Below are 144179 nucleotides of genomic sequence, written 5' to 3' on the forward strand. Positions count from 1 at the left end.
GATATATTGTTTTGATTATAAAAGCAGTTGAAAATGACCAAGAAAAAAAAGAGAGGGAATATTTTGCACCTGAGTGCTTAACGAAGGGCTTAGATCTGTTAATTCTATTAAATGGAATACAGATTCTCCTGTAAATTCTGATAGACATCTATTTCATGCATAGATATTTATGACATGCTGTATAATAGTTTTCATGTAGACCTATCCAGTCTTTCAAATTCCTCAGTTACCAGTCAAAACAAGAGGAGGTCCGCAATAACGCGACCCGTATTTGAAGACTGTAACTGTGAACTGGATCAAATACGTCCTTGTAAGTTTCTCAGAGCATGTATTGTATAAACACACCAAAAACTAATACTGATGAATCAGAAAAAAAAAAAACACATAGCAAGAGAAAATCGTTATTTCCTTTAAAGTTGTGAACAACCAGAATATTGTAACATGACAGCCATCACTTTTTTATTCAATAGATGCTCTTTTATCTATTTATTTTTCTGAGATAAGACAATGATTTACAAGTCAAATTATTTTCCTGTAACATTTATGGGACGATTCGACACGTCTTTGTAAGTCTAGTCTGTCTGTTTGTCCGTATGTCACTGAATTTGTCCGTTTGTAGATTGTATGTAAACTTAGGAGACAAGTAACCAGTATAAACAATTTATGCCAGTGCATGTACACGACTGCGGGTCACACTGGCATAAGAAGATCGCGAAGTTTAAGTTTTGATCTTTAAGATCTCGAAATTTACCCCCTAAATGATTGGTGTGATTCAACAACAACAACAACAACAACAACAACAACAACAACAACAACAACAACAACAACAACAACAAAGACGACGACGACAACAACAACAACAACAACAACAGCAGCAGCAACAGCAACAGCAGCATCAGTAGCATCAGCAGCAACATCAACAACAACAGTAAAATAGCAAATACAAAACAAAACAAAGCAAAAAATGGTGTTAACAAGAGAAAATGGCTAATGATATCATGATAATATTGTTCTCATTGTTGATTGATCAGTGTTTGTAAATGCAAATGAAAGAAATGCAAATGAAAACATTTTACGTATAGCAAAATCATTTTGATTTCCGCATTACACGAATGCAAATTTTATAGAAAATACAAGTACAAATATACGATGTATTGAGTGGCGAATGTGCTTATTCCAAAGTATTCTTACTAAATTTAGACATTACTGCACATTTCGTTTCGGACAGTTGTTGCTGTTGTTGGATTTTTACTTTTCATTTACAAGTATTATGTTTCGTTTTTCCTGGCTAAATTTCCTGCTTTAGACAGCACTGCAGAGAGTCAAGGATGTAATATGAGAGCGCAGAAATAGAGAGCTAGCTGTGGAAAAATAAAGAAAATATGATTTTGAGGGTGCTGAATTAATTCTCTTTCATCTTGTGTATTAAAAGAGATCTTCTATAATCTTGCCAAATCATTTTTAAAGACCTGTTTGGTTTTGCCAAATGGATATTGATTATCCGAGTTCGCCATCACAGGAAATAAGCTGACATATCAAATTTCTTTTTTTCCCCTCTTTCTTTTCCTTCCTTCCGTCCTTCATTCTTTTTTTCCTTCAGCTCATAATTCCTTTCTTTCTTTCTTTCTTTCTTTCTTTGTATATCTATGTATTTAATTATGTATATATTCATTCTTTAAAATCTATTTCGATCCATCTAGGGCCTATATTTCTGGACTCGTGACGGGTAGAATACGTCGTTGTAATATGAAGGGGCATTTGTTCAAGTTTTTGATGAGGTTTCGAATTTCTCTAACCTGTGCCAACTTCTTTCCAGACTTCGTATGGGCGTTTACTTCCTCTTCTTTCCTACTCCAAACTTTAAATATTTCCAATGTTATGTGCTTTTTCTACCAACTGCTGCCTCCTGATCTCTCCCCCCCCCCCCCCCCTGTGTCTGGACATGACTGCGAACTTCACTCGCCTTCAAACTCAACACAAGCCGCGATCGACATCGGGACACCGTTTCGTGAAAGTTGTCAGTCCTAACAAGTTGTTAGTCTCTGACATTGTATTACCATAGTAACAGTCAGTGACCAGAGCTTCTCAACCAATCAAAACCAAGGATTTTTTTGTTTGTTTGGAGAGAGAGACAGGCAACTTGTCAGGGCTAACAACTTTCATGAAACAGTGCCCGGGGCCCGGGGTTAACATTTCTGGTTGCCATGGTAATCACATCGTTATTAACCAAGCACATTCCGTTTCTACCTCCCTCCCGTCCACCCCCCCCCCCTCCCCACCCGACACTTTCTCCGGTTCCCTCTGTATACTCCTTGAAATCTGTATGTTTTATACCCCTTTTTATAATGATGAAACACGGCTTCTTGACCTGCTCACGTATGCTCCGATGCAGACTTCTGAGATAACAAGGAGCAGAGGTCTCATATTGTGATCATTAGAGAGGGAAAAAGGCAACAGAGGTGCCGTGCGATATTCACAATGTAACCAAAAAATGCCAAGCATTATTAAAAAGGATGAACATGAGTAGGGAAAAAAATAACAGGCTTTTTTACTTTGACCTCGATGACCTCAACAGTGTCTGACAAACGATACATACACTCTCTTGGCAGAGTTTGAGAGTTTTGATGCCCGTCTGGTGAACATGACACCAACCTTCGGAACTGTCCATCAATATACAGTTGGAGCAAGTGGAATGACTTACTTCTGTGTCAATGAGGTGTATAGTTTCTTTCTTCTTTTTAGGTGTAACTTGGGATTTAATGCATTCTTCACCTACATTTAGAATGCATCTCTTAGTCCATAATATTCGTGTCTAATAAGTATGCCTGTATACTTCGGGAACCTTTCCTAATTAGTGTGTATTCCTAAGAATAGTATTGGTGGACATGAGGATTGGGCTTTTAACTTTTTGAGAGATACCAAGTAACCACGTATAAGATAGTACAGAGTATACCATTCTAAGAGGAATCTAAAGCTTATTTGATGAAAATAGGTTTTGGTATGGCTTAGAAATCTAAAAACAAAGTAGAACAAAGCGATCGTGATAAAAGGCGGGTCCCACCTTTAATTAGGATCGCTTTGTTTTGGATAATTCGGTTATTTCAAAACCAATTTTTATCAAATAAGCGATGATTTCCTCTTGCAATTACATGTTTTTTCGTATTTCATCAGAAGTTTCAAGTTATCTCACCAAAAAATTGTTCGAAACGTGAAGTTAGGTCTCAACGCAAACTTTAATAAATGTAAATTTACACATGTATCGTTATCGTGCATACCTTCGTAGATTATTTTGTAATGTATTGCCTTGTTTTGAATTGTCCTGTTTTCATAATCTGATAAAGATATGCATGCATGCTATAACACATGGGTCAGATATACTCACAAGGGCTTTTTCCTTTCTCGCTGCTTCCCCCAACAGTTGCATTTATACGTCTTTGCTATGTTCATGTGTAGATACCGTGACATTATTTCAAGTTGTATGTTGTATGATTTATGGACTTCGTGTATATGTGTCTCATCTTGTACCTTCTTGTTTTTATTGTATGTTCTGTATATTTCTAATGCTTGATGCAAAATAAACTAACCTAAACTGAAAATAAATTTCTAACTGGTGATTACCTATCTATTTACCTATCAATTTATTTATTTATTTATTTGTTTATTTATTTATTTATTCATCTATCTATCTATCTATCTATCTATCTGTCTATCTTTCTATCTATCTATCTATCCATCTGATCTATCTGTCCATCTATCTCTCTATTTACCTATCAATTTATTTATTTATCTATTTATTTGTTTATCTATCTATCTATCTATCTATCTATCTGTCTATCTATCTATCTATCCATCTATCTGTCCATCTATCTATCTATTTACCTATCAATTTATTTATTTATCTATTTATTTGTTTATCTATCTATCTATCTATCTATCTATCTGTCTATCTGTCTATCTATCCATCTATCTGTCCATCTATCTATCTATCCCTCTATCTCTATTTATAATGTCACTATTAAAGTAGGCCTGCTAATATTTCGTTAAACAAAGACATCATAGAATGCACCTTCCACTATGACTGAGCATAACTTGCAAGTTTCTCGTCTCTTGTTGTACAATACAATACAATACAATACAATACAATACAATACAATACAGTATAATACAATACAGTATAATACAATACAATACAATACAATACAATACAATACAATACAATACAATACAATACAATACAATACAATACAATACAATACAATACAAAACTATACAATACAATACAATACAGTATAATACAATACAGTATAATACAATACAATACAATACAATATAATACAATACAATACAATACAATACAATACAATACAATACAATACAATACAATACAATACAATACAATACAATACAATGTAATACAATACAATACAATACAATACAATGTAATACAATACAATACAATACAATACAATACAATACAATCACATCGTCATCTATCATTGTCTATAGCACAGCTGTTCACATGTAGGGCCTATACTATGCTGGTCTAACCCTCATATCTGCTTATTTTCTCTTTAACTCTCTGTGTGCTACATTTATTACCTGTCCATAGGTTTGTTCGCGAAATTTGTGCACATTGGACTCATTGACACTTAAAGGGTTAATTGTAAAACCCCGTAACAATTACAAACCCAAAAGCAAAACAACTTATCAAATGGATACACCATTACAACAACACCCGGAAGACTGTACAAATAAGACAAAGGAAACATGAATCCCTTATACCAGCACCAGTATTACCGCTGCAGGGCAGAGATACTTCTGACATGGGATCTGCATGTGTGAACAGGTTCCATGACATAGTGCGCTTTTGCGACAATTGCTCCCATGAAATATCCGCACGCTATTAGGCCAAGTAAAAAAAGAAAGTAGTTTCTCGTCCGGGTTTTTTGAGCAAGGCGATGAGGGAGGTCCTTACTATTTGATATCTTACTATTTTTTCAAGGATCGTCAAAATGAAAGTAATATGTGTTTCTCGTCCGGTAATTCTGAGAAAGGTAACGAGAGAGGGCTTTACAATTTCCTATATTCAATTTATGAAATGAAACATCACTCTGGTAGCTGTGTTATGAGACCAGGTCCCAAGTGTACGTCTTGCCTGCACTCTGTGCATTTTCAAACAAATAGATATATGTGCCATACTTGAAATGAAACTTCATGCATGCAGAAATACATTTGCTTTTTCTTTCCACTACAGATGTCAAGGGAAAATGACCATCTTAATACTGGTATTTAGTGTTGTAATGGCTTTTCTGATACCAGTGTACTTGCAATTCTGATGTATTGTGCTATTAATTGAAACAGGTATAAAACATGTCTTTCAACAAATGTACGACTGAAATAAATTCCATGATATTCAAAACACTAGCTTTATTTATTGGTGTTTGTGACTTTTTGTGTCCACACAGCTGGTATGTATATCTGCAGTTCTTCACAGTACAATTGTAGCACATTCAACTGGAAACTGGCTTGTACAATTGCAGATGGATGGCAAAATGATACTGATATGGCATTCTAGCATTAAACGTTTAAAGATGTTTCTTCATGTTCTAAAAAGACATTTGATAATCACTCATTATTTGGATGATGAATGATTGTATAACAGTACACACTACAGATGATACCACTCACGGCTGTGTCCGTGAATTTACATCGTGAAGAAAAGTATCCCGCAGAAATACGAGACAAACCAGAATCCGTGGAAAAGTTATTTATTTTGTAGATACACCCATTTAATAATTCTACATTTGCTGGAAAAGCGCATTCATTTTCTCTGCAAAATAGAATGTATCGCCGTGACAGACCAGGGGATGGGGACCCTGGACAGCTACAAAACACGCACACTTTGCCGATATACGGTGCGGCACGGCCACTGCACTGGCACCAGGGAGGTGTGGACCTCCTGCTGGCACCGTACCTTCCGACACTGCACACACATGCACATAGTCACAATGACATGAAAATGTATACAAACTCGATACCGTACAATCCTCACAAGCATTTGTACAGTACAATTCATCCGCTTAAAATATCAGAAACGGGGAAAAATACGAACAACGCGCGAAATATGCGTGGAATAACAGCGATTGTTCGCAAAAATGTTGCCGCTATCGCGTTCACGACGTACCGAGTGCGCTGTACATCACAGCCCAGTAGGCCGGCCCGCCGCGCCGCCCATCCAACTACAGTGCAGTTCGACTGCTTTGTGGGTCATTCCTTCTTACCGATCGGCCGAGCTCGCAATGTGAAATGCATGCGTTATTACATACGCACTACACACAGAAGCTACAGCTGTACTACAGTCTACAGCTAAGTAGAGGACGCAAGGCGTAAAAATTAGAAATGAGACGTCACGATTGGTAGGTGAATTGTCGATCTTTTTTTTTTTCGGCGGCCGAAAAAATAGTAAATATCAAAAAAGTCGATGCGGCAACTGAAAATCGATGCGGGCGGGGAGCGGGCTGGGACGAGAATTATGAATTTCTTGGTATTTTCAGCGCCATTTTGAAAATAGTAAATAGTAAAAAAATCGATGCGGCGGCCAAAATCGATGCGCGCGAGGACGAGAAACTGGTTTCTTTTTTTACTTGGCCTTAAAGCATAAAACATAAATTCTACCAACAAACATAACCCTATAACCCTAATCCTAATCCTCTCATCAAACTAAACCTAAAATTCCTATCACAACTCTATCCAGTCCTTTGAGAAAAATAAGACAACAGCACTTGTGGCAGGAGCAAATATCCCCGTGTGAACAGTGCCCCACGTCAGCGTCATATTAATCATATTAAAGGTATTAGTAACACGGAAACATGAAAGTTAACAAATTCAGCTGAGTATCCTTTGATTTCCCCTTGGATATAACGATAAGCTACTTTATCTGGCACCCTTTATTATATAATGCATGAGCAACACTTTGATCCTGTTTGTATGCGTTTTATTTAGACCTACATTGTACTTTTACGTCTAGTCGATAACAGGACAGGCGTTCTTGTCGACAACAAAAAAGCAGCTTTGTAAAAATGGTAGATGTAAGAATAAAATGTGAAAATAATACATTTCACTTAGTACACTCAATCAAATAATATCACAAAACTGTACTACGACTTTGTCCTCACTCCAGTCATCGTGAAGTAATCAAAATTAATTTGTTTTGTGACTTAAAAATTTTGGGGAGACGATCAGCTAGAAATATATTGTAGATCATTGCCAAGGAAAAAGTTTTTTTTTTCTGTTTGTTTCTAAAATTGACTTTTTTTGGCACCAAAAGTTTAACAAATTCGCTTATTGGCAATTAATCGTGATATTCCTATTTTTTCCATATTTTTTTTTGTATGCAGTAGTGAACGCCGTGCAAGGACACAAACAACTACACGAAATAAAACTAGCCAAATGCCAACTGGCAATCAGTTATAAACTTGGCTTTACAGTCCCGGAAGAGCAATACACGTCTGAAAGCTACCTAACGGGAAGGTGTTGGAGCTCCCATGTTGACAAAAAAAAAAAAAAAAAAAAAAAAAAAAAAAAAAAAAAAAAAGGGGGGGGGGGGGGGGGGGTAAAGCAACAGATACACACACTCCCTTTGTCGTACTTTTTTTCTCCCCATATTGAAAAACCTGACATCTGAATTCAAAGAGAATCAGTTCTAGTTCGGTTGATCTTTTGTACTGAAACGAAGACAGTAAATGCTAGCTTTTGGACGTAGCTATTGTAGGGGTTCCTGTATTTGGTGCTATCACCTAACCGAATAAAAGTGCATAAAGGCACCGACAAGAGATAGAGTAAACAGGGATAGGAAGAGAGATGGAAGACACATAAAGCAGAAGAGGAGGGGGAGCTGATGGAAAGAAGGAAAAGGAGAAAACTAAGAGTGAAGAAGAGAAAAGGAAAAAGAGAAAAGAAGAACATGGAGAGGAAACGAAGGGAAGAGGAAAAATCGAGAAGAAAAGAAGAGAATAGCAGAGGGTAAAAAGTGATGAAATAGAAGTTAAAAATGATAGAAAAGAAAAAGAAGAGAAAAGGGAAGAATAGAGAAGAGAAACGAAGAGAAGTGATAAGTCGGAAAAGAAGAGAAAAGAAAGGAAACTGGAGAGAAGACAACATACGAGAAGAGAGGAGAGGAGAGGAGAGAGGGAGAGAGAGCGAAGAAAAGAGAGACATGGGTACTCGTCTATCTGCGAACAAAAGCATTGAATAAAGGTATGTTAAGTGGTTCAGCAATTTATGGGTACTCGTCTATCTGCGAACAAAAGCATTGAATAAAGGTATGTTAAGTGGTTCAGCAATTTCTATGCATTATGACTGGTCCGTGCAAGGCGATCGGAGGTGTACCATGACGAGAGGCAGCGCGCGCACATGCGGAGTTTTTAGTGTTTCACTTTTCTCCGAACATGTAATGCGCAAGTGGGCATGAAAACTTTTGTTGTTGGAGGACACAAGCCCAACGGTACTCATTTCTAGGACTGCTTGGCTCACGCACGTGCAGACGAGAGGCCGAGAACGTGGACTTTGTATTTGATACGTCCGTTTATCAGCAGCTCCCAACAACCTCGATCCGTACGTTTGTAGACTGTAGTCACTCATCAGTAGTACCCTATACAGGATTGAGAGGTTGAAATTCTTCTTCGTTTGTGTCAATGTTTGACTGGTTTGACATAGCTTTTCGGATTGCAACTGCCCTAATCTTATTGACTTCTGCTGGAATTCTATAGATTACTATTGAGCCGTATTGTGCCAACAGGACCGCTACGGAACGCTGGCGATCCGCTTGCCCGTTACTCGGGGACAGTTCTAGGGGACCGCTACACGGAGCGAACGTATCTGTATTATCTACAAACGTCTTACAAGAATTGATACTGTTTCTGAGCATTTCCAGACTTGTTCTTGTAGATGAGCAACAGGATACCCACCATGGAGCATAAAGGATCATTACTTACGCAACAGAGAGGATTAGCAATGTTCAGTGTCATTGGGGTGCACCTATTACGTAAGTGATTGTCATATCTTCAATTTGCCTTAGTTCATGCCGTCGCTTATGTACACATACGGAAAGATAGGGGAAGGATTTATCCCTAAATGCTTAATAAGGCGGTTGCAATCATTGGAATTCTAAGCGGAATACTAAACATCTATATAAGATGCATGCTTAATGCTAAAAATGGACATGCCGATGGCATGTTTTCAAATCGTATGTACAATTTCATGGTTTCCCCTAGCAACGAGACGGCTTGCCAAAGCTTTGGCAGAATGTAATATACGCGATCAAAATTACTTAAGGGTGGCAGGGGGCCGGGAGAAGAAACTGCGCTGAAACACGTAGGTATACAAAATGAGTTGCTCATTACGAATAATTCGTCTTTATGCATGCCCTTTAACGTGAAATTAAAGTCCTGGCCCAGTCTAATAGACCAGTACATTAACACACTTAAGTTCAGCGAGGTCAACATTGATTCAAACTGTCAGAATTTACACATCGCTGTATTCACTTGCTTGGGTGATCTAAGCAGGGAGATGGAAACTGATCTGTGATCATATTCAATGACTACTTCAGATTATACTGCGTATCATAGGCCTATCTGTTGCCAAGGAGATTGTACAAACATGACTTCTGTGAAGTCTCGTCCGCCCTGCGCCTAAATCTGCCATTTCATCGCTGCTCTCATCTGTATTGCACCTCCACCTTAAAAAAACGTATAATTTATCCATATAACAGTTATCATTTTCGTTACTTCCGTCTAGAGTTGACTTTCTTCAGCCAGTTCCAATTTGAATATCGGAATAGTTTGATGAACAGTTTTCGTTGCCGTGTTTGGCTCTCCATCTTGTGTAGTTGGGGAAAATCGGGCATTTGCCACCGCTATCATTGTAGTTTTGATGAGAAAATGTCATTTGTTATTTTCCTGTTGTCTCCCTTTAACATGCCATTTTAGGGTACGTATTGCCCTTTCTTGGTAAATACTCTTGCTTGTTATTTCATTCTAAATGTTATGAAACGTTAGTGGGATATGTATATATATTCAACAGATAAAAGTTGAAAAACAAAGCGCGACGCGAGGATTTGATTGTCCATGATGCGTTTTCCAAACCATTACACAGCTAACTATGATTTTGTATGCCCAGTGCAGTATCACTCAGCGGTCGCGGTACTGTAAGTAATTTCGATATCTGTGATGGTGTGGAAAGGTGTGAATGCGTTTCAGAAATAGAAAAAAGAAACTTTTCACGCTGATTTTAGAGTAAGTTTTATTTTTTTTTCATGAGGAAACCGTTCGTGCCAATAATTGATCATTTTTCCATCTGTCATCGGGACATCTCAATCTGGTATAGGAGGTAGCTAGGCCCCTTCACCTTAAACGACAAAAACACGCCAGCGCCTCCTTCGGCGGTTCTAGCAACAGTCCTGGCAGTGGGTATACCCCATGACAGAACATCTCAACTTGACATTTTTTAGCGGCATCATTAGCGGCGAGCTGCACCATATGTCGAACCCATCACATAGCTATATCGGCCCATTTCATGGCTATTTAATTAGCGCCCAAAACTGGGCAACTGCTCCTATAGGTCCCTACATGCGGGGTATAGCTGCTTTGCCAGCTAACGCATGTATACCACTCGTCAGTGAGGCCAAGTTTATTATGACGGAGTGAGCAGACTCCGAACGTGGCGCTTGGGTTCGATATAATAATTATTTCATACACTGTGTCTAGTGTCCAAAGTGTCGTACTTAGGAGTTGCAGAACTCTTTTTGTGTGTTTCTTGAGGTGAAATGAGTGAGAAGAATTTCTGTAAATATGTTGCAAGATGTTATGAAGGCACAGTCATGTATTATAGCCTGTGGTGCGAAAAAAGGTTTTGTTGGCTGAACACTATGTCACGTTGAATTGTCCTGGGAATTCGCCCTTTATGCGATGATGAGATCGTACTTTTAGATTATACTTTCAATAATTTCCTTGCCCTTGGCAATTTTTACCAAGTCTATAGATTTTTTCCCCCTACACAGTCATGTTAGTCGTTGACAGTAGTATTGCAGAGACTGCTGCGAGTTGTCACAACTTTTGTGGGTCCATCGATGGCACACCGTAATAATGAAAGTTGTGTTTCGAAGTCCTTGATTGAAAGGCGGATCCTCCGTGCGGAAAACCTTGTTGGATCACATAATGTGACAATGTAGTGAACCAGGTAATTCCGTGAGGTTTGATGTTCTGATACCTTCCGGATACATTATGCGCTATGGATATAGTCATCTCCTCTCGGGAAATCCCGTAGATATTCTGTGGAATATTTGTTGATGAAAAGTAGTTATAATCTCTTGTTGTTTTTTTTTTTTTTTCATGGTGTCGTAAGAGGAGGGTTGAATGTCGTGCAATGGTTACGCACAACTGCGTACGTAACTGAGATTTATTCACACCTTATCATACCTCGGAAATGGGCTTTGGTATGTTTCTTTACAATATACGGATTAGTTTTGAGCGTAGAAATCAGAGCAAAACCATGCATTGCCAAACTTAAAGGGAAGGTAAACCCAAAGAGCAATGTGGATTGAGTGAAAGCAACAACATTAGTAGAACACATCAATGAAAGTTTGAAGAAAATCGGACAATCGATGCAAAAGTTATGAATTTTTAAAGTTTTGGTGTTGGAACCGCTGGAATAGGAGACTACTAGAGGTTATGGCGTATGAGAGGACAACAATATACAGGAACTATAGAGAAAATTTTCACAAAATTCATTTTTCATGAAAACCACAAATTCCATCAACTTGATACTGACATATGTTAAGGGGAGCAATTATTCCCCCTGCTTTCCGAAAGCGGTTAGTCAAGTGCTCTTTCATAATGCTAGAAAAGTGAATTTTTGTTGATTTTCCTTTATATTTTCTTTATATTGCTGTCCACTCATACGTCATAACCTCTAGTAGTCTCCTCATCCAGCGGTTCCAACACCAAAACTTTAAAAATTCATAACTTTTGCATCGATTGTCCGATTTTCCTCAAACTTTCACTGATGTGTTCTGCTAATGCTGTTGCTTTCCCTCAATCCACATTGCTCTTTGGGTTTACCTTCCCTTTAAGGTGGAGAAAAAAAAACCCCAAACAAATATAGTAACCAAGGATATCACGGTGATGTCGATGGAACGGGACAAAGTACTTTGCGTGGCGGATTTGGAAACAGAACAGTACTGTTTACTCTCTCTCTCTCTCTCTCTCTCTCTCTCAAAAAAAAAAAAAATGTACAGGTGCAGTATTGGGATCGTATAGTTTTCGTTGAGACCTAACTTCAGGTTTCTAACATTTTTTGTGTGTGTGTGTGAAATAATGAGAAACCTCTTTTGAAATGTGAAAGAGCATATACCAAGAGAAATTCAACGTTTATTTGGTGAAAATTTTGGTTTTGAAATGGCTGAGCTATCTAAAACAGAGCGATCGTAATAAAAGATGGGACCCACCTTTTATTACGAGTTCTATGTTTTATTTTGCTTTTTTTTTATGTCTCAGGCATTCCAAAACCGATTTTCATAAAATAAACTCTGAATTCCTCTTAGAATGGTATGCTCTGTACTATTTCATAAGTGGTTTCTTGGTATCTCACAAAAAGTTAAAAGCCCAATCCTCACCTCAACCAATACTATATAATCCATATAACTCCTGATTCGATGGAGCGACCCCAACTGGAGAGCAGTAGTGGAGGTCTGGAAAAAGACTAATGGCGAGGACAGCAAAAGGAATAGAAAGTGGCAGATTAAAGGATAGAAATCTACAAGCAATGACAAGGGCTTAGAAAGATGGGAGAGAGAAAAATCACACATGGCGATCGGAAACAGCCTCGATATTTTCTCATTTAATCGAAGGGAAAGGAAGGACAATCTCTTTCGTACACAGCATAGTTGCAAAGCCGACCTTTTCTGTACAAGATTGATGTCAGAAAGTTCTGTCTGTATAACGTGGACCACTGATTAAAATTTTGTGAGTTTTCTCAAGGTAATCTTCATACAGCAGCAGAAACGTGTGATGAGAACCAGCTAACAGAGAAGTACAAAATAATGGCACAACCATGTGCCACTAAAGATCCACGAAGTCCAGGAACAAAGGCTTGCGGAGAGGACTTGTTCCCAGTTGAACTGAATAGAGATTCACATCGATCCAACCACACAGGACCTCACCCCACCCCGCCCCTCCCTAGTCAACCATGACCTACACTGAACAGGTGTATTGATCAGAACAATGACTGCAACGTTTGTTGATTTGCGGCATGTGCAGTGCTTTTTATAGTGAGTGGTGCGTGAGGATTAAAGGGTACGGAAGACTTTATGTCGTTTGCTATTTCACGTAATTTCGAACTAAAGAGTGAATGAGCATAGCTTTTATGAGCGTATGGAAAAAAATAACAGAAGGGGGAAAAAGGCAGAAAAAAAAGAAAGACAACCCCAACAATGTCCTTATTTTGTCAAACTACGCAATGTGCGCTAAAAAGCAACAAGAGTAACGTGTACGTTAGACTAATTGAATATATGAAATTATGTTGTTTTATGACTTTTCATTGAACATGTAGGGAGATTGCTGTTGTCAACATTTTCCTTTACAAGAGTTGTGCGTGTTTCCTCTTCCGTAAACCTTTTTCCTTTGCAGCGATTCTGGTCTCGTTTCTTCTTTTTTTTTCACGGCCGTTTTATGTTTGGCTGTAGTTCATGGGAATAAATATATATCTTGCCTGATCCACGATTTGCATGAATTTCCTGTACATTGTATTGCTTTTTGTTGGAGCTATTGATGGGTACTTAAACCCGATGAAATTCGAAAAACGCAATGATTATGTTAATCGTTACGGATCAGTGAAAAACAAAACAAAACAAAAAACGTTATCAATATTCTGCCTGTTACTATCGCCAGCATTGCTATCATACGTGTTTTCAAGAAGGAAAATACTGTACATCGCTTGTATTCCACCGATCACTCGTGCTTCCATATCCCAATGCTCTTTCCAGCGGCCATGAATAATGCACATTGTATGCATGACAAGCCCACCGTAAAATACGTTTTTACTGCTGATTTATGCTGGTGGAACCAGTTAGAATACTATCACTTTCTGCTCGAATAACGAAGCCTTTAATTTGTTTGTTTTGTGGTGTTGAAAATACACACCTGGCATTTCAAGCGAGTTTGTTTCTTGCTGGAACCGTCAACAAAGCCAATTCAAATCGAGTGCATTCCATTCGGGATAATAACACCAACAAGTTAACAAAAAGAAAAAGAGGCTGACACAAGAATTTACGCCATTATGAAAAAAAAACCCGAAGAGAAAACAAGACATACCTTGAACAAAAGAAAAGTAAAAGAAAACCATAAATGACAGGGCAGTACGTAGGAACAGGTGTTTTCACCGCCTTTAGTCTCGCCCCAGTCGCTTGTAGCCATATGACCGCTTTCTTATGGGGTCGCAAATAAAGTCATGGCTATGATCATATTGCCTTTTTAGAGGCGCATAATGTAAGACTTTACATCACCAAGGGAGTTATATCTTCCCCAAAACGAGCAGCGTGAGGGAAAAATATTGTCTTGAGGGGGAAAATAAACTCCCATAAGGGACTGTCAAGTGTTATATGAATGGACACGGCAATATTTGTTATATCATACGGCTACATACATACACATTTCATTCTAGCCCGTCGCCACCAAGTCAGACTCTTGAATAAGTTACATGGTTTGATGTGTGACGTCACTGCTTGCAATAATGTAACGATTTCGTCATCACTGCAGTAGTCACATGAATGCATTTACGACCCCTGTATTTGTGAGACCATAAATAATATCAAAACTTTAAACGTTTATACAGTGGTATACAAGTGAAACATGCATAGTTCATGGACAACTTTACAGAAGTTCGCCTGATGCTTTAAAGGCATAATTTACGATTTGCAGATGAAACAAAAACCCAGCATTAGTGCTTTAAAATAGTTCTAAAATGTGAGTTAGGGATAGAAACAACCACTGTCAAAATCTGAATCCGTATAATCGATGTTAAGTGTTGTAAAATACACAAAATGTGAACAATAGTCATAATAAAAATGTTTCTAGACTAAACCGTATACAGTTACGGTTTATTGAGAAAAACCCTGATATCTCCTTATATTTTAGGTTTTATTGCAAATATTTCATATGGTAGGATGTTTTATGATACAACAGACCTACACATATGCATCAAATGTGATATCTTGAACATTTTTGAAATCACTGCTCCCAAAGGTAAACTGGACCTTTAATGAAGTATGAAAACAAAAATAATGGCATTGTACTGTACGATTTTGCCGCAATCAAGTAGGATAAACATTCAAATCGGGGAAAAAGACAGCCATTTTCAATTGCGAAATGGGTAAAATGTATGCGACATGAGCGACTTGCACGAAGAATACACTGTTTGTGTTTGTTTACTTTGTAAGATGGGGGATGTTTATGGAGTTTCCCCCGACGTAAACTACTTGCTTTACAATCAACCACCGCTGAATTTGCGACGGAAACATAGTTCACAATACCTGTGTATTCTGTGAGCAAATTTTGCATACAACTGCATCATACAAAAGATAAGAGACTTTACCTTGAAGTGAAAACCGTGTTTTAACAAAAGCAGTGTGTCCATGTTGGAAGCGAATGGACTTATATCAGGTGGGGCATCCCTGTTTATCATACCCGTTCTATACGACATTCTGCCACACACATTTCTCAGTAGGGCATATTATAATCTTTATGTGTTCAAAACAAATTCTTATTGATATGTGAGCATCGTTGAATTGATAGATGCATAATATATGGCTAAAAGAAGAAATTGTAAATTGATGCTTAAAGAATTCATGAATAAAGAAATAGATTAAAGAATAAGTAAAAGAACAAATAAAAGAGTGATGAATAAAGTAGGCCTGAGTCATGATTCAATAAATGAGGAATGTATTACAAGCTGCCATGTTTTGTTTGATCAAATATCAATTTTTAGTGTCATCATGCAAAAAAAAAAAACCAACCCACAAACAAACAAAGCTATCTTCTTTTGTTGTTGTTCTTCTTCTAATTTTCTTTTCATTCTGTTCTTTTGTTTTATCGTATTTCTCAGGTTGTACCCAGAAAGTTTTAAAACTGTCAGTTTGCAGGTGTGGATAATTCTTGTTGACAGGATTTACATCCAAGTGTAAAATTCTTTACGTTTTGTTATTGAGCTTCGCACATGCTGTGTGTCATTAGGGATCATAGCGGAAGTTGCGTATTAGAAGCGATATCCGTGCCATCATACTTGGCAACCAGTGTCAAAATTCATCATGTCTTACTTGAGACGAGAGCTTTCGATTTCAGGCTGGCATCGAAAAAGTGCGCTAACCTGTCCTCAACCACTCGAAAAGTGAAGCTGGGTGCAATATAGGCCCTACTACCACTGCGCGCACTTCCACCTGTACAGCCCCCCCCCCCCCCTTTCCACGAGCTCTGCTATGAGATTTCCATGAGATTGATGTTGGTGTATCCGTATAGGTCCATGATGTTATGCCAGGGAGGTATTTTGTCTCACCTCCCTGGCACCTCCCTGGTTATGCCCCAGTCGAGGTGGTATATACAAGAAGCATGGAACTTGTAGGTCCATGATAGAAGCAAGGAGCCTCAAGCTCCTTGGTAGACACTGGTAGAAGTGAGGTAGTGATGGTGGCAGTGGTATGTCTTGTATTATGGAGGAGGGGGGAGGGGAAGGGGTGGCACAGTAAAACCTTATCATTTTTCTACCAAGTTCTCTACACCCACGAGAACTCCACAAACATTGAATGCTGCATGTGTCCTTTCCAAACCTCACGTATGGACTAATATTTACTCCCAAGAAACAAATGTGACTGAATATGAACACATGTCCATTTAGGTCCTATGAAGTCTTAAGGATAATAATACGGCTATATTGACCTATTCTGAGGAGACGTTGACGCGTGAATCTAGATTTCGGTCAATGACAATCGTAAAGAATAAACAGTGCATGTTACCCCTTTTGTGGATACTCGCTCCTGAAGTCCGCTGTATTTGTGTATGCTGACGAACAAGAACTATAACTGCTGGCATTGTTCGCAGCTGACGCCTGACGACATAGATAGAAGCCCGTCAACATTGCACATAGGGTGTGTCTCATACAGTAACCAATGTTGCATATACCGACATGTATAACGACACGAGAATCGTATATTCATAATGTACACCTTGACATTAAAATGATACCTCAAACAATTATCATATCGTGGGGCCACTCGAACACGCTACGCAGGCGCTCAAGTCCACACATCCGTGCTTGCCATCACACACCAGCCATCAAACCATAAAACGCGGTGAATCTCACGAAGTCATGATGAGTTTAGAAAAAAAATGCACATCAAAATATCGCATTTGCCATACATTCACAAAAGCATCGCGGAATACATTACGAACAGCACATGGTGTCGGGAAATGTTACCTCTAGAGAAATTATATTTGAAAACTACGCGACATGTTTTGATATAACTGTATAATCAGGGAAGTGGACAGAAATATTCTACCCACCTCCCTGGTATAATGTAGAATGCATAGTGTGAGTTTTTTTTTTAAATTATCAGTACCTAATGACTTTCTGAAGCCATTAATCGAACAAGTGAAAAATCGTTGCTTTAGGCCTAGCGTATGGCGGTCATAATCATACCTGTACAGAGGCTCTTAAAGGGATAACATATTTTCATTCTGGTCCTAATAAAAAGGTGGGTCCCGCCTTTTATCATATGACCACTTTGATTGTAGATATCTCAGCCATTATGAAACCGATTTTCATCGAATGAAATTGATATTCCTCTTAGAGCATGCTGTTTCATATTTCGTATTTCGTAAGTAGTTTCTTAATATCTCACCCCCACCCCCACCCCCCACCCCCAAGAGAAAAAATCTGCCCCATCTCAACCAAAACTCTACCATCCCTTAGGCCTAATTGGTTGAAAGGGACTACCATTTTCAGTTTCGCCTTTAATGGAGAGTTGCGGGCTTTCAATACACCCTCTCGAAACCCGAAAGTGATTTGAAACTCGAATGCTTACTATGTGTCAGCAATAACATTGTGTAGTATAATACATATACTTCTGTCAGACGAAGAAACTGAAAGACAAGCAGTGTCATCCTCTTGAGTTGAGTTGATCTGTATAGTGATGTCCAATCTAGCGGTGATGAATCAATTACACATTGAGACGGTTGAATCACACTTGCATTAACAAATGAAGAAATAATATCCATCGGGCTCCCGAAACGAAAATGAATCTGTTGCTACCGGGAAATTAATAGGTCAATAACCATGAAGCATGTACCCACTTAAATCACTATCAACGGGGTATGGTACGTAGCTTAGTTTAGATTTATCTTTGTGTTCATTTTTAAGAAATGAAGAGTTTGTTCGCAAAAACCGATAAGTCCCATTTTTGAAGATTTTGAAGTACGGTCTCTGTCATAAAGTACAAAATGATACTTTTAAATGATTGGTCACTACATATAAAGGTACATTTTTGAAGTTATGGTCAAAAGAAGCAAATATTTTCTTATTATTCTCTTTATTTTTCTTGACCTTTAATCGCAAATATCTCCATTTGGCAAATATGGACTTATCGGTTTTTGCGAACAAACTCTTCAAATATATAAATAAGTATCATATACATGTATATATATATATATATATATATATATATATATATAATATATATATGTACGCATTATTGTGACGTCTTTTTCGTATTATCAACCCCCACCCCCATGATATAATAGCATATTTTAGGCTCGCTGTGTCTTGCTATCCCCCATTACAAGTTGTATTCATTTAACTATGCAATGCATGTAAGGGAGCAAAAAAAAAAAAAAAAACACAAACAAACAAGAAAAGAAAACACACATTTCCTCTTCATTTCATTTCATGAAGATCTCTTACAATGATTCATAAAGAGTAAAATCAAATACCGGAATAACAAACGTTTTGTTTGAATATGACATGAAGTGATGATAATGAAAAAAAAAAGATGATGGGATATTTCATGTTTTTACTATAGACAGTGGAATTGGTCACAACCTCGTAAAAAATGTATATTGTATGGGGATATAATAGATGACGATCAATTTAACAACTGTGTAACGAACTCTTTAGATGCGACGAATATATCTGCTTTGTAAACACATTGCATGGTAACTTAAGATTTTCATGTATACTTATACTACTCTCTCTGTTTGCTGCGTTGAACTCATGTTACTGTCGTACATGTACTCATAAATTTAAATTCGAAAACTTGGAGTGACAACGTACTTTAAACTTTGTATAGTGTCTGCGGGTAGCAATGATGCGATGTTCATGTTGGTTAATTGTTTAAATCAATACTAGTGATGATAAACCTGATATGACGATATGATATGATATAGCGAAAACTTTTGAGCAAGAAAATGGGTTTTCATCGGGATTCGAACCCGAGTCCTCCGGATTACTAGACCGGTGCTATTAATTAATCCGGATTAATTCATTATTAATTTGGAGGTCTCGGGTTCGAATCCCGATGAAAACCCATTTTCTTTGCTCAAAAGTTTTCGCTATTTATTATTGCAATTGTTTCTGGTCAGTTTTTCCTTCCTTGTTTCAATGTATATATATATATGTATATATATATATATATATATAACTTTGAGCAAAGAAAATGTTTTTTCATCGGGATTCAGAAAATGGGTTTTCATCGGCATTCAGGTTAATGTGTGTGTGTGTGTGTGTGTGGCACACATACACACACTATAGCTTCTGACCACACGAGCAAAGAGAGTTAAGGGTTTGGGACGAACACCGATCTAGGGCTTTCAATAGCTCAGTCGGTAGAGCACCGGTCTAGCAATCCGGAGGTCTCGGGTTCGAATCTCGATGAAAACCCATTTTCTTTGCTCAAAGTTCTCACTATTTATTATTATTTGTTTCTGGTCAGTTTTCCCTTTCTTGTTTCAATATATATATATATATATATATATATTTCTATAGGGTATGGTGTAGGTGTACGGCAAAGTCAGCTTCCTCGACGTGCGAAAGCGCGTCAATGTCTTGGAACTTCAACAGTCCATCAAAATTTAAAGCTGCCAGGATGAGTAATAATACTCCGAGTTTACTGTCAACTTGAACTTTAGACCGGATTTGAACGCGTAATGAAATATCATTCATATCAAATCCACTTCACGATAACGGGAATGACAGCGAACGATGAAGTCCAAAGTGTATTCCGTGTAATACACAGGGAACGGTGGATGAAAATTGGAGCACCGATATTCACCGACACTGTTGCTGTTGTTTGGTACACATCATTCACATCATATTCACCATCGTTCATCAATATGACATTCACATTATTGTACATGTATACACATATAGACACACAACCATAGATCCAGACACAGATGTATAATATTTCCCATTACAGTATGCCTATATATAAACAAAACCTGCAACTCATCTCATGCGTCGTTTTGGTCCAATGTTATTGATCTATCAATGCTTATCGTTAAAAAAAAAACTGCGCCTGGACTGAGGCATTCAGCTATATCTTCCGTGTAATGAAGCGTCCCTAGTAACTTATGTCTATGTCGGTGTATGTCGGTTGTAATGATCTCATCCATCAATAGAAAGCCGTTGTTTAGAATACGGATATAGGACGGGAGTTTAGGACTCTCAACTTTATCTTATTAATGTCATCATGACATTTTTGCTAAGCTGTAGTGTCATATTGTAGAAGAAGAAGTCAGGTAGGAACTGCGTGTGCGTCATAATTTCGGAGAAGAATACTTTCTTGGCATTCGCACGGCTTGATTTAGTGGAAGGGATAATTTGTCAAGATTTTTTTTTTTAAATTCCCGAAAGAAATCTTTGGTCAGTTGTTGCGACTATACACGGGAAGTGGCCCGTTATACGCTAATTAATTGTTAAAGACGTCCGTGCCACTTCGAAAACCGGTTGCATTGCTTAGTTACCACGCCTCTAATTACCCGTTTATCTGTGTGATAGGGGTGATTGTAACTGAACGTCACGACGGATGAGTATGACATGTGTGATTGACTGAAGACACTTCCTGCACAAACCAATCCCCAATTAAAAAGAAACAGAGGAGAAAATAAAAACCCAAACAAACGATAAATACAACTTCTATCTAAACATCATGCCAAGATGCCATGTTCTTTGTAACGCGAAGCATGATCGCACATCGATGATATTCACATGAGCATAATAACTATGTTATCTGCTTATCGTGGCCACGTTATATTTTCTTTCGTTGTTATTTGTTCGCCTGTGACATTATTATCTCGACATATGAAATGACAAGTTGGAACAAAGTAACTTTTCATGCCTGTATAGGTCCTATACACCTACGTGTAAGTCGGAGAACAGAATACATTTTAGATGCGAGCAAATTGTGAATCATATCAAAGTCTTTGAAGCGTAGGGTTGCGATAGCTGTTCGTGTGCTACTGTCACAATTTACCCCTGATTATGTGTATGGGCAATAGGCCTACATTGACAGTTCTGGTGCATGATATCGTCTCTATAATAGAAATAGACACTAGCTCCTCAACCCAAAAACCACCATTACGCGTGGTGGTTTTACCTCATTGTGATGGGGACACTGCGTCCCCTTTCAAACTCTTGCTACCCTCGGTTCCATCACTCTTTTTTCTAAAGATTTTTTTTTTGTACCCTTGACAAAATTGAACAATGTATCGGCGCCTCAGTCGACAGGCCCTATCCCTAGAACATGTGTAAAGAATACGTATTTGATATTGACATTCCCTCCTGCCTGCAGGAAAAAAAAATCAGCAATTCTTGTCAAAAAGAAAAAGGCAAATATACTCCACCAGAACTGAGGTGCTACAGTGAAAGGTATAGAAACGAAACTGAATTGCTGGCTGTCGCTGCTGTCGCTATCAAAGCAAACAGAACTGATTTAAAGTTACTTCCTCTCCAAAGTTGTATGAATCTATCCAGATCATCGAAACTTTAAGAATGGCCTTTTCATTTCGGAAATAAATACACTTGTAAGCGTAATATTTCTTCGGTACGAATCACAATGGTAAAATATAAATGGTAATATAACAAATATGCATGTAGGAGCAAGACAATTAAAGATCATTCATATTTTCCAGACATATAATCATGATGAATAGTAGGAAGTGTAGCAAAATTATCGTTTGACTGCAATCTAATCTCATATACCAATCTTGTGACAATTCCGGCAGAGAGAAAAAAAAAAAACCCGACAACATTTTTATCTTTTCCTTTAATTGCGTATATGCGTATATACTTGCCATAACACCCATTATACGAGCTTGCCCTTGTTACAACAGCAACGAAAACACATCTTTTTCATCATTTTTGTTGTGTCAAGAAAGATTCATTTGGATTTTGACTTTGACCCGAAACATATACCATAGTATTTTCTCCACGAGTTTGCGCTATACTATAAGGCGAAATGAAACATTTCGCAATGACTAGTTACAAAAATCAACATTCCTTGTTCGATTTTAGGACAAGTTTGTATTATCATCAAAGATTTCCTTATTGGAATTAAAAAAGAAAGAAAGAATACAAGCTGTTTTGGTTGAGTTTTTGAACAGTATTTGTCTTCAATTGTTAGCCTGTCCTTTACAAATTGATGGAAAGAGTCTCATGCACTTGAACTAGCGTATAGCATAAAGTGGTGATGGTTACCCGTAAGTTAAAACAATAACACATTCCAAGTGCCAGGAATACATAGGACCTTCTATATAACTATAGGTCAGTTGTTCGAATTTGTTGAAATTTTAAGCGATCTGTTACGTTTGTCCCTCACTGTATTTAACTCAAAACACCTTTCCTTGGAGATAAATTTTCTCAAAAGTGGTTGATTTCCACCGATGTGAGGATTAAACTTTCTCAGCAACGGAGATGGAAATTGGAAAATTAAATCAGGCAGCTATAATTAAAGTAACAATTATACTTGGAAGAAATTACCTAGTTACATGTTTACAATTTCAATCAATAGTGAGATTTTTTTTTATTAGATGCTTGTCCAAAATAATGTTTAATCAGTTTTAGCTTAATTTGATTTCCTTTTAGCTGGTACCAATTCTACTTTGCTGTAGAAGGGGAGAAGAGTACTTAATTCGATTTCCCATTGGCTGTTACACATTACATTCTTGCTGTGGACTGGAAGGGGAGGAGCAAATTGTATTGGGCGTGTCTATTGACACTCCCCATTTGTAATCTTTTTCTCGATATGCACAAAAAATATTCCTTGAAGATACAGTCATGTTACGGAATGGAGAGTAAGGGCGAGTGAGACATTTTTAGCTCACCTGAGCCGAAGGCTCAAGTGAGCTATTGCGATCGCTCTTCGTCCGGCGTCCGTCGTGCGTCGTGCGTCGTGCGTCGTCCGTCGTGCGTCGTCCGTCGTGCGTCGTCCGTCGTCCGTCGTGCGTAAACTTTTTACATTTTAATCTTCTTCTTGAGAACCCCATGACCGATTTTCACCAAACTTGGCAGGTAGCATCCCTAGGGGGATAGGATCTCAATTTGTTCAAATGGGCACCATGGCCCACCTGGGGGGCCCCAAGGGGGGCCCAAACACCCTAAAATTAAGGAATCTTTTAAAATCTTCTTCTCTAGAACCAGAAGTGATAGGGCTTAATTGATACGTTGAGTAAGTACATTGATGACTGTAGTTTCAAGTTTGTTCATGGGGGAATCAGGGGTGCCCCCCTTGGGACCCAGGGGAGGGGGGGGTGGGGAGGGGTCCTAATGGGGCCTAAATTGTACATTTTCATCTTCACTTTGAGATCGCCATGTCTGATTTTCACCAAACTTGGTAGGTAGCATCCCTAGGGGGATAGGATCTCAATTTGTTCAAATGGGCACCATTGCCCACCTGGGGGGTCCCTAGGGGGCCAAACCCCCTAAACTTAAGGAACCTTTAAAAATCTTCTCTAGAACCAGAAGTGATAGGGCTTAGATGATACTCTGAGTAAGTACATTGATGACTGTAGTTTCAAGTTTGTTCATGGGGGAATCAGGGGTGCCCCCCTTGGGACCCAGGGGAGGGGGTGGGGAGGGGTCCTAATGTGGCCTAAATTGTACATTTTCATCTTCACTTTGAGATCGCCATGTCTGATTTTCACCAAACTTGGTAGGTAGCATCCCTAGGGGGATAGGATCTCAATTTGTTCAAATGGGCTCCATTGCCCACCTGGGGGGTCCCTAGGGGGCCAAACCCCCTAAAATTAAGGAACCTTTAAAAATCTTCTCTAGAACCAGAAGTGATAGGGCTTAGATGATACTATGAGTTAGTACATTGATGACTGTAGTTTCAAGTTTGTTCATGGGGTTGGCGGAATCAGGAGTGCCCCCCCCCCCTTAGGACCCAGAAGAGGGCTGGGGAGAAGTCCTACAATACAGTTGTAATGGAGCCTGAATTGTACATGTTCATCTTCTTCTTGAAAACCTCAAGATGAATTTTGACCAAACTTAGCAGGTAGCATCCCTAGGGGGATAGAATCTCAATTCCTTCAAATGGGCACCATGTCCCTCTTGAGGGGGGGGGGGGACTAGGGGGCCCACCCTCCCCCCCCCCACATTAAGGAATATGTAAAATCTTCTGCTCTAGAACCAGAAATGATAAAGCAAAGTTAATACCATGAGTTTGTACATTGATGACTGTAGTTCCAAGTTTGTTAATTGCAGATTCAGATCCAGGACTGCCTGCCCCCCCCCCCCCTCAACCTAAAGTTTCCAATGTTCTCAGGTAAGAGTGTGCAAGAATGCATGGAAGGTGAAATTGCGATACTCAGGTGAGCGCGTGACCCGCGGGTCTCTCGTCTTAAATAAGCACCAAAAATCCCTTAGTTTTTATACCTTAAAAATTATTTTGTTTGTTCATGGATTGTGTGAATGTGTGTGTTTGTTTGTGTGTGTGTGTGTGTGTGTGTGTGTGTGTGTGTGTGTTTGCGTGTGTGTGTGTGTTTGCAGTGTGTGTGTGTGCAGTGTGTTGTGTGTGAATTCACACTTGCCTTTTTTATGATGTTATCTTGCTAGAACCTGGCAACGTTTAATGACATTGATGAGAGGGAACATGGTCAGTCGGCATGTTAATTTCTCTGGGCCCCCCCATATCAGCGGAACCGTCCAGTTTCCTTGGATCCGCTCGAATTGACGACCGTAGACACTTAATAATTGCATCTATCGTCTAATGTAAGGAAGGCACGTACGTAGAAAGAAGCCTAGGACTGATTACGAAGGAGATATCAAACGCTATTAAATCATACACGCAAAATAGTGTCGCCAAATTGGCAAACGGAACATAGCGCAGAAAGAATTGACGCTATTTCCTATACATGTATGATATTATGTGAACGTGAGCAAATATAATTATGTATGACCTTTCGATTGATTTAGTCCATCTGCTTTTCATGTTGGATCGTAAATATCATGGTAAGGGTATAGTGTATGTATGTCATAATTGCTAATTTTGGCGGGTTTTTTTTTTTTTTTTTTTGTCTCGTTTCTCATTCCCATTCGGTCAGTGGCCTGTTATTTGCCCTCTTTTCTCTCGATCAACCTTTTGTTCCCTAATCGATATTACAATGAACAGTCTGATTGGAGAACCAGTGAAATCAGTGTATTGTTGATTCTTTTTTAATGATTGCCCGTTTGATGGGTTTTCGAAATTTTTCCACACATATTCAAAGCAACGCCCCCCCCCCCCCCCCGAAAAAAAAAAGCGGCTAGTAATTCACATCCAATGAAATTTGATCCGGTGTTCTGAACGCGCTTCATAACGCCCGATGATATGATAATTCATGTGGCTTTCCTGTTAATAAAGTGAGCAATATTGTTCTCAATGTTTCGACATTGGATGCGTTTACTGTAGACCATCAAATTAGTTGAAGGAATCTCGATCTGGCCTTTGTTTGAAACCATATGCTCCGTACAAAACAAAAGGGGAGAGAAATCGCCCTTCGATATAAGTTTAAGGCGTAAGGAGATGTATAATGTATTCACTTCTGAGAATTTGTAGGACTGTGTACTGTCGAACCTCTTTGTTGTGCGCGTGGTCGCATGGAAATCCCCGTTTCTTGACCAGATTAGGAATGTGTTATAAAGAATGGTAAGCGCGGGAAATGTCGCATTTACTCGCTCGAGTGTATCAATTACTGAGGAGCAATCGGCTCAGCTCTTTGGATTCCGATAAGATTACGAGGGAATCAGAGTCTAATCCGTGGAGACTACTTTCCGTGATGCCGCGTTATCATTTTCTGTGTTTGATACACAACTGCATGGCCTATTGTCTGTTCTTGAATTCCTGCAGTGATTTCTGGCCAGACGAAAAAGATAGTGTAAAGATCCAAATCCCTGTGTAAAAGAGGAGAATTTTGGAGGACACTTGAAAACTGAATTTCCAAGTAATTGTGTGACGTCAGCATAATTACCTACTTGCTGTAAACCATGTCGGGAAATGTAAAATGACAGAATGTATACGATGAGAGGTAGGCGAGGTAATTATAGTATGATAAGAAGTCGATATTGTAGAAAAATGAAAACGAAGAATACAACTGTTATCGCTTTATATGTTGTCTGTTTATGTTCCAGGGGGGCGTTTCATCAACGAGTTAGTCGGATGTTTTCAGCGACAAATTTGCAATCAGCCAATCAGACGCAAGGATTTCAGTAGCTTTTAACAGTTGTCAGTGTAAATCACTGACAAAAAGTTTCATGAAACACCCCCCTGAAGACATTCCTCTCATGCTAGTTTCCCCTCTCCTTAGCCCCTGAATGTCACGCACGCCACCTGTCCACCTGTCGTATGCTCTATACATGGACGGCAGTGCACACTCTTTACGCTCTTTACCTTCATTTGTTAAAGGGAAAATCGACACTAGGGAAAAAGCTGTTATCTATAAAGGGATTCGTGACGCATCTAGGTCGGTATCATTGTCACTGGACCGAGAATTTGATTTGTCATTGTTGAAATCACAATGATTTGTCGTACCCATCTCAAGAGGCGACCCGATTCTCTGGACAATGTTCTCTAATGCTGAACATTGTTTGTTCTGTCACAAACATACCAAAAATCTTGGCGCATCACGTTTTATTTCGAATCGTTTCCATGCTACATAGACCTAGTCCTGATAATCAACGCAGAAAAGGACATCCATAATTATGAATGACGTACGGCGTAGACGATCAATTGACGATCAATTGACGATCAATTAAACAATCTGATACGATGCCAGCATCAGTGGGCATATACGAACGAAACACAGCGAATACGTACATACATACACTGTACATACCTGCATGCACACATGCGGTTATATTCATACATACCGAGTACATGCCCAATTAGATATGGATATAATATTTCATTGTATTTGCTTTCTGTTTTTTTCCATCAATCACTTATCGTCCGACACCCGTGTATAGGGCCTACATATTTATTATACACTTGTATGTTTCAGTTCTGCAGCGCATTTATTTTATTGCTGACTAGACACTACACGAAACGTTTGGTTAGGTCACAAAATGAAAGGGGGGGGGGGGGACGGGACGCTGCGGCATAGTGGATAAGACTCCCGACTCCCAATCGGAGGACACGAGTTCGATTCCTGTCCAGTGCTTATACGTCCTTGGGCAAGATGTTTTTACCCACTGTGTCCCTCTCGACCGAGGGAATAAATAGGGTCCTGGCAACGCTAGGGTGGTAAAAGAGGCTACCCTGGATAAGGTTTTTTTTTTGTATTCTTTTTTGTTATTGCCATTGTTATTATTATCATACATTATCATTATTGATTTTATTATTCTTCTTATTATTATCATTCACTTTACTATTATTGTTATTATTATTATTATCATTATTGCTATTATTATCATTATTATTATTATTATTATTATTATTATTATTCATTTTACTATTATTATTGTTATGGACTGAATGTAACAAGCATGTGTATTTAAGACGAAATATAGGCATGTTGTTCTGCTGTGTGGTACCAGATCGCATCAAAGTTATTACTGCTATTTACTGCCGTCATGTGAATCATAGTGGCTGCTTCGCGAGTAAATATCCAACACGTCCAAATCCAGCACATTCGATTATGAGAACGGATATTCTGGAAATCTGTTTAATAGAGCGAGGCATTGTGTTTTCGTGAGAGACCTTGAATGACAGACTAAAGGGGGAGGGGGGCTCAGAAGAGAAATAAAAAGAAACAAGAGAAAGAGGGAGAAAGAGAGGGAGAGAGAGAGGAAGAGAAAGAAGTAAAAAAGAAAGGAAAAGAAGACGAAGAAAAGCAGTTTTTTTCGCCAAATCCGCGCGAAGAAAGCACGAGGCTTTTGACCACGGATGTCACCCCAAGTAGCCCCGGGGGCCCATATTCCATCACCAATTATGGCACACTGTTAGAACGCTGTGTAAAATTTCGTTGTTTAAAATATTGTTGTTTAAAATTCTAAACAATGTTGTTTAAATATAGAAAATTGGAGCTTGATTGCCTTAAACAGCGGTTGTTTAAAAACAATTCGGAATGATTGTCCAAACAATTAAACATCGTTGTTTAGAAATTGATGGGCAAAAGTCATGTGATAGTCATGAACCAATCAGCGGGCCAGCATGTGTTCGTCGTCGCAATCGATCGCCGCCGGGCCGGGCGGCGTGTTTTTTTTAGACGGCACAGATTGGGGAAACTAAAAATTTATCGGGGACCCTATCCCTAAACCTAACCCTAATCCTAATCCTAACCATAACCATCAAACCCTAACCCTAACCCTAACCCTAACCCTAACCCCAACCCTAACCCTAACCCTAACCCTAACCATAACCAAAAACCCTAACCCAACGTTTTTTCCCATAGGTTTAACACGCGCCATGCCCCAATCTGTGCCGTCTTAAAAAAAAACGCGGCCGGGCGGCCACACCGCGCCTCGCACACACACACGTACATCACACGTTTATGTACGTATAGCTATACAGTAGCGCAACTATTCATCATGATGGACGGCAGTGACGATGACTGCAATGCAGCTATATGGAGTCACGAAAATTCTCAGCAAATGGGGTCTAGCTATAGAAGAACTTTGCCAGTCATTCCAAGGTATTTTTCTATTTAACTGATAGTTACATCGCTTCATGCCCATCTGTAATTTGCATGATGTATGAAGCTAGTCACGGCTCACGCTTTGGGTTCTTGGCCGGGCAAGCTGCGCTACGCCTCGCCTTGTTCATGCATGTATTAAACGTTTAGATCTAACAAACTGTTTATAATGTTAACGTTAACGTTAAGTTAGTCTGTATACCGGTACGTACATTATATTTTTCAACCAACTCGTGCTTGTATAAACACTTGCATAATTCAGTCCTTACATACATTTTCAAAACTTCACATAAAATACGAATTTCTTTTACAAAAACTAATCATCTAAATCAGCGTACGGAATATTCCCATTGTTGACACAGTACAGTAAACATTCTAAGTTGTAACAGGCACCGTATCACATCATGCACAATTATAGGCGCAGTGTCCGAGTTCGATGATGTAGAAATCTAACAAGTTACTGTAGGTGCCTAGTTAGGCATTAGGGTCTAACGTGACGGTTAGGGCCTAGTCAAGGGCTAGGGCCTAATTTTAGACTGCTAGTGCTAACTAAGTTCAATTACACAATGACCTGTCTCGATCATTTCCTATCTCATAATTTAGAACTTATGGTCGGCTGTATGATAGCCCTATAAACGCTACTATACATCGACCACCCTCTTGTAATAAACCGACCGTGTATTATTAACTGGCGCACTGAACACTTAGTACGCACTTCACTGCACGCAAAGCACATAAAAATGGATTGGCTTTGACTGTTAATGAGAATGGTGTGGGAAAACGCGAAAATTTTCACCGAATCGTAATGGTAATGTCTATGGAAGTTTCTATGAAAAAGCTTCGTACAACACGGTGTTCAATACAACTCGGTTTACGTGCATTGTCAATGCAAAAACAGCGGTCGATCTCAATAAGGAGCGTTACCGCGGGGAGCTGAAACGAGCCCACGCAAGTTCGACGGCGATTTTTTTGCACTGAAACTTCGAATCGAAAAGGGAACAAAGGAATTTGATAGCCTAGCTCTGGATTTTCTCAATCACGTAGGTCAAGTTTTTTGCATGAATTTCAGTGTAAAATATTCTTATCAAGCAAATAAACATATTAGGCGGTCGATGAGTAGCAGGTCCAACCGTACAACCAAAATCTACTGTAAACATAACGAACCCCCTAAAATCCAATACATTTGCTGGAGCAATTCATTCTTTACTGAGCATCATTGCCATCAATGATGCTCGATGAATTAAGGTCTACATAAGCTTCCAGTAGAAAAAAAGCCTAGAACCCCTATAGAAAATGAAGATAAAGACAGAAAACAGATTGTGTTTTTAACGCACAATATAGTCTATGCAACACACGTAAACTTAATGCCTGTAGTAATAATATACCACCTTAGTAGAGTTCTATTTGTTTTGTGTAGGTAGGTGGTTTGGAACCAATTTTTGGCACTTTTTCACCATCAAATAAGTTTCTATGCAAAGATTAGGAGCTTTCTTCTCAGTCTGTCAAGATTTCCATGCCAAACGAAGCTTATTGTGCAAATTCACACAAACTTGTGAGAAAAATGTTTATAGAATGAACATTTTTGCAGAAGCTAATGATCATGCATAATTCACTCCATCATTTATGTTTTTGTTATCAACTTGAGTATTATATTTTTTCCATTTGGTTTATAGCATTCTTTCTGGGCCGCCCTTAATATGATTACAAATGCAATCTTGTTCCCTAATTTGTACAGATCAAAAGCAAGACTTCAGCCAGGAGATCATGGCTGAAGACAGGATGTTTGCAGCATGGCCATGTATGCTGACAAAGTACTCTAGTATGGGGAATCAAGATGTCCATCGGAGCGAACGCTGCTTATTCGTCACACGGGTGACACCGATGGCCTTTCCCAAGGTACATTTTAAATAGTATTGCTCTGTGTAGAGATTCTAATCTGCAGCCCCAGTACCACCCTTTCCTTTTTTGCATTTGAGTTGAGGTGAATTTATTAACAACATTAAGAAAATACTTACAGTACTTATATAACTATTTAAAAAAAAAATTGTTAGACCGAGAAGTTCATTCAATGCTTGTTATTTCTAAGACTTTCGCAAAAACCTGCAAAAACTGAAGTGGATCTGTAATTTCAAAGCCAATATCAAAGTGATCATCCAGGCTCTTGATGACTCTGCTTTGTCCATCATTCAACTTGCATGTCATGTTCCCGTATTTGGTTTTGTTGCCGATTCGACATCATGAGCATCCTTTGAATTTATCATGCACTGATCGAGTGACACATTGCATGCCTTTAGATCTTCATTGATGTACACACTTTTCATGTTCTCTTTTCCTTTCAGACTAGAATGCCCAGAATACAGTTTGTTCATTTTGTTTGCAATAGAGTGGACTTTGATCTGCCTGCTCTTTCCTTCTTGCCTTTTCCCCAAGATGATGACAAGATCATGAAGATGAGATGTCCTCTTTCCAAATGTCTAAGCCAACTTCCTTGGCAACATTTGACTTGCCCTCAGTAAGCTCTTCCTCTGTCTCCTCAGCCCCCTCTGGCAGGCCAGTCAGGCAGAGATTGTCCCTCCTTAGCTCATGTTGGACCTCGTCCTGCTGGAACTGAATCCTCAAGAGATGACATGTGGATTCAGAACATCTTTAATTGTGCTCATACAAGCTTCTTTCGCTCCTTGTATCACATGCGGTAGTGCAGCTTTAATGACTGTAACTACAGCTTGGACAATTATTTGGGAGAGGCTGTCTCCTGCCCCTCTTTCACATTATAGCACCCCACGGCCACACAGTTCATGTACACTGAAACTTCTGGACGGTTTGTCCTTGCCTCCTTCATCTACCATTCCCCTTTTCTTCTCCACTGCCTGATCAACTCACATGATAATCAAGCTTTTGTCATTATAGGATAACATTAACAGAGAAGTCTTTTATGAAATATTAAAGTTTTTGCATTCTTTTTCCTACTACTTGGAATAAAAATCACTGGACCTTGAACATCCCTTGCTCTTGCTAATCTAATTAAGATATATGCATATTAACTGATCTTGCTTTATGCAATGCCAGAATATGACATGAACCTCCTGCAAAAGCCCAAATGTCATTCATATTGCAATAGTCTTTGTTAAGCACTTAACAGTAGTGCAAGATTATTCCTATTAAGGCACTGGCTGTCAACACCATTCAACTTTCTTTCATCCAAGTTCATGGTAACTCTGATTGCTGCTTTGTAGAATAGCATGATGATTATTACAGCATTATAATTCTAATGCTTGGCCTTACAAGTTTGGCTCTACTCATCCACAATTACTTGCCCGTCTTGGTAGTAAATACCGTTGCCAGAATCAGTCCCTCATTCAAAATGTGTAGTATTTTCTACAATACCCTCCAAACAACTTTAAAACAGCCCCCCCCCCCCCCCCCCCCCCCACAGTTAGTAATCCTGGTTGCAATCAAGTACAATATAAGTACATAAGCTAGCATCTGAATATGAGCTGATACTTGTCAGCATTTCTTTTTATCAGCCTTGATTGTGTTAATATTTTTAAAGGGTATATTTACTTATCATTCAAAATACTCCCCCTGTGTCATACATTTTGCTCCACAGAGGAAAAAGAGACGCTTGCATTCAGCATGCTGCCGCTAGTTTGCCGAGGCTGGACTGCCAGGGTGTGGGGCAAGTGCTCCTTTCAGGAGTCGTTGGAGTTATTCTGCGACTTTCAACCTGTAAGTACCTAACTGTTCGGAGGCTAATCTTCTAAAACAAGTGATGTGTTGCCCTCATATTTAAATGATGAGATGGACTTTGACATTGCAATATGAAATATAAAAATCATCAAGCTGTGGTCCATAGTTACAGAAATTCCCAGTTTATGCTGTTTCATTTGTTAGTTTAGTCCATGGATTCTACATATTTATGCAAATTTACTATGTTGCTAATGTATGCTGTGAATCACAATAATTCTTTTAAATGAAAAAAAAATCTTATATTACATAGTCAACATACATATTTACTTTATTTTGTGCCTGACTGCTCAATCACACACTTGTCCACTATCAATATGTCCTTTTCATTTTGATAAAAAGGGGGAAAAATTGGCATGAAATGCATAATTGGTCCCAAATGTCGCCAATAAGGAATATTCCACTCATCAATAAATATTGCACTTGACCTATGGTATCATTATATTCAGCAAGATGCTGGAAATATATCACATACCACTCATATACATCCAATGTGATACAGGGTATCTCCCCCCCCCCCCCATACCAAAAAGAAAAAAGACCTCGCATACTCCTTAATGTTCCTACAATGTAAGTGGACAAAATTGTTATACTACTAGTATTGGAAAGAGTAACTTACCCAAAATAATGAAATGCAATTCAGAAGTAGTTTTTGTTTGATAATACTTTTTGCCTGGGCTTGCCAGCAATAAAATTAATTGCCTTTCAGAAGTTCCCATAGGCCACACAATTGAAAATTCATTCAGCCAGGTCATGGTTAGCCCCTGCAAGAATAGAAAATGTAATACATGGATGTTATATACTACATAAAATACCCAATTTAGGGTATATGTTTGCAAATGAAATGTTGCAGAATTTGGCCAGGCACTTTATTATGAACTCTACCTTGAACATTGGAGAGGTGTGGGAAATATGTCTGTTCTGATGGACTTCATTATACCAATGCCTCAACCCAACACTTCTGCGTAGATTATTTCAAGATTTTATCGAGATGTATACGTATAATGCATGTTTCTTTTCCACTTCCATTTCATTTTACAGGAGGGCACAGACCTGGCTTTCTACATTGGACAAATTGACAGGAAGCAGAGACCACAGCCCTTCATCTTGCTGATGGGAGGATCCTGGAAGAAGCCACTGCAAACCTTTGTCATTAGGAAGTTTTTGCTACACGACGCGAAGACCGAGAATACGAGGAAGCGATCACTTATGACAGTCCCCGTACTCTGACTCCCGTCCCCATATCTATGCAGTTTCGCTTTCCTGTACAGGCCGGAGGCGTGGGGACAAGATTGCTGATTGGTTGGCTGACTGACTGGCTCACTCCTGCCCAGCATCGGGACCGAACGCTATTTTGGCCAAGTACCGTACTCGTTTTCCCCCAGACGGGACGTTCCTCGGATTTGATCATGTGCAGAAGCAAATTTCGCACACGACACGCTTAACTCCCGGCCGCGTTGTGCTTGCGAAAACTCCCTATTGTAGAGAGACAGGGATTCTTGTTTCCAACTTTGGCAAAGGCTGTGGACGGTGCATTCAAAGTGCATTATGTCCTAGATGTAGAGTACCAGGCTCAATGTTTTGCTGCCTGGCAGTTCTTGGAGACAGTTGTGTACAAAATGCCTGGTAAAGTGACGTCCAATTCTGTGAGAGAGATCAGGACATACCTGAACTCTTCAAATCAGGAAGATTAGATGCGTGGAATGAGATTTTCATGGTCATCAGAAGTTTAATTGACAAAGTTGACTTTTAGGTCATTTGTCAAAGCAAAGGTTTGGTATCTATGTTTTATTTGTTTATAACTCAATAAGTAATGGATACATGTCACAAGGAAAGATCAAAGGTCATGAGAAGATTGTTCTATTAGTGGGTAATGTTGGCCCTTGAAAACTTGTGATAACGATGGGCTAGAAATGAATTAAAAAGGGTATTTTGCATAGTAGTGACTTAATGAAATATTGGGCAAGATCTTCACAGGTTTATACTAAAGCATGACAGTCAATTTTCAGAAATATAGCAATCGTGAAATTAAAACCTCATATCTGTTGAGCATAATGGAGGTGACACTCTGAACTGAATGTGGCCTTCATAAAATTCAAGTTGAACTGTTTCGTAGAATGTATATTTTCATTTTGAATTTATTTCATTGTGTATAGAGTAATCTTCATTACTGCCATCTCTATCACAGGAGTGACAGAGATGATCTTTGCTGGACAGATGTCCTGTACTTGGTACATCCCAGTTATGAAAAAAAAAAAACTGTATGTGTTGGTAGCAGGTATGACTTCTCAAATTACACCAGTAAACACGAGTAAGTTTCTGTATAATCATGTTATTTGGTCTGTTCAGATATGCTGAATATAGGTATGGAGTAGAATTTTCACAAGAGATCAAACATTTCTTAATGTGAATGGTTTCTCCATCTGCAGTATATTTACAGTCATCATTGTACTGTCAAGGAAATATAATCTAATAACCCCTGACTTACTATTGCAGATGTTCCCCAAAAGCATTGCAACTGAAATGATTCAAAATATTGTTACATCAAATTGAACGTTGTTAAAAATGATCTAGTTAATAGAGAAGCTGTGTAGCACAATACCTTCAGTAATATTTTCTTAGTGGGGCAACAAAGTACAGTATTGGGACAGAAAAGCAAATCCTTAGGGGGCCATTCCCTTATTCTTCGCTTATGAGATTTCCAAGCGCATGTAATAGTGACAAACACTTCAAGAACAAAGTCAGTGGTTCTAAGAAAATTATATAAATATCATTCCAGGAAATAAGACTCATTCAAGATTTATCTTGTCTTGTCAGGGTATGATCACTATAAAACTGGATAATATGTCTGTAAGGTGTGCATTAGACTGTAAAAGCATTCTGAAAAATTACATTCTCTGTGTACTCTTCATTCAGTTAGTCCTTTTGGACCCATCTGAGGGTCCCCATGCACCCACACAATATGAGAAATGAAGCAACAAAATATTCAATGTGGCACAGGTATAGATAATCTCAAGCTGAACACATCCATGTTATGCATAATAATTAATTCTTTAATTATTGCATGTTTAAAATTCAATTTGCCATTGCAGTTTAGTTGAAATATTGTGAAATGTGATTTTTACGGCGTTAAGCGCCCCATTTGTATGTAAGTGGAATCAAAATGTACATTTGACAATACACTAAGCTTTAGATGAGTCGAGGTCAATTTAGCTGGGAAATCACTTAACTCAAGCATAACAAAAGCTCGTGATTATTCCTCTGCAATCAAACTGCATAGTTTTACTAAATCCGCGCAAGTCGACACATTTTTCTCGGTTCTCGAGAACTTCGACTTATCAAAGGTTAACTGTATAAGAAGAATTGTTACTCTGTATATATTCTGAAAATGGATGAGACAATTCTTGATTGGCTCAATTTGTTAGTTGTAATAAGTTTGCACATCGATGGACAGATTGACCGATTGAAGGTTTTCTAATGATACGCTGTCAGTGATATAGACAGTGAAAATGTGCTGAAATATATAATTGGCCAAAAAGATAAACATTTGTGTTATTGTGCTTATATACAAGTGAGTTGTACAGTAATATGGGATTAAGAACTGTTTAAATTCTAAACATGAATATTTAATATTTGCTTTAAACAACCCAGTTGTATAAAATGACTTTTAAACAACCCGGTTGTATAAAATGACTTTTAAACAACAGTTGTTTAGAGTTTTAAACAACTTTTTTTAAACAACACAGTTGTATAAAATTACATCTAAACAACAGTTGTTTAAACTTTTAAACAACTTTTTTTAAACAACCCAGTTGTATAAAATGACTTTTAAACAACAGTTGTTTAAATTTTTAAACAACTTTTTTAAACAACCCAGTTGTTTAAATTTCTTTTAAACAACAGTTGTTTAGAATTTTTAAACAACAAAGGGTTAAAAGTTTAAACAACTACGTGTTGTTTAATTTTTAAACAACAGTTGAGCGATTCACCGGTTAACTTGTGGTTGTTTAAAATTTTAAACAACCTTGTTGATTTTTTTCTAACAGTGCACAATTAGGCCGGGCTACAACGCTCGTTAGGAGCGGATTCCCTCAATTAAAAAGGATTTGAAAAATACAACAAGGTCACGATTGACTACTTACGGTATCTGTACAAGGACACACTTACCATATCCTCTGTATATAATTGCCTGTTTTTTTATTTTTATTTTTACACCCATGCTTGTACAAGCCACACATCCAGTCAACAGAAAGAAGTGTATTAGTCTACTTGGTTTAAAGTCGTATTTCCGATGAAGTGTCGTTTCAAGGGCGTCTGTCAGAGGTTTATGAGTTCTCCGCCATTCCTTGAATAATGAATAGATAGGCTTTGGAATCGTAAACAAGAAATCCTCGAAGAGCAGTGCTAACGAAGGATATTTCATTATTGCTATTTTCTTGATTATTTCACAACAACAATTACAGGTATAAACCTATGAATATAGACGTTTTGATTGTTTTGTGATGTAATGGGTTGCAAAATAAAATTACTTTAGCCAGCTTGACCTCTCAAGACTCGAAGTTTGAAATGAACAAGAGGAAGAAAAAACATTAACTCCATCTAGGTATGAATTCCTATTTCTTATTGGGTGGGATGGCGAGAGGGAGGGCTTATTACAAGTAGGTGTTGTCATGGAAACGATACAAGTTTTGACATGAACGTGTAACCTCAAAATACTTGAGATGTCATGCGTTCATTCTCCTAAATCATGTAAATGGTTACATACCCATATAACCAAAACCCACATGCTTTCCGTTTTTGTTTGTTAAGAATAATCGACACTTTTTTTTTCTTCTAAAAAACTGTCTTTATAAAACCAAGTTACCATAACAGCAACCGCATTGTGATATTTATGATATGATTAGTTTTCTGAATGGACTCGGACATCACTGCAAGCAAACGAACACTATACGCAAAAACTGTATAGTTAGACGTTTAAAACATATTTCTGTATTCGTTCATTCATTTCTTTGCTTTTATGTATTGTTATTTAGACCCTACCCATTTGTCTTTTCTTCATGCATTCATTCATTTATTCATTCATTTATCTATTTGACACTTTCTTTCTTTATATTATCCTGCAAGGTTGGCTTATTCATTTTGTACAAAAGTGCAGCTGCTTTCCAAAAGCGCCCTGCAGTTTTATATGGATTCATGAAAATACATGGAACATTAGTCATGAGTTTCACAAATCAAGTTAATCAACAATTATATACGTATCATGCAGATGCAATATCAGAATATCAAATATCGTTGTTGAAGCCGGAAGAAACTCAGATATCTTAATCTGCACACTCAACGAGGGCAGAAAACATTCATCTAAATTCGTTGAATGCGCGAACAAATGTGCTCGTTTCCATCCTCAAATCAAGTCAGGTTCTTAAGTTTTTCAGTGATTTATTTTTTTGAAAGTATACTTATGGACGCATTTAACGTTATAGGTTCCCCAAGAGGAATTTCGGATATATCTCATGGAATAGACCGTCAGGGTCTATACAATGTACTTTATAAAGAAACAAGCGCACTAACAAACAAACAGAACATGAAAATTGGCTTTTTATGTTTGAAACAGTGTCCACTTTGGCCAGCTTTAATCGCTTTTTGACAATCTGCTACTAGCCTGAAAGTCTCTTATGTAATTCTTACTTTTGCAGCTTTAAGCTCGTAACATTGCAATTATTCTGCCCATTCTCTTTCAGTGTGTTTGAGTGTCATCCAATGAACTTTGGGCGACAGGCCAACGCTTAAATTTGCCATACTCTATCCTCAAGAAGTTAACTGTAAATGCGGTGCCCTAATTATCACTTCCCCGCTTTAAATACTGTAACCTGACAAAACTTTTCAAACACAAGTTTCGAACGAGTTTAATGCTGGAGAATACGTGTTGCGTCTGTACCGTAATATCATACATCAACGTCTGTACAACAAGCAGTAGTGTGAGGTGGGCAAAGGAACGTTCCGAGTGGTTAGTCTTCGTTGTAGACTCATTTGTAGTTATTCCTCCACTAAAAAACAACTACTGAAACACCATTAACAACAACATCATCATTGTCATCATCACTATCAACAACAACAACAACAAAACGAGTTGATTCTCTTTCACGGTTCCACAAAATTCGTATCATGAGTACGATGAAATTATCCAAACTTCAACAATTTAATCATTCCAGGGCCCTGTTTTATGAAGAGTTATAATTGATTATGTAGTTGATTTCGATTGTAAGTCAATGGCAGCCGGCAGCCTGTGTGGTAAGGACATTTATAATCGATTACGATTTATATCTTTTTGATAAAACGGGGCCCAGGCACCGCCAGGACAGTTAAAACACGCACACTGATTACGCCCTCTAGATTCAAACGAGTTGTGTCTTCTGCGATGACCGCAGATAACCTCGACTTGTATTTGTGTTTTATTTATTGTTCGTATGTTTCTTTCGAACATGTCAGTGTTGTGTGTCGCAATTATACACGTTTTCTTTTTGTTTGTGTGTGAAAGATGCGACAGGAAGTTCGGTCACCTTTAGTGTATCGATTTTTTGAAAGAGGGAAATCGACCCCAAGGCATCTTTGCAAAGAAAAAAGGCGGCGGAGTTAGAGGATGGTATAATCCTGCTCCCTTTTGAGTGTAGATTGTAAAGAAGATTCAACTTTCATGAATATGCATGTTGATACAATGTGGGTGTGGCCTGTTCGGCCCACGTTGGAAGACAAGATGGCTCGAGGCTGGGACCATGCCGTCTGAGGAGGCGAGAGAAGAATAAAGTTTTTATTACTTTAGTTTGATTAGTGGTGGTGATTTGTTTCGGTGTCAGAATGTGTGACATGTTGTTGCCCCACCAGGATTTCCCTCCGTCCGTAATACCATTTGAGGTATAATTTGGTACATCGGTACCTTCAAATAGGTCGAAGTGAGAGTCATTCTACCTTTCTGGAACCACAATAGACCAGGAGAGTGCCATCGTTGTTGATGTTAAGACACATTACTGTAATACGAATACCATTACCTAAATGTTTTATCGCGGCTCCACGGATGTGTTATGAATCCACTTTTCTGTCAAATCACGTGTCTCGGCATTCTTGACGAAAAACAGGATCAGTTTCTGTGGGAAGAAGGTTCTTTTTGACACCTTAAGTGAACTTTTTTTTTTTTTTTAGCGTGAAAGGAGATTTGTGTATGAAATGTGTCTTTTCTTCGATAATTCGGATTAATATACGATTTAAGTATCAAATGACTGCGCAGCGTTCAATGATTATAATACTTGTCTTGTAGTTCTATAATCTTATAAACTGCAAAAAATATAATGCACTGGTATGATGTGATAGCCGATACCTATACATTACTCCTCTGGCCAGGTATATATGAACAGCAATAACCCTCATACCGTTGTACAAGGGAGAGCGAAAATAGATGGCACGCCCTTCTAGTTTCAGAGTCCTGTTAGACCTATATCTTATCAAGAAGTTATTTTTCACAACTGGTTTATTTCTGCTTCCGAGTGTTTTCTAGCATTGCCACAACTCTTGAATTCATGACGACAAAGTTTCTATGATTTTGTATTTCTTCCTGAATTGCCAAATCGACTTTATGTCTGCATTTCCCTCTGTAGTTCGGCAAACGTGCGGCCCACTGGAAAACATAATTCAACAACGATGACGTTGACTGCGATTTGTGGTTGGCGGTCGTGTTGTGGTTGTGTATGTGGAGCTGTCATGAAATATTATGTTCAATTTATGCCATTTCATCTTCTACTGTGAAACAAGGAAAGAATTTGGCCCATAATCTCTACTTGTTCTTGAAAAAAAAAAAAAAACAGATGCGCTGACCGCGTGCACGCATTTACCGAGAAGTTGGATCGACGTGCGCTGATCCGTGTTACGGAGCGGGATGGCCTTTATTTGCGGTAAGAAGAGAAAGTGTGCAGTTGATTTACTAATGTGACGAAAGGACACTTTTGCAAATGAGGGCAACTTTACCTTCATAAACCTACTTATGTGGTCATTAGGTCGTGTCCCCCCCCCTTTTTTTTTGTTGGTGGTGAAGGGATGGGGTGTACTGCGGCTATAAAGGATGCTCAGGTGAGCGGGAAGGTATCGTGGTGATCTAGAAACGCTCACCGTAACTCTGTCATCATTACCGGGGCGAATGCCGCGATGGGAGAGGGTGAATAACCGCAACGGAACGTCCAGATCAACAGCTTGGGGGTAAGAGCGTTGGCACAGTAGATATACATAGCTCATGGAGATATATCTACGATATACTGCAATTAATGTAGCTCCTGTTCCAGCCTCGAGCATGCTCAACCCGCCCTCCTGTCAGTGCGTATAGGGTTTCGGCAACAACGTCGGCGTGCATCCTGTTGTCTGTTTGTCTGTTTCACGTGCGTGCCGATCTTCCCGCGAGGGACACCCATCAGTGATCACATCAGGATAGCCCCCTGCCCCCCCCCCCCCTCCCCCGCCCCGCCGTATTAAGAAACTGGCTTATTGGGGGATGTCAGCTATTTATATCTCAGCTGTCAAGTTCACTGTCAAGTGTCATATCCGTTCACAAAGTTCGCCATGTGTCGTGAGATCCATGACACACGATCTCTAGACCCTCCTCCACTTTTTTAAATCATCCCTCTTTATGACATTATTGTCAGCGAGGAACATCTCATTGCGCGACGTGGGGACGCAGTCGCAGGATCTTAAATCTACTTGAAATCTGTCATTACAAGGCTATCTTTAGCTTCCCTCTTTCCCGTGGTGTCATTCTCATCTTTGTTTTTCTTTCCCTACCGTGAACATGACGGATTTTTCCTATTGTGAACCATTGCAAATCGTCACGTCCACTGCGATAACCCTAATATGAGATCCACGGCCCTAGCTGATGCTATCTCCATGGCGACAGCTCAACAATTATTTTGATTGTTTAATAGACTAAACGCTCGCTGGTATATACAGTTATGATACATGCCTAAGGGGTGTAACCAGGGGGGGGGGGGGGGAGGGTGCATGGACTCTCACTACCCTGTAACCATGGAACTATATACTCATATACAGTCGGGTTCAAGAAAAGTCCATTCAATAGAATAGCTGATGAGGCTCAGTGGAAAGGCGCATGGATCGAGTCCACTGGCTGTGGCGGTTGTGTCCCAAGGCAAAACGTTTTATCCTCATTGCCCAGCTCTTTGGATGGGACTTTACAGCCCGTTGTTGCTTGCTTTACAAGCATTAGGGGCCTACTTACTCCATTGATGGTAATGATGATACAAATTCAAATACAAAAATGTGATACATCCATACGTTTGTGCAACTGATATTTACTTTCAATGTGTACATTATTGTACTGTGCATGCACAGTGTATTTCATGGGAATATTATGCGATGCATCGCTACGCCATGACTTGTTATAAAATTCATGCTATACTTCAGGCGAAAATAAGATGATGGGGGGGGGGGGGTGGTGGACTCAAATTCGTACTTAGAAAGTGAATGGAGAGAAAACCATTTTCTTCTAATCTCATCAAAGAAAGAGGATCCTGCTCTTTTCCATCTGTACGTGTGTGTGTCCGTTGTGTGTGTGATGGAGTTTGTTTCCGTCCCTTGTCTTTATCTCGTATAGGCCTGCATAATTTCTCCGGGTCTGAGGTCTTTTTAACAGTTGATAATACCCTAGTGCACTCCTGGGGAGTTCCCATGGACATAGCCCTGATCTCTGATCTCTTGGAATTGCACTGGAGTTCAAACAGCAGAAGTTTGAGACATCAGGGGGCGTCTTTTTACCAATCTTTTATTTGAACTGGGCTTGAAAAAAAACCCAACAAAATATAATATTTCACAACGGGAATGCTATAAAGAAGTATATCGGAGTTTAGTCTGTTTTTCGTTAATTTGCCAAAATGACCATTATGAGATTTTGATGAATGTAGTTATGGGGGGGGGGGGCAAGAGATTTGAGAAAATAAAGCGTGTTTTCTTTCACGTGCGTATATTTTTAGCAAGTTATATACGCACGAAGATCCTGTAACGATATGGATGGTAAATGTTGTAAACATTAATGGCCAATTACAATGCTGTCATGTGATATTAAAATATGTGTAAGAACGGAACTGTATAAGGAGAGAAAGATGTAATATTCAACAGAGACGCATTCATATTCACTTTGACTGTACTACGGTCACTGTTTACAAGCAATTTTGCCCTGCTCTGATCGAGGAATGTGATCCACATATATCAACAGTATGCCTACAGAGTTTGAAACAGATACTGGTGAGCTTTAGATCTGGAAACAGCTCTCTCGCGCATGTACAGAACATAATACTTGCACACATATATGTTTTGCCCATAATAGCGTCGTCTTATCCATGTTATCACAGCGTTCGCGTCTTAGAGTTTACTATGTTCAAGTATATGAAGTAGGGAGGCCGGAAAATCTCCCTCCTTCCTGCACACAGCCTAGTCGCTGATAGAATTCAGTCAATAGAAATGGTACCTTTCAGAAATGATAATGGCAGTACAGCTGCATTGTGTAGGAAATGTCATGGAGGAGTGTGAATTTCAATTGTGGGAGTGCAGACGGAATTAGGCACGCTTGGTTTACTGGTTTACTGGGTCAAATGATGTCCACTCCAGGCTTTATTAATTCGCATTGTACGTGAGTATTGTCTGAAATGTGGTTTGCAGAAAAAAAAAAACAGGATTGCGAAATTGCGAATGGAATCCCTCGCATGACCGGGCAAAATCGTAGAACTTGCTCAAAGGTTTGCTCGCGAGCGAGCGCGTTGGTACCTCCTTGGTTGGACACAATACGGAACGGGATTTTGTGGCTTCTCCGCAACTTTTCACAAACTCCTGATGAAAGTTATATCCACCCCTCCACCCACTGTGTAATGAAGACGCCGAACATCACAAGGCCATCCGACACCGCAAAATGTAATCTGAAGGCTACAGCGTATAAAGTCAAAGTCAATTAAAGTTACGGCCTCTTCACTTTACCTTGCCTATTTTGGGATCAGCCTTCCTCTTTTATTACGAACACTCATATTATACTGCATCTGTCAGTTTATTTATGTCGTCATGCACATACTCCTCATTTATCTGTCTATCTTACCTTCCTCATTCCTTAAAATGTTATGATTATGATCATAACGTAATCATGATTAATTCTTATCATTAAAAAATATATTGATGTTCCGTGGTTGTTGTTGCGACTTCAGTCACTCGTTCTTTCAATGTGCTCTTTCTTTTTTCCCCTCAAAATCTTCTATTTTCCTGCCTCTTTCTTTGTTTGATAGTCTTCCGTCCTCATCCAGATGTCATCTCTCTTCTCCTCCCGCTCTCTCTTTCATCGTCCGTTCACCTGTTGCTTTTCCCCCTCTCTCACCACCATCTTGTTTCTCTCTCACCATCTTTTAACATCTTCTTTTATGCCACCCCCTTTTATCATTATGCTATTCCCATCACATGCGGTACAATGAGCATCAGACTAATGACATCATTTGCATGTTTAGTTTGTGCATGCTGGTTTATGCTTGAAATGTCCTTTAAAAGGTGTTGAATACCCTCGTGCATATAGGTTCGTATCTGCGGATATTTCCTAAGTTGGTGAGTTCCTTCGCCGAGCCGCAAAGATTATGTAAATCAGTCACTTCTTGTATCTTTAAACTCAAAATCGATGATGACGTCAACAGATTTCTTGGAATCTACTATAGGAAGTGGACGACAAATACATCATTTATAATCGATTTATTGAGAGCATTAGACAACCACGCTGGATCTTAAAGGGTGTGTACAGTTCTGGTTGAGCTGAAGATTTAGCTTTTAACGTTTTGTGAGATATTCAGAAACCACTCTATGAGATGTCAAAGAGCATGCAGTTCTAAGGGGTATCAAAAGTTTGTCCGATGAAAATCGGTTTTGAAATGGCTGAGATATCCAAAAACAAGGTGAAACAAAGAGATACTAATAAAGTTGGGGCATGTCGCCTTTTATTATTAGCACTTTTTTGGATATCTCAGCCATTTGAAAACCAATTTTCATCAAATAAACGTTGAATCCTTCTTAAAATAACATGCTCTTTCATATTTCATATGAGGCTTTTCATTATCTCACTTAGGAATGTTCAAAAAAATGAATCCCTACCTCAACCAGTACTGTACAGTCCCTTTAATGTGCAGTCACTTTTTATTCTTCCTTTTTTTCCCGGGGGGGGGGGGAGGGGGGGGGCAGCAGGAGAGTTGTTGAATTTGTTGTTAGACTTCCTCAGAAACGATGCATGTCATATATATTTTTTACTTTATCTGCACCATATAGTGAGAAATAATTTCTAGCCGGCGTGAATGCTTTGCTTTTCATAGTACCATCAAATATGCGAGTGCATGGTTTCCATTGGAGCATGACATCCAAGCTCAATAAAAGCAAGATGAAATCCCGGGGCTGTATAAAGCTACGCCATGTACGCGGTAAAATCAAACCAAACGTGTCACACGTTCAATTGTATAATATTATCACTATGTGATCTGTGAATGGGCTATTGTGTAGCGCTTCCCTTTCAAGTGATCTTTTCGACTTTTTTTTTTCTGTATTCCAAAGGTCTTTCTTTGTGTGGAAGTTTGCCAGGTTGTGATGAATCAGAATGACGTAATAGAAATATCAACAATTATTGTTCCGCCAAAGTAAAGTCGACTCCCAAGATTGAACTGTGGGACATTTCGGTATACCATGCCACATGATAATGATGACAACTTATTTTAGGTGCGAAGTCCAGGTGCGTGTATAATATTGGTATAGGCGCGTAATCCCATTTCTCTGCGAGTGTTCATGTTTCGCAAGCTTGTAGTAGTGTGGATTGTGATATCGCTATCCCGTATAGTATTGAAAGTAACTGACTTTAATTCTTTTAGTCCGACGCACCACCTATTTCAGAATGCCATTAGGATTTCAGGCTTTTCGACATGAGACGGGTTTAAGGAAATGAAATCGTCTTTTTTTTCCGTTATAAAGACACAAAATAACACAACACAGGCATTCTGTCATTCATAGAATTACCTCTCTGTAGCATTCTCACTGAAGGACTCGAATTTGAATTTTATACTCCAAGCCCCTGTTGCGCTTTTTCAAAGTCTTATCATCGCTTAGTCATATTTCTAAAGTTATTTTAAGTATGTAATAATATGTAATGCGTTGTCACTTTAGTGACGTGTCACCAGTGGGCCTTCAATGGGGGAGTCGACACGTTCTAACTGTCTCGTTGAAAGCTTCTTTTTTTTCCATTTTTTTACGATGAATGGTTTTCCCATTGTCCATTGTTCTTCACGTTTGATCTATAATGATATAGAGACATTCATTGCTAGCCGAAAATCAAACAAAATAATCAAAAGACCTAGACTTTGAGTTTAAAATACCTGAATCATATAAGGGGAAAATCTTGTGTTTGATAAGAATCTGGTATTGACCATACTTTATAGTCTACGTCACTGAGAGCATACCGCATGTAAGTAGGCCCTACTGCATCCCACGATCTGGCCGTTGAAAAAAACCCAACAACAACAACAAGCAAACAAAGTCCCCCAGGAAAGGTATTTGATTGTTCCTTTTGTACGAGGCGCCGTGACTTGTCACCTGGCGAGCATATCACATCAACAATGTGCAAGCGTCTGCGAGGGCGCCGTGTTCTTGAGGGGGCGCTAAATGCGTTGGCGCTTCAAATAGGACAAAATCTTTGAATAACATTTTTGTCCCCCCAATATTTAGGTCAACAACTCTTTTATAGAGAAATCAACTCAGTACAGTGTTATTTTTGTTAACATATGCTTATTTATCGAGGAAAAAAAGAAACGTCGCGAAAACAAGATATCTTTCATGAAGTTTTCTCAGCGCAGCATGCGGCCACAGCCCTTGATACCATTCTGTTTCCTTTTGATTTTTTTTCTTTTAAATCTTATTTAAAACGTTAGATCATACTAAATATTGCTTGATCCACATTGATAATGTGCATATTTTTCGCGTATATCTCTGCACGACGACGGTACGACTGTGCAGGTCAAGCAGAGTCATGGTCATGGACGTGGAGGGCATGTCGAGAAATTTTCAAGCGTAGATTTATAGCTTTCGATATACATATCGTAGGTGGCGCTCTAATGAAACGTCTTATTTCAAGGTTGCTCTTTACATCGTTCGTGGTCAACATCATTTAAACACTGCTAATTTCATTTTAAGTGTTAAGAAAACCGGATTATCCTCTCGTTCATCTTTTCTCTGCAACTCTCACTGACAGCATCAACATTTTTCACCCTGCCCACAACATGAAAGACCCTTCGTTAGGCAAAATATAGCACCATGATGCAGTTTACTCCAAAAAAGTGTACACACACTTTGACGGCTGAGATAGATGATTATTAAAAACATTACATCTCTATCACTGGCACATATTACGTTGCCCAATAGAAAAGGAAGTACAACAGTATTGGCAATGGGAAATCATTTCACATTAAGTATCATCGTAGAGAAATAAAAAAAAAAAAAATCTAAAACAAGAGGATGGACAGACCATCCTATCTCAGTGATGTTCAATGACAAAAGGACTTTAATTCATGCTCAAACCGCAAGGAAATATCCTTACCACACCCGATTTGGCTCATTGTGGCTTGATGATGACTCAAGATTGATTTAATATCGCATTATTTGATTCACTCTTCTGCTGGACACGGAAATTGAGTACTTCAAGGTCCTTGTCTTCGAGGTGTTTAGTTTTAGTGATTGATGTAAACCCTCTTGGTATCAATCTCATGTTTTAGGCTGAACCTTAAACTAATGATAGCTGAAGTTTATTACGATAATGAATACAGTCTTTAAACAATGTTGAAAGATGATGCTGATAGGAAGGACAGGCACTTGCAATAGTGAATAACGTAAAGAATCGGCAGTATCATCGCACCTGTGTCAGGTCTACGATTTTCAAATCGTTTAGTCCTCGTTGTTTCTTTTTTCGCCTCATGTTTTTTTTTTCTTTGATCGTGTTATCGATACCAAAAATCTTATGTAAAGAATCAAATACTGTCGCTATATGGATTAGTTACAGGCGATGAAATTGATACATTATTAATAACAATGTCATGTTATCCTCGTAGTCATCACAATCCTAGGTTGACATTTTATCCATTTCTTCCTTGTAGAAGGCAGACGAAGCACTTTTTTCTTCCTTTCCAGAGATCACGACAGACTGTATAGCAATGTCTGCCAGGAGGCGACCATATAAGCGTACCTCAGAATTTCATCAAGCCCTTTTAATACACTATACAAACAGTCATAGACTTGATAGACTATTATTGTAGGACACCGAGTGCGTATATTCATTCAGTCTTGTGTTATTCTGCAACGTTTTTTTAAGTCAAGCAACAAAGAATTTGCAAGTTAAGCAGCTAAGGGTTTCTTCTCCCCTTACAGCGAAGAAAAGTCAGGGCATTGCATTATAACACAAATGTGAAAGCCAAGGAAAAATCCGATTTTTATCGTGAGTTGATTTGCAACCAACTCAAAGCTATGGTTTGAACATGGACCCTATCCATGGTTAGAAGAACGTAGACGTATAGGCCTACCTATTACTATTAGTGCTAGGAGGAGATGTGCGTGTCATGTTCAGTTAAAGAGGATATCCGAGAGAAGAAAAATGCCTATATAGATTTCGACCTTGTGTTTAACTTTACAAACAAATCATGAATAGTGTTGGCTCCGAAAATCTATAAAGTAGGACAGCAAAGTACAATGAACTTGTTGATTGCATCCCACACCACAAAAATAAAGGAGAAAAGGGAAGATCAACTGAGAATTAAAACTTGAAAACTTGTGCTTTAGAGGTATGTTTTTAGGAGCGACATCAGACCATGTAGTTATTTGGAGTAATGGACTTTGGACACTCTAACTGTATAGTTTACAAAGTAGACAACACAGGTAGGGAAGATACCATCTTCTGGTGTGGAGAGAGAGCGAAGTGTTTGAAAAGTTCATTCTATGGCACATTCCTATAGCAGAGATGGGGTTAAAGAGAAATGGAGTATGGTGGTGTTGGGTTGGTGGTCGTGTGGCGGTGGTGGTGGTGGTGGTGGTGTGGTGGTGGTGGTGGTGGTAGTAGTGGTGGTGGTGGTGGTATGTGTTTGTGTGCATGTGTGTATGTGTTCGTTGAAGGCAAATTCACGTGTCTCCACGCATACACTTGCGCGCATTTCATACAACGTCCACAAGTAATCAAAGATAATGGGTACAACTTTGTCACAGTCATCATTGCAAATTGTTGGGGGAAAATGTCTCAGGAAACTTCGTTCAAGGTTTGGCTTCACCCACCCTGTGTAAAGCTTGAGGGGTTGGAGAGAATGGGAGAGAGAGAGGGGGGGGGGGAGGGGAGGAGGGGCAGAAAGGTTGTCCTATACCAATTCCGTGTAGAGTTCAAATGCGTTGGATGCATACCTAACGCTTTGGAATGGCAACTTTGACCTTACATGACCGGAGCTCGTAGGGACACTTGGCAGCGTGCTCCGACTGTTTGTAGTTGTAACCTTCTTCAAGACGTATGCAATATTTGTTGTGTTTTATGTCTGTAGCCTGAAGCGGGCCACTCACCTGGTATATCTGTCCGATTTTAAATTATAGCAACAAAATAGGTGTTACACAATAAATTTATCTTTATGGGTAAATATGTGTGTTGAGATGTTTCCTTCCTTATGTTGTAGGTTTGCATCATCTGGAAATGAAACTAAAATTGCAAAGTAGTTATTTCGTGTGGTACAACGTCTGTGATATCATGAGGTTATGTTAGTAACTATTCAGAGATATGATATCAACTGCCGTGTGTGTTTGCAAGTTTGTGCATGTGTGCGTGTGTGTGTGTGTGTGTGTGTGTGTGTGTGTGTTTGCGCGCGTGTTTTACGTGTTACAAAAGAACATTGCCTTCGTTTTATTTTTCATAAGTTACGTGAAACAACACTTTTAGATATTCTGATGTAACTAAGCCGTTTCAATGTCTTGGCTATGTGGATATTGCTCAGTAGAAACACGCTCTAAAAAAAAAAAAACCACACACACACACACACACACAAAAAAAAAAAACGTGTCGTAGGTCATGTCTTTGCTTAGACTAGATGTCTTTGCAAATCCTTACGTAGAGAAAAAGAAAAGGACCTCCAAGTGACTTACAGACACTGAACTATGTAAAGAGAGCTGTACACAAAAGAGTCCAATGACTCGTGTCATTGAATCTTCAGAGACTTCAGTTTGTCCTTGTCGTGACACGCTTTTTTTCTTTGTCTTTTACCAAGTCTCCTATACGCCTTGTTTAAGACTAGCCTATCGCGATCTATATACGTCGAGGCGCACTAAGTTCTGTTTCCGGAGATGCGTATACTTTCACTTGACTGGTGCCTTCATTCTTCCACGAAGCTCCATGGTTCTTCCGTAGCTCCATCTCCATTCATCGACCAGCTTTGCTGCTATAGTGCTGCACTGTTTTGGCGACTTGAACTCCAGGCTTGGGTCGCGCTGATATCATCAGTCTTCAAATTCAGATTTGATTATGAACAATAAATTGCAGCTCAGTGCACAGAGGTGCTGCGCCCCTCCGCCAGTCCGTGTAGGTCTTTAAGCAGCCCTCGACGGAAAGATTTGCAAAGAATCTGGACTTGACGAGCTCTTGGTGTATTATAGTGACAGTGTGAAGGGGATAGTCTCGGCGTACTTAAGAATAGCTGGGAGCACGATTCAGGTAAGCCGACTGACATATTGACCCGACGCTGAGATTATCTCGCCATGTTTCTATCGTTTGGAATGTTTTCTTCTATTCTATAATCTGCTGCCTTCCATCCTGAAAATTATTACTGATATCGTCTATAGGTGTGTTTAATATACACATTCATTCACATAACAGTATTAAAATGTGAAAATACAGTTTTTTTTCACTAATGCACCTTTTAATATGAATGACTGGCATGCTATCATCCACCAATAGGCCTATCACAATTTAGATTGATTAAAAGGGGGCTTTGAATTTCCTCATTGATGTATGAATTATCAGTTTGAAGATACTCAGTTGCTAGCACATTTCACCTGATTTATTGTGATTACATATTCGAATTCGTTGGACCCACTTCTTCTTATGTCGCAGCCCTAAAAACTTAAGAGTCAAGAAGGAATTCGGAAGAGAGAATGATTAAAATTTGTTTCCATGGGATGTGAATGCACTTCCGGTTAATGCAGGAGTACATGAGCATGATGAGTTAACCAGCAAAGGTAAAACTAAAGATCCCGGGATATTACGGAAGTACTAGAGTGATGATTATGATGATGATTTTGATTATTGTCATCTGAATTATAATATAGTGAGGATGATATTAAAATGATAATAATCCCAGATGATATTGCAACAAATTATAGTAACAAAATCTAGTGGTGGACTTGATGCAAGTAAAGTGATGATGGCTCACAAATCATTCTTTTAATCATTTTAATCATTGGAATACACATAATAGCACGAAATCAGAACAACTGTTTCAAGGAAAACACTGTAAAGTGAAATAGAATAGATGTGATTTTTATGTCAAATACTTCGACTAATACTTTCATTAAAAGAGAATGCCGTCGGGCAGGACGATTACAGATTCAGTCGACTCGGATAAGTCTAGAAAGATAAACGAAAATATAAATGTTCACACTTTGGCACAAACATGGATACGATACTAGTATACTAGGCATTGTCACACAGGCATGCAGATTTGATAAGGTGATGGCCCTTTCTTGAGACTACAATCACATTGAAGCTCGGGGCCAATAACATAGTAAAAATGTAGCACGTGCTGGAAGTGGCAACATGCACATGAATATAAGTGCATGGGACCAGGGCCTATAAAGCTGTTTCTTAAAAGTTGAGATCAAACTTAAGTCAAGAAACAAACTCAAGTCTCTGAATTCTCAATGCTGATTGGCAGAGACTTGACGTACGTTTGATTTTCTGACATGACCCAAGACAACTCAGATGTGATGTGCGAAGTAAGATATGTTTATGTATGGTATTACTTTTGGTTTTCCTTTTTCTTAGAACACTTTTTCTTACTGTCAGGTTTTGAACTACACATTAAATCTCACAAGGGAAAACGTGAGCTGCATCTTGAGATTTTCAGTACCTTCGTGGTACACATTGAAATTAATGCCAAATAATAATTTTTCACCATTATGAACTGTGGGAACATTCAGGGCGTCAAGAGTTTTGGTATTGAAAGTCGTGTCACGGTCCATGACGAAAGAGTCGTCGCAAAAAAATTCGGGTACAATGCACGGCTCAGACGTGTATTGTTTTCATGTTACCGCATTAAAGTGCATAAGTCCTATGTATTGTAATATCAATCCGCTGCCCCAGCCACTGCCAGCTCGTTCCCACGCATATCATAGCGCGTAAGTCGCCGCTGAGCTACGATTTGGCGACGTGGTAGCGTCAGACTTGGTCGTGGTATTGGCGGCAGTGCATATTGCCATGGTATACGTCGATAAGTTGATTGTTGTATGGATTCAGAAGAGGTGACATGACATTTGCTCCTGCGACATTTGCTCTGGTCGTATTTTCTTCAACGACATTATAGGGTTAGGGTTAGGGTTGTGATAGGGTTTTAGGTTTAGTTTGATGTGAGGATTAGGATTAAGATTAGGGTTAAATTTATGTTTGTGGGTAGAATTTATATTTGGCTTAGCGTGCAAATATTTCATGGGAGCAATTGTTGCAGGAGCAAAATATCATGGAACCAAAAACTACCCTCTGTATTGGAACGTCAAATGTTCGCCCAGTCTTACAGTTGGTTGCTCTGCTCAACTATTATTAAATGATGTGATGCATTATGTTAGTTGTATAAGGTGTCAATTCCGGTAAAAGCAAAATAATAGGCTGAAAGAAACACGAATATCTTTGGGCGATACTGAGGGGCAAAGAGCTAGACCTACGTCATACGGTTTTATGACATGTACTCCTGCGACAATTGCTCCAATAAAATATCTGCACGCTAAGGCACACATAGATTCATTCTAAAATAAAACCCTCAACCCAAATCCTAATCCTCGCATCCAACTAAACCTAAAACCCTATCACAAACCTAACCCTAACCCCAAGCAATGCCAAGTCCTTGGAGACAAATGATAAGACCGGAGCAATAATTGTTGCAGGAGCAAAGTGTCATGTCACCACGTCTCACAGACATTTCGACAATGACGAAGGAGGAGGAGGCGATGAAGAAGGAGAAGAAGAAGAATACGATAAAATGTATGGCGAAGGAACACAAACGTTATGAAAATAAGCAGAGAGAAAGATAAGGGCGAATATAAAAGTGAAGGAAGACGAAGAGAAGAAAGGAAAGTGAACAAAGAAAAAAATTGTACGCGGTATCATGAAATGGAAAAAGAGAAAGAGAAAAGGAGAAGACGAAGTCATACATGATGAAGATAGGGTAGAAAAATTAGAGAAGAACAAGTAGAGAGAGAGGGAGAGAGAGAAGAAGAAACAAACAGACAGGGAAAGAGATAAAGAAGAAAAGGATATGAAATAGGGAGTAGAAGAAATGGAAGAAAGGGACATGAAATATAAAGTGTAGAAGAGATGGGAGAAAAATACGTGAAATATAGGGAGAGTAGAAGATATAAAAGAAAAGGACATGAATTATAAGGAAGAGAAGACATAGAAGAAAAAGACATGAATTATAAGGAGTAGAAGATATGGAAGAATGGGACATGAAATATAAGGAGTATAAGAGAGATTTGAGAAGGAGATTGAAGAACATAAAATACAAGAAGTAGAAGAGATGGAAGAAAGAACATAAAATATAAGTAGTAGAAGAGATGCAAAAATGGGACATGAAATATAGGGATTGAAAGAGAGATTGGAGAAGGACATTAAAGGACATTAGATATAAGGAGTAGAGGAGATGGAAAAAAGGAACATGAAATATAGGAATTTAAAGAGCGATTAGAAAAGGACATTAAAGGACATAAAATATAAGGAGTAGAAGAGATGGAAAAAAGGAACATGAAATTCTTGCGGTCGGCTACACGTCACTTCCGGTTGACTGGAGTGAAAAAACAGCTTGCAAGCGCTAAGCCTGCATATTAATGCGCATACTGCATGCTGTGCACGTGCGACGCGTATAATTCATGTGCAACTCTACGCAGACATGGGGACTGTTTTTCATTATTCATTTTGTCATTTGTGCCATCATTCATGAGATAGGCCTACATGCATCATGTCTTGCCAGCAATATTCTAAAAATCTGGATCCTGTCGATCGATCGGTCCCGGTATTTTGCCAAGCCGGAAGGCATGCCGGACTGGACCTGTGCCCGTATGAAATCGCGGCAGGACTCTGGATCAACGAACCGACAAAATGGCCAGATGTGCAGTAGAACCTCTTTGAGTAGGCCCTACCCCGATATCTACGCTTACTTAGTACCTCATAGAAACTTCAGGTAGGTCTAGTATTAGGCCTAACGTTAGTACTGTAGTGCTTAGGGTAGCGTCTAATTTAGAGTAGGCCTAGGGCCTAATCCTGCCGCCCGCACAGCTGCAGTACCAGCCTGCGCTAGCGCTATGCTCGCGGGGCGCCCCGGCAGAAAACACGTACAGAATACCACTCCAGGCTCACGCGACTATAGACTATGGTTTGTTTTCACTCCAACGCTATCCATGACCCCGTGACACGCAAAATACCCGGATGTCCGACCATGAGAATATAAGAAGATCCAAGAAGAAGAGTAAAAGCAGTCACAACTAAGAGGAGACGAAGAATTAGGAAATAAGGATAAAGAGGAAGAATTTGTGAATCCATTTGCCGGGCGAAATTAATACAGTGGTTGTCTTCTCGCAGGAGTCACTCCTCGAATCACTCAAGTAATCACCATAATGCCGTAATTTGAGCATCCACGTGTTTTTTAGCGTGTTCTGGTTATAAAGAGGACTCTATATACTTAAAGGACAAGTTCACCTTCATAGACATGTGGGTTGAGAGCATGCAGCAATATTAGTAGAACACATCAGTGAGAGTTTGAGGAAAATCAGACAATCCGTTCAAAAGTTATGAATTTTGGAAGTTTCTGCTCAGTCACGGCTGGATGAGAAGACTACTATATAGCTTGTGATATCACATGTGTACAATTATATAAAGAAAGAATAAAGAAAATTAAACATATTTTCACTTTTCTCGCATAACAAAAGAATACTCAACTTCTCTTTTTTAGAAGGCAGGAGGAACAATATTACCCTTAAAGGGACTGTACAGTACTGGTTGAGGTAGGGATTCATGTTTTGAACATTCCTAAGTGAGATAATGAAAAGCCTCTTATGAAATATGAAAGAGCATGTAATTTTAAGAAGGATTCAACGTTTATTTGATGAAAATTGGTTTTCAAATGGCTGAGATATCCAAAAAAGTGCTAATAATAAAAGGCGACATGCCCCAACTTTATTAGAATCTCTTTGTTTCACCTTGTTTTTGGATATCTCAGCTATTTCAAAACCGATTTTCATCGAATAAACTTTTGATACCCCTTAGAACTGCATGCTCTTTGACATCTCATAGAGTGGTTTCTGAATATCTCACAATACGTTAAAAGCTAAATCTTCACCTCGACCAGAACTGTACACACCCTTTAACATACGTCAGTAACGAGTCGAAGAAATGTGCATTTTATTCAAAAGGTAAAGTTTTGTGAAATTCTCTTTTTATTTTCATTATATCGTTGTACGCATGTGACATCATACACTGTAGTAGTCTTCTCATCCAGCAGTGAGTGCGCAGATACATTAAAAATTCATAACTTTAGAAGGGATTGTCAGATTTCCCCCCAAACTTTCACTGATGTGCTCTACTAATAGTGTTGCATTCACTAAAACAACATGTATATGAAAGTCGACTTGTCCTTTAAAATTCCATCGAAGTAAACTGCAAGGAAGTGTAGCTGCAGATTCTCGGCTACAGCGTTGGGAATTGGCGAACATTCTGATAATTCGCTATCAGCAGATGCAGGGCAACCAAGAGCTGTCTGCTAAATGTGTCTTTGAAAACAGCCTCTCCCCTATAACACCCCACATACACACACAGAAAATAAAGAGAGAAAGAGACAGACAAAGAACATAAAAACGAAAACAAGAGCAGCCCTTGAACAAAATAAAACAAACAAAAACAAGGCAAGGGGGAGAAAGGGCAAATATTTTTCGCTGTACGTATTCCCTCCTGAGACGCCGCTTGCCAGGGCGAAAAAAAAGTGTATAAATATCTTGATGCATATAATATTTCAAAACAGGCGGGAAAACATGTCACCTCTTCGCACCCACTGTCTTCCAGAATGATGACATTTATATGAATTCTCTCCGCAGTGATTGGAATCTGGTACAAAATCGTTTTCACTGTGTGTTCCGTATCTCAGTTCCACAGATATAAGGCATGTTCTTTTTTATATCTTATTCCTTTTCCAGTCCTTTACTCTGTAGCACATGGCCTAAATACTTTTACTTTCTTGTCATTTATTCTACTTTGAAAGTGGGTCACGTTAGTAAAATCCCATAGCACAATGACCCAGAGGATTGTGCAAACAAACAGTCGGGGTCAAAAGCCCCCCCCCCCCCCCCCACACACACACACACACCTTCCTTCCGTCATTTAGTTCTCCTTGCGCGAGGATCTATCCCGACAGACATCACTCTCTGACTGAAAAAGAACACTAAGTTATGCACACTACAAGGAACAAACATAAATATGAAAGTTATGGAAATCTGACATTTTCAGGCGACGACTCGTGCGTTTATTCAATCATACAGCAACCGTTTAACCCCTCTACTGTTATAATTGACATTGTTTCTTGAGAAGGGGTGGGGCAGCTTATCATAGTACATACTATTATCGCAAATATGAATTATGAGGAAGATGAGAAAGAGAAGATGGAGAAAGAGGAGAAGAATGTTCATGAAGAGGGCACAGAAAGATTAATGATGTCTGTTTATTCATTCTTCCAACGATGTATGCTTTCTCGAAGGACTAAATGTAATGTCTGATATACCACTCTTGAGCTGGCTGATTTAATTTGTTTAATTTACTCTCCACATTGTTGTTGACTCATTATTTTAGCAGCTTGGAAACTGCTTTTCTCATTGAATTTGATAACAACAACTACAACTACAACTACAACAAAAAAAGAGAATATTTCTGGTTTTCTCATTCTTTCGTCCGGGTTTAGAATTAAATGAATGCATATTTGACGACGAGCCTGTGAACTGACAATTCATTTGATGAACTTTATTCTTTGACCTTAAATGGCGGTAATCTTGTTCCCCTAATCTGATAAAGGCAGATCGACCGTTATGGTTGGTACATTGACAATCCATTTTATCATTCCATGACCTTAAATGGTGCTAATTTCTTCTCGAAGTGCAGTTCGAATTAGTAGTCTTCACACTGACAGTTCATTTAGATGGACTTTTACCATTCCGTGATCCTTGGAAAGTACTCTAGACTCTAGCAGTGATTCACTCCACAAAAGGAGACAAAGGAGATAAAAGAAAAATAAAAAAAAACAATAGCAACATGAGAAAGAAAACAAAAACCCTGCCCACCTATCCCAGCTGGTGAAGCAGTCTCTTCCCTGTGAGAAACCAGCACGATTGATCTTCCAGCCACACGTCCATACTGCGAGACATCCTTCCAACAATAGTTTCCATGGCAACGCGCTATGGGGAACAAATCTGAATGGAACGGATCACGGCACCTGTATTGTTCTTCCTCTGCCCTCCCTCCCCCCCCCCCCTTCTCTCTCCCTCTCTCTAGAAAGGTGCGACGTTCTTTTGGTCTTGCATCTTTTGTAGGGCTACATAAAAAAAAGAAAGAAAACAACACACTGACGAAGCTCATGAGTAGAAGTATTTGTCCTGTATACGACCAAACTTTAGCAGAGTGACGCCGCGCAATATTTCATCATATCATCTTTGATATTATTTGGCATTATTTCCCGAGAGTGTAAAAACTGCCGCGCTGTTTTGGATAGGCTTAATTGACAGGCTCGAGTTGTTTTGTGTTTTCTTTTTGAAGGCACTGTTAAAACATAATGCTTATCATTCTGATATTAAGGTAGAAGTTCCAAGCATTATCATTCATGCAGTACTGTCGTCTTTAGAGCGTCAGGGAATTTGGGATAGCCTGCACTCATAACAAAATGTAGCCATTTCTCCCGAATGGCAGTTTCTGAACCTACACTCAAAATTCGACACCGAGTATGTACATGATTTAATATATTAACCATCGATTTATCAAATTTTCCTTTAATCTCAGAACGACAGTCTGTAGAATCAGCATTGAGATTGGAGGTAAAGCAAGCATATCAAAATCAGATCAGTACAAAATCCAGAGCCTTTACATGATGCATTTTCAACCCACAATAGTGCATCCAAATGGTTTTGAATTTGCAGGAATGGAGGTGTGAGCTAATCTTTTTTTCTTTTTTTTTATGCTGTAGACATCCGAAGGTCTTGTTTTGCCTGATGATGAAGATCTTCGTAAACGAATGCAGGTGTATACACTTGCAGTACCAGAACCATGGTGACAGTGTATGAGAGATCAAGACACTTTATACAGCAGTGTTATTAACTTTGTGTTCGATATATAGATCAGTTATGAACTCGTGCATGTTTCTTGAATACGGATAAATTGATTGAAAAAAACCTAATATACACTCCGTTCCTGCTTTGATCATGGACCGTAGTAGGGTCCATGCTTTACAATTCTATTATGTACACATACTGTGATTTTTTCCCTGTTTTGTTAGTTTTTTTATGTTTTGCGTATTTTGATTGCTCGTGTCATAAATATGCATAAACGCGAAAGCAAGAAAGGCATCATTCATGGCAAATTCTAAACCGTTTCCTAAAATCAACAGGAAGACACATTGAGCCCACTATGTATGAATTTCGGACTTTTGGGCACTTTTTTTTTGGGGGGGGGGGGGGGGGGGCACGTAGAGATTCTGCCTAGCATGTCCATGTAAGCCAAACATTGATTTAAAATAAAAAAACAAGAAAAAAATGTCTCAGTTGTGGCTATCAAATGCGATTGCAGATGATGGTATAATCGTTAATAAGTGCCATAACCATATAGAGAAGCAAGTCGGAAGGAAATGAATAGCTTTCTAGTCCAGGGAGAGAAAAAATAGACAGACAGACAGACAGATAGATAGATAGATAGATAGATAGATAGATAGATAGATGGAGAGGGAGAGATAGGGAGGGAGATATATAGAGAGGGACGAAGTAAAAAGGGGATCTTGGTTGATATTAGGATCTTGGTTGATATTAATTTTTATCGAGGTTGTTTGACGTAAAACCACCCTGATATGGATCTCAAAGGAAATTGAACTAAAATTATTTTTACTGGACAACATTCTTATCAAAATACGTACTTCAGTTATTAGTGCCAATTTTCTTACAATCCACAGATTTTTTAGCTCTTTCTTTTGTGTCTGTTTAGTCACTGAACAAGCCACTTTCGGCACTACTACTACTTGAGCCCCAACACTCTAGCTGTCGTATGCCAAAGATACACTTAAAATGAATTTAACGAAATACAAGCAATGTCGGTTTTATAATAATGAACTTGCTGTGGTTGGTGAGGGGTGAATTTCTTAAAAAGTGCACCTCGTTTTGAGGGCTGAAGACACTTTACTTTAAGTATGTTATGTTTTAATGAAGCTACACGAAGTGTTTTGGTGGTGAAGCCATTATAGTCCGCTTTCAAGGACAAAAAACTTGCAAATTTCAGGATTTGAAGCAGATTAGTGTATTTGCATAATATACACAAATTTAGTGACTGGTTTGTGTGTGGCACAGAATTTGTATATTACATGTTATTTTCTTGTTATTATTTTACACGGTGTCTCCACTGGAAATTATATTACAGTTATCATGGTTATTCGAAGCAGGGACCACCTCCCTGCTCGAAGGGAGTGTGCTGCCGGGCGCTATAAAACGTGAAATGCCACGTGCATGCTTGCAGTCGATGGAGCATATTACACATTGTTTGCGACAACATTCAAGTTGTTGCGTTGCTGATTATGAGTACTCGTGGCTTTTTTCATCCATGACCTGTTGTTTGCCCGGGGTTGATTTCGATAGTCTTCGGGTTACATTTCCGTTGTTTGTTTGTCACTCGTCATTTCCCGATTGGTGTGAGAGTAAAGCACTAATGGACCCTAGACTGCGTGGTGACCGCCTCCTTTCGCGTGTATAAAGTTTCTTATCGGTCTCAACCAGATTGTGGAAAGTAATGCCCTTCAGCCATGTTGCTTACCACTTCCCAATTGTTCGAAAGTGGTGGTCAACCACTGCCTTGAACCGGAAGCATTAGAACATGCCACTTCCGGGTGTAATGTTCCACAGTGATACTGAGCAAGGAAGTTTTATAATATCAATTTACCATTATTATAAAGAAATGGTTCTTACTGAGCGGGCCACATTTGTAATTCATTGTCTATGGCACTCAGTGCCTGAGTTTACGTAATTTCTTTATATTTGAAGTGTTCGAAGTTTAATGAAATCGCAAAGCATGAAAAGGACAATGAAGTTCCTTAATATTTTCGTAGGGTTCACAGTTTTCCTGCATTGCGTAGTTTGAGCTGGGAAAGTTTTGAGTCGTGTAGTTCGAAACAACCGTCGATGAAATTCTGAGAAGATGTGTGTGAATGAAGAAATCAAGTTTGCGTAAAACACGGAAAGTGAAATTGCGGGGATAATTCATAATAAAGTTCAAAAGACTGGTTGACTATAAATCTTGGTCGACTTTGATCCGTCCTTCCTGTGTAATCGAAGTGAATTCCTAACAACTGATTGATAAACCTGTCCGTATCGATGCTTTGCTCTTCAAAAATAGGGACAGAACGATATTTTCAAAATTATCTCTGTCGAATCAAAAGGGAAATATAAAACAAAAACAGAAACAAGTTAAACCAATGCCAAGCCTTACTCGCAGGTGTTCGAGAGATATCGCGTTGATTTAATTTCTGACATCCATATCCGTGGCTCAACGAAACGTCTGAAGGAAACTCATTTGAGTTCAAGTGACGAATTTAGTGTGAATTTTAATTAAAAAACAACAACAGACAAATTAAACAACACAACAACTGTTTACAGTGCAAGCGGCCACGTGATCTGGATACACCATATAGCCTGGATGTAGGATAAGAGGTGTTTCCAACGTGATACTTCTAACTAACTAATAAAAACAAACAACAACAACAAAAAAGAGAAAAGCTTGAAAAGTCAAAATGAATAAAATGAAGAGCAATCTTACCCCTGCTGACCTGGAGACGAAACGGAATTGAACACATTCCGATTCTCCTTTTTGATCGCTGCAGTAGCCTGTAGATCGTTAGCTTTGTATACTGCCAAATCGTGAGAAAGAAAGCACGAGTTTTGTCAATGTCTAAAAAGGTGTGTTGTAATGTTTATTTCGTCTGATTTGCGTGGGAATTTTTTAGATCACCACTTTTTAAGGGAACGAGTTTAGGCAGATTAGTTGACAAATACGACTAGAGAGAGTATGAGTTGATTTGGCGTAGAGGGAGCGAGTCGGAAGCAAATGAATAGTGGATGGTCGGTTATAACATAGTCTGGAAAATAGGGGCCAGATCAGGAAGAAATTCACCTCTGTTACCCTTAACATTCGCTGAACTGCACGCTAAAGGTGAATCTAAGTGGCAACTGTGAAGGGGGACTGTGTTCCCCAAATGTGTGTGGATTCAGTGAATGTAGAAAGATGAGTAAAACATCCCATTTTCATTTAACATGAAGCGCATCTTCTATATCCACTTGCCAATTGGATTATGTTATTCAGCGTGACTTCTGGATGAACTAGCTGAAGCACTCTTTCGATGTCATTTAATAATTGTGTGTGTGTGTGTGTGTGTGTGTGCGCGCGCTTTTGATGAAATTCTATCTTCATTTTCTGAACGATCATTGTATCATTCTGACATCATGCACTGTTCTAATTTTTCAAATGTCACTGATTGTTTCGCTAATCATACTATTTGAATATGGATTACATGCAAGTTTGAGGATACTTCGCCTTTTTCGTATGAGTCGCAAGATCAAATTTGTTTTAGGGACTGCTTTGGGATGATAGCCACAATATAGTGTTCACAAATGTCCATTCTGTTGGGCAATTTGAACGATGATGATGAATCAAGATTCATAATTCTTTTTCTTTAGATTAAAAAAAGAGATTATTAAGAGTGTCTTGAATCCATGATACATCCCAGTAATCTATTGGCGGATAATCAGTTTAACGTATGGCAGATATGCCTATTTACACATTTATTCACTGGTTGTACAAGTATTTTCTTATGCTTTATATGTACGTTAGAAGGTCAAATAAAATGCTGACAGGTTTGTGTCTATGAAACTTGTGTATATGTAGGAAACGAAAAAAAAAAAAAATAGAACATTGTAAATGAATATATATTTTCCCCCAAAAGTGTGGATCTATATTTGGCTGCCCAGATTAGCAGACAAGAGCAAGAACCAAGTCCGTAAAATACTACGACGAATATATTTTGACACTTGTTTGTGAATTCTTGCAGGGTCTCCGGCAATGCGTTTTAACTCAGATTAGCCTGGAGGGACCGACCTTAACATACATTAACTGTTCTTAGCAGGTGTAGTCGTGATAAGCATTGCCCGTGAGATCTTAAACCTACGCTTTAATAATTCGTTCTTCGGGAAGGAAATGTGGTGTCAGTCTTTGCTGTTCACAAGTTTTGTTGTCGTTTTGACCCAATCAAGCAACAGAAACCACATTTTCTGGTTTCGTGATGTATCTTTTGATTTGTGTAGAATAGGTAAAATAGGTAGAATAGGTACTGGTATATAGCGTTAAAAAAACACATTTTTTGTATTTGTTATATCTGATTCGTTAGTGTGAAGCATATTTGATAATAGAGTTCTTTTAATGAAATAAGCGAATATAGCGTCTATTATAATATAAACAGATTATAAAATACATATTTCTATCTAATCTTCTCGAAGAGAGAATGCACAGTAGGATTCGGAATTACAAATTTGATTTATAGGATAAGATTAGGACAAGAATAACTTGAGGAGTATAACCCTACGACCCCCCCCCCCCCCCCATATACTGCATCATGAAATACTAATCACTCTAATTCAAGCGCATATTTCCATAAGGAGTTGTATGAAGAGCCATATAGCTTCTTGTGTTTTGTGATGATTCCTTCTACTGCGAGCTCAAATACTATTATGACAACAAGGAACCCAGCGAGAAATAAAATGAAACAGACGCAACAAAGATACCCACAATACTACAGTGCACTCCGGTTATGACGAACGCGGTTATAACGAAATTCCGCTTACAACGAAATAAAAGTCCAGGTCGCAAAATTATCGGCTCTATTTTTTTTTTAGTGTTTATTTGTTCGGTTATAACTAAATGTCGATATAACGAAAGCAAACTGCCGGTCCCGAGGACTTCGTTATAACGGGAGTCCACTGTATGCATTGTGCGTAAATCAGGAAACAAAAAAAAAAATCGACATCCCAAATCAATGACATGAAGTCGGAGAAATGCGCTGAACTTTGTAGACCCTGTCGTCGAGACAGACGACCATGCCATGGACCGGGGGGAAAATTGCAGTCGTAGAGCTGGAGAGAACGAGAGCTAACACCAATTTGTAAAATCACCCCACCAACGCAGTCCCATTAATGATACTGTCAGCTCCAATCAGGCGTCAAGAATTGTTTGCTACAGAAAGTCGCCTGGAAGTGCAGGCGACTTTTCTGAAGAAAAAAAAAATAGAGAAAGAAAGAAGTGACGGCAAAAGGGTGAACCCAAATAACATAAAGAAAAAGGTTCGAGATTAAATCTGGTATCAAATAACACTTTGTATTATTAGTACACGAATCCAAGTCAATAAACATGTTAAAAGGGAAATATGACATTACACACAAAATTATGACGTGTGCAGTACTTGCAAGCCTGTGAAAACGCACGGAGTAGAACACGAGTATTTTTGATTTGATCAAAATAATATTGCGTTTTGAATGTGTAAACATAAAATTTTATTGTGCACTGCTGAATGTCGACTACGGCCTATATAGTTACTGACAAACACGTTGCTTTCAGGAATGCCTGAAAATTGAATAAAATTTACAGTTCAAGTTTGTCTCGCAGTTAAACACTCTCAGTCAACATAATTTCCGTTGCCATGGCTACCAAGTGCGATGATCGCATTGCGAAAGACTAATCCGACCTTAACCGGTCATCACCGATGAACGAAATATCCTCCGTCTACTACTTGTATACTGCACTTGGCACCGTACAGTCTATGTGTGTTTGTGGGGGGGGGGGGGGGGGATGGGATGTGGGGGTGGGGGTGGGGATGAGGTGTCAGTAGTGCTCCCCCCCCCCCCCCCCCCCCCCCCCCCCCCCCCCGCGGAATCCTCGCAGGTTGTCATGGGTTTTCTTGTCTGTTTTTTTTTTTTTTGTTGATTTTATTTCATTTTTTTTTCCTTCTCCAAAAAGGCAGTTATACCCCCCCCCCCCGCCATCTCCCGGTCCTTGGTGTCTGTGTGTTTGTATATGTATGCAGTGACTGTGTGGGAGCGACATCTCCCTATAGTGTGTATGTTTTGTCTCACCTCCCTGATGTGTGCTCTTGCGTTCTGTTCTGCTTGACGAGAGCCTACACCAGAGTTCAGAGATATTTGTTGCTTTCGCTGTAAGCAAAAAGCCTGAAACTCGTTGCTGTAAAGAGGTTTTGATTAATAGGCCAGAACGGATGTACTTTCTGCCCACGAGCAGATAATGGTCATCTGAGAAAACGACATAAAGGCAGATAAGACACAGAGTTGTAATATGCGAAGTCATGGGCAGCGTCTGAACGTTTTCTTTGCCTAGCAGTGAAAAACATTTCCATAAAACATAGATTGGAGAGCGAGTTTAATTGAGTGGATGATATATAGCTTTGCTACTGTTTTGTTTCGATGGCATAAAATTCGGGCTCATTAATTTGAATTATTACTAACTTCTAACCGGTCTACTCCCTATAAAACTCAGCCTCTTACGTTGTTATGTGAGAATATTTTTTTGATGTGCCTATTACATCGCTGTATGAAATTATTTACCAATGAAAGTGTTGTTCTTTACGTAATATTCAAACATCTTTATCAATGCGCTTGCTTTCAACGGTCTTGCGAATTGTGAAGGTTCTGGTATTAGTTTTGCCGAAGTATTGATGCATTTTGAATCTATTTGTATTTTTTCTCCTATAGATGGTCATGTCATCAAGCTATATATATCCACCTATATGTAGATCCTACTTTATAGCACTCTTCAATACTTGGATTCAAGTAGGTATGGTTAATTTGTTGACCAGCGACGGGCGAACTTTCTGGTATAAACAGTCTGGAGCAACCCGGGCTATTAACGGAATATGCTTAATGTGAATATTATTTTCAAAAACCGGTCTATGACCGCCAGATTGTAAGACAAAAATGCGGATATACACAAATGTATCAACATTTCTTCTTCTTCTTTTTCTATATGTTAAGTTAAAAGCATAGTGTTGATTTCCTGTTTAAAACAGGGTGTGCGTGGGAGCGGTTGTTTTGAAAGTCACTATATAGTCACCCGTCAAATTATACAATGAACACAATAGTATCGAGACAGGCACTCTGCGGCTGGTAACACGAGAGCCCTGGCAGTCTCCCAACAGATCGGGTATAAGACGCATGCAGATCTAAATGCGTTCTTCAGCATAATCTTATCTATAAAAAACAAAAGAAGTTCCTCAAAACTAGAAAGACCACTGGGCAATGCTGGGGGTTTACCCAGTATCTTGCAAGTGCATACAAATTAGAGTTCAGGCACCAAAAGGACAGAACGCACAAAGTGATGAATAAACTCATTGTATGAATTCCCGGTTACAGGGAGGGAGTATCCATAAATTTGAATAGACTTTGAATAGACTAATAAGTCTGATTCGCGCCATACGCATGATGGCAGTGGAAGCAATATCTCAAGTCGCTGAACAACATTAATGTTGTTGGTATTGACTAAAGATACCCGGTATGAATATAGTTTCCACGTCGTATCTTGCCACTTGCCTATCCTGAAATAAAGATACTTATTAGATATGCTATTTAAGCTAGTTCGACATACAATGATAAAGGCAGAAACCAGTAAATCAAATCGAAACGCATCGAAACGAATCGAATCGAATCGAACCCAACCCAGCCCAACTCAACCATAACCAAATCATACCAAACCAAACCCAACTCATCTGTGGGTGAACTCACATAATAATTCGCAGTGATTTGTCTCAAATTTATGGATAATTTTCCTCGAAGACCTGATAACTATAGCTCTTCACTTCACCAGGTTATTTCAGGTATTTTTAAAGGGTTAAAATCTATAGCTTTTCATTCTCATTTTGTTGCCATTTCTCTTGTTGTCAGGGACGACCTTCAAATATAGATGACTATTTACGTTTTTAGAGGAGTTAGTAAATTAGTCTTGTATGGCTGATAAAAGATTTATAGTTGTTTCATCTTCTATCATACTTCTATACACGTCGGTTTTCACCTTTTCCTCCTTAATTTTTCTTCTCCCCCTCCTCCTCCGACTGCTATACTACTACTACTACCTTTTTCTTCTTCTACTATACTACTACTACTACTACTACTACTACTACTACTGCTACTACCACTACTACTACCACTACTACTACCACTACTACTACTACTACTACTACTACTACTACTACTACTACTACTACTACCACTACCACTTCTACTTCTACTTCTACTTTTAATTCTACTTCTACTTCTACTTTTACTTCTACTTCTACTTCTACTTCTACTTCTACTTCTACTTCTACTTCTACTTCTACTTCTACTTCTACGGCGACTACTTCTACTACTACTTCTACTACTACTATTACTACTACCTCTCATTCAATTTTTTCTGTCTCTTTTTGCTTGTACTGTATATTCTCTCCCTCTCTCTGCTGGCGAGACATTCACATCGGATAAGAAGGTATATTCCAAAAATAACAACCTGCACCCCGTCTTGCCGCCGGCTCATCATCTTACCGCCTCCGGCGCATTATTATCCTTGCACCAAACTTTGAGGAAGTAATTATGCAATTCGAGTCACGGCTCGCGCGCCGGAGAAAATGTGCCGAATTCATGTCGAAGCTATTGATCGATCACACAGCCGCGCCGAGGAGATTCAACCCAATGAGGAAATCAATGCTTGGAAATGATAGATACAGACATGAAGGATTCATGCGTCGCATTGCGCTCCTTTTCTTGACGGAGAAATATTCATTATCCTTGTGCGTATATACCTGTATGCAGAATTCTTGTGTGGCTTGCGTATAGATCCGCTATTGTTCAACACGCTTGCCAGAAGACGGGTTTGTAGATTTTATGTCTTATGTAATTCTTGTGGCTGTCCATGTTATTGGTGATCATAATTTCACGCTTCTGTAATCACACCGCTCAAGATGTTCGTTCGCTGGACGCATTATTTGACAGGGCAACGAGCTACAGTGTGTTGTAGTTTGCTCTGTGCGTCATGTCAGTTCGTCGATCCAAAGTGCGAAGTTTCGTGCCATCTTACATCTGGGTAGCAATAATAACGAGCCGTGATTATCACCGTGCATTGCTCGGATGATCGCCCATACCGATGAATCGTGGTGTTTGCGCAGCCTAACATGACTAATGACCGTCCATACCTTATGCTTTTCTTAATCATACAGTTCTGCTGTCGACTGGTCTCGCACAGACGTCGACGCAACCAGCGGAGAGCGGGAAGGATCTTGCCAACCAGACCACTGTGACGTCGTCGCCTTCGTCGACATCAGCGACAGAATCCGAATCTCCGTCATCACAGTCGAATTCAACATCGGCACCAGCGTCTTTTTCTCCATCCTCCTCATCATCCTTCTCATTCTCCAACTCATCATCGCCGCAGCCATCATCCGCACCATCGACAGTCGTCAACCTGTCTTCCACGCAGGCCAGTAACGGGACGACGCAATCGCAGAACACGTCCGTGGCACTCGACCCCCTTGTCACCCAGGGACCGGAAGCAAATGGTACCAGTCCCAGCAGCACTAGTCTTGCCTTTGCCGACACGAACTCAACGACGTCGGCTCTCGCCTCGAACTCAACGACGTCGGTTCCCGCCTCGAACACGTCTATGGAGTTAGGTACAACGCTGTCGTTCTCGGCATCGACTTCAAACGACACGTTGCCGTCGCCAGTATCATTTCACTCGACATCAGTGATGGCGAGTAATACGACAGATGGATCTAATGTTTCTATGACGACTAGATACGTAACCACGGTTAATATCGACAGCACCTCTCTACACCCTACCACACCTGACGGAATTTTGACGGGTAAGTAAAGGACTGTGTTGCGCTTTAAAGGGATGGTACAGTATTTGTTGAGATGAGAATTGGGCTTTTAACTTTTTGCGAGATACCAAGAAAACACTTATGATATAGTACAGAGCATACCATTTTAAGAGAAATTCAAAGTTTATTTGATGAAAATCGGGTTTGGAATGGCTGAAACATCCAAAAACAAAGTAAAACAAAGCGATTGTAAGAAAGTGTGGGTCCCACACTTTATTAGAATCGCTCTTTTTTGGATATCTCAGCCATTTCAAAACCAATTTTCATCAAATAAATGTTGAATTCCTTATAGAATTACATGCTCTTTCATATTTCATAAGAGGTTTCTCATTATCTCACCAAAAAATGTTAGAAACCTGAAATTAGGTCTGAACCAAAACTACACGATCCCTTTAAGGCTCATCTCCAGAAAGAATACTACTAGTAGTACAGTACATGTCTGTTTTTGTTTTTGTATCTTTAGTCGTAAACCGATAAGGAACACTTTCAATCTCTTCAGATGCTTATAAATGACCAAGAGAAAATGAAAATTACTTTGATGCAAGCATTATTTAGAAATCGGTGGGTGTGAACTTTATACTATATATACATTCATGGATTTGCCTTAACCCGTTCCATACTGAATTCTGAAATGCCCACAGACTTTAAATACACAGGCCTCCAGGTCCCCCAGGGAACAGGTTAATTTTGCTTGAAAGTATAATCATATCGATGACAAAACAAGAGGAAATAAGGGGAATTTGTCCCTTGTGTGTTGCGTTCTTCACTCTGTTCAACAATAGACTCATTCTATATACCTTGCATTGTCGCTCTCTGTATGAAAGATTTTATGTCAATTTTATGGCCTGCTGATGTGAGATGATAATTCGAACACAATGTGTTACACTATACTCAAGTATTCATGTATTCATGTTCTCAAATCCTTTATCTTACCTCTGGTATTCAGTATTTGATAATTAAAGGGTTTGAACGCCATTTTGCCTCATCCTTTAATTAGTCCATCAGCTTTGTGTCGATGGTCAGAACAAATCAAAAGTCTCCGGACTGTAAACAGAAAGGAAACTATGAAGTGAAATAGTTATCTTAAATGTCCCATAATCTCAAAGTAATATCAAACCCCACGATCCACAGAGGACGATGTTGGGAACTCATTTAGTTTTTTGATATGATAAGCATCTTATAGTAACGCAAGGTGCATTTCATAATGGGTCGGAAGTTGATGCCTAGTTGCGAGTCCATTTCGTTTTCATGGCGCAATATAGAACGCTGTTCCCCCATTGACAAATCGTGCAAAATTTTCAAGCCTGGCAATTGTGCCTTCTGTGGGGATAGGGAGCAAGACAGAAAAAAAATAAATTCATTTCTTTGTTTTTTCATCGTGAATGCCGAGAATTCGTGCAATGTTGTCCATGACAGCTGAGCGAAACGTCATCAACGCGAGATGAATGATGGCCCGCGCGCTCGCAAATCGGCAGAATTGTCGGTTCGCGTGAACGATGCCAATTATCACGGAGCATGCAATATACCCGCCAGCTCGAGAGATCGGACACAAGGGCGATCATGGTCGGTCTAAGGCAGCCCTTTTCCACGGCGATAGCAGGTCTTATGTCTGGTTTTATCAAATAGCTGTTGGCGTGACAAAACCTTGTATCTCAAATGTATCAAATGTTCAGGAAAGAAAAGAAAAATTAATGAAAAACAAACAAACATGACGGCCAGTCAAAGCACTGTAACAAATTGGTTTCTCCTTTGTATTGAAATACCGTGATGGCTTCATTTTGGGGGATAAAACAGCTAGGATAAGACATCACTTAACTGATTATCTCACAGTTAAGCAAAAAAAAAAAGTGATTTTCACCAAAATATGAGATAAAAGAATCTAGATCTTGTCACCCGAGCGACGAAATACAGTCATACGCACAGACAGACAGACCTGGGCCCCGTTTGTTCAAAAGATAGAATCGATAATGAATTTCCTTACCACACAGGCTACCATAGACTTATGATAGAAATCAACTATTGTAATCAAGTATAACTCTTCATAAAACAGGGCCCAGGAATATGTATCCGCCTCCTCGGATAAACACGTAGACACACCACTCACACTGGATTCCCCTCCCTCCATCTCTCTTTTTCTGTGTATGGAGACAAATATGTATGTGCCATTATCTCCATGAAATATATAAGTAGGTTGTACAGTTATAATGTATTTTAATGAGAGTGAGGGAGTGACGCACACATACATACATGCATACATACATATACATACATACATACATATCTATAGATGATGGATGCAGCTGCGAAGCAATTCGCAAATCATCAAGGGTGTCTTTGGAGGAGTCATGACCGCGCTGTGTGTGGATTGCGGGATACATTGCCAAGACAGCTCTGTGATTTGATGTACGACAACAGCCACTCTGCGTTAACACGTACAATGCCCCAGACGCAGATACAGACGCAAGAAGAGAAAGGGAGAGAAAAACAAAACAAAACAAAACAAAACAAAACAAAACAAGATTCCATCAAGAACGATTCTGCGCTCAAACCGGACCATTATTAAACGATCGCAGTTGCGAATCATTTATGGCGTAGCGTCAAACCATTAATAAAGTGTAACGTTAGATTAAAACAGACAGGCAAACAAAATCCCAAATTGCGCTCGTGTGTCATGAAAGGTAATGCTAGACTCTCAGAGTGAAATTTATAGTCCAGCTTTCAAAGTTTTAAGCTGAGTTATGTTCAACGAACATGGTAAATGTTGAGCGAAAGGTAAAGATTTCTAAATTCAATATTTTCCCTGAACAGTATAATATTGGACACAGTGACTGCTACTAATATCACTGTCTGACAAAGAAGAAGAAGAAGAAGAAGAAGAAGAAGAAGAAGAAGAAGAAGAAGAAGGAGAAGAAGAAGGAAAGAAAAAGAAAAAGAAAAAATGAAGTCGGCATGTATTACATGAATGTGACTAATGTCATGTTCAATTTGTGCGACTCTAACGTTCCAAAACATTCTTACTTTAGATCCGATTTTGGTGAAACTTCTGTCAGTGCGGTCGTCTGACCTTACCCTATCTATTACAGCAAACTTGAAAACGGTATAGTAAAATTGCCCTTTAACGATGAAGCGTCACCGAAGGAAGTGTTTAGATAACTGCTAAGGAGGGATCGTATTCAATAACACCTTCTTCTATTGCGTCGTCGCAACGAATGGGGCCAGTAAGACAATCTGGGCGGAATTCTTGCCCGACGGCCTCCCGCAGTCTTCTCAAAGCAGTACTCAGCTATCCTCAAGCTATCGTGGTTCTGGACTCCCCTATATACCAACACGACCTCACTGTCTGTATAGGTTGGGAGAGTATTATACACGGCTAATTGTTTGAAAGAGCAGGGAGGAGCGAAATGCGATAGAGGGGGGGGGGGGGGTATTAACATAGCAATGAACTTGACAGTCGGGATCAAGGGGTCGCAAAAATATTGTCAGGTGCTGGGGGGTCAGCACACATTATGCACGTTTCTTCTGTCAAAGCAGGGAGGTGAGAGGCTATAGGTCGAGTGTTACGTGAAATTTCACTACGCCGAGACAGCACAGCACTGATTAACTCGACAGTCACATTTCCTGTATCTGTCAGTTTACTTTTGATAGGATTTTGTTGATAATCATGGTCAATTAGACGTGTTATCGCTGGTAACGCTAAAATCATATATGATGATAACGTAAATGATGATAGTAGTAAAGTTCAAAGTTCAAATTTATTTTCATTTCTATCATAAACAGAACATATTTGTAATAATTACACAAACGTAAATTAACAAAATACGTGTGACATGTGAAAATGAGTAACAACATGAAGAAAACCTAATTGTAACAATATCACTGAAAGATAGTAATGATAATGACTTGTGTAATAATGATACTTGCTGTTATCATATCTATTATTATTTTTGATATCATCATCATTATTGTTTTCATTTTATAAGCGATAGCTCGATAATCAGTTTACTATTGTCACCACTGTTGTTATCACTACTTGTAATTCATTAATTTTCTTATCATTAGCAATAGTAGTTCAGCCGCATCAAACATGACTATAGTTGCTGGCGTAATTACTTTCCTTCATACCATTGTGTAATCGCAGTGCTGATATTGAAGATGATATTGCTATCATTTTCACCCTCATTGGTATCAGTGACCACATCCGTGAAATCCGCGGCAGCCTGTGCATTCATCTCGCCTTGCATACAGTATGACACCCCCCCCCCCCCAAAAAAAAAAAGAAGAAGATACAATCAGATTTCGCGTTGATGACTTTCAGACTAATTAAACCAATCTCTACTTCTTATCTACATCTTGCAGAAAACCCCAGTCAAATTTGTTTAAATGGTCACAAAAAAATATGGATCATGGTAAAGCATGTCATGGATCCATTTCCTCCAAGTTTAATACTGGGATGCTCTTGGCATCCATAAAATACAATCATGACAATGGTCTGAACTTGGAGGGGAGGGCTTCCGAGCATGCTCGACAAGGAGCGCAATTTCTCTGTGGCAACTGAAGCGAATCGGATAGGGTTTTATTAAAGATGTCGGTAATAAGTTATATAGTTTCATACCCTGAAATTGCATTTTGATTGATTCACTATTTTAAAGATTATCGTTGCAGAAAGACTGGTTGTAATTTCTTTTTGGGGACATACGGTATTGTACTATTTTATTGTAATGTAATTGCGTGCGTTTGAGCATTACTTTGATTGTCTTCCCTATAAACGACCGCCTCTTAAAACAGAATCCGAAACTCCAGAAAGATAATTAGCGTATTAACAAGATTAATGTCAATGTGTAGTGTGGTGTATAATTCCACCCGACATCACTTCAATGCGATACTTGGCAGCAGTAATGACCCTCTTCAGTGCAAATCATCCATCTTCATCCTCAAATCTATATAACCACTCCATTGAATGGAGCGATACTAAGACAAGTAGGATGACCAAAGTTTAATCAACATTGAACATCGAATAAAAATGTAATGTGATGATGAATATCAATCATATCCATTATTGTGCATTCACAAGATAATGCATTTATTAGTCCCAATCACATAATCATGCTTAGTTATGACATGAAGTTAATATGTCACCGCTGCATAAATCACCCTTTACCCTGCAAATCAACAGTCGTTAAATCCCTAAATTTCTAATTTCTTAATGAATCTGAAAAAAAAAGGAAAATTTGTATGACCCATTTTGCTGTGTAGTCATCAACTAGAGCAACGAGGACCATAGGTTTGCAGTCGCTAAAGTGTGGGTGGGAAAAACAGAAACCTCTCTTTTTATGCCTCCGCCACGAAGTGGTGCCGGAGGCATTATGTTTTCGGGTTGTCCGTCCGTCCGTCCGTCCGTCCGTCCGTACGTCCGTATGTACGTCTGTACGTACGTCCGTACGTACGTCCGTACGTACGTCCGTACGTACGTCCGTCCGCTTTCGTTTACGCGATAACTCAAGTAATATTTACTGAAATTTTACCAAACTTGGTCCAAGTATGAAGTATGATGGGGCAATGATTTGATTAGATTTTGGGTGAAATCGGCTAAAGGTCAAAGGTCAAAGGTCAAGGTCAAATCATGAAATTGTATCCGTTTACGCAATAACTTAAGACTGTATGGAGCAAATTTCACCAAACTTTGTTGGAGGATGATGTATGATGGGACAATTACTTGATTAGTTTTTCAGTGAAATCGGACAGAGGTCAAAGGTCAAAGATCAAGGTCAAATCCTAAAATTTATCTGTTTACGTGATAACTCAAAACTGGATGAAGCAGCTTTCACCAAACTTGGTCCAAGGATGATGTATGATGGGACAATTAGTTGAGTAAATTCTAGTGACATTGACAAGAGGTCAAAGGTCAAAAGGTCAAGGTCAAATGCTAAAAAATGTTGCTGTTTCCCCCATATCTATGCAATGCCCGCAGTTATTTTCTTGAAACTTAGTGTAGACATGTACTACTGCGTAAAGATTCTCCAGAGAGAGTTTCATGTCATAAGGTCAAAGGTCAAAAGGTCAGAGGTTAGGTGAAAATGTTGCAATATCACTTTTCTCGCAAATGGTTCAATGTATCTTCATGGAACTTGGTACATATGCATGGACTGACTGGCAGGGATTATCTAGGGAATATAGGGGTCATGGGTCAATAGGGGGTCAAAGGTCAAGGTCAACTCCTCAAAATGTTACTATTTCCCTCATATACTAGTATATGCAATGATTGCATTATTAGTTTTAAAATTTAATATATGTACATGTATTACTTAATGGAGATTCTCTTGGAAATTTCCAGCCAGCAGGTCAAAGGTCAAGGGTCAAAGGTCAGGTTTAAATGAAAAAAGAGATATATTTTGTACTGTAATTACACTCTTTCTTCATACCTTGAAAATTATACTCAATGCATAAACTTATAATAAGGTCGGTCAGAAGTCAAGTAAAAATTCTCAATTCCCCAAATATGTGTACCTGCACTCTTTAATAGACAATTATAGCAAACCCAGTTCGTGGAAAGTGAACATTCAAGATATTTCTGACAAACCTGTTATTTCGATATTTTGCCAGTTATGTGAAACTGTCATCACACATTGTGCTGACATTGTACTATACACCTATTGGGAGAATCATGCATTATGGCGGAGGCATCAGTCGCCGTAGCGACATTTCTAGTTTTTTGTACAAACTAAGGGAGCGCCGTTTGGAGGTGATGGCATTATCATCTTATTGAATATGCATGAAGTGAGTGCACCAACCATTACAGTGGGTTGAAATCGTGTGGGTTGAAAACGTGTGGCACTTTGAACTTTCTACACCTTATTGCGGATCTTCTGTTTAAATTTCCTCGATTTTTATCCTATTTCTCATTTGCAGAACCTTGAAAATGGCATACATCACGACGAGCAAAGCATTCAATACACAAAACAGTAGATGGTACATATAATGTACACACCGCACACCGTATCTGGGCAATTACCCCCAGAGGGCAATTACCCCCCCCCCCCCCCCCCGGCTAAATACTAGTTAGTGGTAAGGTTAGAGTTAAGATTAGGGTTAGGTTTAGGGTTAGGAGTTTGGGTTAGGGTTAGGATTAGGTTCAGGATTAGGATTAGGATTAGGATTAAGGCCAGGGGAAGGGTCCGGGGTAATTGCCCAGGGGGTAATTGCCCTAGACCCGCGCGCACACAAACATGATCGTACTCCGTGCAAATCATGGCACTTTATGATATAGATTAAAAGTTTGGATGAAGTTGTATGGGCCATTTATCTATGGCTTTTCCTGGCTGTTAGAAAGAATGTACCGGCTGTGATATTAGAAATGAGACAAAAGCAAAACAAAACCGAAACAATTAAACGCGTAAACAAAAGGAACAACAATGCCTTTGTAATGTTACATGTATATATGCTCGTTTGAGTCGATTCTATTCATTCAAGACAAGCAGAACAGTTTCACTGCCTTTGTGTGGAATTCCACTCCAACAAAAATAGTAGTAATGAATATTCAGACCGATCTCTCTCTCTCTGTATCTTCCTCCAGAATCGTTCATCCGCCTCCTCATCATCGCCGGCGCCACGGCGGGCTCGTGTCTCATCCTGCTCATCTTCGTCTTCGTTCTCGTCTTCTGCTGTCACAAGAGGCGGCAGAAACGGAGGAACGCCCGCTACTACGAATTCAAGAAGAAGTGAGTAGAACTTGGGACGATTGTAATAATTACGATATTATTTCGAGAATGACCATTCATAAGGACAGCCATGACGAAGAATGATAGCGAGAACTCCTGATTTCGGTTGTAACGAGTGATGATAATAGCGCTCATAATTGACAGTAAATGCCAGCAATGATCGATTTTTATCATCATCAGTATCATTATCATCATCATCATCATCATCGTGATCATCGTTATTAGCATCATCTTCATCTTCATTATGAATTTGTATGAATCCATTCACATTCCAATAACATTGATATTTCATTCACTTTTATGAATTTATGTCAGCGTTAAGCTTTATAATGATATGCCTTGTCCAACTTGGACTACTTTACATAACCAGTAACAGTGTCAGAATTTCAGAGCGTGGGTATTTTTTGTAGTTCATCATGTCACTGCCGGCAACCAGGGATAGCCTGGTGCTGGTATGGTGTCGCTGCCCGGAAAGGAATAGATGACACGTTCGATTCCCGCTGGTTCCTTTTTCCGACATGTTTCTTAAAAGTTGTGTATATAGTTGCTATCTTATCCAATTTCATTTGTACAGAGGGCAGATAAATTGAAGAAAACCCATACCACAAGCTAAGCTGTCACTCTCTCACAAAGTTGGACAAAGGAACAAGTAACTGAGATCAATAAACACAGTGATGATAATCTACATTAAGATCGAAAATGAAACTTTTATCGTTGTGGGGGTTTTTTTTTCGCATTGCTGAAAACGAAGATCCACCAATAGAGCAATGTGTAGAAGGAGTTTCCACCATTACCGAACTCAGTGTCCTCCATTATTTCATATATACGCTGTACTTTGAACTTGGATTGAGCGTGACATCAGAAATGTTATACCTGTCGACTCCTAAGGTTTCATTGCACTCGCATAACAATCGGGGATGCTCACTTTATTTCCTTTCACATTCTTTGAGCTAGTCTAGAACCGGAAACCCGTGGGATGGTTCCTTGTTTCCAATGTATTATGTGTCAATGTGTCAACATTCATATCATCAATGTTTGGGAAACCACATTCCGATAAAAGGCATTCAAGTTCTTTTCGTTCGAAATTCCTTGCGATACTTTTAATTCATTTCAATTCAATTCGAATGAGATTTTATTTCCAATAGCACATTTTAGCTGATACAAGTTCAATGGGAAAAGCACAACGTATTACAAATATATACATTTATATATATATATATATATATATATATATATATATATATGAAACCAATGTTCAAAATAGTTGTGCTATTGGAAAAGAGAGACCCATGTAAAAGACTTTACATGATTCAGTCAAGTTGTGAGAGATACTCTCAACAGAAAAAAATATGAATAATAACTAATCATCTACAAGTATTTACTTCAATATCGACCACTGGCAATTACATTAACCACTGCTTGACAGCATTTACCATGTTTGCTGTGGCATTTTATGCATTATAATATTGGTAAAGTTGGTCGACATAAAATATAAGCGAGCTTTAGAATTGCGTCGCGACCGCTAAGACGACTCTAATTAGGCCAAAAAAAAAAATCAAAACCGGTGTTGTGCACACGCGCGAGACAGCTGTTTCCATTGCCCAACCCGAGAGCCAGCGTTGTCTTAGCGTTCGCAGATCTAAAGGTCGCTAGTGCCCTACCACTAAAGGAAAACAATGCAAAGCAGTAGGAGGAAGATGCAGTAAGATGTTACTAATTAAGGTCATGATCTTCTTCTTATCAGGAACTACAATGCGAAGTATGAACGCGTGGAGCTGAAGAACTCGCTGGCACGAAAGGGACAGCCGGAAAACACACCCATCGGCGGCGGCTGGGTCTTCGGCAGCAACGACTACCACGTTGACTTTGACGACGGCTCCACGCAGAATGTCGCGCTGCGCGCGATCTCGCCGATCCCCGTGGCCACGCCACTCCTCAAAGTCGACACCGTCGACGACCCGAACGGTGTGCCGGACTCGGGGCATGGCGGGTCGATCCCGCCCGATGACTCGGCCATCGGAGTCTCGCCTAGCCTCGATGACGACATCGAGATGGAGGTGAACCCTCTCTACATCCCGCTCGGCGGAACGATGTCGACTGGGACCGGCAGTGAAGCGCGCGACCACAGCTACACCGGCGGTGATTCGGACACCATAAGCGAAGGGAATGAGCCGGTCGTCTCATACCCAATCCGGGACGTTCAATTTAACTCGTTCGGTGCTGGAAGCAGGGTGACTGGTGAAGAATCTGTGGAACTTTGATCACACTGAAAATTGCCCTGAAATCCACAGAGGGGAAAACGGACCTCGTTTTTGCTACGCTTTACATAGGTTTATTGATATCGCTTCTCAACCTTTCGCACCGAACAGGGACATTGCGAAGATGTTACAGTGGATATTGCTTTTTTTGTGACGTGTGGACAATTTTGCACAATGTTGAGTTTTGTCGCGGTCGATGTTGTGGAAATCGTGCAAATTATATTGTTGAAAATGTTGCCAATTTTAATTTTAAGTTATCAGTTAGAAAGTCACGCAATAGCGCCAGCATACAATGTATTGATAGTTTTTTTTTCACGTCTTATTAGAATGAGGATGCTCGTTGATATAGGTTGAGACGTAGACCTCTGCGTGTAATAATAGTTGAGAAGCAATTGGTATATCGCAGGAAAACACAACAGGAGCAAGTTCAAACAGTCATGACTTGAGGTGAATCCTTTTCAAGGATTATGATCGTTATTTAATCATTGAATTATCTATTTTCTTTTTTAGTATTTCAGATGGACCATAAGATCTGGACCATCTTGCATAAAAAGTTGTTATGATGGCAGCTCTTGTTGGAATGACAATTGTCATGACCGCGACAAGAATTCGGCTTCCTGATTGGCTGTTGCTACGGGAAATTGCTATTCCAGCAAGAGTTGCTATAATAACATGTTTTATGAAATGGGGCTCTGGAAGCCAGCTTTCTCCACAAAGTTAATGTATAGAGCGAGGAAGAAGCGTGCAATGGATATCAGGCAGTATAGATCAGCTGTAGATTCCTTTGCCGTGAAAACCAAAAGGAGTATACATGAAGTCAGTCTAAAGCTTGCCTGTTTTAACTTTTAAAATCTGTGCCAACGACTTTGGACAGTGTGTACAATGCTAAAGAGTTTTCTGCGCCAATGGACACTCAAAAAACGTACTAAGTGTGAACAGAGTAATTATTCTGTAAGAAACAATATTGATATCACGATGGACGGAATGCTCGCCCACTGAAACATCAATATTTCTTTTATTGTGTCGTGAAGAAGGCTTGCTCTGACGCACCATCTTTCTCTGCGATCTCATTTGTTAGCTATGAATGTTCTGTCACATTTTTTTTTTGCGTTGTATTTTGTTCGATTTTTAAGCTTTTACACAATTCTTGCTTCGGACCCGTCAGCATAAAATCTGAGAATATTGGTATTTCACAGCTGATGGTGATGTATCGTGTTCCAATTAGTGATTGAAGACAGTAACAGCAACGAATACGCACACACGACATTCAGCACATGGTATTCGCATAATTTACATTCTCACTGTGATTTTTGTTATTTAGTAGAGTGAGATAAATTTGAAATGTGAATTATGAATGGCAAGAAAGTTGGACTAAGCTTATTTTTATGGCGTCATTTTGTCATTCCAAACACAAAGGAGATGACATTCCCACACATACAGCCAGAGGTAATCCCCTACTGTACCCATTACGTGATCTAACTCTGCAATATATTACGTATCTTCCCCCTCAAATGTTTACAAAGCTTACTCAATAAGTCAGGGAATAACTGCAAATAAACAAGATTTAAAGAAGAAGAAGAAGAAGAAAAACCACTGCGACTGCATACAAACTTGGCACGGTGCTGCAATGGTGCCGCACAGGTCCACAGGTGCTGGTATAAAAGTCATTGACCAGTTTACCGCTCTATATAGCTTGCCAACATCCGCGCCGAAGCGTACACTCACTGGTAACGTTCGACTTCAGATGAGATTCTCCGGCTGTGTGTGTGAGTGTGTGTAAATTCATCAAATCAGCGATAAGAAAAAGAAGAAAAGTGCGTACGTAACGAACGTTCGGAATATCGAATTTTATTTCGTTGTCGGATTAACGAGCCTTTGGAATAGTGAAATCCAATCAAAGAAAGGCACGCAAAGAAGAGGGTCATCCTGATACGTGAACGCTTGTTGTAACAAGCTGTTTACATAGGACCAGTAAAATCACTGGGATACGATGAGATTTCTTTTATATCAGGATATGAAACACACTATAGAGTGCACAGAAACCTTGAACTTTGGGGCAAGATACTCTCTAGAAACGAGTTTGTTATGTCAGTATTCTTCGAGGCGAGCGTCACCACTGAATCATCAACGATGAAATTACTTCCAGAATAACATAAAATTAATATAGGCCTAGTGAGAGACAACTTTGCCCAGCTTTTTCAGTCATTACGATTTCATTGTAACGTACTGGAAAGGAGAAAAATATATATCATCAACCAAATCAAACAACCAAGTATCAACGTTTAACTTTTTTATGCCTCCGCCACGAAGTGGTGCCGGAGGCATTATGTTTTCGGGTTGTCCGTCCGTCCGTCCGTACGTCTGTACGTACGTCCGTCCGCTTTCGTTTACGCGATAACTTGAGTAATATTGACTGGAATTTTACCAAACTTGGTCCAAGTATAAAATATGATGGGGCAATTATTTGATTAGTTTTTGGGTGAAATCGGCCAAAGGCCAAAGGTCAAGGTCAAATTATGAAATTGTATCCGTTTTCGCGATAACTCAAGACTGGATAGAGCAAATTTCACCAAACTTTGTCTGAGGATGATGTATGATAGGACAATTACTTCGTTAGTTTTTAAGTGAAATCGGACAGAGGTCAAAGGTCAAAGATCAAGGTCAAATCTTAAAATTTATCTGTTTACGTAATAACTCAAAACTGGATGAAGCAGCTTTCACCAAACTTGGTCCAAGAATGATGTATGATGGGACAATTAGTTAAATAGATTTTTAGTGACATTGGCAAGAGGTAAAAGGTCAAAAGGTCATGGTCAAATGCTAAAAATGTTGCTATTTCCCCCATATCTATGCAATGCCCTAAGGTATTTTCTTGAAACTTGGTGTAGACATGTACTACTGCGTAAAGATTCTCCAGAGAGAGTTTCATGTCATAAGGTCAAAGGTCAAAAGGTCAAAGGTTAGGTGAAAATGTTGCAATATCACTTTTCTCACAAAAGTTTCAATGTACCTTTATGGAACTTGGTGCATAGGCCTACACATGAACTGACTGGCAGGGATTATCTAGGGAATTTAGAGGTCATGGGTCAATAGTCAGGGGTCAAAGGTCAAGGTCAACTCCTCAAACTTTTACTATGTCCCTCATATACTAGTATATGCGATCCGTGCATTATTAGTTGTAAAACTTAATATATACATGCATTCCCTAATGGAGATTCTCCCGGAAATTTCCAGCCAGAAGGTCAAAGGTCAAAGGTTAAGGGTCAAAGGCCAGGTTTCAATGCCCCCCCCCAAAAAAAAAAAAAACAAAAAACTATTTTGTACTGTAATTACACTCTTTCTTCATACCTTGGAAATTACTCAATGCATAAACTTAGAAAAGGGTCCGTCAGAATTCAAGTAAAAATTCTCAATTCCCCAAATATGTGTACCTGCACTCTTAGACAATTATAGCAAACCCAGTTCAAGGAAAACGAACATTCAAGACATTTCTGACAAACCTGTCATTTCAGTATTTTGCCAGTTATGTGAAACCTATCATAACACATTGTGAAGACTGTACTATACACCTATTGGGAGAATCATGCATTATGGCGGAGGCATCAGTCGCCATAGCGACATTTCTAGTTTATTTTTATGTTAACGTATCATCATTTTGACTCGTTCCCTGCGACAGTCTAAAATGTTCATAGACTTTTCACACAACCCGCCCTGCCCTGTTTCCGAAGTAGTTGATGGCCTACCCGCTACTCGGCTCAACCATCAGCGTAGACAAAATAAAAAAAAAAAATGATGTGAAGTGAATAGCTCGGGTCTTTTGCGAGTGATGTTATCTCATTTGATAGTTGCTGTGTTAAATTAGCTTAGGTCGCGTTTAATGTTCTAAGGATGCACAGGACGTCACACAGTGTATGCGCTTATCATCCCTTGGCTGAGACGGTTAACACCAATTTACGGTGATAACACTACGGAACTCACAGCACGCGTCAGTCTTCAAAATGTGCACCAACGAGAACACTCATGACCAGTATAACACACACTGATAACACTACATGTGATACATGATAGGCCTATATAGTCACGTCGTCCAGTGTCAATTTTCATACACAGCGTAACACGGAGTAATCCTGTTTGGCTGTGTTGATCCACTTGACACGAAAAAATCCTGTAATATCTTACAACATACATGGATCCTGTGAGATAGTCTGGATGTAATCGAGAATGAGATACAAGAAACTAGGCTAAGGGCGCTCGAAGTTGTTTGTACGTGTATATATTGTATAATCTTTTATCTTTATTATTGTCATTTTCATTTGCATCGCAATAAATACGTGCCTTCAGTAAATGAGACGAAAACCATAATGATGAAGTTTTCTTATTCACTATAGAATGTGATGATATAGTAGACTCAACCAAGCGATATACAGAAAGAGTAAAAGATCGAGAGTAATACACGTAGTGGAAAAAGAGAGAGAAAAATAAATAACGAGAGAGAGAGAAATAGATGGAAAGAAAGAAGGAATGGGACTCTCAGAAAGAGAGAGAGAGAGAGAGAGAGAGAGAGGAGGGGAGAGAGAGAGAGAGAGGTTTCAGGTAGAGGAAAAAGGGAAAAAAAAGCATCTTTTTTCATGCAGTGACATGTATTGTTATATACCGTAGCAAAAAGCAAAAATAAACCCCAGAGCAAAAAATCACAACTGGACTGTAAAGCTTTATCAAATCAAGTCGTACACCGTATGATCTTTTATTGCCGTTCACTCAAACTTATGCTAATATATCACATTTCTAAAATAATGATGAATAGCTATTCAATTAATGCTATTTTGACACCATGACAAAGGAATATTCATACAATATTGCAGATTACATAATAAAGCGAGTCGCTGTTTTTAGAATGCCTTTTTTTTTCTTTGCACTAAAATGAACATACACAGTCGCATTAGCAAAAATAAAAATCATAAAAACAGAGTGACTTAAAACGAATATGTATAAATCCAACGAATACATTCGTCATAATTTGACCTCAAAAAACAAAATTTTGTAACGACTTCGTTCGGGCCAATGAGAGTCTCGTGAATATATGACGTCACGTCATTAATTAGCGTAATTTATGCCACTTTGACCTCCAAAATCGTATAATTCAATATACTGTATATTTAATATACAAAACCGTATATTCAATTTCAATTCTCACGTTCAATTTGTCTCATTTAGAGTATACTTTTTGACCATGCAGGCACTTATAGAGCTTATTTATTGCATAATGGTATTTATCCGGACAATAAATATCAAAGCATTCTAAAAGGCTTTGCTTCTTTCTGTGTTCGGTGAGTTGTTCAAATTGCACAGTATAAAATTATGCTATATTCTCTTTAAAAAGAAATACTGTAGAAACGAGGAATCGAATATGATTATTATAACAACACACAATGACCAACAGAAGCGCAACGAATATCAAGGCATTGCTAAGAAATATAGCAGTCGAAAAATACTCGGTATAGTGCAGCCTACTTTTATTTTTGATACTAGTAAGTTATGCTGTGTAATTCCAATCAGATTCCATGACTCACATAAATCTTATATCTAAAAGGACCAAATACCCGTCTGTACCTTGTATACGCAAAGTGCAATCATTTATGCACATTCTTTAAAGCGATTATACATTTTAATGAATATATAAAATATATACATCTTTCTCTTTTTCTCGATAAAACTTCAAAGATTCTCTGTAAGTATTGATGCATAAATGAATGATATACTAACGCGTTCGTTATACAAAGTAACAAAAGACTTTAGTTTCCAACGTTAACCTGGAAGCCAATGCCATACAGGTGTATATTATGTATATAGAGTTCATGTAGGGTACGTGCCAGGGGCTCGACTAACCCATAGAAATTTATGTCGAGCCACTAGACTTTAATAAAACGTTACCTTCTGCATGGTGACCAGATAGGGCCACTAAAATTCATAGTGGATTAATATGTAAAAGAAATAGATTTTACGAATTAAGTGCCCCGAAATGGCCATCAAAGAAAAAAAGGTTGGTCTGGAGCCCTGTTGTCTTTTGGTGCAGCTCTATGCCGGATTTTATGACTTGGTCCACCGAATCCCACGGTTATAATGACCCCCCCAAAAGTAATACATGTATTACACCCATTCACAGAATAGGCGGAGTTAAAAGAAAAACAAACAAACCAGAAAACAAAATGAACACAAAATGCACGCGAACCGCTTATGAAGTGAATAAGAGACATGTGTAGTGATATGTATAATAATAATATTGTTCTATATTATAGAACAGTCTTTTTTATCAAAGGTAAATTGGAAGACTTAATTAGAAAGACTTGTCCAAAATCGTACAGTGCCCGTACCATGGCTGCTTGCATAATGCATGTATTCACTCGTATACCCCGTCTTCACAGGCCACAAAACGCAGGGTAGCCTCGGGGTAGCCTCGGGTGAAGAATCTTCCCCTGAGAAGATTGTGCCTGTTAAGACGCAACACAAGAATCACTGTATGCGTCACGTCCAATTGTAAACATGACCTCACCAAAGACAGTTGAAGAAAATATGATAAACGCAGGATAATAAGTATGCCAATTTCAATTTTAATATTCAAGTCGATTTCGAAGTTGCGATATGGAACAATAAGTCGAGTATAAAACATGGTTTTACTCGGCGAGAAGAAGAAGAAAGATAGAAACCATAATACATGATGTGATACAGACATTTACTGACATGGCATTGTCAGCACAAACATGACAAAAATTAGACATTTACGACGAGAAATACAATTTGTCAAGTTTCCCGATACAATTACAGTCATAATTTCTTGCACATTAACGATGATTTTTTTTTTTTTCATGGCAATGATTTATATTCTTGCATAGATGCTATAACGAGAAGCTGATGTAGGCCTATAACCGCCAAAAGTAGTGACATCACCAGAATATTACAGGATCATATTGAGAGATGACGATTATAACTCTTGGCAATTAAATTCGGCATACCAAAGATTTGTATTAAGAGAAATCATCACCGCTGCCCACACGGTAGTACGATCAAGAGAAGCGGATAGAGATTTAGGTACCTAATAGAGATTGAGGTACCTAATAAGATAGACAGACAGACAGACAGAAAGATACATTGATTGATTGCAGACGGACAGATTAGATAGATAGATGAATTGATTGATTGTAGACAGATAGATAGATAGATAGATAGATAGGTAGATAGATAGATAGATAGATACTAGTAGATAGAAAAAGATACAAAGCTGGTCAGATGGACCGACAAAGAAAAAAAAAATCATTACGTCCTTAGCGACAAACTGTTTTTTCCATCATCGAGATCGTTTTTTTTTTCCTCTGCGATCACACTTGGATGTCTCTCCCCAAACGGTCGACTTCCTCGATGACCTTAGCGATGCTTTCGTTGGTCATCCTGGCGTTGCCGACGCCCACCTTGAAGAAGTTGACCTTGGTACCGTTCGGCTGGTATGTGATGAGCATGGACCCTTCAACTGTCATGGCTTCCTTGATCGCTGGGGCCACCTGCAAATTGGCAACACGTGACAAACAGACACTTACATCAAAGTCTCGTAGAGAATGAAGGTTCAACGCAGGCCCCCTACACTATACATGTATATTCAAGCTTAGTTTTAATATTCAGCTGTGCTGGTTAAAGGACATAAAAAGTAAAAGAACATCTTCATGCGGCTAAACTTTTAATAATGATTTTAGAACATTATGGACATCTCTTGACACCAGTGGCGTATCTAGGGGGGGGCAAGGGGGGCACGTGCCCCGGGCGCCACTCCTTGGGGGCGCAAAAAAAAAACGAAAAAAAAAAGAAGAAAAAGAAAAAAAAACGAAGAAGAAGAAAAAAGAAAAAAGAAAAGAAGAAGAAGAAAAAACTCGCCCGGAAAGGGGGGGGGGGGGGAGGGAGAATGGTGGGGGGGGGGCAGGAAACCAAATCAAACAAGATAAAAACAAAACATGATGATGACGCATACAAAATGACAATGTTTATTGTGTTCACACAAGAATTCCATGTTCTGTCAGCTGAAATACAAAAATTTTCGGCTCGCTCGCTGCGTTCGCTCGCCAAAATTTATATAAATAAAGAAGGTAAGAACAAAACGTGATGATGACGCGGACAAAATGACAATGTCTATTGTGTTCACACATGTCATTTTATACTTAGCAAAATGTTTCACGGAGCAGCGGCTACAATTTCTTTCGTTCTGAAGCGATCGCTAATTGGATCAAAAGAATGCGCCAACGGTTTCGAACATACGGGGGGGGGGAAGGGGGCGCAAAAAAAAATAAAGCAAGATAAGAACAAAACGTAATGATGACGAGGAAATGTGCAAATTTTGGCTCACTCGCTCGTACAATTTAGAGTATTTTTTTTCAAGTCCACAGTTTGTTGGTATAAATCGTTATCTATAAGGCCGTCACTATTATCTTGATTAGGATTGTAAGATTAAATAAGCAAAAAATGACGAGAATTCAATGTTTTGTAAGCTGAAATACAAAAATTTTCGGCTCGCTCGCTGCGCTCGCTCGCCAAAATTTATCCAAAAAAAGAAGAAGAAGAAGATAAGAACAAAACGTGACGATGATGCACACAAAATGACAATGTCTATTGTGTTCACACATGTCATTTTATATTAAGCAGGAAAAATGTTACACGGAGCAGCGGCTGCAATTTCTTTCGTTCTGAAGCGATCGCCGATTGGATCAAGAGAGGACCCCAACGGTTTCGAACATATGGGGGGGGGGGAGCGAAAAAAAAAACGAATCAAAAAAGATAAGAACAAAACGTAATGATGACGCGGAAATATGCAAATTTCGGCTCACTCGCTCGTACTAATTTAGAGTACTAGTATTGTAAGTCCTCAGTTGGTATAAATCGTTATCTATAAGGTCGTCACTATATCTTGATTAGGATTGTAAGATTTAATAAACAAAAAATGACAAGAATTCCATGTTTTGTAAGCTGAAATACAAAAATTTTCGGCTCGCTCGCTGCGCTCGCTCGCCAAAATTTATCAACAAAAAAAAAAGAAAAAAGAGATAAGAACAAAACGTGATGATGACGTGGAAATATACAAATTTCGGCTAACTCGCGCGTACTAATTTAGGTTACTTTTGAAATTCCTTATGCAGTTTGTTGGTATAAATCGTTATCTATAAGGCCGTCACTATATCTTGATTGGAATTGTAAGATTTGATCAGCAAAAAATGACAAGAATTCCATGTTTTGTAAGCTGAAATACCAAAAATTTCGGCTCGCTCGCTGCGCTCGCTCGCCAAAATTTATCAAAAATCATTACATTTAAATCACCCTCAAAAGACCCCTTTAAAGTGCTTGAAAAAGCATATCATGTGGACTTTGTTTAAAGTCCCTACCGGGATGGGGTTGGGGTTGAACACTTTTTCAGAAATTAGGGGCGCAATTTTCGCGCTTGCCCCGGGCGCCGTTTTCCCTAGATACGCCACTGCTTGACACTTCACTAAAATTGTTTGATGCTCGAGGGTGATATAAACTTGGCATCATAATTATTATCACAAATCCTTTAGGCCGATATGCTGATGTTGTGGTAAGTCTACACGATGAAAGCAACTGGGTGAAAGTTAGGCAGACAGAATGGATAATATTGTGTGAGAGTGCATACTTTCGAATAGCTTCCTACTAATTCGTCCTGCCGAAGCGAGAATGTCCCTTATTGCATGTATAAGTAACCATGGGAACCAACCTTGTGCAATCTTTGCCAATATTCGGGTGTCCTTTCTTGACCTCGTAGACACTTCGGAATGTACCAGAAGCAGATGTTTGTGCACTCCGGCTAAGGGTCGAACACAAGATCTTCTTTGTCAACTTATAACAACAACAGTTGGCTAAAACAGGTATATGTGAAGGTGCAAACGTGCATGGGAATGGGTGAGCATAACGGTTTATGTTAAAGTCTTTTTACGACTATTTCAAATCATAAAGAATGTTTGTGTTCCATAATAAGCGCGTTTTGTATTGTGCCTCGAAGTAGTGCAACGCAGATAACGAAATAATTACTGAGTGAATACCCTGATTCCAAGCCGTATGGAGCGTCACTCGTGCTGAGTGCACAGGTCTAATGCGAATATCCAAGTGATCGCTGCACTGCCGTGAGGTGCTATCAGAGCATGATACACGTCTGAACGGGATCATAGGGCACGCTTAAAGTCGGGAAGATTTTCGAAAGTCATGGAGAGACACAGTGGTCATAAGCATTTTTCGGGAGCATAGTTGAATTTCAAGGCTTACAATAACCTGCAGGACGGGGTTTGACCATTTACACTCATGCCCGAACTCTTTGACGTGCATTATTTGTTTTATGAAATCGCAACGCAGAACCAATAAAAATCAAATCAAATCAAATCAAATCAAATCAAATTTCGTCATCATGTCACTGATATACTCAATACTGTTGGCAATCAGGATTCTCACACAGCCGCGTCAGAACAGCTTCCCCACCTCCATAACTCACAGGATGTTTCTGTATTACGTCCATACTTACTCGCATCCACGGTCGAAAGTCAAAACAGACAGACAAAATAAATATACAAGTAACTGGTAAAATGTGCTGTCCCGTCTTAATAAAGGTTTCGTTTGTTCCACGCTTACCTCCTGCACAAGTTCGAAGCCATCTGTTTCTCGGACCAGTTTTGCTAAATGTCTGTAGTGAAATGAGAGATAAGATGAGAATAATTATGACAGCAGAATGTTGTAGTTCTCGCGGAATATGAAAGTGATAATAGCTATACCTCATCATTCATCCACCAATAAAAGGTCACACTGACTTGTCAATACCTGAATACGAAAACAACGGAACTTTCATTTATGGAAGTTATTTCTACTGCCCTCCACCTGCTGTAAAAGTGATACGGATCCTTTCTTTTCTGCTTTCAAGAATCTGAAGAATCACCAAAAACCGGTGCCTACACTCAATGTAACCAAGTACATGTACAATTATCATTAGCAACCAGTTCTAAGGACAGACGTTCAAAGGACAAAAATGGGAAGTATTTGATATTTCTCTTCATTAATTTAGTCTTCGAGACCTCATACAAGACCTTCGATAACCGCGACATTACATCACTGGTTACTTGACTACACTAGTCAAAACAAACGAACATGCGCACACGGACACAGATCACAGGTGCACACGGTTACACTACACTTCTCTGCGAACACGTGCACTGGGGCACCGTTTCATAAAAGTTGTCAGCCCTGACAAGTTGTTAGTCTCTGACTCTCTGACAATTTCAGTAAAATCCTTGGTTTTGATTGGCTGAAAAACTCTGGTCACTGACTGCTACTTAGGTGGTTGCCAGAGACTGACAACTTGTCAGGGTGACAACTTTCATGAAACTGTGCCCTGGACTTCAGCGCTGGGCCACACAGCCACACATTTAGGCAAAGGGAACCAACCAACCTGGACACGGCGAACTTCTGGTCGATCTCCGCCTCGAATCCGAGGTTTCCCTTTGCCTTCCACATGAGCCACAGCTTGAAGACATCCACCTTGCGACCACACTGCAGCGTCTTATCGCCCGTGTCGTACGACATGTCGTAAAACTTGTCCTGCTGGAAGAGGTACTGTGCATGCGCGCTCATGCACTCCTTCATCAGGGTTTCCTGCAAAGGAAATGAGTAGTTCAAAGGTTGAAGTTAGAGTGTCATCCCAGCAGACATCCCTTCCCCTTTAAATGCTCATTAAAATATTTTTGTTTTATGGACATACAAAGAATGTATTTCATAACATTCCATAACATCCAAAAATAGATGGAAACACAATCACACAAAAGATCCCAGCATCGTTACATTTACGACATTTAAATACGTTATTTACTATATTGAACTGAATTGAACTGAATGGAATCGAATTGAATTGAACAGGTTTTATCACAATTCATGTCTAGTAGCCAAAGGCTGAATTACACATGTTTACAATCATAGTTATAAAAACAGATTATTTCAGTGCTCTGTACAAACAATGATATTAAGACATGATATAAAAAAAAAATACGGTGGTCACAAGTGGCAAATCACAAAACAAATGGTCGATCTGTAAGGGTACCAGCCCAATCCATTCTAGAATTGTTTTAACAAAAACGAAACAAAAAAGATAAAGAAAAAGGAAAATCAAGTTACATTACATTCCTGGGTATTTGTTTTTAAGGTCACCAACCCGAAGAGATATTGACTGATGACGATGTTTAAAGACTACTTAACTCTAGAACTTTCAGTTTTAAAACTCACATTGCCGTTGACGAGGAAGGACGAACACTGAAAGGGCACTCCCATCATTTTGTGAAGACACCACGTGACCGAGTTTACGCGGTGGATCCCGTGGAGCAGGTGGCGGTGGGTGCGGGACACGAGCGCGCTGCCGCCCCAGGCCGCGTCCACGTGCAGCCAGATGCCGTGTCGGCTACAGATGTCCGCCATCGAATCGATGGGATCGTAGCTTCCCAGGACTGTCGTGCCAGCGGTGGCGGCTACCAATAACGGGATTTCCCCCTGAAATCATGATGTCCCACATGGTACATCAATAAAATCGGAACTTTTAACTTGCAACTGATTGACAAGATTTGTCAATCAGTTGACTTGCATCAATTCGAATAATATTACGCAGTACCCGTTCCATGGCATAAAGTCCAGTCTGGAAGACTCTTCAGCTTATTGAAGGAGGGAGACTTTATAACCAGAAGAAGAAGAAGAAGAAGAGGAAGAAGAAGAAGAGGAAGAAGAAGAAGAAGAAACAGAACTGGATGTCTGACGGCAGCAAAGTGGTCTATCGTGGATCAAGACGGTGATCAGAAGGTCGTAGGTTCGAATCATGCACTGGTATGTATGCCCATAACTTCTTTTGTCATGGATACGACTATTCGTACTGATCAATTCAGTGCTTATTTACGTCGATGTTGGGCAATTTGTGAATCGGTTGCACTATAAAACAACTCTGCGCAAGAATTTCATCACTTTGAATCGTCGGTAACTTAAATTCAAATAAACTGGCTTGTTACGGTTATAAGCTCCTAAATGAGTTTGACACCAAAGCTTATTACGAACATGAATGCTATCCCCCCCCCCCCAACATCCCAAAACTCCCTTGCACGAAAGGAAAAAGGTAAACGAAGCGTAAGAAAACGTATGATTGCTTAATGAAAATGAGCTGATTGTCGCCTTCAAAGACGGTATATGTTAAAGTGCATAGCCCCTATTTGAAGTGTTCTCAAGAATTCCACAAGATAAACGCTTTCTATAGAGACTCCCCATTCCACCCACTCCACCGATTCATATGTGTCTTACCTGTTCTTTCGCTGACACGATCGCTTTCTCTAGCTCCTCCGGAATCATCTTACCTCTGTAAAATAGATACATGGAGGAGAAAAAATAATGAGACAGAACGGAAGATCCATGAATGGACAAGAATGATAAGTTGCATGTGAATGAATGGGTGAATGAATGAATGAATGAATGAATGAATGATTGATTGATTGATTGATGGAATAATTAATGGATGATTGATTGATAACTTGATCGACTAAGCGAGTGAATATGGCATATCGTAGCATATCGTAGAGGCACGAATGACCGGTTATGCCTATACAAAATATGTTAACTTTGTCATCACCATGTTCATATTCAATTCACAATTATTAATGCTTTTTCTTAGCGTATAATGTTTGGTATATTACAAGTATCGTTAATAAATTTTCTGGAGCATATATCAATCAATATTTCTTTCTAAAATATTTGTAATAAACTATGTCGTTTATGTACAGTTCGGCCTTCGGGCAGGGACACTAATGTCTTGATGATTAATGAAACCATTTTTCGAATCACTACTTAAAGGGATGGTACAGTATTGGTGAAGATGAAAATTGGGCTTTTAACTTTTTGCGAGATACCAAGAAAACACTTATGATATAGTACAGAACATACCATTTTAAGAGGAATTCAAAGTTTATTTGATGAAAATCGGGTTTGGAATGACTGAAACATTCAAAAACAAAGTAAAACAAAGCAATCGTAATAAAGTGTGGGTCCCACACTTTATTAGAATCGTCTTTTTTTGGATATCTCGGCCATTTCAAAACCAATTTTCATCAAAGAAATGTTGAATTCCTCATAGAATTACATGCTCTATCATATTTTACAGGAGGTTTCTCATTATCTCACCAAAAAAATGTTAGAAACCTGAAATTAGGTCTCAACCAAAACTATACAATCCCTTTAAACTGAATTGAATTCAATAATGAATTCCGCCCAAACAGACGCCTTTGATGGCGTTACCAACATTATTTACCTCTCGTCTGTTTTTACGATGACCACGTTCTCCGTGCCAATGCCCATAAACGCGGCGCCCTTCTGGAACGAATAGTGACCCTATATAGGAACGTAGGACGTACAAGCGGAGGGGGTAGAGAAGATAACAATACTCAGAGAGAAATTCTCAGCAATGATATACCAAACAGAAACTTCCACGAGCATTCAAGAACGTGTTTCACTTGATTGAATATCGCTCAGGAATCAATAACATATTAAAGTAATACATACGCAGACACAAGAGCTTCCATGGACAAAAATATTATATTGATGCAAACTCAATTAATGGATGCAAAATTTCGGAAAAGAAATCATGTTCACTGCGCAATAACAAACACACAAGTTAACAATAAATTCCAGACCGAAATGTTACATTAAGCATACCCCCCCCCCCCAAAAAAAAAAGACGTATAGTATAAAACAAGATACGTGCATAGCAGTTGTTTATCTTTGTCTGCTTTACAAAACTGATGATGATGGACTATATCTCTGCATAACGCATCCTTCCCTTGTCTGATATAGTCTTACTAGTGGAAGACAGTTACAGACATAAATAAAAGAAACAAAATACTCAAAAGGATTTCGTGATTTCGCTATACGATCGTGAAATATGAAAATATTTGTATATACCACCTCGGATGCGAAACAATTTTATATCTAAGAAATCCAAGTATATACGATCTATGCATTATGAAATTATTATGAATAGTTATTATCATAAACTTTATACTTCAGTATCGATCGTTCTTTCTTTATTCAAATTTCCCACCCTTTTCCTTGCAAATTTTCAGAAATAATATGGGACAAATTACAATATTACGACATAATTGGAAAGCATAGAGTCTGGAGACTTCGAAAATTCCACAATCAGACGATCAAAATTGTGTTAAACTAACATAATTTTTGATCAAGAAATCACAGAAGTCAGTACACACATACATATTTCTATATTATGATAAAGTGCAAAAGCATTGAGCGTAGAATTACAAATGTTATACGCCATCCAAGTGTACAATATCATACCTGGTCAGATACAAATATTTTGAGCGGCGCCGAGTGATAGTTCCCCTTGGCACGAAAGTTAGGGTCAAGTTTATGCCTCGCTAGGTTTACAGCAAACATATTGGCAAGGGATCCACCTATGAAGGAGGTCAGAGGTCAAAGGTTATTTGAAATTGGCGCCGACTTGAGCTGCGCAGGCCAGTGCCCACACTGTTCCATTACTTGCGTCATCGCAGCGGTTTTGGGTAAATGGTACAGTGCACTCTCGTTATAACGAGCACGGTTATAACGAAATTTCGGTTACAACGAAGTAAAAATTCAGGCCGCAACATGAATCCGCTCTTTTTAATTATTGCTTATTTGTTCGGTTATAACGAACTTTCGATGAAACGAAATAAAACTGCCGGTGCAGAGGACTTCGTTATATGACGGGAGTCCACTGTAATAGTCGCTGAAATGAATCATCCGAATGGAATGCAACTGGATAAAAGTTCATTTTGTTATAATCAGTTGCAAATTTTCTGATTGATTAGACTTTCGCCTGGTAGATCTATAGGTTACATCTGCGATCTAGTAGGCAAAAGTCTAATCAAGCAGGTTTTTTTTTTTGCAACTGATTGTGACAAAATGAACTTTTATCCAACTTGCAATAGTATTTCTCCAAACCAATCACAATATGTATTACTATCTTCGCCGCTGGCTACGGAACAACGCCCCTTCCCCCCCCCCCCCCCCAAAAAAAAGAAATACAAGCAAATAAAAAAAAAAGACATTGAAATAGACAAACAAACACATAATGTACAAAACTATGGGAATGTTTGAATACATACTAAACGATGCTTTTTCTGTAACTATGCCTTTCTGCTGTGATTATGTAAATTATCAATAGGTAAATGAGTTTGATTTTAATAGATGAGTGACCAGGATATTAACGTTCCAATGTCAATACGAATGAAGCAACATTATTTCTTCTATCCAGAAGCTTCTCATAAGTAACCAATATAAGTGACAAGAACTTATACATGACTCTCTCGTTTACCTCTCTGAGATCCTGAACAGCACAACAAGCAGACAAGCGATTGAATTCATGAGTAAATATGACAATATCATACACACTGAGATACATCGAGAACAATGCCTTGCTACCTTCCAAAGAAACAAAAAAGAATATAAAACAGTGGGATACAAGCGTTCTTCACTGATACACTTCAGGTCTTGTGCGTTCTTCCTCATTTCGCCTTTGTCTATACTTTTTTTTAAAAATAATAATAGTAAACGAATGAGAAATTAATATAAGCAGACTTACCAGGACAGAATATGCCATCGCCGCTCTCAAAACCACATAGTCTTCGCAGCTTCCCCAGTGTCTCACTCTCCATCAAAACAAACACCGGACCAACTTCAAAAGTATATCTACAGGACACAAAGCGTTACAAATAATGATAAACGCATGGATGGAGAGAGAGTCATAGTATACCAAACCTCGAAAAACCTCTAGAATATGAAGAGTTTGTTTGCAAAAACCGATAAGTCCATATTTGCCAAATGGAGATATTTGCAATTAAAGGTCTAGAAAAATAAGGAGAATAATAAGAAAAATTTTGCTTCTTTTGACCAATATATCATTTAAAAGGTATTATTTTGTACTTTATGACAGAGATCGTACTTCAAAATCTTCAAAAATGGACTTATCGGTTTTTGCGAATAAACCCTTCATATACTTCTATTCCACCATTGTGTGGTCTCTTCGACGGACATCGATCGTAAACACCTCATAACCACATTACGTGTATATGTTTTGCATCAAAAGAAACAAATCGATGTGAAACACGATACTTTTCCACTTCTGACATCCCACGAATACTGTTTTGATGAGATCAACGTTAGAAATGATAGAAACAGACGTTATGTCTTACTGGCTTGTATTCAAAACGTCAGTCATCCATGATGCTGCTAGTCCGTAGGGGTCTTGACCGTTGAAATTCGTATCGTAATACTGCGGGTGTGCTGTGCGATGAAAAGTGGAAAATGGGAGAGGAGCATTGTTATTATTATTATTATTATTATTATTGTCATCACTCGTATTACCTCCTCCAAGGATGGAGGTTATTTTTAATTGGCGTTTGTATGTTTATCACCTATAGTGTTTGTACGGAATTTTCCTTTTTTGGTAGCTAGTTTGTTTGTGTGTTTGCCTGTGTGCAAAATAACTCAAAAAGCTGTAAACGGATTTGAATGAAACTTGCAGGAAAAGTTGATCATGACTTAAGAAGCAGATCATTAAATCATGGTAGTGATCTGGGAATTTTTATCATTATTACTATCATTATGAAAATACTAAAAATGATGTTATTTTTATTTTTATTGTATTATTATTATCATCATCATCATTATTGTTGCTGTGTTGTTATTGTTATTAACATAGTTACTTGTCGCACTGTTTGGCAAGATTATGAGTTCAAATCGGCATTTTGATGTACAGTGTAATGAGGACTGGAAATGGGCATGGGTAATGGCGATGGAGATTGGGATGGTGATGGGGATTGGGATAGGAGACGGTGGATAGGGATGAGCTAGTGAGGGTGTATGGGGATGGGAATGGGGGATGTTAGAGGGGGGTGGTGGATGGGGAATGGCGGATGGGGGATGGGGGATGGAGAATGGTTGATGGTGGTGGCGGATGTTAGATGGGTTGAATGGTTGATGTGAGAATGGAGGATGGGGATAAAGGATGAGGGTTGAGGGATGGGGAATACTGAATGGTGGATGGCTGATGGGGACAGTGGTTGGAAATGTGAGTTGTGGAGAGGGATGGAGATGGATGATGGGGATGCCAGATAAGGTGATGACATTGGAGGGATTTAGGTGGGAAAGGGGGTGGGATAAAGAATTGGGAATTGAGCATGGGGAGGAAGGAAGGGAGCTTGCCTGTTTTCACGCTGTAGTTGAAAGTCTCCTGACAAAGGTCGAGAAGTCTCTGCGATGTTTCCGGCTTGTCGCGGATTTTAAAGTCGAAGGAAGCTTTAAGATCTTCTGGGTGCTGGAAGTCAACGACTGTCATGAGAATAATGATAAAAATAATACGATTAGATATCTAACGTCAAAAAAACTAAATTTGAATACTAACTACAGTGTATTCTTAGATTAATGACTCGAGATATGATTTGACGCCACTTGTAAAGAAGAGTTTCCATTTTATGGACAATAAATAAATGAAATTAATTTACTGATTTTGATAACCGCAACAATTGCCAGACTACATATTTACGGCCACACTCACCTTTACACTCGCCAGATAATGGCTTTCTGATGCCTTCTTCTAGTATCAACGCGAAGACCTTGGCAAGAAATTCCACTTCCTCGGACCTCTTCGAAGCCATCAAGGTACCCGGATATTCCTCCGCCTGATTCTCCATTGTGGTATTGAAACTCTGGTTTGATCTGCATGCGGGCCAGATATTACAAATCAAAAGTGAACCTGTTTCAGGCTAAAATTCATGGCGAAACTATTATTCTGGACCGATGAACAAAGTCACGGTGGAGCGCAATTTGACCCAGCTGCATCACACACCCATATACACACAGACACACACACATGCACAAATGATATGCAAATACAGCATTGACTGTCATAAACAGAAAAAAAAAACGTCTGACCACTTGCAACTTCCACGTGTCCTCCTCTACATGGCATTCTGACGCGAGTCCTGTGTATTTAGCTCAAGAAAACGTATAATTTCAGATGGATATAGTATTACCTCCCAACAATTTATTGACAAAGCTATTTGCACTGCCTGTTTAATACTTACCGTATAGATTCTCTGAATCTTGTCTCTCAGACACGGGTGATATCAAGAAAGAATTAAATAATACTAGCATTCTAAAACAAAACAAAAACTACACAGAAAAAAAAACCCGAGGTCGGTGAGGGAGATTCTGCTCTCCCTATTGCTGGCTCTTCAAACCGGTGTATAAAAACCCAACGGATCTCCTTTCCACTCTCTACGACAGTGATGCATGAGGCCAGAGTTGTTGTTGTTGTTGTTCATTTTCCATCTGTGAAGATGGCTGGATAGCCCATATTCAGCTACACTAAGCTGGTCTTCCATGGGGTCCAGTTGGATGTGGGGTAGGACCACTTCACCGGGTTAGACACCCTGCTCTTTGCGATGAATGAATGAAGCGGGATCTTTTACGTGCATGAGCTGTGACTCTCTCATACACGGGACCTCCATTTTATGTCCTATCCGAGGGACAGAGTGTTTTGCCTCTTGCTAGAGGGGACGGTATGTTTACACACAACATTGCTCAGTCCAGACTCGGGTTCGAACCCGGGCCGCGTGATCGTGAGGCAGACGCGCTACCGACTGAGCCAACTCACCGCTAGAGTCTAGGTGAACCGCCACCAGTTTATGATAATAAAGCACAATTATGTCGTATACAACATATGAAATAATTTATACAGCTATCTATTGCGTCCTTAATAGCTGATAATGACGTGCTGGGGTGTGTGTGTGTGGAGGGGCGGCGAGGGGGGGGGGGGGGGAGGGGTTCAAGCATTTTTGACGAGTTAGGATCCCGTGATTTAAATTCTGTGACAAGTGTTTGTGACAGAATTAGGCTGCGTTCACATAGAAGTATACTATTCGGGTATTCCGGGCTCGTTTTCGAGGGCACGCGAATAGCTTGAATCGAACGATAGGATTTCCTAACACCGGTTCACATAGGAGGGCACTATTCGAAAGTACCGAATACTATAGAATGTAGTATAGCATAGTGGGAATCGAGCTTGTTCGATTTTCTTGCAGCGTATACCGTCTCTCGTTTATGAAATAATGACAATTTTGGTCTGGATTTGCCCTTTAGCAAAAATAAGCATGTAGACTGACATTCTGATGCAGTTTAGAAATTGTTAATAAGATTTGCTGGGATGTAGGAGGAAGAAATCCTCACTGCATGGGATGGTGAGTTGACGGTGCGGGTGATGGTGTACTGGGTGCCCGAATAGCGAATAGCGAATTTAGCGAATAGCGAATAGCGAATAGCAAATACCGTATACTTCTATGTGAACGCAGCCTTAAGTATACGGGTTGGAGTCCCTCTAACACTCCCTGACAAGAAAGAAAGAAAGACTGATACGTGAATATTCAAGCTCATTGGTATCAAGTATGTCACCAACTTCGATGATCCAGGGAGGTGGCGAGGAGAGCTAGAGAGAGACACACCTCCCTACTGCTTGATCCGATTTGTGCCAAACTCGAAACCTGATACATGTATTCAGCGTAGAGCAAAGTAAAGCTAAATATCTGCAAATACGACAAACCTAATGCCTGAATTCAAACTCTATATCTACGGTATAGTCTGTGCAATAAATTACCTTGACGAATGTCTGCGGATTAACGTGTGCTACACCACGGAGGTGGAATCAGCCACTATGAATGAACCGTGACTCGTCCCACACCTCGTCACACCACATCAGAGCCCGAATAGTGTGAGCCCCCTGCCCCTGGCCCAGCTGTCTCGCTCGCGGCCAGCTGTCCGTTGTCACAATCAGTACCCGGGAAAATGAACGAGTGACGTTGCGTTGCTGGAAGCGATCGCGTCGTCGGTTTTCCACATTCACATCACAGTTTACCTGGCATTTATGTTTGTCCACACGATGATTCTGTACACCCACAGAGCTACTGTACAAGTTATCGTACAGTACGTAGTAAAGACGTTTCGTGATCACGGTAGCATGGATGGAGTTCGGATTAAGCCTGTGAGGTTTATTCAGTGATCACAATCAATACCCTATTCTGCGAGTGCCATATCGGCCAAGTCAGCATTTGGTCAGCTGTTTATTGCTTAGCCTAACTTCAAGGCTGTGAAGAGGCAGGTCTACGGGCCTATTGCATGTACGCTGTTGTTATAGGGACTCCAAACCACGATATTTCCATACTACAATTAATCAATAATAATAATGAATGAAACGAGATTATGATTTCTTATCACATTTTTATTTCAAGGAAATGGTCCCATGGAGTATTTTGTAAACTGACTGCACCGTAACCTCTATAATCGTATTATACTAATACCCTTTAACATATGTTATGACTATTGTTGCTCCTGGAGTTGCAGAAGTCATAATATCCTGTATGCTAAAGTGATTCGGCACGTTAGCATCCTTAAATACTACATGATATCAATATAGTGAATATTCGCATCTTCTATTTTTTTGTTATACATCACCGTAGAAAAAAGCACAAGAATCAGCATCCCCCCACTCCCGACCTATAATGGGTTCAGCCGCTAGCTACAGCAAGGAGGTTCGAGAGATGGAGTTACAACTGACTATAATTATTCAATCAGCTGTCAGTTTTCTATGGATGGACAAAATAATTCCACAGGTGCATTTGTGCCTTTGATGTTCGATGCTTGATGCCGCCATCTTTCTGAGCAATCTGAAGATTCATTTTTAACGCTAACATGATATCGGGTATATGCTGCTCGTCAAATGCAATGAAATTTCACCTAATGATAAAGCATATAAAACAAAAGTCAATTCTGTTCGAAAATATTTACCAAAGTGTAAACCTGAGCTGTATTTTGTGAAAGTGTTTGAAATTTTATTCTCATGGAAAGCCGGTTTTATTACTTTTCATCTTATTTCCGCCAAATGAAACTAATATGGTATCATCTTCAAGTATAGTTCTTTATAAATTAATATGTCAGATTAACGTACAGACACGTACAGTCGAGTAATTTTGATATCTATTTCAGCAATTTTTGAGCAATTTCTATTCGCGCACCCCTGTGCCTTTACTATTGTCTACCGCCCATCGTTTGTAAGTAGGGAAAGCGAAAAGTAATTACCATCACAAAGACATATCTTCCTTGGAAAGTGGCTGGTGATTATGAAATGAGACACGAGTCAATTGTCTTCGCATCTGAGCGGCAGATCCAGTTTGACACATTACTTCAAATATTTTTGAGTGGCGGCTTCGAGCATGGGATCAAAGCGAATAAGACTGTTGTGACTCCATTTCTCGAACCTCCTTGGCTACAGCAAGGGAAGTCGAACAGGGAGCCTCAATTGATCAATAGACAACTCTTCTGTAGTCATTTTGACTTTTCTTAGAGACTTTATTAACCATTTCGGTGCCAAAGGAGTTTGGACAGTGTGTAAAAAGCTACGGAGTTTTCTGTGCCCATCGGCACTCAAAGAAAATGAAATGCATTCATAATGACACTGTGAAAGAAGTCCGCAGCCCCCCCCCCCCCCCCCCCCCCAGGAATGAGGTCCATCAGAATATCAGGCCTACTTACGATGATCGATGATAAACGATTGGAAGGTTCCTGGCCTGCACTTCTTCAAGAGACGTACGGTAGCCTAGAATGTTCGTGACTCGACCTGGAGATCGTCTCGACAATCGCGGGAGATCACAGACCGCGAGTCCAGCGGTGTGAAAACGTCTGGACACCGCTTGAAACAGGCGAGACCAGGGCAGCATATTAAACGTTCATAAATCATACGGTCCTCTGTAACGTGACGTGTGTTTCCACTGTTCCCTGCCCGAACTGAATAGTGTAAACGAAGATACAAGGTTATCCTCTCATAAATCTGTTAGATATGTCCACCCATTGTACATACCCTTCGAATTTGTCTACATAAAACACACTGTAGAATACGTTTATTGTACATACAACAAATTTGTATAGTGTACACTTGTCTCGCGAGCTCCTGCAACTGCCTCTACGTTCTATTCCGGTGCAGGTCAGCATGGCAAAAAAGAAAAAAAAAGAAAAAATGCATTGTCTTGGTATTTGTTTTAGTTTATGGTAGTCGAGGCGGACGGTGCACCGAGCATTCTTTCCTGTGAACATTGACCTTGGTACAATGATCAACTGTGGGCAAACTATATTAGCAGAAGGAGTAAAACATACGCCGTCTATTGGGATAACATGGAAAATCGTTCCCCTTATTGGTTGTATCGAGACACAGATCGTGGTCACGTGATGGCTTATGGTGGACTTATAAAAGGAGAAGTCCAGACGATTACCTTAATTTCCCATCATGTTACATAAATCGACACTTGCCTCCAATATAGATTTGTGGAATTAATATTGTGGTCTTTGAGCAGAGAAACCCACTCTGACAAATTACACTGAGCAATACTTATATGACATAATAAGGGCTTTTTACACTTGTGTTTCTTAACCCCGGACTTTCTCTGACCCAGGACTATCGTTAGTCCCGTACCAATTTTTTCAGCTTTTTACACTGGCCAATTAGTCCCGTACTATCTCTTGTCCGGGGCTAAGGAGAAAACTGACCTTTTTACACTCGTATTTCTTAGCCCCGGACTTTCCAAACCACATGAATATTCATAATTACGCTGTGTACTGTACACGTACACGCACGCACCGGCAGCACTTGATTGCCTCGTTTCTGATTGGTCAGTGAGGGTCGGACTTCGTCTCCGTCGCTTAGCCCAGGATTATTTTTTCGTTCTGTTTACACTCACTTGCTTGGCACCGCAATTGCGGTGCTAGCACCGCAATTGCGGTGCTAACCCCTGCTATTTTGCAGGGCCAGATAGTACCGTACTATCGGTGGGGCTAGCCCACTTTGGCAAAAACGAGTGTAAACAGAAAGTGGGCTAAGGATAGTCCCGTACCAACGGTGGGGCTAAGGCCCCCCCTTAGCCCCACCGATAGTCCGGGGCTAAGCAAAAATTTACAAGTGTAAAAAGCCCTTTAGAAGGCTCGAATATTTCAAAAATGTAGCCATGTAATTCCATTACTTTAGCCATGTTCAGACGTATTTCTAGTCGGAGTAAAAATTTGTGGCACGGCAATTAAAATTCAAATTAATGCATATCTTACCACGACCTTTGTGTCCACACGACGGTCGTGGGAAGAAACTCCGACCAATTTATGTGCGAGGGTCGGTGTAACTTCCGGAAGTGGTAGCGCCGCGCACGTCGACCATGCGATTTTTTAAATATTTTTTTTTTTAACCAGTGGCGTTTGTCTTCTCCATTCTTGTAGATGGAAATTTCTGCATGAGCGCTAGCTTCTTCGTCGCGTTCGACTAGGTTAGAATTGCGCTACACGCGCACGTGTAGTCGCAAAATTTCAACATTGCCATTTGACCCAGGAAGTTTTACCTAAGTCGTAAGGTATGTAAGTTCATAGATACTCTCTAAAAAAAAATCGAGTGAAAATATTCACTCTTAAAAGAGTGAATACAAAAAAGAGTGAATTTCGAGTGAAATTGGAGTGAATTTTGAGTGAAAATGTTCATTTTCACTCAAAATTCACTCCAATTTCACTCGAAATTCACTGAACATTTTCACTCAAAATTCACTCCAATTTCACTCGAAATTCACTCGTTTTTGTATTCACTCTTTTTAGAGTGAAAATTTTCACTCGATTTTTTTTTAGAGAGTACTCCGAGGGCTTGTCCGCACGGGCAATTTACTCCGACCGGCTAGTCGTGGTAGCGAGATACTCCTGAGAAAACTCAGGAGTATCTCGTTCGGAGGAAGAGGTCGTGGTAAGTTCCTCCGATCGGAGGAAGTTACCACGACCTTGTTCAGACGGGCACTACTCCGACCTTATCCTCCGAAGTTACTCCGACCAAGCTTCCTCCGACCCTTCCTCCGAAGTTACTCTGACCAAAACTGCCTTCGTCTGAACACAGCTAATACCTTTAAACTTGCCGAACAAATTCACCTGTGTACAATTTATGCATATACTCTCTTCTTTTGTTCTGCTTCCTTGAGCCCCACTCATGCATTCTTATGGTGAATCTGTCATGTTATCATTCTTGTTCATTGCGATTTGTTGTGAATTTTGAAACATTCTTATTCATCATCCCAATTACTACAAATTCTTGAACTCTGAACCCAGTTTAACCAATCTATAGTTGTTCAAATGTAAAAGTCTGAAAGTCATCCGGAATTCTATCCATTATTTACCATTTCAGATGAAACAAGGACCCAGCTTTATTGCTTCAAAATAGTTCTAAAATGTGAGTAAGGGATATCAGTAACCAATGGAAAAATTCAAATCAGTACAATCGATGTTTGCCTTTTATTTTTTTGACCTCACAAATTATTACGATATTTTGGATTTGATTATTGATTCTACCTGTATTTTGTAGACACGTTCGTTATACAGTTATGTAAATTGAATTTAAGTTCGAATTTTACCCCGAGGCCTCGATCAATGTCAAGCTGCCGCTTATGATCGCGGTCTCCTGCTTTTCCATTATCATAATAGATTTTAAAAAATGCTTAATTTTAAAATCAATTTATTCAAATTCCCTTTTTTTATTTTTTTCTGAAATTCATTTATTATAACGACATGACAAATTCTGAATGAATGATTAATCATTATTTACATAATTTACAAGTGTTATTTCCTCGATTCCCTTTGAACACTTTTTTGTGAGTGATAATAATTATGCTATGCGTCTCATACATTGAATACTGTCATGTTCACAGTGTATGTATTGTACTTTGAATTAATTTGTAAGACAGTATGCTGACTTATACGTCGTGTAATATTGATTTCTAAATATATGTATTCTTTTGTTATGTGTGATTTGGAAAAAAGGCAGAAATAAAACCAAACCAAACCAAACCAAACCAAAAGTATAGTTAGATACCTTATACAAAATGTGGACAATAGTTATAATAAAAATCGTTTCAAGACTAAACCGTTCACATAGTTTTGGGAATAGCAATGATAGACCCCTTATATTTTAGGCTTTATTGCAGAATTTTAAATATGGTAGGATGTTTTGTGACACAACTGACCTACATATAATGCATCAAACGTGATATCTCGAACATTTTAAAATCACTGCTCCCAATGGTAGGCCTAAATAGTAGGCCTAATTTTAACCTCCGCAATTTGTGAATACACTGTATGATTAACAAAAGACATTGGAATTCACCTTCCTCGAGACTGAGCAAAACTTACATGTTTCCATACAATGTCCTTTGAATATGATAAGTTTGGCGGAAAGTGCATTCCATTGTCTTCTGATAATCATAATATTATTAGCTCTTCAGCAGTCATGAAAAATAGTTATGGTAAGAAAAAAAGATCAAACAATAAATGGCAGATATCTAGATAATTCATTTGGCCACATACATTTTGATGAGGGTATAATGTAAGCCAACGTGCATTTGCATTGCATAGGTTATAGGTAATTCAGTAAAGATGTGAAAATGAAAGGACACACATCAGTATACGAAAAATAGTGAAAATATAACATGATAATATCATTATTGGTATAGGGGTGTTTCAATTTGGTCAGTTAAAATAAGTTAACACAATTGGTCATAATTTACCTTGAAAGCTGATTTCTTAACTGCAAAAAGGTTCTCCATGCGACGTGTATGTAATAAAATCTTTTCTAAATATCGCTATTTGAAATGAACTCAAACAAAATAAAATCCATGGCATTAATATAACACTTGAAGAATTCTGGTGATGAAACAGACGTAAATTTCGGGAGGTAGGAGGTTATTGCAGCAGTAGCTGAATATTGAAATTTTGTTGGTTTTTTTTTTCTTCATTTTCAGGCACAATGAATTCGATCTTGCAAAGCAATGGTATCATCGTAAAGATTGGTTTTCCATAATTTATGAATGATCAGGGAGGTTGAAGCAACTCGGGAATGGAGAAGAGATTCCACCGTAGAGCTGGCATTATTGTGCCTGCCGCCCTCCGCGTCGAATGTCGGGTCAATCAAACCGACGAACGTGACGGAGGTATTCACGATTACAATCTAGGGGCCAATTCGCGAGTGTAGGTGTTGTTGTTTTTTTCCTCCTCAAGAGACCTGGTAACAAAGTAGTCCATAACCTGCCCCTACTCAGTGCATTTTAATATTCAAAATGTATTTTTGATGCATTGTTTATTGCTATGTTTGGCGAGATCAGGGAAACCTCTGGAAAGCTTTCCGGTTGTGGGGGGGGGGGGAAGTCTTCATTTTCAAGAATGGTTATGGAGGGAGGTAAAATGTTTTGATAATATTGACAATCGGAAATCCTACGGGGAAAATGTTGAAGATCGTGCATTAGCGATGTGAGGTTTAATGAGGTTGGACATTTATGAACTCTTACACACGTAAATATAAATTACAGATGAAAACATAAGCTATAACATGACAAGAAGTCTTCTCTATTTGTAATTCGACAAAACACACTTACACACACACACACACACACACACACACACACACACACACACACACACACACACATACACACACACACACACACAGTTTGGTTAGCAGCGTCATTTTAAATCTGGTTTTATTTAGGAGAGAAACCTGTCGAGTAAGTGGTGCACCCATGGAGCATTGTGTGTGTATGTAAGTATATGTGTGTGTGTGTGTGTGTGTGTGTGTGCGTGTGTGTATTTGTGTGTGTCTCTGTGTGTGTGTGTGTGTGTATGTGTGTGTGTGTATGCGCGCGCGTTGGGGGGGGGGGGAGGGGGAAGACGTGGAAATCACTCACAGAAATACTCTTCGGTTCGTGTATCATTCATCCACTTATCAATGTTAGCTATTTTTCGATTGATATTTGCAGGTGTTGCATCAGCCTAGAAACCCATTAAAAAAAAATAAGTAAATGCAGAAAGTTTGATAATTAATTCTCACGGTTTGATTTTTAGATTTTTTTTCCAACGTTCGTAAAACGAATTTTTTGAAATTTTTGAGAGGTTCAATGCTGACTTTTTTTTTTGAAGAGCTAGTCAACTTTAATATCTCCAGCAATTTTGATACCATAATAATATGGTCGCAATGTCAATGAATTACACACTAATACACAATGATTAACACAATCAAAAAAAGAAACGAAAAGTATGTGTCTGGCTAGAAAAAAGAAGAAGAAAAAGAAAAAGAAGAAGAAGAAGAAGAAGAAGAAGAAGAAGAAGAAGAAGAAGAAGTACAAAGTACATTTTCATATGTACTTTGTCAAATTACATTCTGCAAGTATTACAAATATCCTGTACATATGCAATGTATATAATTTCTTTGTTTATTTGTTGGAAGTGAAAATAAATTTGAATCTTTGAATGTTTGAAGAAGAAGAAGAAGAAGAAGAAGAAGAAGAAGAAGAAGAAGAAGAAAATGAAGAAGAAGAATAATCAAACACTCACAAATGTATTAGATGGGATTGTGCATTTATCAGAATGTATACATGTATACGAGTTATTATTGGTCTGCCATAAGGAGTAAAATCCCGAAAATCAACCGAATATCCCCTACAACATGACATCCTTCATCACACCGCCTGTACATCGTTGCCAGCTATATAGCTAGGATTAATTGAGCATTTTCTATCTGCAGGAATAGAACGTGCGATTGCAAGGACCCGGCGCTGCAAGACTGGTGTATTATCTTTAATATAGATAAGATAATTCGAGAGGGAACTCAACAGATGTAGCGACTCGAAAGTAAACAAGCCGAGCGAAAAGGAATATGATTATGATGTGTTTATCTTTTATTATTTCTCATTTTGCGTAGACATCGTATAACGTATCTTTTTCGACGTGTCCTGCCTCGTGTTCAAGTCAAGAGGACTGTTTCGTCACAATCGCGTGTCACCACTTAATTATGTCTTCAAAGCTCACCCAAAAGAAAAACACAAAGTCATATATCATGTATATTACATATGCCATAATTACATATAATACATCTATCATTCAAGACTATGGTGTGGTCAGTAATGGTTTCCCAGGCAAGGGCAAAAGCGATGCCTCGTCTTCAGAAAACTACCGGTACGTAGTTCGTCGTGTCTACTTATAGAGAGCCATTAGGTTGATGCAAGCACCCGATTAATAATAGTCTATTTTGGCAGAACTGGGAAAGCAATATTGAAAACGGAGAGAAAAACTTCTCCGTTTGGTTTATTCGTGTCACTCATCTAAACTAATCAAACACCATGTGAAAAAAAAGAAACCATATAAGCAATAAACTTACAAACGACTCGACGTTGTAACATGGCAACGCAATCATGACATTCCGGTGCTGATTTTTCTTGCTTTGAACATCCGGTGTCAAATGGGAATATTAACATTCATGGCATTCACGTATTACGGCAGTTCTTATACCATGATTGTACCATCGCATTTCCTAATTTACATAAGTATTTCTAATCTAATATAATACCACATGTACTCTAATGAAGGACACAGTGGCAGTCAACGTGACCAAACAAGCATTTGTTTTCTCATGTCGTTGTGTAAGCGGATCAATTTCCCCACTCATCAACACGAAATCGTAGGAATAAGATAATGGTATGCGAGAGGAGATCACTGTAACTTGTATAAGTTCTTATGACGTATTCACACGTCACACTCTGTCTGGAAGCCCGGCAGTGATATTACAACGGCAAAATCGTTAGAGAACCATTAAGCCTGCTCTCGTATCACATTATTGTGAGTGTTATTGCGAACACCATGAAGATCTTCTTCGTTGTCGCCGTCATCGCCACCGCCGTCGCTTCCCTGGCCGCCGATCGGGGGCTCGCCCCGCTTCGGCGGAATCCGGACAAATTCAGCGATCGTCACATTGTCGTTTTGGAGGTATTCAAACCAGGAAAAAAAAACCATTAAACTTTATACTCCAGTTGAATGTATGTACTTCCTTTTTCTTCTTGACTTTATTGTTTTTTTTTTTCCTCATTAATCCTCAGATCTGTAGTGAGTGAATGTTGTTGCAATATTCAAATCATGTCCGCGTTGGGTAAGAATGCACGATCGTCTATTTTACAAAATCAAATGCTTAAAATCTTGCATGCCGAACTACCATCTTGTTGTATTAATTTGATAAATAAACAACAAGGAGGATAAGAAGAAAATAAAAGAAGTGAATCTCGGAGAGAAGATGAGCAATGTTAATCAACAATGATAACAACATTACGAGGAAAAAAACCCCACACAAACATGGAAAGCAATATCAATATGTCTTTGGAAAATTCTGTTTTCAACAATCTACTTCAAGAATGACATAGATGTAGACGCGTTCGCCAGTCGTTTTGACACGGACTCCGGCCTGACAGGAAGAACGACTGTAGTGTGGAAACTGAGAACGGCCATCAAAGCAGTCGTCGTCGACCTGGATCCAGACACTGTAGACAAGGTACGAGCTATTTCTAAATCTACCCAATGACAGTCGCGTAACTGCTCGAAACCGTTGGCCTCTTTTCTTTTTTTTTTCTTTTTCTTTTTTTTTTTGGGGGGGGGGGGGGGTCGGAGTCCCCGCAATAATTGAACTTAAAGGGATGGTGTAGTATTGGGTGAGGTGAGGATTTAGTGTTAACTTTTTGCAAGGTACTTAGACCCCATTTACAGTGCGGGGCTGGGCCGAGCCGCGGTCGAGCCCGGCCTCAATTGAGGGGCCGAGCCCGGAAATTCTGTCCGTTTACGGTGCCGGGCTCGGCTCGGGCTTTTAATTCAAACTTTCAATATTTTGTCGTAGTGACGTTCTGCGTGACAACAAACGCAATTTGGTATAGTCTGGTTTCCAGACCCTTTGCCAACTGAATTCCGTGACGACGAAGTCGCCGTTCGGCAAAGGCCTTTGCCGAAGGAAAAATCCTTTGCAGGACAATACCACCTTAAACTATACTAGCTTTCGACGTTGAGGGGGTTAATGTCCTGAATAGCGAAATTGTACGGGCAGACTAGGGTCTGGAACCAGACTAAATTTTGTACCGCATTTGGCCCATATACAGTTTGCATTTACAGTGAGAAAAGCTCGGCCTTTTCTCTCCAAATGCGGTACCAAAAGGCCGGGCTCGAGACTACCTCCTGAGCTTGGCCGAATGCGCGGCCGATTTTGGCCCCGCATTTGGCCTTTTGCGCGTTTACAGTGAAATGAAGGCCGAGCGCGGCCGCGGCCGAGCCCGACCTTTTCACTCACTGTAAACGGGGTCTTAGAAACCACTCTATGAAATATTACAGTGCATGATAATTATAGAGGAATTCGAAGTTTATTTGATAAAAATTGGCTGAGATATCCAAAAACAAAGTAAAACAAAGCGATTCTAATAAAAGGATCGTTTTGTTTTGGATATCTCATCCACTTCAAATCCAATTTTCATCAGATAAACTTTGAATTTCTCTCAAAATTACATGCTCTTACTTATTCATTAGATGTTTCCCATAATCTCAAAAAGTATCAGCAAAAATTTGGAAACCTGAAGCCCATCTCAACCGAAACTATACCATCCCTATAAAACAAGAAATAATCCGCGTGAACTGAACTTTCATTCAAATTGAATTTCACTTAGTTTACCGGGAGAAAGAAAGAAAATTCAACAATGTCGTGAAGTACTAGAAGCTATATTGTACAACTCATTAGAATCAGTGTCTCAACAGTGTCTCAAATAGTCAATTCCCTCATTGAAGGTCTTGCTTACCTTTGGGAGCAGTGATTTAAAACAAATGTTCAAAATATCACACTTGATGTATATGTATAGGTCAGTTGTATGACAAAACATCCTACCATAATATTTTTGCTATACAGCCTAAAATAAAAGGAGATAAAACTATTTTTTTTTCATTAAACCATAACTGTAGACGGTTTAGTCTGAAAACATTGTTATTATAACTATTGTTCACATTTTGTTTATCAATACTTAAAGGTAGGGGATACCTTTTACAGACCTCCCAAAATGCAGCAAAACATTAAATATGAACCTCAGGGGACTTGCTTAGGCCACTGCTTAGAAATTTGGAAGTCAACAGTTATCTAAAATTTGAATGATGCACAAAACTCAACTACTCAGTAGTTCTGTGTGTCAGCCACACTTAAGCCTTTTTGTTGCAGTCTTCTGTATTTGTTATCTATAAACACAAATCTAAAAGTACAAGAGCTGATGTAATAACATATAGAGTGTGTGGCAAGAATGTATATAGAACTGTTTGTAAGTGTTGATGAACTTTCTTCACAAAATATACATGATGGACACACATGCAGTGCATGGGTCTGCAAAGGTAGCCTAGTAATGTACTGGAATTTACGGTGAGCCCCGAAAAAAATTCAATTCAAAATCTAACGGGCAAAAAAATGTACTAAATGTTACCTTCCACTTTCAATACTTTATGGGAGTTTCTAAAATGATACTCTCTTCAACATACCACTGTATTTATACAACTCTTCATTTAAGGCATGCAAATGGGATTCCCTACCTTTAACATCTATAATATTGGCTCAATTTTTTTCATTGGTTGTGCTTATCCCTAACTCACATTGAAGAACTATTATGAAGCACTAATGCTGGGTTTTTGTTTCATCTGTAGATGGTAAATCATGCCTTTAAGACCCATATTTTTACAACAATCGTGACAATTATATATCTGTAAAACGAAGAAAATGAAAAAAAAAATAAGAAAGACTCCACTGTCAGTCATGGTGACCACTGGCTTAATCAAGGAAGGCTGGTGACAGGAAAACATGGTCATATAGACATATAGACATAATAGGTCTGTAGGACCCGTGATGTTGTGAAATCCGTCCATTCTATTGCTTTTCTTGATTTGTTTTGTTTTGTTCGTTTGTGTTGTGTTGAATGAATTAATCTATTTATCTATACTCATTCCTTCATTGTGTATTCATTCATTCTTTAGATCATACGTATTCGTTCATTCATGTATGCATTCATTCATCTATTAATTCAATCATTCATGTATCTATTTATTCATTTATTCATTCATTTATTCATTCATTTATCCATCTCACCATTCATTCACTATTCCTCTCTCTGTCTACTTAATCTGTCAATCCCTTTCCATCTCAACTGCCATCTTCCAAAATGATAATTAATTAATTGTATAACTAGTCATCAATTTCTTTCATTCTTCTTTCCATGGCTCCTCTGTCAGGTACGATCCTTGCCAGGGGTGCGGTCTGTGGAAGAGGACAGAATGGGGTACGTCGACTGGGAGGTGGGGTCTTCGGCAAGTGGCGACGAAAACTGGGGTACCGATCGCATCAACGAACGGGAACGTGTTCTTGACGGTGACCGCACAATGCGTGAGTTCGCTCATGCTACTCTTGTCGGGCCATGGAGCTAACGTACCTCCAATGGTCGGATAATTGATAAGCGTGTGACCCGTCGCGTTGGTAAAAAAAAAAAAAAAAAAAAATATATATATATATATATATATATATATATATATATATATATATATATATAATATGTATGAAGAGTTTGTTCACAAAAACCGATAAGTCCATTTTTGAAAATTTTGAAGTACGGTCTCTGTCATAAAGTACAAAACAATACCTTTTAAATGATATATTGATCGCCTACATATAAAGGTACATTTTTAAAGTTATGGTCAAAAGAAGCAAACATTTTCTTATTATTCTCTTTTTTTTTCTTGACCTTTAATCTCAAATATCTCCATTTGGCAAATATGTTTGCGAACATACTCTTCATTTACATATATATATATATATATATATATATATATATGTATATATTATATATATTATCATGATGATTATTATTATTATTATTATTATTGTTATTATTATTATTATTATTATTATTATTATTATTATTATATAAACTTCAAGACTACTCGAAGTTTTATAGCACTTTTGGCACGATCTGTAACAATTACCCATGGGGAATATCCATCTTGTTGGCCTATTTGCTTCTCAGTTGGTGTAACTGATACGGAAAATGTCAGCGTATCTCCTTTAAAGGAAATCAAAACCAAAACAGAAAATCGTGGATTGAGTGAAAGCAGCAACTAATAGAACACATCAGTGAAAGTTTGAGGAAAATCGGAAGATCGATGCAAAACTTATGACTTTCTAATGTTTTGATGTTGGAACCACTGGATAAGGAGACTATACTTGAGTTTATACATCATGTGTTGACAACAGTATAAAGAAAATAGAAATGATATATTAAACATGCTTTCACTTTTCTTTCGTAATGAAAGAGCACTTGACTAACCGCTTTCATAAAGCTACTATACCCTCAACATATGTCAGTATCAAGTTGATGGAATGTGTAATTTTATGAAAAAGGAAGTTTTATTGAATTCTCTATATATTTTCTTTATAATATTGTTGTCCACACATGACGTCATAGACTCTTATGCTAGTATAAGGTCTCTTTCTCCAGTGATTATAACACCAAAACTTTAATGATTAATAACTTTTGCATCGATTATCCATTTTTTCTCAAACTTTCGCTGTTGTGTTCTTCTAATGTTGTTGCTTTCACTCAATTCAAATTTCTCCGGAATTTGGGTTTTCTTGAATGCCACTTTCAAAGAGTAAACTTCGAAAATAACGTACAGTATATTAAAACCGCGTCTGATTCTTTAAACATTTGACGTGAGTTACTGGGTATTCGATTACATAAATCTGTAATAACCATTTACTGTCTGACTGCCTTGTTCTCTCTCCCCTCTCTTAATCTTGTCCCCCCCCCCTCTCTCTCTCTCTCTCTCTCTCACGCACACACACAATTGCACATCTTCCTCCCATCATACCGGCCGTGATCTGGCAAATACGTATCTCGTTTGAAGCGATGTCGAGATATTCACGTTTAAAGTTTCAACGCCTGCCGTTTAACATAGATTGATTTACATAACATAGAATTGCGTTCTATAAGAAAAAGGAGACTTTCATGTTTTATCTAACTCAAAATATATGCTCATTGCCATACATCTAAGTGTACTAAAAGATATGTATTTCCACCTGATCATGAGAATCCCATAGATTGTGTACAAATACAACACGCGCGTAAGGATCGGAACTTGAGATACGTAGTTCTGCCAGCTGCTTAAGCTGCCTCAATGAAAGAGTGATGATCAGGCAAAACTACGGAACTATAGCAATTACGTAGTTCTGCCAGCTCAATGACGTCATTTTTACCCCAAAACCTTGATATTTGAAGATTGTATTTTGAAAATGACAAAGAGTTAAAACATCATATTTTACCATATTAAGCATGATGTTATGAAATTTAAAAAAAATGACAAAAAGTCGAGATACGTAGTTCTGCCAAATCACGGCCGTTGACTGTCCCACACAATAATTCCCTGCCTCTCTCATAAACTCCCTCGACTTTCCCCCAGCAACCGGAGAGGGCGCTAACATCTTTATCATCGACTCTGGAATACGAGTGACCCACATCGAATTTGACAACGGCCGTGCGATTTGGGCGAAAAACTTCGCTGATGAAGTGATAAAGGTTAGTGTATTCTTCCCCAACCCATCCGCTCTCCCCTCCCTTCCACCCCCTCCCCTCCCCTCACTTTTGGTCCTTGTGTCTTAAATCGATTGATATGAAGGCGCATATAGTAGACTTACGTTGCAGATGCCGAGGGCCGTGGATTATGAAACCTAGTACGTGTTACAATGAAAATTTATTGTCATTATTAAAAAAAAAAGGACAATGACTATTCTAACACTGTTTCAAGGTTGTATCATATACGTATTTGAATTTTATTGGCCTGCTTGAGCCTAATGGTAAGAAGATTGGGGCCTTTCACAATCTTTGAGAAGAGCAGAAATGTCGAATTTTAGTACAGCTAGGAATATATGCTGTTTTTTGTTTACACTCTTAATTTATTTGTCTTTGGTTTTTTTTTTCCTTAATTCTTTTCTTCTTTTTTTTTTGGGGGGGGGGGGGGGGGTTGTGACTGCTGAGGAATTTCTTGTCGTTTCTATGAGCTCATTCCATGATGAAAGTGACAGAAATATTCACGAGCGCACACGCGCAGAATTTACGCTCACAAATAAAGCACTTACTCGCCATTTTCCTCGAAAATTCAGAAGGACGAAGACTGCTATGGACACGGCACTCACTGCGCCGGTATTGCGGCGGGAGCGCGTTACGGCGTGGCGAAAAAGGCGACGGTGTACGCGGTGAAGGTATGCGATTGTCGTGGCGCGTGCCCTGGGTCGTCAGTAACTGCAGGTCAGTGAGAGTGTCTGTGTAAAATCATATCATTGATGCTCACACTAGTGTAGGACCCCAAATTGTGTATTTCTCCGCGTTCCTTACATCCCTCCTTTAAAGGTATTGTTTACCATGGGGAGAAGAGATTTAAACATGTTCGAGTGATCGCATTTGATCCAAATGTGTAGGTCAGTTGTATAACAAAACATCCTACCAAATGAAAATTTTCCAATAAAGCTTAAAGTATAAGAATAAATCACTATTTTTCTCAATAAAACATAACTATATAGAGGTTCATTCTAGAAACAAATTCATAAGTATTGTTCACATTTTGTATATTCAACAATACTTAACATTGATTATACTGATTAACATTTTTACATCTTTTTTTTTCTATCCCAAACTCACATTTTAGAACTATTTTGAAGTCAGATTTTAGGTTTTTGTTTCATCTGCAAACATGGCAAAAGGTAAACAGGACCTTTAACGCGCTCCTTGCGGCACTTCATGATGCACTGGTTTACATATTGTATTTGAAAAGTGGGCAGTCTACTGTCCACACTCCACCCACCGCTATCAATGTGCCACTTTGTTTTAGACTACAGGCTAAACACTTGACCATCACATTTCATTATGCTGACAACCACCAGAGCAGAGCATTTCTTTTCAAATTTGGACTATTCCCCATATAGATATCTATTATTATGTATAAAAGTTTATCTTTTGGTGTATTATGTAGAGTATCAGGGCCATGTTTTATGAAGAGATAAAATTGATTATATAGTTGATTTTAGTCTATGACAGCCTGTGTGGTAGGGAAATTTAAAATCGATTTTTATCTTTTGATAAAACGGGACCGAAGGTATTAGTACAAGTTTATTTCTCAGTATAAATGCCCCTGCCAACATGCGATCTTAGCTCTTGGTCATCCCGAATTCTGGTACTGCTAGACTTCGATCTTGCTACCCGGCAGAGGGCATATCTTCATCTATTCACTCCAGCCGCGATTGGGAGCATAATAGGGAATGTGTCAAGTCCTTGTTTTAAATTATCGTTGTATTCATCAGCTCTAATTCCACGTCAAATTCGAATTCCAACTGGCAGCCATTAATAACAACATGGTCATGTCTATAATGTGTATTTCCATATTCAAAAAATAAAAACTTAATACATACTGGTTGAACTGGACTCCAATAGTGTGGCTTCGCATCATTTTGGCATGGAGAACTTCTGCTGTCTTATTCATACTCTAGATCTACTAAATCACGTATACTAGTCAACTATTAAAAAGAATGTTTGCGTAGGGGGTGCGTTCTAGGTACTCGTATACTGTTATTACTTCACGAATTTCATGGCTTTAGTTGTTGTTTTTTAAGGACGGTGGAAGGGGTTAATTTCAATTTTGAATTTTGGAATTTCTTAGTTTAATTATTATTTTTTTTTCAGTTTTGAGTTTCATTTTTTTTTAAGTTTAATTCCGACAATACACTTATCAGCTCGCTTTCTTTGCTTGTCATGCTATGCTTCCTTTCGTTTTGTGCTGTTTTACTTTACTCTACTTTATTCACAATGGTCTTAACACAAATAGGTGTGGATTACGTTGCATCACTGAGGAAGGATGGCATGGAAAACGTTGTGGCTTCGTTGTCGCTGAGTGTCAGTTCCGACGCTTTGAAGGAAGCTGTGAAGGCTGCGATCGCTGAGGGCGTTGTTGTCCTCACCTCGGCCGGAAACGATGGCTTCAATGCCTGTCATCTTATACCTGGAAACATTCCCGAGGTACGTAACTTTATTATAATTTTTTTTTCTTTTGGCACAAATCAATGAAATGCTTATTTTCATTCTCGATTTAAAACAATATAACCTAAAAGAAGCTTCTCAATTTCAATCACATTCAAAACGTTTTTTATTTATGCTGAAGTGCGTTTAAGTTGGAACGTCATCATCCTCTAGATTTGCAGTCAGCGTGACTTCATGCGCTGCTGCCAATTGAATTTAGATGATCTTCAATCGTATCTGTATAGGAAGTAACATCTTCGACTTGTTGCACTATTCAACTGATAGGTCATCACCGTAGGCAACGTGCAAAAGGACGATTCAATCCGACGTAGCTCCAACTACGGCCAATGCGTCGACATCATTGCCCCGGGAACCGACATCGTGAGCGCGAGTCACGAAGACGACGTTTCATCGACCACGATGACTGGAACCAGTATGGCCTGCCCTCATGTGGCTGGTGAGTTATGATAGCTACAGTACCGTAATTCCCAATGTTCGTAATTGCGAGGATAATATATTATAAGAGATTCATTATTCCAAATAAAATTCCGAAACTGAAATAAGGTTCGTAGTCCCGTAGGTTCATGATTGCGTACATTAATTCTGTTTATTTTCTGTTTAAGGAGCCTTATTCAAATTACCGATAAACGGACCTTCGGAATAAAAAAATTCATTTCATTTTTGTATTAACGTATACGTAACAAACATCACTCGTTATGATACAAACAAAATTATTTTGCACTCAAACTGAATCGCTCAAAAAGATAGAAAAAAATTAAAACGCACACACACACACACACATTTTTTTTTTTTTTTTGCTTTTTGTTCTGTTTTGGAGTCCAGTAAACTATATTCAAGTGTCCTCTCAGAAAACGCAATGATAACAACTACACATACCTTGAACCCTGGAGTTTTTAAACGTGATATTTTCCTCAGCGAATTTTAGTAAAAAGAGTCTCTCTATTCCCAACGAACAGATAGGAAGGCTGGTAAATTTGAGAGAAATCAACCTTTTTTTATATTTATGACCTAAATCACCAGGAGCTGCAGGTATCTTAATGGCGAGGTACGGCGTACACCCGAATGGTGTTAGCGAGGCTCTGGTAAACCAAGCCACAAAGGATGTTGTGACTGGCATGGAAGGCTCACTGCGAAGCAGCACACCGAACGAACTTCTCTACCTAGTCCCCGAGGTGTAGAAGCTAGACACCACGGTCCTTCAGCGAAAAATTGGTCTCCAGGCAACATATTCTCCGACTGCTTCTCATGTTTCATTTCCACAAGAATGGTCGTTTTATCATATTTCTCATGCTTGTGCCTAAATCAACACATCTAATAGTTTATGACGTATATGCTATCGACTGTGGCGATAGCAACTCCGAAAAGAAATGTTTTCAATAGAATACAATAGATTCCTAACATCATCGTCTAAGTGATGTGTATTCAAGTTCGTATCAGAGCGATAACCGTATGAGTAAACAATAATATAGACAAGTAAAGCGAATCTTTAGACATGAAAGCGCCTAAGAATGCTCAACACATGTCAGGCGTTTTTATTAATTGTCTTTTTTGAGGGGGAAATAGTGGACAATGGGGAGGAAATGAGTGAAAGATGAAGAAAAAGATGCAGACGAAGAAAACAAAGAAGAAATAATATGTATATATATATATATTAATATATATATATATATATATATATACATATTATATATATGAAGAGTTTGCAAAAACCGATAAGTCCATTTTTGAAGATTTTGAAGTACGATCTCTGTCGTAAAGTACAAAATAATACCTTTTAAATGATATATTGGTCACTACATATAAAGGTACATTTTTGAAGTTATGGTCAAAAGAAGCAAAAATTTTCTTATTATTCTCTATATTTTTCTTGACCCTTAATCGCAAATATCTCCATTTGACAAATATGGACTTATCGGTTTTTGCAAACAAACTCTTCATATGTATATATATGAATTAAAGAAATTGTTATTTTGGATAAGGGCAAATAAGTTGTCTATAAATCTTCTTAAAACTAAATGTATATTATTTAGTAATACTTTAATAATATAAAAGATAGATGATATAGTTATAGATGAAGTTGCATCAATGAAGTTTTTAGGTTTGGTTATTGACAATAAACTTTCATGGAAGTCAGATATTGATAGTATTTGTCACACAATATCTCGAAATATTGGTGTTATTAATAGAGTTAAATATTATTTTCCTATTCCCACCCTTTTAATGTTATATTCAGCTTTGATTTTACCTTATCTGAATTATGGCATCATAGCTTGGGGGAACACACATCCAACATATCTCGACAGACTGTCCCGTCTCCAGAAAAAAAAAGCTCTTCGAATAATTTGTCATGTATCTTGGAGAGCCCACACCGATGTTTTATTTTCTGAAAACAAAATTTTAAAGATAACCGATATTTATTATTATTGTCTTGGCCAATTTATGTATAAACTTTCTAATAATTTGTTGCCGTCTGTTTTCACAAGCATGTTTGCGAGAAACCGCTCGTTCCATAAATATCCGACTCGTCACTCAGATGAATTCCATCTGCCTTTAACTAGAACTATGTTTACACAATCTATATTTACATTTGCTGGACCTAAATATTGGAACAACCTTTCTAACAGTTTAAGGACATCCCCAAGTTTAAGTTCTTTTAAGAGTTATCTGAAGAAAAATATTTTGATCAGTTATAAGAATTTATCTAATTATCATTATGAAAATTAATTGTATATTAATTTTATGAAATTGAAAAATTGTGTTGATTCTTTATTGGTTGCAAAGAAGTGTAAAATCCAACCTTATATTGTGTTGAAATCACAGCTCAGCAGCTCCATCCATCCGCTACCTCTCGTGTCCTTCTATTTTTTTTTGTCTTTTATCTTCACTCCACGCAATAAGTTGCTTTCTTTCCCTCTCTCTCTCTCTCTCTCTCTCTCTCTCACACACACACACACACACACACACACTCTCTCTATTTCTCTCTCCCTCTCTGTCTCTGTTTCTCTCCTCTCTCTTCCGGCATGACAGCGACTTGGTGTAGGGATTTGTTCAGGGTTTTTGTTTCGGATAAGTTAGGTTATAGGTCTTTTCGTCTTAGTTTCTTTATTTCATCCATTTTCAATGTATATCAGTCAATCGATCATATAATTTCTTGTTTTACGTGTGGGGGGAATGCACCCTACAAGCTCAGCTTTTTAGCATTCCTCCCCATTTCCAACATTTTCGTATACTTACAAGTTTTCTGTAAACTTATCCTTTACTTTCTATAATGAAATTTATGTACTGTATTCAATTCTTGTAATATATTTATATGTTTTTGTTTGAATTTTTTTTTTGAATGAATGAATGAATGAATGAATGAATGAATGAAATAATATGATCTCGTATGATCTTAGGCAAAATAAAAGCACACAAAAAACTGTTTTTTTTTCAATTTGCATTTGGGCAATAAGATTACTCGAAACTCAGTTATCTCGAAGAGACATGCAAAGTAAAATCCTTATCTAACATATCATTTTCCCCACGCTCTGTGCACAGTACACACACAAATTACAGTCTTTGACTATGAATTGCTTATAACAGCACTATGCTTTGCGAAACATTAATGACGTTAACGGGTGAGAAAAGCTCTCTACAGACACTGTACACATGCATACACAGTTTAGAACCAAATATCCTGCAACTTTTTCATTCATTTTTCCGCTGATTCCTGTTTGCTAAGGATTTCAATTCTTTCACAAAAAGGAGAAAATATATTCATTTATTTCCATCACACTTATTTACATAAAAAATAAACTTTGAAAAGTTATAAAGATCGGCATTACATGCAGCACTTTGAACAAGGATATTGAAAATTGCATATTCGATATTGCATATCCGAAGTATATAATGTGGATCCTGCATACAAAGTTCGTTTAAGACATTTTTTTTTTGTATTTCTATAGCTCCTATATTGATTTGAGGCAAGCCAAGTTGACTGTATAATGTGTTTATTAATTTCTGCAGCCAGAAAGTAGGCATGTACAAAGTACGTTCAAGACACATTAAGACATGTGTGCGTGTGTTTGTTTGTTTGTGTGTGTGTGTGTGTGTGTGTGTGTGTGTGTGTGTGTGTGTGTGTGTGTGTGTGTCGGGGGTTGGGGGCGGGGGTCAATCCAGGTACACTGAAACTTTGAAAGGCCACAGGGAGGCATAAAAACATAGACGGACTATAAAGGCAAAAGGGCCGAACACAAGAACACAATAATTTTCTTGCATCTCAATGCGATTGCCACCAAAAACAACAAAAAGAGGTTAATTTAGTTCATCCTCTATCAGTCTATAGGTTAGTGGAAATGAAACCTCGTTGATCTCGGCCACTGATCTGTGTAAGAAATATCCGGACGGTATCCGATATTTCCTATTGAGATCAGTGATGTGAGCACAGCAATGAGGTGGTGAGCCCTTTAGCGATATAAGTATGTATCTCTACGATTTTGCTATCTATATCAATCCTCCATATCCATATACGTACATTATATGTATGTGAATATATATTTATGTATATATGTGTATATAAATACACACATACTTACACGAAGATTACATTAACATTCATTTACACACGGTATGACACATTGTGCTGCTGTTGCCAAGGAAAAGTTACGTTTAAGTTACGTTGGAGGGAAACTCATTCCAAGAACATCTAAACACATACTTTCCTGTTCGTTATATGATCCCAAACTTTGTTGAATAATAAATGCTCTTTGTGAAAAAAAGAAGAAGATAAAAGTGAGTGGACAGATACGTGGTTCGGGTAGAGGAAAATGAGAAAGAAGGTTTGAATGGTGGCAGAAAACCAGGGAGCCGAAAAGAGAAAAAGAGATGAAAAAAATAAGCAGAAAGTTTCAGGGGCGAAAAGGGAGGAAATATAAGAGGGAATCTTTTGGAAATCCTTGAAATAAACTGTCGGTAGATTTGATATGGTCTGGCATAGAGAGAAAAGACAAAGGAATCGGTGAGTAGAAAGAGAAAAAGAGAAGTTAGAGATAACTTATAGGCTTACTGTAGTCGGTGAAGGCTAGCGGTTATTCTTTCTTGAGGTTGCGGTGTCCTAAAATGGACTTTGGTGGAAGGGAGATGTACAGAGAGCCCTCACTTTTTCAAATAGATTGACTGCTTGTCTTCCAGTGTTTGTCTGTTTGTTTGTTTGTTTGCTTCATTTCCATGACAAAAAATAATCAAGTTATTCCACACAGTTAGAAAAAAAAATTGACATACAATTTAACAGTCATGAAAAAGAAACACGGAGGGTATATCCTATTTTCAGTATAGTGACAATAACTGTCACTTGTTGTCTCCAATGGGGTGCTGTTTAACAAGAATTTCACACATACAGGGACTGATGATAGAATGAAATAGAAATTTCGCTTTGGCGACTTGTATGCCTTCTCCATAATGCAGAGGTCTAAGATGTGTAACGACAGTTTCACATAAGTGGCAAAATATTTGAGTGACGTGTTTGTCACAAATGTGTTGAGTGTTCACTTTCCTTGAATTAGGTTTCATTGGATGAATGACTGTACCGTATATCCCCTCCCCCCCCCCCCCAAAAAAAAAAAAATACAACGGCACCCTCTGCAATCATAATTTTAAAGATAGTAAATCAATCCAAATGCAATTTCAGGGTATGAAACTTATTACCCACATTTTACAGAAAACCCTGTTCGATTTGCTTCAGTGGTCAAAGAGAAATGATGATTTTTGTAGAGCATGTCAGGTATCCCTGATAAGTTGACAATATGAGTAAGCGGGTAACAATATTCAAAACTAATTTCTCTAAAAGATTATTACTTATAATTTTATCATCATGACTTATTGAATCACTACATTTAACTGAAATAACAACTTGAATAATGTTGCTGGAACAAAAATATAGAAAACTCACATCGTGTTTCCAAATAATACCTAAAATCTAACTTTGTGCTTGGCACCTTTGAAGCTTGATTAGGCCCAATATTTACAAAATATGAATTAAAAACATTTGCTATTCCTATTGATTTATGATATGCATAATCTCTATGAGATAGAACAATACTGAGGAGGGTAGTGTGACGATATATCAAAGATTTCAACTGAACTGCCTTTAATCCAGTTTCAACCCCCTACACCTATACACGGTGGGAAGGAATGAGAAACCATGATCATGAAATGCTATTAGACTAAAACTTTGTAAAGGGATTTTCTATAGCTCTAGCCCTGCTCAATGGTTTACTTGATTGGAACTTATGCATAATTTTCTATAAATTATACATCTTCATTTTTGAGCATCACAAAAAATGTAATGTAATTGATATTGAAGAGGAGTTTTATCATTTCTAGATTTCTTGCTTCAGAGCCTTCAAGAAAAGTTCTTCCTGCATGTGCATAAGTATCGATTGCTGTTATCAAAAATATATTTTTGTTTGCTTTTTTTATCATCCATAGCATTGTTTTCAGGACATTCAGCTGGTGTCTCCACTTTGCAGCTGGGTGGAAAAATAATTGACATGTAGTTTATGAGAACGCCTGTTATTCAAGTTTGATTCCTTGTAAACTCCTCACTGTTTCGTGATTAGGGTAGGTGCAACTAAACATGTAGCCTGTGACAGCAAATCATGGCTTCCATTGTACGTACTTGGTCTGTGTTATCATGAAGTCATCATTCAAAGAACGTGGAACGTGTATATTGATAGCATGATTGGTATCATGAATCGTAAACTTACGAGGGGAAAATAATTCAAATAAATCATATATGATAAATATCTAACGTTTAGAAAAATAGAGCAGAAACCAAGACGATGTTCTGATTATGTGTCTGTGTTTGTGTTGAAGTAATCTACCAAAATTTCTTTTTTTCACATTGCTTCGTTTTCATCTCACTGATTACATTTTGTAGAGTGTTTTTCCTCTTAGGTGCATAGTGTGCAGAGAATATCAGTTGGAGTAGACTTACGCGGAAGGACAAACATGTTTTCATTGTTGTCACTTTATGAATCTCTCGTGTCTCTTTATCTAAGTATGTAACTCAATTATGATTACGACACAATAATCCTCTCTCAAATGATGTATGCAAGAAAAAGATTGAAAGTCATACAAGGTTTCCTGTGAGTTCGTAACAAGCTTACATTGAAATGTATATACACCAGAGTTGTAGTAAAGATATAATATATAATATAATAATAATAATGTAATATATGACATGCAAGTGTTGTGCCAGTTGCATTTCATTATCAAGTGTACATTTCATTATTAAGTGTACATTTGAAGAGTTTGTTTGCAAAAACCGACAAGTCCATTTTTGAAGATTTTGAAGTACGGTCTCTGTCATAAAGTACAAAATACACTGTAAAAACATCGGTGTTAGATTTAATACCATGGGTGTTAAATCTAACACCAATCAAGCTTCAATAGAGGACCACACCCACAGGTGTAGGAAATGTATTGTGACGGTGTTAAAAAGTGTTCACCTGGTACTTCGTGGTGTTAATTTGACACTCATGCGGCTGGTGATATTGTTGACACTGCGCTAGAGTTAATTCAATAATGACACCGCATGGTGTTGATTTGATATTGGTGGTGTTAATTTCAATGGTATAACACCCGTCCAGCTTCAATAGCAGACCACACCAACTGGTGTTACTGTGGTGTAGATGTGTTTACACATTTTTTTCAAAAATCAAGTACTTTATCGGAAAATTCTTTATCGTCTTGTTGAAGTTCAAAATTAACAAGAAGTGCAGTAACTAAGGAGCTATTCAATAAACAATTTTATAATTTGAAATGACACCGGGAGGTGTTAATCCAACACCATGAATGAGCACCGGAATTTTAACACCAGCTCGGTGTTTCATATTTAACACCGGACTTTTTGCAGTGTAATACCTGAAATGATATATTGGTCACTACATATAAAGGTACGTTTTTGAAGTTATGGTCAAAAGAAGCAACAATTTTCTTATTATTCTCTCTATTTTTCTTGACCTTTAATCGCAAATATCTCCATTTGGCAAATATGGACTCTTCATTTCTAACGGTTGTTAGTGGATTTCAGCATGCTAATTTAACAAGGTTTGGGATTTGTAGCACTGAACACAATGTGATCACATCAGCAAATAAATATCTCTGCATGCAGTACAAATGAAAAGGCCTGAATGTAAATTTATTTCTACATTACCGTGCATGATTTTACATAGCGTTGTCCACAGAGAAAGACACATGTATTATGCTTGTTTGTGCGTACATAATAGGGGATTCCAAGATGTGAATCATTTATATATTATCATCACTGATAATCAATATACATGTCGTTAAAAGCACAGAATGGGAAAAAACACGGTCTGATTTGTGTCACTTTGTGAACAGTCATAGGACATAGCAATGCCTATGAACAGGTCATCTAAATAAATAGGAAGATAATTATAGTACGTGGATACATCAGAATTGACATGCACCAAGTAATTAACAGCAAGACCCATTGAATCCTACCGGAAGAAGCACTACAAGGATGGAGTGGGAGGAAGAAATATGTCGTGTCCAACTAAAAAAAGTCTCGCAAAAAAAGAAAGCCCGGTCAGATAGACAGGAGACTTGTCCAAATAGGAAGAACGACAGAACAGAGAGAGAGAGAGAGAGAGAGAGAGAGAGAGAGAGAGTAGTGGGATATACTTTGTATAAATGAGATGGAGAATAGCGGAAAAGGAAGAGATTTTGGTCAAAAACTTAAAGAGATCGCATAGTTTTGGTTGAGACCTAACTTCCGGTATCTAACATTTTTGGTGAGTTAATGAGAAACCTCTTATGAAATATGAAAGACCATGTAAGGGATTCAATGTTTATTTGATGAAAATTGGTTTTGAAATGGCAATTCTAACAAAAGGTGGGACCCAACTTTTATTTTGATCGCTTTCAGCCATTCCAAAACCGATTTTAAACTTTGAATTCCTCTTAGAATGGTATACTCTGTGAGTGGTTTTTTGGTATCTCGCAAAAGTTGAAAGCCCAGTCCTAATCTCCACCAATACTATACCATCCCTTTATAATGATATTAAACTGTAATATGTTATGTATGTTCACTATAACTACAGGAAATTATTAAAAACATGCAACAACAAAAAAATAAACAGTGTAGACTTATAGTGGTTTCAAAACTTAAACATTATGAAAGAACCCACATTCAAATTACACGGGCTGCTAGCGGGAAGCACCCCCCTCATTTCTTGGTTCTTTAAAAACAACAAGAACAACAATAGCAGCAACCGTGACTTTACATTCTTCCGTTGAAAGCTGGCGAGGAGGGGGGTACTATTAAACCTTGATCCCCTTTCCTCGGTGCACAGCCTCCCACCTGAAAGACAACGACAACAATAACAACAACAACAACAACAAACAGGGAGTAATATTGAACCTTTAATCCACTTCCTTGCAGAGAACACACGGCCCCATCAATTAAAAAAAAAATGTTCCATAGCCCCTGGATATGAGGTCATAGTGTTAACAACCGCGTATAATACACGCCATACTCTATGATGCCTTTATTACGTAATATACATAATTCAGTTGTCAATTCAAATCAATTTAAATTATTTTTTTTTCCAATAACACATGTTTCTTATGGGTATAGATTCAAGGAAAGCAAAACATAGAATGTGTTAAAACATTAAATGTACATATACTTATGGAATTAATTGTTGAAATGATAGGAATGGAAATTTTTGAACCACTTCCTTGTAAACTTCGTTTCACAGCGAAACTTTTTTTTTTCAAAAGTCTTATTTGAGTATAAACATTGTTTCATATTTTTCTATTAATAGCATCCATGTTCTGCGGGAAGGCGTGGAAAGGGGCGGCTCCGAAGGATCGAGCCCTCCACCCCCTCAAACAAAAACTAATTAACAGTTGACAATGAGGGTGCGATTCTATTTTATGAAGATTGTAATCTTTTTTCATAACTAATATAATTCAAACTAGAAAACTTTGACATTCATATATCGGGAAGACACTTCTGTTTTAAACTTCACAGAGGTAGGCGTGTTTTCTTTGGGGTCAATCCGTCGCGCTGACTGGCTTAATGAAGCTGCCCCCTCTCTTCATTTATTTCTTCCTTGATATGCTATATAACACCCTGTACAAACGAACATTTATCACTGGTTTATAGACATATCGCTATTCGCCGGGTGTCGATCGATTCATCTCATGGACCTCTTTTCTTTGCCTTGTGTCTCGTCCGTGCGCCTTATTTGCAGTGTTCAGCTCGTGGACCGTATAGCTCGTGGGCCTATGCTACTTGACGTCGAGTGCATGGGCCACGCTCAATGAACTGTGAAGCTCGTGCTGGGATGCATGACTCGTGGATGTTGAGTCGTGACGTGCGGCACCTGGTGATTCGGTGCTAAATGCATTTCAGGATTTCGAATGTTTTCAGAAGCTATAGGTGATAACGGTAATAATAAAAAATATGGATAGTTTCTATGATAATGATTACATGCTGCACTAGTATTTAGCCTCATTTCACTACACCTCCAATGTCAATACATCGCCGTCACAAAGGCTTGATAACTTTGAATAAAAATCCAGGTACCTCTCTATGTAGGCCCTACATTGAGCAGAAAGAGTTGACAAAACGTTTTGTCCAAGGGTGTTAGCGCAGGGCAAGATCTTAACCCGTTGGGGACAAGTCCCGAGTATACTTGGGCAAGGAGTTAACTCGGGAATTTCGATTACCCCTTTAAGAACGCCCATTTTCAAAGGACATGCGGATTGTACACAAACAGTTCAAGCCGCCTGTAAAGTACAATTTACGGGCAAAGACTTGGACAGTCATGACAACGTTGCACACAAGTTAAAGTTGAGTTAAAGTTAGGGAAGGGATGGGAGAGGGAGAGGAACTGGCCATAATCATCTGCCCGTTTGACCCCTCATGCCTCAACGTTGCATTTGGAAACATCTGGATGCGACCACACCAGCACTGACATATGCCGTACCCCGGGTTTCAGTTTACGATCTTAAATCTCCCTCCTGTGAGAAGACCCCCTCCCACACCCTTCCCCACTCAGTCGCTCCTCTCCCTCTCTATATCTTCCAAGTCCCCCCCCCCCCCCCATGGAAACAATTCTCTCGACGCCCCTGTCTAATAAGTCATGTAATGTCGTTGTGTTTCTCCTGTCTTGTTCTGTCCTGTCTTTGTAAATAAAATATGTTCACAAGAATCCTTTGAGTGGTTCAAAATTTACAAGCACACTTTTCAGTGGACCTCTCAATTCTTTTTTTCCTCCAAACATAACTTTGTATTTTGCCGGTATGCATGCATGATTCTTTATTTGTTAACTATTATCTACCATATAAAGTCGAATACATGCCTATGTTATTTCTTCTGATTCATTTTGTGTTACGTTTGCCGAAAAAGAAAAAAAAAGAATGAAATAAATGAAATGAAATGAAAAGATATTAATGATTTATGGGAAAAATAGTATTTGTTTGTTCTTCCAAAGCATCATATTGCCATCATTGAAACTATTATCATTGTCTTCACTTATCATGATCATTGTCATTATCAATAAGATCATCATCAACATTGTAAAAAAAACCCATACTGTTATCAATATCATGATCATAATTAAATGAAAGAAATATATTATTCAGAGGAGAGAGGGTTTAGGTGTAAGTTTCTTCAATGTAGAGATCAGCAGATCAACTGACCAGCAGATAAATTAACAGAGTTGTCAATTTACAGATCAGCAGCTGCAATCTTAACAAATTTAACTTGTAGAGGGAGGCAAACTCACAAATGATCATCATTATCAGCGTCATCATCTTCATCATCATTATCAACGCTTATTATCATAACCATCATCTTTGCATTGCGTTCTCTCATGTGGACTCAAGTGTGTAAAATGATTAATGAGACACGATACCGACAAACGCTAAGCCTCCAAATAAAAGAATCTACGGATTGTGCATTGTGTGTGTGTAGGTGTAAATGTGTGTTCATGTCGTGTAGTTGTGACGAAATGTCATAATTAACTTGCATATCTTTTTTTTTCTCGATGACGGTTATAATTCTTGATTGTTCGACGTATAATAATCATCTCATCTTGTTTCATTTCACTTTCTTGTTGATTAAATGGTACCACCATGAAGTGAAGGTATTTGAAGCAAATAAAGTCTACTTTTGAAATGCAAAGTCATGTCTGGCATGACGAACATCTGAAAATTGTATAAAATCACCTAAGTAAACAATGGCTTTGAGAAATGCACGTAGTCTGTACATCTGTCGGTGCCAAGACCGATTAAAAAGACGATAGTCACACGATGACGAACTTTTGGTTTTGTGCTAGGTTATACTTTAACCAACCTAGCACTATGTGTTGTCGCCTGACTCCATTTCCATTGGCATTTACCTCTGTTTGGAAAGGATCGAGTGATAATCAAAAGAATGTATTCTGTCTCTCTATCTCTCTCTTATAATTTCAGGTACCAATTGATACAGAATTTGCGAGTACAACTGCAACTCTCTTTTTTCGGCGTTTATCCAAGAAACTTACACCCACTTGCCCACAAGTCAGTATTATGTTTCACGAGCTCTGTTTCACGAACAATGAATGAAAAATCCATGAGTTTTTCGGCCCATGAGATATTTAACTCACGAATCAGACACTATATGGCCCCAATACACACACACACACACATACACCCACACACAAACACCCCCCCCCCCCTAGAATAAGGCTTATAGTGTCAGACTCGAGGCAAACAAGACCCAACACGGGTCCGACACTGGGCAAAAAGGTCTATGAGATCGGCCCCCGTGATGTAATGAGTTTCCGACTAGTGGCCCCTTTTTGCCTAATGTCCGACTCATGGGCCTTTTTTGTCTTGTGTTGAACTCGTGGGTCTCTTTTGTCAAGTGTCGGACTCATGGACCTTTTTGTAGTGTCGGACTCAACGGCCTTGATTACCTTATTATGTCAGACTCATGGGCAATATTTTCCAAGTGTCGAGCTTGTGGGCTGTGTGACTCGTGGGCTGTACTAGCTGTCTCGTGGGTGTCGGATTCGTGACTTAAACCTTTTTTATTTTTCATGTACCATGCGATTACACCAATGATCATCTCATGCCGCAATTATCATTTAACATGTTTAATGAGAGTTGTTAGGATTTCTTAACAATCACTGTTGAGCTTGTAAAAAAAAATTCAAGTATCAAATTTATCAATGACGCAAATTTTAAACTACTTGTGTGTGTGTGTGTGTGTGTGTGTGTGTGTGTGAGTGTGCTTATAGTGTGCTTTAGAATATTCAAATATATGAAAAGTTGGGACGAAGCTGTATCTAAATTGCATAAAGAGATATGTGAGTGTGCAGATATCACATCTTGGTTGCAACATGAAGAAACTGCAAAACTTCCTTATTTTGACATCACTATATTCGGGTTGCTCTTGTTATCTGACAATATATCATCTATCGCTATATCATGTTTACACTCCATATGAAATCTCCGGTCTGTTTTAATATTTAATGAGTTATCTTCATTCGAGCAAACAACGCGTAAACAAAAAGCCTGTAATAAGTAACATCTGTCGGCGCCAAGACTATACTGCGTGACAAGAGGGACGGAATACAAGATAGCGAGAGGACGTCAGACTTAGAGCTCTGTGGAGTGTGTTTTTTGTTGTCCTTTCTGACTGCGTTTGCTTGCCACCGATTTTAAATTTGCCTCCTCCCCCCGTGCAGATGATACTTCTTCGTTTACTTGCATTTCACTAATTGACTATACATTTCATTGTTATTTTGATTATTGATTATCACTGTGTAATTGATTAAACACTTGAATGTTAAGATGTAAAAGAAAAGTAGATCAGACATAAAACATGTGGAAGACACTGGAAGATGTGAAAGATATGTGAAAGAAATGTCATGCAAAACCAATGACTACCTCTCAGCCAAAATATAAATGACTGAATGAGTAACATGAACTCCCCCCCCCCAAAAAAAAAAAATGATTATCGAACACTTTCAAGCAGTAGGTGAAACAGAGCTTCTTGCTTTTCTCGTCCAGTCTTTACCTTTTTTTTCCTTTTTTTTCTTTCCTCGATGTCTAAAGAGTGGTATCGGATTGAGTAATCGTGGGGGAGAATCATGTCTCACCCTTCCCTGGTTCAAAACCACTTCTCAAATCACATGACAGACCACGCCCACGTCAGTATGTGACAAATGTTCTACCCAATTAGCGCACATGATGTCATCCCTCGGCAGGTGTGCGTAAGGCACCCATCGTAAAGCCGGACTAATTAGACAACTAATGTCACGAGGCAATATCTTCATTCGTCAACCTCATCTCTCCACGATGAACACGAAATTCATCCTCGCTCTCTTCGCGCTTATCGGCGCCGCCAGCGCCGGCGGCCGGCCACTAGCACCACTGGTTCGGAACCCCGACAAATTCAGCGATCGTCACATCGTTGTTCTGGAGGTAATCCTGACCACAACTGACTTATTTGGTCTTTTGTTGTTTCTTTGCAGCACAAGAACAGTTAGAATGACGAAATACAAACAAACTTTGAAGGGCCACATGGCGGTATTGAAGGAGAGAGCTCTTTTGCTTTTTTATTTGTGTTTTAAAGAATTTATCTAAGTATATATTGTAAAGATATTCACATTCAATGATGCAATATGAAGACTGATTATCATTCCTCGTTTGAATCATTGTGTGATTGCATCAAAATTGTAATGTACAAGGGGACATTGGGATAGAGTATGTTTTGATTAACGGACGTCAAAAAGTTACAACAGAACTGTTTTCTGGTCATCGGAATGGTTAGAATAGGAAAAATTGGCATTGAAGGAAACCAGAACCCAAAGATAATTGTGGATTGAGTGAAAGCAGCAACATTAGTAGACCACATCAGTGAAAGTTTGAAGAAAATCGGACAATGGATGCAAAAGTTATGAATTTGTAAAGTTTTTGGACTGGAATTGCTGGATGAGGAAGACTAATAGAGGTATGATGTCATGTGTGGACAACAATATAAAGAAAACATAAAGGGAATTCCAAAAAAAATCACTTTTCTAGCATAATGAAAGAGCACTTGATTACCGACATTAGAAAGCAGGGGAAATAATTGCTACCCTTAACATTATGTCAGTATCAAGTTGATGAAATGTGTAATTTTCATGAAAAATGAATTTTTGTGGAATTCCCTTCATATTTTCTTTATCATAGTTGTCCACACATGACAACATAACCTCTAGTAGTCTCCCCATCCAGCAGTTCCAACACCAAAACTTTAAAAATTCAAAACTTTTCCATCGATTGTCTAATTTTTCTCAAACTTTCACTGATGTTTTCTACTAATGTTGCTGCTTTCACTCGATCCACATTTCTCTTTGGGTTTTGGTTTCCTTTGAGTTTAATCATAAAGTTTTATTCTTATTCATCATCCACATCTTTTTTTTTATATTTGGGGTAGTATCACTGGTTGAAATGTTTTGTATAAGATTATTTCTATTTTTTGTTTAGTCTATAAATTGAAACAGGCCCTATGAGTGATATATAAAGTATCTCTGGTTAGGATTTATTACATAAATACACATGCGTCCAGAAAATGTTATTTAGTTTGCATTGTTATTGTTTCCAACTTTAATGTAGCTTTGCTCTGGGTACTATTCTGTTGACCTCCCAGTTCAACGGAGCCTTTCACTTGAATGATTCTAACGTAACATTATGACTGTAAGGACACTCGTCAGCCGACGTGTATCTTCCGCGAAGCCGTGTTTGAATCTATACAATATTATAATTCCATTCATAATGTTCATGATACATATGCAAAAACAAATCATTTTAGTTTTCCTACTTTGGTGATGAAATCCTATCATTTTTCAGTTGTTTTTCGGGGTGTAGGTTGTTATTTTGTGAACCAGTTTTTTTTTTTTTAAACCTGATATTGTATTATTTCATTTACGTAATCTATGTTAATTATATATTACTATACATGTCTTCTTCTTCCTTTTGGTCACTATTAGGACACTACAGTAAAATAGGCCTAGTTGAAAGAACTCTTCTATATATATCTCAATAATAATGCCTGGTTCGCTCCCATAGTAATCATGGAGGGGCAGCAGATCGAAAATTTTGATAACATCGGAATCATCTGATTATTGATGCTTCTCTTTCTTTAATCTGGAAAGACACAACCATATTCAGACCGTGTTAAAAAAAAAACAGATTATAAATTTTGTGGATGTATTTTGATTCCTACCATGTAAAGGCGTAAACCCCCTTTACTCCGAAGACTCGTAATTCCGAAATCAAATACGGTTCGCTATCTCATAGTTCCGTTACTCCAAAAACGGAATAAGATTTTTTTTTTAGAGATTCTTAGGTACAGAAGAACGCATTAATTTTCTGCTTGACTCCCCCCCCCCTTTTTCGGATTAAGGAGCCATTCTTTATTTTGGGATTAACGAACCTTCAATACGACGAAAAATATTTCATTTTCCGATTAACCAAGCTTTATTGATATAAGGACCTTCGAAATAACATCTCAAATGCTCTGGATAATGAATCCTCATTCATTTTCGGATGAACGAAAAAATAAGTAGGTACAGGGAATTTTCCTATTTCCAAGTAGTGAATCTTTGGAATAACGAACATATTTCACTTTTACTATGTCAACCGATGTAATCACCTTGTTTCTCTCTGAATGGTCTGTCCACAGAGATAATAAAAGTTGGTGAAGGAACGGTTATTCCTTTCTCCCGAAAAGTCTCTTACTAGGTTACTACAAGACCACAATGCGAAGGGAACATCCATTGACTTCACGTTAAGAAGAAGAGGTTTTAACCTCATCACGTCTGTCAATTCAAATATTTGATTTCTAAAATAACTGATTTGTGAGAACATGAACACCTTAGACATTAAAGTGCCCATAACGCTGAGATTCCGATTTTGATAAAATTTCTACAGTTTTTGGCTCGTCTTTTTTTTTTTTAAATCATTAAAGGGGAAGGCTAGTAACTGATCAGTGGGAATCAGTGCAAATGCTGGGGGATGATTGTTCCAATTCTTGTGGGATTCATTTAAGAGTACGTTATATATTTATTGTTGTGTGAAAATTATTTGCTTCAGAACGGTCTCATATTCAAGTAATGTACAGCTCAATGCCCCGTCACTGACCAGGCATGCTAACCTGGAAACATTAAACTGCACATTACTTGAATATGAAACCATTCTGAAGCAAATAATTTTCACACAACAATATATATATAATGTACTCTTGAATGAATCCCATAAGGATTGGAACAATCATCTCCCAGCATTTCCACTGATTCCCACTGATCAGTTACTAGCCTTCCCCTTTAAAGCCAACCTGAAATGGTATGTGGAATAGCATTATCATTATGAAAAAGAAATGTAAGAAAAGTTACAATAAACTATCGATGGATTTTTCTCACTTTCTTATGTTTTTGATATACTATAAAAAGAGCCAATATTGGCATGTATTGTGCATTGAATGGAGGAATATCTCACACACTCATTTGCATAAATGCCTGCATTATTTTAAGAAGAATATGACGTAATTTCAGTGTATTTTGTATTCATTTTTTTTTCATTTTTTGTCCATTTTGTGAAGAACGAGGTAGACGTAGACGCATTTTCCAGCCGTTTCTCCACTGACTCAGCTCTGATCGGAAAGACGAAGCTGGTCAGGAATCTGAAAACGGCCCTAAGGGCTGTGATTGTCGACCTGGATCCTGAGACTGTGGACGTGGTAATTGTCCTCTTGTCCATTCTAATATTGCCCCCCCCCCCCACACACACACCCCAACCCAATTGCACATGCTATTATAGTAATGACGTATAGTGCGAGGAGATATAGTGGGATAGAACGAATTCGAAGACAATTCACTATGCCAATCTCTAAGCAAATTAATAAGTTTGTATATAACTTGGCACTTAACAATATTTGCTAGGAAATCACATGACTATTTTTATTTTATTTCTCTTTCTCCTTTCTTTGTTCAAGGTCCATGTACAGTCAAAGATATCTCGCAAGCACACTATATCAGTTGGGTGTGTCATTAGGTGTGCTTGTCCATGTGTGTGTGTGTGTGTGTGTGTGTGTGTGTGTGTGTGTGTGTATGGTGTGTGTGTGTGTGTGTGACTGGGTGCGGATCGCTACAGCTGTTATAGATGTCTACGCTACCTCTTCGTTTGTTTATTAGGCGGTATCATTCCATGAGAAATGGAACATGATGCACCAGAGAGAAAATAATAGTGATAAAACAAAGCGAATGAGTATGATTTAGAAGCCAATAACAGTATGAGCGACCTCATCTTTACTTTATAAATTGAACGTAATAAAATGTTGAACATTGCTTGGCCTTAAAAAAGGTAGAGTCTGACGCCATAAAGACAACGTATTTTGTTGTTTTTTATTGAAAAGAATTTGAATTATACTATTTTCTTGAGGATCAAAAGTGCACTTGACCTTCCTTTTCCATCATAAAGCTTCAGGATAAGTGAAGTTGTACTTTTCACTGATGTAAAAATGCAAATTTAAGCTTTCCGGATTTTCTTTGATATTGAGGCGATGTAGGGACATCACGTACTGGACAGTTTCTTTTACAAACAAACAATCGAACAAACAAAACAATACAGTGCGGCACATAAAATGAGGCTTTTTTTAAACCATTTATTCTCGCTTTTCCTCAATATTTCACTGAGGATTTTATTTCGCTTCACACATTCATGGAATCCATGTGTTGATGAGAAACTTTAACTTTAATACAGAAATTATTCCTTGTGAATGGCAGAAAACCTACCGAGTTGATATGACACCACGTTACAGCTACTGAATGCATCACTTGCAGTCGTTGTTGCTTTTTCGTTCATCTCATTTGATCAATTTGATATTGTGGCGATGGTGATTAATTTCATTTAGCTTTATTTCACTCTGTTCAAAGCAGTCAAGTGAACAAATTTAACAAGAATATGTATTTATTTTGTAATATGTGTCATCATAATATGTATCATCATTTTAACACAAAGGCAGAGGCATTACAAAATTTCCATATATTGGAGTCCTTGACGGATCTTGAGATGCTCTCATCTCCTAGAGTAATTCACAAATTTTACAAGCTATGCTTTTCTTGTGAACTCCTCTTTTCCATATTATAGAGTTACAAAATAGGATTGTATTGCTTACTTGTTTACTTAGCTAAAAACCGAAGTTGATATCATTATAATATTGTATCCGTGTTTCGTTGAACTTATGTGAGTCAAAGTTCCTTAAAATATGTGCTCACGTAAGCGTTATGTATATTGTTTTGTATTACTTTATATGAATATAAAATCATTTGAATTGAATTGAATTGATTGAATTACTTTATAGGAGCCGGTGTCACGCTCTGATTTATAAAACTTTTGAAAACAAAGCCTCTCTATGGACGTTTGATCTAGGTCCGCTCTTTGCCAGGAGTGAGTTACGTCGAGGAGGATAAACTGGGATACATCGACTCTGAAAGCTGGGGCACCGATCGCATCAACCAGCGCGAACTTCCAACGGATGGCAATGACGACTTCTCGTGTGAGGACCCCATTTTTTTTTGCGCATTTTTCCACTACTAAATCATATTCATTTCTGGTCAGTTTCCTTCTGTTTGCGTTTGTTACATACTCAAAAAGCTGCATCACTTCGGTGATCCCTCGCATTTATCCCCAAGTTGAACTATCCTTTGCGTTTTTATGCCAGGTTCAAGTGTGTACGTGTGTGTCACACACACACACACACACGCACACACACACACACACACACACACACACACACACACACTGCTATAGCTTGTGACCATTCAAGCATTTTGAATTTAGGGTTTTGGGGACGAACACACTGCTAAGGCTTTCTACAGCTCAGTCGGTAGATCACCGCGCTAGCAATCCGGAGGTCTCTGGTTCGAATCCCGATGGAAGCCATTTTCTTTTCTCATTTTTCCACTAATATCTATCTCTCTATCTCTCTATCTATCTCTCTATCTATCTATCTATCTATCTATCTATCTATCTATCTATTTAGTTATCTATCCATGTACATTATGTTTATTTATATCACCGTCACGTTGCAGATACCGGATCGGGTGGTAACATTTACATCATAGACACTGGCATACGCGTCAGCCACAATGACTTCGGCAATCGCGCCACGTGGGCAGTAAACTACATGGACTATACAGTGAGTCCTATGCATGAGCAGTCTGCTTTCAATCTCTGGTTTTCCAAACACGCGTTTTTTCTACTCGTATATATGCATGTGTAGTTAAGATATGCAGTAAAAGCTAAAGCTGAAGTTAAGAAAGACAAAGAAAGAAAGTGAGCTAAAGCTATTAAAAGTAAGTGCAGTCTTCCTGACTGCACTTTACAACAATATGAAACATATCAAACAGCAAGATTCTCTTTAAAAAAAAAGAAAGAAATGCCCCTTTGGTGACTATATTCCTGTTACGCAATAATGCATGGTAGACAATGTGAGACGACAGTTTCACATAACTGCCCCCCCCCCAAAAAAAAAAATATGACATGTTTATTACTTAATATATGCGCTAAGAGTTTACTTTTTTTTTTTTTTGAAAGAGGTTTCATTTTGATGGATGACTCGGATTTTTGAATACTTTCACTTGACCTTTTTACCCTAGCCCTCTGACCTAATGGCCCGCAGTATTCTTCAAATAATCACTAGTTGGTAACATCTCTTTCTTTTACAATACTTTGAGCTTATCAAAGATACGGGAATAGTTGTGGCATTTTAACATTTTCCCGAGACCTTTGAGCCCATGCCTGAAATCTTTGCCAGCAGAGTCATCGTGCGCTGATGAATGTTTCTATAGTTTTATTATGTGTATGCATTCAATAATCGCCAAGGTACGGAGAAAAAGTGCAATCAAGCATTCAAAAGTAGAATTTTAGCATTTTAACTGGAACTTTGACCCCATGGCTCAAGATTCCCTAGAGAATCACTCTCACTCAGTACATGCATATGCACTAAGTGTCATTATAACGAAACATGTACCTTGCGCAATTTCCGACATATGGAGAAAAAAGGTGAAATTTTAGCATTTTCACTTGACCTTTGACTTTGACCTTTAACTCTATTAAGCCAAAGCTATTTTGACCTTTCCCAGGCCCAAGGGGAGCACATTGTGCCCCCCCCCCCCATGTAACTTTTTTGCATTATTTGATGTATCATCGTCATATTTGGCACATAGGTTTATAGAGGAACTCATACCCGATGTTACCCTACATTCGAATTGTCCCAAGGTCACCCATGGAGGTAGGTATTTACCAAAATATAAAGAAATACATAGGAAAAAAACATGATATTTTTCTGTATAATTTCTTAATCCCCAGTTTATACATCTTATTATACACCAATTATTTTCATATTCGCTACAAAATGAGAAGCAAGTGGGATCTTATCAATAATTGTTATGGTTGAAATTTCTCAAGTTCACCACATAGGGGCGCTATTCACAGCAACATGAAGAAATACATTATGAGACCTATGATGAAATGGGATAGGTACATGTACAGTTATCACATTTTACATTTGCATAATATTGTAATTTTTAGTTTACAGATTTGATAATAATTATGATAAACTAATGATATGGCAGGCATAACTTGGGTGAAGGAATCAAAATGACACAAAATAGAAGGGCAATCTTTGGAAAATACTATTGTTTTCAGTTATCTCTATTATATCCATTGCTTTATGCCTTTGTCACGTAAAAACAAAAGAAATGATAAGAAAAACATTCCAGGACCATAATTATTTCATATTTTGCTTCTTCAGCAAATTTTAGCCAAGAAACATCCATTTCATACACTGTAAGACTGTTAATTGAAATCGGAACAGAAAAAGATGCAAAATCTGACTGACAATGTTGTCATTTATGGTTGTCATGGCAACCAGCAATATCAAATATTGCTAAATTCTACATCAAAATGTTTGCAATAAGATTTTAGGAAAAGTCACCAAATTTGGTTAAAATTGGACTAAGGGCAAAGGAGTGACAAACGGAAATCTGGTAGGGGGCACATTGTGCCCCCTCCCCTCCTTGGATATTAAAGGGTTAATTGACCCCCATGGCCCAAACTAATGCCCAGAAAAACTTTATTTGGTAATACATTATTGTATACACTATAATCTCTCAATGAATGTAGAATACATAGGGAAATCTAAAGTAGTGAAGGTGTCAGATTCAAAAAAGTAATTCCATCCAAGACATGGACTATCAATGCAACCGTGTTTTTTTTTTTTTTTTTTGCTATCGTTGTTATTGTTTAGTTCTTGCCTTTTTTTTCTTAACTACACAGAATTCAGACTGTAATGGGCACGGAACTCACTGTGCAGGGACGGCGGCTGGTACCGAGTATGGCGTCGCTAAAGAGGCAAACGTGTACGCGGTGAAAGTTTGCAATTGCTATGGATCCTGCAGTACCTCAGCCGTTGTTTCAGGTCTGTAACAATGGGAAATTCAGATATATATTCATATTTCAAAAGAACTGTTCTACTTTTGTTAGTAAACATCTAGAATATCCAAAAACATTCAGTGAGAAGGGAAAACTGTAAAGCAATAGTTGCATTCTCTCTGACGCAATCTTTGCGCAGAATGGAAGAACTTAGGTATAAAAAATGAAAAGTCTCGTGTGCCTGCATGATCATTGACAGGGGCGGATCCAGGAATTCCGTAAAGAGGGGGCGAGTTTACAAAATTAAAGGGGGGGCGCACGCACCCCTCCCCTATTTTTTCTTTTTATTTCTTTTGTTTCAACAAAAAATAAAGGGGGGGGGGGCGTGCGCCGGTTGCGGTCCTCCCTGGATCCGCCTCTGATTGATGTGCAACAATTACCAGAGTTCGATCTCGTCTTACAGGTGTGAACTATGTCGCTGAACAGAAGCGAGGTGGAGTGGATAATGTGGTGGCGTCCATGTCGTTGAGTCTTAACTCCTGGAGTCTGACGACTGCAGTGGAGAACGCAATCGACGACGGAGTGGTGGTCGTCACATCTTCTGGCAACAATGGTTACGACGCCTGCAATCTGGTACCGGGAAACATTGATGCGGTAGGCGACGTCACGTTATGATCATGATTAATCAAGCCACTACAAATTCCAAGACTATTACTTTTTTCCTGATATATCGCACAATTTTCAACATGCCTCCTGTTTATCTATAGACGAGGTTCCAATGACGTCATCAAGTCATGGTTCAACTTGCTGAGAAGCAAAACGTGCGCATGCATGGCAAGCGCGCAAGCGTTACATCTATAATCTCTTTGGTTACATCCCACATCCCATCATCGAGCATTGCTCTTGGAGAATTGGGAAGATTCAAACTAGACAATAATATGTACAAAGCAGAATAATTAACTTTTGGTCTAGTCTTGTTCATAATGGACATGACAAATTATCCAACAAATTGTGCATATAGTATTGAAAATGCTCTTTGAAAGAAATGTTTACCAATTGCAGCCTGGATAAAGAAAATGAAATTGATTTTTGACAATATAAGCATGAGCAGTTTGTGGGACACGCGTGAAACATCTAGTCGTAAATGGGTTAAAAATCTCTGTTAAACGTAGGCTCTTGATACACATACTCCAAATTCATCTTCTGCAATATATTCGAAATGCGCATCCCACAACTTACAGAATATTCAAACGAAACATCCACTTTGAAAATTATCTAATTCAACTCCCCAAAAGAGAAAGAATAATTTTCTCTGAATTTAAAATTCTCGACCCATCACCATGATCACTTACAAGTTGTCTCTGGAAGATATCTAAATATACCTTGGAGCAGAAGATTGTGTAATCTCTGTAATTTACAGTCATTAGGAGATAAATTTCACTAACTTTTTGAATGTTCGTTTTTTCATCTTAAGAATTATTTTATCAAAAGACTTAATACAAACAAAATGGATCAGTTATCTAACTCGAGAACTCGTATAACCCGAACGAATCTTGTTAATTTTTGTCATAAAACAATGAAACATCTTGAGTATGTATTGTTCTTCAATCCTCTTTTCATTTTTTTGAAGCAATTTTAATTCCTTTGATATCATAAGATGATTAGTGCTATTATTTGGTCTCTATTTTCAATCAAATTATGTGCGCTTTCAACATCCTTGTTCTACTGGCGCCTATTGTTCTCTTCCCCCTCCCATCTGTACTGATTTAATTCTATTTTCTATGTTGTTGCTATTTGTTTGTTTGTTTAATATTTTGTTTAAATCTTTTTCACTACATTCCGGTTTCTTTCACTTTGTTAACAGTTTGTTCAATATTATTTATTGTATTCCAACACGTAGACAATAGAAATCTTGCAAAATACTATGATCATTGATTATTTGGTTTTTGATGTAAAACAGATATGTTACTGACCAACAGACGATCTACCACATTACGGTGCGCCTATCATTCAGTCTTATTTTGTACCGGCGCCATCACGTATCGTGTTTTGTTGTTGTTGTTATTTTTTCGGGTGCTGTTCGTTATTCCGAAGGTTCGTTATTCTGAAGGTTCGTTATTCCGAAGGTTCGTTGATCCAAAACACGCAAATTCCCTATACCTAGAGGTTCGTTAATCCGAAAATGAAAAAGGGTTCGTTAATCCGAACATTTGTGGCGTTATTCCGAAGGTTCGTTATTCCGAAGGTTCGTTGATCCGAAAATAGAATAGGGTTCGCTGTTCCGAAGGCCTGTTAATCCGAAAATGACCTAGGGTTCGTTATTCCGAAGGTTTGTTCATCCGAAAATGAAATATGGTTCGTGAATTCCGAAGGTTCATTAATCCGAAAATGAAATAAGGCTCGCTATTTCGAAGATTCGTTATTCCGGAGGTTCGCTGATCCGAAAATAAAATAGGGTCCGTTATTCCGAAGGTTCGTTGATCCGAAAATAAGATAAGGTACGTTATTCCGAAGGTTCGTTAATCCGAAAATAAAATAAGGCTCGTTATTCCGAAGGTTCGTTTATCCGAAAATGAAATAGGGTCCGTTATTCCGAAGGTTCGTTAATCCCAAAACGAAATAAGGTTCGTTAATCCGAAAATGAAATGAGGTTCGTAATTCCGAAAATGAAATAAACTCACTGTAATGACAAAATACGTTGTCGTAATCAAAATACTGCTTGAATATTACAAAATGAAAATTCGACATTGTCTTTGGTGAGGATGATACACGTGTATATCTTCAGGTAAAGCACGTCGTGTTGCAGGAAGAAGTGGCGTAAATCAAGAATCTTGATTTTAATTCAGTCTGAACAATTATTTACCTGAGCGATTGGATTTAGAGCGTAGGGGACTGTGTGATTTTTTTCTATAGCCTATTTTCAGACACCCTCACATTTTTAATGACGATAACAGTAACGACGTCATATTGCATGTTTGAAATTAAGTGCTTCATTATGCCCCACCTTCCCCACACTGTGGTCGTTATCTTCGACATGCAGCGGCTCCGTGTAAATATGATCTCACATCGTCCACCTTCATAATGGTTATTTTTCAGCACTCGCTATCATGTTTATTATGTATGATAGCGACCAATATAATCGCCAACATCTATACGTGTATGTTTGTTTGTTTGTTTGTTTATTTATTTAATCAATTGTACCAATATCCAATGACGGGGCGTGGTTTGTTTTTGTAAGGTGCTTGCAGTTAGTCCCCTTTTCATTTTGTGTCTGTGTGTATGTGTGTATGTGGGGGGGGGGTCTATCGATCCTCTGGGGTATTGGTGTCTTATAAAGAGATTTATTTCATACAGGCAAGGTATTTTAAAGGGATAGTATAGTTTTGGTTGAGATGGGAGATTCAAATTTTAACTTTTTGCAAGATAATTAGAAATCACCTGTGAAATTTAAAAAGGATACAATTCTAAAATAAATTCAAAGTGTATTGTATTAAAATCGGTTTAATGGCCGAGATATTCAAAAACAAAGTAAAACGATGGGCCAACCAAAAAGTTGGTCCAACGTTTTATTAGGATCCCTTTATTTTGAATATCTCAGCCATTTTAAGACCATTTTACAACGAATAAACTTTGCATTCCTCGTAGAACATGAAGAATTACGTGCTCTTTCATATTTCATGGGAAATTTCTCATTATCTCACCAATAAGTTGGAAACCTGACGCCCCATCTCAGCCAATACTATATCATCCCTTTAATTTTGAATGCCTTCCCTTTAAAGATGGTGACCCCCCCCCCCAAAAAAAAAAATCATAATAAACATGTTTAAAGAAAGTGAAATGCATGCAAACTGACAACTCGGGTTTTTTTTTTACTTCTAACAATGGGTACCATAGCTTGAATATCTAAACAGTACACCTAAATATGTGTCCAAAATCGGGTTTTACTAAAAAAAAATTGCAGTTTCTTTGGGTGATACGTAATACAACTAGCGTCATGGCAAAGGCTATCATAATGGAGTGTACAACCCAATTTACTTAACTTTACGAGAGCTATAGAAATGATAAAAAGCATTGGCTTACATTTTGTCAGTTACCATAACGACATGAATTCCATGTGTTACCATGTCACACACACAAAAAAGTGGAGAACTTACTGCATTTAACTTCTCATTGAATTCATGCAAAATAATTTCTTACCTATATAGTGACTGATCGGTAGGACAAGTTCGATTACATTCCACTCTTCACAGTGAAGCTCATTAAAAGAGATGTTACATTTGAAATCTGCTTGTTGAGTATATTTGATTGTTTATTTGTTTAAAAGCCTTTATTCTTAAGTCCACGCATGTGTGATTTTTTTCCCCTGCTTGAGACATGTTAGAGTCGCAGAATATGGTAATTATTTCAAATAATGAATGTATTATCCTGACACTGGTGAAGAAGTGAAGGAGTGGGAGGGGGCGCAATCATCCTCCGGAGGAGAAAATACCTCTCATCGTTAGTATACATGTACAAATGAAATTACAAATTACGACGGCATTCTACACGCCGCCGATAAAAGTTTGTATGGAATTGTGTGTGTTTTTGTGTGTGCCTGTTAACATGTGTGTGTACGTATGGTGTTTAGGTGTCCAAAGAGAGTATGAGCATGCTAGCATCCCCTTTTCAAAGTGAACATGCCTCTCCTGAATTGCTATGATGATGATGATGAATTTATTTTAGACTACCGATAAACGTGAGGCTATAAGGCGACGATAATGGGGGTGAGAGCGGATAAGATGGGCATTTAAACAGTAATTAAGAGGTTCTATATGTACTTGACCTCAATACACACACTCACACATATGCGCACACGTATCAACGAACGCATAAGACAGTCACAACACCATAATTTTGTCACAACCAGAATTTCACTCTATTATCGGAATTTTAAGAGCCTTACTTTATTTTCGGATTTACGAACCTTCATTTTCGGACTAACGAACCTTACTTCATTTTCGGATTAACGAACCTTCGGAATAACGAGCCTTATTTCATTTTCGGATTAACGTACCTTCGGAATAACGAACCTTATTTTATTTTCGGATCAACGAACCTTCGGAATAACGAGCCTTATTTCATTTTCGGTTTA

At 38.6% G+C, this 144179-nt stretch overlaps 3 protein-coding genes and 1 pseudogene across 3 annotated transcripts; 3 read left to right on the forward strand and 1 right to left on the reverse strand.

The window, feature by feature from the left end:
* The first annotated feature begins 8557 nt into the window (after positions 1-8557).
* LOC139731581 (uncharacterized) lies at positions 8558-78952 on the forward strand. Its single transcript, XM_071642471.1, has 4 exons — positions 8558-9043; positions 67805-68449; positions 76038-76182; positions 77927-78952. The coding sequence occupies exons 1-4, from the start codon at positions 8947-8949 to the stop codon at positions 78441-78443; spliced, it is 1404 nt and encodes a 467-aa protein (XP_071498572.1). The 5' UTR covers positions 8558-8946; the 3' UTR covers positions 78444-78952.
* Positions 78953-85813: 6861 nt separating this feature from the next.
* On the reverse strand, positions 85814-97237 carry LOC139731586 (cysteine sulfinic acid decarboxylase-like). Its single transcript, XM_071642475.1, has 12 exons — positions 97102-97237; positions 96750-96875; positions 95738-95828; positions 95128-95234; positions 93843-93958; positions 92800-92879; positions 91800-91854; positions 90747-91007; positions 89920-90122; positions 89109-89160; positions 88204-88293; positions 85814-85993 (listed from the first exon to the last, which is right to left on the reverse strand). The coding sequence occupies exons 1-12, from the start codon at positions 97235-97237 to the stop codon at positions 85814-85816; spliced, it is 1497 nt and encodes a 498-aa protein (XP_071498576.1).
* An 11053-nt stretch (positions 97238-108290) lies between these two features.
* Positions 108291-117744, forward strand: LOC139731587 (aqualysin-1-like). The gene is made up of 8 exons (XM_071642476.1): positions 108291-108416; positions 108835-108972; positions 111720-111870; positions 113940-114046; positions 114640-114784; positions 116355-116545; positions 116831-117002; positions 117587-117744. The coding sequence occupies exons 1-8, from the start codon at positions 108291-108293 to the stop codon at positions 117742-117744; spliced, it is 1188 nt and encodes a 395-aa protein (XP_071498577.1).
* A 13183-nt stretch (positions 117745-130927) lies between these two features.
* The window catches only part of LOC139731588 (aqualysin-1-like), a 14647-nt pseudogene continuing 1395 nt past the window's right edge, over positions 130928-144179 (forward strand).

This window comes from Diadema antillarum, unplaced genomic scaffold (assembly GCF_040938485.1).
Source record: "Diadema antillarum isolate AM-2024a unplaced genomic scaffold, OU_Dant_1.0 seq00000381_RagTag, whole genome shotgun sequence".
NCBI classification, from domain to species: domain Eukaryota; kingdom Metazoa; phylum Echinodermata; class Echinoidea; order Diadematoida; family Diadematidae; genus Diadema; species Diadema antillarum.

What these genes read in the sequence shown, in the direction of transcription:
- LOC139731581 (XM_071642471.1), top strand. Translation starts at nt 8,947, where the DNA reads ATGAGCAACAGGATACCCACCATGGAGCATAAAGGATCATTACTTACG. An exon ending in CATTGGGGTGCACCTATTAC is followed by an intron (nt 9,044 to 67,804) that starts GTAAGTGATTGT and finishes TTAATCATACAG; the next exon opens with TTCTGCTGTCGACTGGTCTC. An exon ending in ACCTGACGGAATTTTGACGG is followed by an intron (nt 68,450 to 76,037) that starts GTAAGTAAAGGA and finishes ATCTTCCTCCAG; the next exon opens with AATCGTTCATCCGCCTCCTC.
- LOC139731586 (XM_071642475.1), bottom strand. Translation starts at nt 97,237, where the DNA reads ATGGAGAATCAGGCGGAGGAATATCCGGGTACCTTGATGGCTTCGAAG. An exon ending in GACGTTTTGAATACAAGCCA is followed by an intron (nt 95,235 to 95,737) that starts GTAAGACATAAC and finishes TGTGTCCTGTAG; the next exon opens with ATATACTTTTGAAGTTGGTC. An exon ending in CGATGGCATATTCTGTCCTG is followed by an intron (nt 93,959 to 95,127) that starts GTAAGTCTGCTT and finishes CCTCCTTCATAG; the next exon opens with GTGGATCCCTTGCCAATATG.
- LOC139731587 (XM_071642476.1), top strand. Translation starts at nt 108,291, where the DNA reads ATGAAGATCTTCTTCGTTGTCGCCGTCATCGCCACCGCCGTCGCTTCC. An exon ending in TGGGTCGTCAGTAACTGCAG is followed by an intron (nt 114,785 to 116,354) that starts GTCAGTGAGAGT and finishes TAACACAAATAG; the next exon opens with GTGTGGATTACGTTGCATCA. An exon ending in GGCCTGCCCTCATGTGGCTG is followed by an intron (nt 117,003 to 117,586) that starts GTGAGTTATGAT and finishes CTAAATCACCAG; the next exon opens with GAGCTGCAGGTATCTTAATG.